The sequence below is a fragment of the Oncorhynchus gorbuscha genome, unplaced genomic scaffold, assembly GCF_021184085.1.
Source record: "Oncorhynchus gorbuscha isolate QuinsamMale2020 ecotype Even-year unplaced genomic scaffold, OgorEven_v1.0 Un_scaffold_830, whole genome shotgun sequence".
NCBI lineage: Eukaryota > Metazoa > Chordata > Actinopteri > Salmoniformes > Salmonidae > Oncorhynchus > Oncorhynchus gorbuscha.
The window spans coordinates 1-144,179 of record NW_025745829.1 but is presented as its reverse complement, the minus strand read 5'-3'; the positions used below and the strand labels follow the sequence as shown (position 1 = coordinate 144,179).

At 45.8% G+C, this 144,179-nt stretch overlaps 2 protein-coding genes across 2 annotated transcripts; both read right to left on the bottom strand.

The window, feature by feature from the left end:
• Positions 1–39,647: 39,647 nt before the first annotated feature.
• On the bottom strand, positions 39,648–103,899 carry LOC124020477 (CD82 antigen-like). The gene is made up of 9 exons (XM_046335723.1): positions 103,688–103,899; positions 77,377–77,449; positions 69,525–69,597; positions 57,149–57,273; positions 55,585–55,659; positions 48,573–48,671; positions 47,113–47,289; positions 46,261–46,344; positions 39,648–40,878 (listed from the first exon to the last, which is right to left on the bottom strand). Exons 2-9 carry the CDS (start codon positions 77,437–77,439, stop codon positions 40,801–40,803), a joined length of 774 nt encoding a protein of 257 aa, XP_046191679.1. The 5' UTR covers positions 77,440–77,449; positions 103,688–103,899; the 3' UTR covers positions 39,648–40,800.
• A 28,238-nt stretch (positions 103,900–132,137) lies between these two features.
• Positions 132,138–139,631, bottom strand: LOC124020475 (tumor protein p53-inducible protein 11-like). Its single transcript, XM_046335721.1, has 2 exons — positions 139,526–139,631; positions 132,138–132,552 (listed from the first exon to the last, which is right to left on the bottom strand). The coding sequence occupies exons 1-2, from the start codon at positions 139,611–139,613 to the stop codon at positions 132,395–132,397; spliced, it is 246 nt and encodes an 81-aa protein (XP_046191677.1). The 5' UTR covers positions 139,614–139,631; the 3' UTR covers positions 132,138–132,394.
• Between the last annotated feature and the right edge of the window lie 4,548 nt (positions 139,632–144,179).

The window sequence follows — 144,179 nt, the reverse complement described above, 5'->3', positions numbered from 1 at the left end:
ATCACTGGGGCCAAGCTTCCTGCCATCCAGGACCTCTATACCAGGCGGTGTCAGAGGAAGGCCCTATAGAGGGTAATGCGTACGGCCCAGTACATCACTGGGGCCGAGCTTCCTGCCATCCAGGCAGTGTCAGAGGAAGGCCGTAAAATTTGCCAAAGTCTCCTGAGGGGGAATAGGCGTTTCGTGCCCTCTTCACGACTGTCTTGGTGTGTTTGGACCATGTTAGTTTGTTGGTGATGTGGACACCAAGGAACTTGAAGCTCTCGACCTGCTCCACTACAGACCCGTCGATGACAATGGGATCGTGCTCAGTCTTCCTTTTCCTGTAGTCCACAATCATCTTCTTTGTCTCGATCACTCTGAGGGAGACGTTGTTATCCTGACACCACACTGCCAGGTCTCTGACCTCCTCCCTATAGGCTGTCTCGTCTTTGATCAGGCCTACCACTGTCGTGTCGTCGGCAAACTTAATGATGGTGTTGGAGTCGTGCCTGGCCGTGCAATCATGAGTGAACATGAGGGGACTGAGCACGCACCCCTGACCCACCCTTACCAGAATCCAGTTGCAGAGGGAGGTGTTAAGTCCCATGGTCCTTAGCTTAATGATGAGCTTTGAGGGCACTACGGTGTTGAACGCTGAGCTGTAGTAAATGAATAGCATTCTCACTTAGGTGTTCCTTTTGTCCAGGTGGGAAAGGGCAGTGTGGTGTGCAATAGAGATTGCATCATCTGTGGATCTGTTAGGGCGGTATGCAAATTGGAGTGGGTTTAGAATTTCTGGTATAATGGTGTTGAAGTGAGCCATGGCAGACCAGCCAGGTCTGCCTTCGGTGGTCTTTCTCAATAGCAAGGCTACGCTCGCTGAGTCTGTACATAGCCTTGTAGAGGTGGCCCTGGTTGTCAAGGCTGTTCGAGTCCAGGATGGAGTGATGGGCCAGGTAGACATTAGGTTTTGAGGCACAGTCTCGCAAAATGCTTGTATTCGCCCGCTGTATGGTGGCAGGGTGAATGACCTTTCTGTAGCACAGCACCCTATTCAACTCCCTATTCAGCACCCTATTCAACTCCCTATTCAGCACCCTAATCAACTCCCTATTCAGCACCCTAATCAACTCCCTATTCAGCACCCTATTCAGCTCCCTATTCAGCACCCTATTCAGCACCCTATTCAGCATCCTATTCAGCTCCCTATTCAGCTCCCTATTCAGCTCCCTATTCAACTATGGGCCATGGTCAAAAGTAGTGAACTTTTATAGGGAACAGAGACGTTGGGAAATAGAGTGCTATTTGGAATACAGACAACGTGAACACAACAAGGTTGGAATCTTTCCTCTCATTTCTTCTGTCTGTCTCTGTCTGACTGCATTCTAGAACATTTCTTCTGTCTGTCTCTGTCTGACTGCATTCTAGAACATTTCTTCTGTCTGACTGCATTCTAGAACATTTCTTCTGTCTGTCTATGTCTGACTCCATTCTAGAACATTTCTTCTGTCTAACTTCATTCTAGAACATTTCTTCTGTCTGACTTCATTCTAGAACATTTCTTCTGTCTGACTGCATTCAAGAACATTTCTTCTATCTGACTGCATTCTAGAACATTTCTTCTGTCTGTCTCTGTCTGACTCCATTCTAGAACATTTCTTCTGTCTAACTTCATTCTAGAACATTTCTTCTGTCTGACTGCATTCTAGAACATTTCCTCTGTCTGACTTCATTCTAGAACATTTTTTCTGTCGGACTTCATTCTAGAACATGTATTCTGTGTGACTGCATTCTAGAACATGTATTCTGTGTGACTGCATTCTAGAACATGTATTCTGTCTGACTGCATTCTAGAACATTTCCTCTGTCTGACTTCATTCTAGAACATGTATTCTGTGTGACTTCATTCTAGAACATGTATTCTGTGTGACTTCATCCTAGAACATTTCTTCTGTCTGACTTCATTCTAGAACATTTCTTCTGTCTGACTGCATTCTAGAACATTTCTTCTGTCTGTCTATGTCTGACTCCATTCTAGAACATTTCTTCTGTCTAACTTCATTCTAGAACATTTCTTCTGTCTGACTTCATTCTAGAACATTTCTTCTGTCTGACTGCATTCAAGAACATTTCTTCTATCTGACTGCATTCTAGAACATTTCTTCTGTCTGTCTCTGTCTGACTCCATTCTAGAACATTTCTTCTGTCTGACTGCATTCTAGAACATTTCCTCTGTCTGACTTCATTCTAGAACATTTTTTCTGTCGGACTTCATTCTAGAACATGTATTCTGTCTGACTGCATTCTAGAACATTTCCTCTGTCTGACTTCATTCTAGAACATGTATTCTGTGTGACTTCATTCTAGAACATGTATTCTGTGTGACTTCATCCTAGAACATTTCTTCTGTCTGACTTCATCCTAGAACATTTCTTCTGTCTGACTTCATCCTAGAACATTTTTTCTGTCGGACTTCATTCTAGAACATGTATTCTGTGTGACTGCATTCTAGAACATTTCTTCTGTCTGACTTCATCCTAGAACATTTTTTCTGTCGGACTTCATTCTAGAACATTTTTTCTGTCGGACTTCATTCTAGAACATGTATTCTGTGTGACTGCATTCTAGAACATTTCTTCTGTCGGACTTCATTCTAGAACATGTATTCTGTGTGACTGCATTCTAGAACATTTCTTCTGTCTGACTTCATTCTAGAACATGTATTCTGTGTGACTTCATTCTAGAACATTTCTTCTGTCTGACTTCATTCTAGAACATGTATTTTTTATTTTATTTTATTTAACTAGGCAAGTCAGTTAAGAACAAATTCTTATTTTCAATGACGGCCTAGGAACAGTGGGCAGAACGACAGATTTGTACCTTGTCAGCTCGGGGATTTGAACTTGCAACCTTTTGGTTACTAGTCCAACGCTCTAACCACTAGGCTACCCTGCCGCCCATTCTGTCTGACTGCATTCTAGAACATGTATTCTGTCTGGGACATTTTCATTTCACATCACATCTGTGAAGACTCTGTATATAGACTTTTTGTTTTCTTTTGTTCTACTGTATTATTGACTGTATGTTTTGTTTATTCCATGTGTAACTCTGTGTTGTTGTTTGTGTCGAATTGCTACGCTTTATGTTGACCAGGTCGCAGTTGCAAATGAGAACTTGTTCTCAACTAGCCTACCTGGTTAAATAAAGGTGAAAGAAATAAATAAAAATAAAAAGACTAGACATGGACATAACATGGCTTTGGGATTTTTACAGTAGAAAGACACACCTGTGATAATGCACACAGGAATATTTAAGGACACACAAGCCTATTTAAAGGCACACGGGCCTATTTAAAACACACTGGCATATTTAAAGACATTTGCTGCAATTTACAGTGTTACTATGGCTTGACAACAGAGTGTAAGGTTAAAGATGTACACAACAGTAGCCTCTTTGTTTGTTCCAAGACAGAGTGAACCTTTATGTTGTCCTAGCAACTGTTGACACAGAACTCACTCACAGGCTACTTCTCAAATGGAATCCTATTCCCTATACAGTGTACTACTTTTGACCAGGGTCCATAGGGGCCCACAGGAATCTAGTCAACACTAGTGCACTACTTTTGACCAGGGTCCATAGGGGCCCACAGGAATCTAGTCAACACTAGTGCACTACTTTTGACCAGGGTCCATAGGGGCCCACAGGAATCTAGTCAACACTAGTGCACTACTTTTGACCAGGGTCCATAGGGGCCCACAGGAATCTAGTCAACACTAGTGCACTACTTTTGACCAGGGTCCATAGGGGCCCACAGGAATCTAGTCAACACTAGTGCACTACTTTTGACCAGGGTCCATAGGGGCCCACAGGAATCTAGTCAACACTAGTGCACTACTTTTGACCATGGTCCATAGGGGCCCACAGGAATCTAGTCAACACTAGTGCACTATAGGGAAAAGGGGGGCCATTTGGGACACTGACTCAGATTGGAGTTTGTTGCTACAGCCAAGAAGAAGCTGTGTTGTGGTTTTATAAGAAGCTGTGTTGTGGATTCAGAAGAAACTGCGTTGTGGTTTCAGAAGCTGCGTTGTGGTTTCAGAAGCTGCGTTGTGGTTTCAGAAGCTGCGTTGTGGTTTCAGAAGCTGCGTTGTGGTTTCAGAAGCTGCGTTGTGGTTTCAGAAGCTGTGTTGTGGTTTCAGAAGCTGTGTTGTGGTTTCAGAAGCTGTGTTGTGGTTTCAGAAGCTGTGTTGTGGTTTCAGAAGCTGTGTTGTGGTTTCAGAAGCTGTGTTGTGGTTTCAGAAGCTGTGTTGTGGTTTCAGAAGCTGTGTTGTGGTTTCAGAAGCTGTGTTGTGGTTTCAGAAGCTGTGTTGTGGTTTCAGAAGAAGCTGTGTTGTGGTTTCAGAAGAAGCTGTGTTGTGGTTTCAGAAGAAGCTGTGTTGTGGTTTCAGAAGAAGCTGCGTTGTGGTTTCAGAAGCTGTGTTGTGGTTTCAGAAGAAGATGCGTTGTGGTTTCAGAAGAAGCTGCGTTGTGGTTTCAGAAGAAGCTGCGTTGTGGTTTCAGAAGAAGCTGTGTTGTGGATTCAGAAGCTGTTTTGTGGATTTAGAAGAAGCTGTGTTGTGGTTTCAGAAACTGTGTTGTGGTTTCAGAAGCTGTGTTGTTGTGGTTTCAGAAGCTGTGTTGTGGTTTCAGAAGCTGTGTTGTGGTTTCAGAAGCTGTGTTGTGGTTTCAGAAGAAGCTGTGTTGTGGTTTCAGAAGAAGCTGTGTTGTGGATTCAGAAGAAGCTGTGTTGTGGATTCAGAAGAAGCTGTGTTGTGGATTCAGAAGAAGCTGCGTTGTGGATTCAGAAGAAGCTGCGTTGTGGATTCAGAAGAAGCTGCGTTGTGGTTTCAGAAGCTGTTTTGTGGATTTAGAAGAAGCTGTGTTGTGGTTTCAGAAGCTGTGTTGTGGTTTCAGAAGAAGCTGCGTTGTGGATTCAGAAGAAACTGCGTTGTGGTTTCAGAAGAAGCTGCGTTGTGGTTTCAGAAGAAGCTGCGTTGTGGTTTCAGAAGAAGCTGCGTTGTGGTTTCAGAAGAAGCTGCGTTGTGGATTCAGAAGCTGTTTTGTGGATTTAGAAGAAGCTGTGTTGTGGATTCAGAAGAAGCTGTGTTGTGGATTCAGAAGAAGCTGTGTTGTGGATTCAGAAGAAGCTGTGTTGTGGTTTCAGAAGCTGTGTTGTGGTTTCAGAAGCTGTGTTGTGGTTTCAGAAGCTGTGTTGTGGTTTCAGAAGCTGTGTTGTGGTTTCATAAGAAGCTGTGTTGTGGATTTAGAAGAAGCTGTGTTGTGGATTCAGAAGAAGCTGTGTTGTGGATTCAGAAGAAGCTGTGTTGTGGATTCAGAAGAAGCTGTGTTGTGGATTCAGAAGAAGCTGTGTTGTGGATTCAGAAGAAGCTGTGTTGTGGATTCAGAAGAAGCTGTGTTGTGGATTCAGAAGAAGCTGTGTTGTGGATTCAGAAGAAGCTGTGTTGTGGATTCAGAAGAAGCTGTGTTGTGGTTTCAGAAGCTGTGTTGTGGTTTCAGAAGCTGTGTTGTGGTTTCATTGTGGTTTCAGAAGCTGTGTTGTGGTTTCAGAAGCTGTGTTGTGGTTTCATAAGAAGCTGTGTTGTGGTTTCATAAGAAGCTGTGTTGTGGTTTCATAAGAAGCTGTGTTGTGGTTTCATAAGAAGCTGTGTTGTGGTTTCATAAGAAGCTGTGTTGTGGTTTCATAAGAAGCTGTGTTGTGGTTTCATAAGAAGCTGTGTTGTGGTTTCATAAGAAGCTGTGTTGTGGTTTCATAAGAAGCTGTGTTGTGGTTTCATAAGAAGCTGTGTTGTGGTTTCATAAGAAGCTGTGTTGTGGTTTCATAAGAAGCTGTGTTGTGGTTTTATAAGAAGCTGTGTTGTGGTTTTATAAGAAGCTGTGTTGTGGTTTTATAAGAAGCTGTGTTGTGGTTTCAGAAGAAGCTGTGTTGTGGTTTTATAAGAAGCTGTGTTGTGGTTTTATAAGAAGCTGTGTTGTGGATTCAGAAGAAGCTGTGTTGTGGATTCAGAAGAAGCTGTGTTGTGGATTCAGAAGAAGCTGTGTTGTGGATTCAGAAGAAGCTGTGTTGTGGATTCAGAAGAAGCTGTGTTGTGGATTCAGAAGAAGCTGTGTTGTGGATTCAGAAGCTGTGTTGTGGATTCAGAAGAAGCTGTGTTGTGGATTCAGAAGAAGCTGTGTTGTGGATTCAGAAGAAGCTGTGTTGTGGATTCAGAAGAAGCTGTGTTGTGGATTCAGAAGAAGCTGTGTTGTGGATTCAGAAGAAGCTGTGTTGTGGATTCAGAAGAAGCTGTGTTGTGGATTCAGAAGAAGCTGTGTTGTGGATTCAGAAGAAGCTGTGTTGTGGATTCAGAAGAAGCTGTGTTGTGGATTCAGAAGAAGCTGTGTTGTGGATTCAGAAGAAGCTGTGTTGTGGATTCAGAAGAAGCTGTGTTGTGGATTCAGAAGAAGCTGTGTTGTGGATTCAGAAGAAGCTGTGTTGTGGATTCAGAAGAAGCTGTGTTGTGGATTCAGAAGAAGCTGTGTGTTGTGGTTTCAGAAGCTGTGTTGTGGTTTCAGAAGAAGCTGTGTTGTGGATTCAGAAGAAGCTGTGTTGTGGATTCAGAAGAAGCTGTGTTGTGGATTCAGAAGAAGCTGTGTTGTGGATTCAGAAGAAGCTGTGTTGTGGATTCAGAAGAAGCTGTGTTGTGGATTCAGAAGAAGCTGTGTTGTGGATTCAGAAGAAGCTGTGTTGTGGTTTCAGAAGCTGTGTTGTGGTTTCAGAAGCTGTGTTGTGGATTCAGAAGAAGCTGTGTTGTGGATTCAGAAGAAGATGTGTTGTGGATTCAGAAGAAGATGTGTTGTGGATTCAGAAGAAGCTGTGTTGTGGATTCAGAAGAAGCTGTGTTGTGGATTCAGAAGAAGCTGTGTTGTGGATTCAGAAGAAGATGTGTTGTGGTTTCAGAAGAAGCTGTGTTGTGGATTCAGAAGAAGCTGTGTTGTGGATTCAGAAGAAGCTGTGTTGTGGATTCAGAAGAAGCTGTGTTGTGGATTCAGAAGAAGCTGTGTTGTGGATTCAGAAGAAGCTGTGTTGTGGATTCAGAAGAAGCTGTGTTGTGGATTCAGAAGAAGCTGTGTTGTGGATTCAGAAGAAGCTGTGTTGTGGATTCAGAAGAAGCTGTGTTGTGGATTCAGAAGAAGCTGTGTTGTGGATTCAGAAGAAGCTGTGTTGTGGTTTCAGAAGCTGTGTTGTGGTTTCAGAAGCTGTGTTGTGGTTTCAGAAGCTGTATTGTAGTTTCAGAAGAAGCTGTGTTGTGGTTTCAGGGTTTGGTGTACTGTAGGAGGGATTGGTGAGATGTGAAGAGGGAGTATTTGACTCGTCTCTTTCCAAAGAAAACGTTGTGAGCTGTGTCACTCTGAGGTGAGACGAGTCGTTGGGTGTTTAAGACCAAAGGGGATAAAGGCTTGTGAACAACTCAAGGTAAACACATTTTGAGACTTTGCTTTCCCTCCCTCCCTCCCTCCCTCCCTCCCTCCCTCCCTCCCTCCCTCCCTCCCTCCCTCCCTCCCTCCCTCCCTATGTAAGGTAGTCTCCCTCCCTCCCTCCCTCCCTATGTAAGGTAGCTTACACGATATAAGGGATAATTCTTGAGAGCAAACGTCATGGTTACCTCATTGATCCCTACAGAGCAACTCCTCCGTGGTGTTCTCCTCTCCTCTCTCCGAACCTCACATAGGCAACAGACATGACTCACATGCTTTGTAGGCCTCTTTTCTTTGTAGTGGAGCAGACGGGAAGATGGCCTCTTTTCTTTGGAGTGGAGACGACAGGAAGATGGCCTCTTTTCTTTGTAGTGGAGCAGACGGGAAGATGGCCTCTTTTCTTTGGAGTGGAGACGACAGGAAGATGGCCTCTTTTCTTTGTAGTGGAGCAGACGGGAAGATGGCCTCTTTTCTTTGTAGTGGAGCAAACGGGAAGATGGCCTCTTTTCTTTGTAGTGGAGCAGACGGGAAGATGGCCTCTTTTCTTTGTAGTGGAGCAGACGGGAAGATGGCCTCTTTTCTTTGGAGTGGAGACAACAGGAAGATGGCCTCTTTTCTTTGTAGTGGAGCAGACGGGAAGAAGAGAGACAGAAGGCTGTCTCTGGGAAGACTGGTCTGTCTCCTGGACCAACAGAAGGCTGTCTCTAGGAAGACTGGTCTGTCTCCTGGACCAACAGAAGGCTGTCTCTAGGAAGACTGGTCTGTCTCCTGGACCAACAGAAGGCTGTCTCTGGGAAGACTGGTCTGTCTCCTGGACCAACAGAAGGCTGTCTCTAGGAAGACTGGTCTGTCTCCTGGACCAACAGAAGGCTGTCTCTAGGAAGACTGGTCTGTCTCCTGGACCAACAGAAGGCTGTCTCTAGGAAGACTGGTCTGTCTCCTGTACCAACAGAAGGCTGTCTCTAGGAAGACTGGTCTGTCTCCTGGACCAACAGAAGGCTGTCTCTAGGAAGACTGGTCTGTCTCCTGGACCAACAGAAGGCTGTCTCTAGGAAGACTGGTCTGTCTCCTGGACCAACAGAAGGCTGTCTCTAGGAAGACTGGTCTGTCTCCTGGACCAACAGAAGGGAGGAGGAGGAAGACTGGTCTGTCTCCTGGACCAACAGAAGGGAGGAGGAGGAAGACTGGTCTGTCTCCTGGACCAACAGAAGGCTGTCTCTAGGAAGACTGGTCTGTCTCCTGGACCAACAGAAGGCTGTCTCTAGGAAGACTGGTCTGTCTCCTGGACCAACAGAAGGCTGTCTCTAGGAAGACTGGTCTGTCTCCTGGACCAACAGAAGGGAGGAGGAGGAAGACTGGTCTGTCTCCTGGACCAACAGAAGGGAGGAGGAGGAAGACTGGTCTGTCTCCTGGACCAACAGAAGGCTGTCTCTAGGAAGACTGGTCTGTCTCCTGGACCAACAGAAGGCTGTCTCTAGGAAGACTGGTCTGTCTCCTGGACCAACAGAAGGGAGGAGGAGGAAGACTGGTCTGTCTCCTGGACCAACAGAAGGGAGGAGGAGGAAGACTGGTCGGTCTCCTGGACCAACAGAAGGCTGTCTCTAGGAAGACTGGTCTGTCTCCTGGACCAACAGAAGGGAGGAGGAAGACTGGTCTGTCTCCTGGACCAACAGAAGGCTGTCTCTAGGAAGACTGGTCTGTCTCCTGGACCAACAGAAGGCTGTCTCTAGGAAGACTGGTCTGTCTCCTGGACCAACAGAAGGCTGTCTCTAGGAAGACTGGTCTGTCTCCTGGACCAACAGAAGGCTGTCTCTAGGAAGACTGGTCTGTCTCCTGGACCAACAGAAGGGAGGAGGAGGAAGACTGGTCTGTCTCCTGGACCAACAGAAGGCTGTCTCTAGGAAGACTGGTCTGTCTCCTGGACCAACAGAAGGCTGTCTCTAGGAAGACTGGTCTGTCTCCTGGACCAACAGAAGGGAGGAGGAAGACTGGTCTGTCTCCTGGACCAACAGAAGGGAAGAGGAGGAAGACTGGTCTGTCTCCTGGACCAACAGAAGGCTGTCTCTAGGAAGACTGGTCTGTCTCCTGGACCAACAGAAGGCTGTCTCTAGGAAGACTGGTCTGTCTCCTGGACCAACAGAAGGCTGTCTCTAGGAAGACTGGTCTGTCTCCTGGACCAACAGAAGGGAGGAGGAAGACTGGTCTGTCTCCTGGACCAACAGAAGGGAGGAGGAGGAAGACTGGTCTGTCTCCTGGACCAACAGAAGGCTGTCTCTAGGAAGACTGGTCTGTCTCCTGGACCAACAGAAGGCTATCTCTAGGAAGACTGGTCTGTCTCCTGGACCAACAGAAGGGAGGAGGAAGACTGGTCTGTCTCCTGGACCAACAGAAGGGAGGAGGAGGAAGACTGGTCTGTCTCCTGGACCAACAGAAGGGAGGAGGAAGACTGGTCTGTCTCCTGGACCAACAGAAGGGAGGAGGAGGAAGACTGGTATGTCTCCTGGACCAACAGAAGTGAGGAGGAGGAAGACTGGTCTGTCTCCTGGACCAACAGAAGGGAGGAGGAGGAAGACTGGTCTGTCTCCTGGACCAACAGAAGGGAGGAGGAGGAAGACTGGTCTGTCTCCTGGACCAACAGAAGGCTGTCTCTAGGAAGACTGGTCTGTCTCCTGGACCAACAGAAGGCTGTCTCTAGGAAGACTGGTCTGTCTCCTGGACCAACAGAAGGGAGGAGGAGGAAGACTGGTCTGTCTCCTGGACCAACAGAAGGGAGGAGGAGGAAGACTGGTCTGTCTCCTGGACCAACAGAAGGCTGTCTGTAGGAAGACTGGTCTGTCTCCTGGACCAACAGAAGGGAGGAGGAGGAAGACTGGTCTGTCTCCTGGACCAACAGAAGGGAGGAGGAGGAAGACTGGTCTGTCTCCTGGACCAACAGAAGGCTGTCTGTAGGAAGACTGGTCTGTCTCCTGGACCAACAGAAGGGAGGAGGAGGAAGACTGGTCTGTCTCCTGGACCAACAGAAGGGAGGAGGAGGAAGACTGGTCTGTCTCCTGGACCAACAGAAGGGAGGAGGAGGAAGACTGGTCTGTCTCCTGGACCAACAGAAGGGAGGAGGAGGAAGACTGGTCTGTCTCCTGGACCAACAGAAGGGAGGAGGAGGAAGACTGGTCTGTCTCCTGGACCAACAGAAGGGAGGAGGAGGAAGACTGGTCTGTCTCCTGGACCAACAGAAGGGAGGAGGAGGAAGACTGGTCTGTCTCCTGGACCAACAGAAGGGAGGAGGAGGAAGACTGGTCTGTCTCCTGGACCAACAGAAGGGAGGAGGAAGACTGGTCTGTCTCCTGGACCACACGAGGAGGAAGACTGGTATGTCTCCTGGACCAACAGAAGTGAGGAGGAGGAAGACTGGTCTGTCTCCTGGACCAACAGAAGGGAGGAGGAGGAAGACTGGTCTGTCTCCTGGACCAACAGAAGGGAGGAGGAGGAAGACTGGTCTGTCTCCTGGACCAACAGAAGGCTGTCTCTAGGAAGACTGGTCTGTCTCCTGGACCAACAGAAGGCTGTCTCTAGGAAGACTGGTCTGTCTCCTGGACCAACAGAAGGGAGGAGGAGGAAGACTGGTCTGTCTCCTGGACCAACAGAAGGGAGGAGGAGGAAGACTGGTCTGTCTCCTGGACCAACAGAAGGCTGTCTGTAGGAAGACTGGTCTGTCTCCTGGACCAACAGAAGGGAGGAGGAGGAAGACTGGTCTGTCTCCTGGACCAACAGAAGGGAGGAGGAGGAAGACTGGTCTGTCTCCTGGACCAACAGAAGGCTGTCTGTAGGAAGACTGGTCTGTCTCCTGGACCAACAGAAGGGAGGAGGAGGAAGACTGGTCAGTCTCCTGGACCAACAGAAGGGAGGAGGAGGAAGACTGGTCTGTCTCCTGGACCAACAGAAGGGAGGAGGAGGAAGACTGGTCTGTCTCCTGGACCAACAGAAGGGAGGAGGAGGAAGACTGGTCTGTCTCCTGGACCAACAGAAGGGAGGAGGAGGAAGACTGGTCTGTCTCCTGGACCAACAGAAGGGAGGAGGAGGAAGACTGGTCTGTCTCCTGGACCAACAGAAGGGAGGAGGAGGAAGACTGGTCTGTCTCCTGGACCAACAGAAGGGAGGAGGAAGACTGGTCTGTCTCCTGTACCAACAGAAGGGAGGAGGAGGAAGACTGGTCTGTCTCCTGTACCAACAGAAGGGAGGAGGAAGACTGGTCTGTCTCCTGTACCAACAGAAGGGAGGAGGAGGAAGACTTCTGCATTATTTAATAACACCAGCCAGTAGCAAGTAGGGAGGGAGTGTGTGTGTGTGTGTGTGTGTGTGTGTGTGTGTGTGTGTGTGTGTGTGTGTGTGTGTGTGTGTGTGTGTGTGTGTGTGTGTGTGTGTGTGTGTGTGTGTGTGTTCTGAGCCGTCTTGTGCTGCAGGTCACCTCTCTATCTCTGCAGAGTAGATAGTTTATCAGGAATAAAATAAGGAAAAGAGATGATTGAATCCAAGGGTGAGTCATGCTCCACCTTATAAAGACTAATTTAGGAAAGGAGGAGAGGAGAGGAGAGGAGAGGAGGGGAGGGGAGAGGAGAGGAGAGAGAGAGGAGAGGAGAGGAGAGGAGAGGAGGGGAGAGGAGGGGAGAGGAGGGGAGAGGAGGAGGGAGAGGGGAGAGGAGAGGAGAGGAGAGGAGAGGAGAGGAGAGGAGAGGAGAGGAGAGGAGAGGAGAGGAGGAGAGGAGGGGAGAGGAGAGGAGGAGAGGAGAGGAGGAGAGAAGAGAGGAGGAGAGAAGAGAGGAGGAGAGAGAGGAGAGGAGGAGAGAAGAGAGGAGGAGAGAAGAGAGGAGGAGAGAAGAGAGGAGGAGAGAAGAGAGGAGGAGAAAAGGCAGAGAGGAGAATGAGAGGCAGATAAGAGAGGAAGAGAAGAGGCAGAGAGAAGAGGGGGTTGACTTGGGGGAATGAGGAAAATAAGTGCCTCATATATAATAAACTACGGTCTGCAGTCAAGGATGACGTCAGGGGGGGGGGGGGATAAACAGGCCATGCATTGTTTTAGCAACTAAACAACACCTTACTTACTTACTACATTATAACCCATTATAACCATACTATAACTACACTATAACTACACTATAACTACACTATAACTACACTATAACTACACTATAACTACACTATAACTACACTATAACTACACTATAACTACATTATAACTACATTATAACTACATTATAACTACATTATAACTACATTATAACTACATTATAACTACATTATAACTACATTATAACTACATTATAACTACACTATAACCACACTATAACCACACTATAACCACACTATAACCACACTATAACCATACTATAACTACATTATAACTACATTATAACTACATTATAACTACACTATAACTACATTATAACTACATTATAACTGTACTATAACTGTACTATAACTACATTATAACCATACTATAACTACATTATAACTACACTATAACTACATTATAACTACACTATAACTATACTATAACTATACTATAACTACATTATAACTACACTATAACCACATTATAACTATACTATAACTACATTATAACTATACTATAACTACATTATAACTATACTATAACTATACTATAACTATACTATAACTACATTATAACTATATTATAACTATATTATAACTACACTATAACTACACTATAACTACACTATAACTACACTATAACTACACTATAACTACACTATAACTACACTATAACTACACTATAACTACACTATAACTACACTATAACTACACTATAACTGTACTATAACTGTACTATAACTACACTATAACTACACTATAACTACACTATAACTACATTATAACTACATTATAACTACATTATAACTATACTATAACTATACTATAACCATACTATAACTATATTATAACTATACTATAACTACACTATAACTACACTATAACTACATTATAACCATATTATAACTATACTATAACTACATTATAACTATACTATAACTACACTATAACTACATTATAACTATACTATAACTATACTATAACTATACTATAACTATACTATAACTACATTATAACTACATTATAACTATACTATAACTATACTATAACTATACTATAACTACATTATAACTACATTATAACCATACTATAACCATACTATAACTATACTATAACTATACTATAACTATACTATAACTACATTATAACTACATTATAACTATACTATAACTACACTATAACTACACTATAACTACACTATAACTACACTATAACTACACTATAACTACACTATAACTACATTATAACTATACTATAACTACATTATAACTACATTATAACTACATTATAACTACATTATAACCATACTATAACTATACTATAACTACATTATAACTATACTATAACTATACTATAACTACATTATAACTATACTATAACTACATTATAACTACACTATAACTACATTATAACTATACTATAACTACATTATAACTATATTATAACTACATTATAACTATACTAGAACTACACTATAACTACACTATAACCACATTATAACTATACTATAACTACATTATAACCATATTATAACTATACTATAACTACATTATAACTATACTATAACTATACTATAACTACATTATAACCATATTATAACTACATTATAACTACATTATAACTACATTATAACTACATTATAACCATACTATAACTACATTATAACTACATTATAACTACATTATAACTACATTATAACTACATTATAACTATATTATAACTATATTATAACCACATGATAACTATACTATAACTATACTATAACTATACTATAACTATACTATAACTATACTATAACTATACTATAACTACATTAACTACATTAACTACACTATAACTACACTATAACTATACTATAACTATACTATAACTACACTATAACTACACTATAACTACACTATAACTACACTATAACTACACTATAACTACACTATAACTACACTATAACTACACTATAACTACACTATAACTACACTATAACTATACTATAACTATACTGTAACTATACTATAACTATACTATAACTATACTATAACTATACTATAACTACACTATAACTACACTATAACTACACTATAATACATTATAACTACATTATAACTACATTATAACCACATTATAACTATACTATAACTATACTATAACTACACTATAACTACATTATAACTACATTATAACCATATTGTAACTACATTATAACTACATTATAACTACATTATAACTATAGCTGCACGTCCCTGATCACTCTGTTGTTGCAACAAAAACACTTTCTATCCAAAACGCAGGTGAACTGATTTAAAATGCAGGTGAACTGATTTAAAATGCAGGTGAACTGGTTTAAAACGCAGGTGAACTGGTTTAAAACGCAGGTGAACTGGTTTAAAACGCAGGTGAACTGGTTTAAAACGCAGGTGAACTGGTTTAAAACGCAGGTGAACTGGTTTAAAACGCAGGTGAACTGTTTTTTTTTGTGATCGTCTACGTTTTGGAAATGCAGATTTATGAACTCTCCTCCTTCAAAACTCTCGTTTTGGAAATGCAGATTTTTCGCGCCCTCCTATCCTGGCGCTCGGGGACAGTAGCCTACATCTGTGGACACCACTCCAGATACAGGGTTACCAGATGGTGGTGGTGGTACAGGGTTACTAGGTGGTGGTGGTACAGGGTTACTAGGTGGTGGTGGTACAGGGTTACTAGATGGTGGTGGTACAGGGTTACTAGATGGTGGTGGTGGTACAGGGTTACTAGATGGTGGTGGTACAGGGTTACTAGATGGTGGTGGTGGTACAGGGTTACTAGGTGGTGGTGGTACAGGGTTACTAGGTGGTGGTGGTACAGGGTTACTAGGTGGTGGTGGTACAGGGTTACTAGATGTTGGTGGTACAGGGTTACTAGATGGTGGTGGTACAGGGTTACTAGGTGGTGGTGGTACAGGGTTACTAGGTGGTGGTGGTACAGGGTTACTAGGTGGTGGTGGTACAGGGTTACTAGGTGGTGGTGGTACAGGGTTACTAGATGGTGGTGGTACAGGGTTACTAGATGGTGGTGGTACAGGGTTACTAGATGGTGGTGGTACAGGGTTACTAGATGGTGGTGGTGGTACAGGGTTACTAGATGGTGGTGGTGGTACAGGGTTACTAGGTGGTGGTGGTGGTACAGGGTTACTAGATGGTGGTGGTACAGGGTTACTAGATGGTGGTGGTGGTACAGGGTTACTAGATGGTGGTGGTACAGGGTTACTAGATGGTGGTGGTGGTACAGGGTTACTAGATGGTGGTGGTACAGGGTTACTAGATGGTGGTGGTGGTACAGGGTTACTAGATGGTGGTGGTACAGGGTTACTAGATGGTGGTGGTACAGGGTTACTAGATGGTGGTGGTGGTACAGGGTTACTAGATGGTGGTGGTGGTACAGGGTTACTAGATGGTGGTGGTACAGGGTTACTAGATGGTGGTGGTACAGGGTTACTAGATGGTGGTGGTACAGGGTTACTAGATGGTGGTGGTACAGGGTTACTAGATGGTGGTGGTGGTACAGGGTTACTAGATGGTGGTGGTACAGGGTTACTAGATGGTGGTGGTGGTACAGGGTTACTAGATGGTGGTGGTACAGGGTTACTAGATGGTGGTGGTACAGGGTTACTAGATGGTGGTGGTACAGGGTTACTAGATGGTGGTGGTACAGGGTTACTAGGTGGTGGTGGTACAGGGTTACTAGATGGTGGTGGTACAGGGTTACTAGGTGGTGGTGGTACAGGGTTACTAGATGGTGGTGGTACAGGGTTACTAGGTGGTGGTGGTACAGGGTTACTAGATGGTGGTGGTACAGGGTTACTAGGTGGTGGTGGTACAGGGTTACTAGGTGGTGGTACAGGGTTACTAGATGGTGGTGGTGGTACAGGGTTACTAGATGGTGGTGGTGGTACAGGGTTACTAGATGGTGGTGGTACAGGGTACTAGATGGTGGTGGTGGTACAGGGTTACTAGATGGTGGTGGTACAGGGTTACTAGGTGGTGGTGGTACAGGGTTACTAGGTGGTGGTGGTACAGGGTTACTAGGTGGTGGTGGTACAGGGTTACTAGGTGGTGGTACAGGGTTACTAGATGGTGGTGGTGGTACAGGGTTACTAGATGGTGGTGGTACAGGGTTACTAGATGGTGGTGGTGGTACAGGGTTACTAGATGGTGGTGGTACAGGGTACTAGATGGTGGTGGTGGTACAGGGTTACTAGATGGTGGTGGTGGTACAGGGTTACTAGATGGTGGTGGTACAGGGTTACTAGATGGTGGTGGTGGTACAGGGTTACTAGATGGTGGTGGTACAGGGTTACTAGATGGTGGTGGTACAGGGTTACTAGATGGTGGTGGTACAGGGTTACTAGATGGTGGTGGTGGTATAGGGGTACTAGATGGTGGTGGTACAGGGTTACTAGATGGTGGTGGTACAGGGTTACTAGATGGTGGTGGTGGTACAGGGTTACTAGATGGTGGTGGTACAGGGTTACTAGATGGTGGTGGTACAGGGTTACTAGATGGTGGTGGTACAGGGTTACTAGATGGTGGTGGTGGTACAGGGTTACTAGATGGTGGTGGTGGTGGTACAGGGTTACTAGATGGTGGTGGTGGTACAGGGTTACTAGATGGTGGTGGTACAGGGTTACTAGGTGGTGGTGGTGGTACAGGGTTACTAGATGGTGGTGGTACAGGGTTACTAGATGGTGGTGGTACAGGGTTACTAGATGGTGGTGGTACAGGGTTACTAGATGGTGGTGGTGGTACAGGGTTACTAGATGGTGGTGGTGGTACAGGGTTACTAGATGGTGGTGGTACAGGGTTACTAGATGGTGGTGGTACAGGGTTACTAGATGGTGGTGGTGGTACAGGGTTACTAGATGGTGGTGGTGGTACAGGGTTACTAGGTGGTGGTGGTACAGGGTTACTAGATGGTGGTGGTACAGGGTTACTAGATGGTGGTGGTGGTACAGGGTTACTAGATGGTGGTGGTACAGGGTTACTAGATGGTGGTGGTACAGGGTTACTAGATGGTGGTGGTACAGGGTTACTAGATGGTGGTGGTGGTACAGGGTTACTAGATGGTGGTGGTGGTACAGGGTTACTAGATGGTGGTGGTGGTACAGGGTTACTAGGTGGTGGTGGTGGTACAGGGTTACTAGGTGGTGGTGGTGGTACAGGGTTACTAGATGGTGGTGGTACAGGGTTACTAGATGGTGGTGGTACAGGGTTACTAGATGGTGGTGGTACAGGGTTACTAGATGGTGGTGGTGGTACAGGGTTACTAGATGGTGGTGGTACAGGGTTACTAGATGGTGGTGGTACAGGGTTACTAGATGGTGGTGGTGGTACAGGGTTACTAGATGGTGGTGGTGGTACAGGGTTACTAGATGGTGGTGGTACAGGGTTACTAGATGGTGGTGGTACAGGGTTACTAGATGGTGGTGGTACAGGGTTACTAGATGGTGGTGGTGGTACAGGGTTACTAGATGGTGGTGGTACAGGGTTACTAGATGGTGGTGGTGGTACAGGGTTACTAGATGGTGGTGGTACAGGGTTACTAGATGGTGGTGGTACAGGGTTACTAGATGGTGGTGGTGGTACAGGGTTACTAGATGGTGGTGGTGGTACAGGGTTACTAGATGGTGGTGGTACAGGGTTACTAGATGGTGGTGGTACAGGGTTACTAGGTGGTGGTGGTACAGGGTTACTAGATGGTGGTGGTACAGGGTTACTAGGTGGTGGTGGTACAGGGTTACTAGATGGTGGTGGTACAGGGTTACTAGGTGGTGGTGGTACAGGGTTACTAGATGGTGGTGGTACAGGGTTACTAGGTGGTGGTGGTACAGGGTTACTAGGTGGTGGTACAGGGTTACTAGATGGTGGTGGTGGTACAGGGTTACTAGATGGTGGTGGTGGTACAGGGTTACTAGATGGTGGTGGTACAGGGTACTAGATGGTGGTGGTGGTACAGGGTTACTAGATGGTGGTGGTACAGGGTTACTAGGTGGTGGTGGTACAGGGTTACTAGGTGGTGGTGGTACAGGGTTACTAGGTGGTGGTGGTACAGGGTTACTAGGTGGTGGTACAGGGTTACTAGATGGTGGTGGTGGTACAGGGTTACTAGATGGTGGTGGTACAGGGTTACTAGATGGTGGTGGTGGTACAGGGTTACTAGATGGTGGTGGTACAGGGTACTAGATGGTGGTGGTGGTACAGGGTTACTAGATGGTGGTGGTGGTACAGGGTTACTAGATGGTGGTGGTACAGGGTTACTAGATGGTGGTGGTGGTACAGGGTTACTAGATGGTGGTGGTACAGGGTTACTAGATGGTGGTGGTACAGGGTTACTAGATGGTGGTGGTACAGGGTTACTAGATGGTGGTGGTGGTATAGGGGTACTAGATGGTGGTGGTACAGGGTTACTAGATGGTGGTGGTACAGGGTTACTAGATGGTGGTGGTGGTACAGGGTTACTAGATGGTGGTGGTACAGGGTTACTAGATGGTGGTGGTACAGGGTTACTAGATGGTGGTGGTACAGGGTTACTAGATGGTGGTGGTGGTACAGGGTTACTAGATGGTGGTGGTGGTGGTACAGGGTTACTAGATGGTGGTGGTGGTACAGGGTTACTAGATGGTGGTGGTACAGGGTTACTAGGTGGTGGTGGTGGTACAGGGTTACTAGATGGTGGTGGTGGTACAGGGTTACTAGATGGTGGTGGTGGTACAGGGTTACTAGATGGTGGTGGTACAGGGTTACTAGATGGTGGTGGTACAGGGTTACTAGGTGGTGGTGGTACAGGGTTACTAGATGGTGGTGGTACAGGGTTACTAGGTGGTGGTGGTACAGGGTTACTAGATGGTGGTGGTACAGGGTTACTAGGTGGTGGTGGTACAGGGTTACTAGATGGTGGTGGTACAGGGTTACTAGGTGGTGGTGGTACAGGGTTACTAGGTGGTGGTACAGGGTTACTAGATGGTGGTGGTGGTACAGGGTTACTAGATGGTGGTGGTGGTACAGGGTTACTAGATGGTGGTGGTACAGGGTACTAGATGGTGGTGGTGGTACAGGGTTACTAGATGGTGGTGGTACAGGGTTACTAGGTGGTGGTGGTACAGGGTTACTAGGTGGTGGTGGTACAGGGTTACTAGGTGGTGGTGGTACAGGGTTACTAGGTGGTGGTACAGGGTTACTAGATGGTGGTGGTGGTACAGGGTTACTAGATGGTGGTGGTACAGGGTTACTAGATGGTGGTGGTGGTACAGGGTTACTAGATGGTGGTGGTACAGGGTACTAGATGGTGGTGGTGGTACAGGGTTACTAGATGGTGGTGGTGGTACAGGGTTACTAGATGGTGGTGGTACAGGGTTACTAGATGGTGGTGGTGGTACAGGGTTACTAGATGGTGGTGGTACAGGGTTACTAGATGGTGGTGGTACAGGGTTACTAGATGGTGGTGGTACAGGGTTACTAGATGGTGGTGGTGGTATAGGGGTACTAGATGGTGGTGGTACAGGGTTACTAGATGGTGGTGGTACAGGGTTACTAGATGGTGGTGGTGGTACAGGGTTACTAGATGGTGGTGGTACAGGGTTACTAGATGGTGGTGGTACAGGGTTACTAGATGGTGGTGGTACAGGGTTACTAGATGGTGGTGGTGGTACAGGGTTACTAGATGGTGGTGGTGGTGGTACAGGGTTACTAGATGGTGGTGGTGGTACAGGGTTACTAGATGGTGGTGGTACAGGGTTACTAGGTGGTGGTGGTGGTACAGGGTTACTAGATGGTGGTGGTACAGGGTTACTAGATGGTGGTGGTACAGGGTTACTAGATGGTGGTGGTGGTACAGGGTTACTAGATGGTGGTGGTGGTACAGGGTTACTAGATGGTGGTGGTGGTACAGGGTTACTAGATGGTGGTGGTGGTACAGGGTTACTAGATGGTGGTGGTACAGGGTTACTAGATGGTGGTGGTACAGGGTTACTAGATGGTGGTGGTGGTACAGGGTTACTAGATGGTGGTGGTGGTACAGGGTTACTAGGTGGTGGTGGTACAGGGTTACTAGATGGTGGTGGTACAGGGTTACTAGATGGTGGTGGTGGTACAGGGTTACTAGATGGTGGTGGTACAGGGTTACTAGATGGTGGTGGTACAGGGTTACTAGATGGTGGTGGTACAGGGTTACTAGATGGTGGTGGTGGTACAGGGTTACTAGATGGTGGTGGTGGTACAGGGTTACTAGATGGTGGTGGTGGTACAGGGTTACTAGGTGGTGGTGGTGGTACAGGGTTACTAGGTGGTGGTGGTGGTACAGGGTTACTAGATGGTGGTGGTACAGGGTTACTAGATGGTGGTGGTACAGGGTTACTAGATGGTGGTGGTACAGGGTTACTAGATGGTGGTGGTGGTACAGGGTTACTAGATGGTGGTGGTACAGGGTTACTAGATGGTGGTGGTGGTACAGGGTTACTAGATGGTGGTAGTACAGGGTTACTAGATGGTGGTGGTACAGGGTTACTAGATGGTGGTGGTGGTACAGGGTTACTAGATGGTGGTGGTGGTACAGGGTTACTAGGTGGTGGTGGTACAGGGTTACTAGATGGTGGTGGTACAGGGTTACTAGATGGTGGTGGTACAGGGTTACTAGATGGTGGTGGTGGTACAGGGTTACTAGATGGTGGTGGTACAGGGTTACTAGATGGTGGTGGTACAGGGTTACTAGATGGTGGTGGTGGTACAGGGTTACTAGATGGTGGTGGTGGTACAGGGTTACTAGATGGTGGTGGTGGTACAGGGTTACTAGATGGTGGTGGTGGTACAGGGTTACTAGATGGTGGTGGTACAGGGTTACTAGATGGTGGTGGTGGTACAGGGTTACTAGATGGTGGTGGTACAGGGTTACTAGATGGTGGTGGTACAGGGTTACTAGATGGTGGTGGTGGTACAGGGTTACTAGGTGGTGGTGGTACAGGGTTACTAGATGGTGGTGGTACAGGGTTACTAGATGGTGGTGGTACAGGGTTACTAGATGGTGGTGGTACAGGGTTACTAGATGGTGGTGGTGGTATAGGGGTACTAGATGGTGGTGGTACAGGGTTACTAGATGGTGGTGGTACAGGGTTACTAGATGGTGGTGGTGGTACAGGGTTACTAGATGGTGGTGGTACAGGGTTACTAGATGGTGGTGGTACAGGGTTACTAGATGGTGGTGGTACAGGGTTACCAGATGGTGGTGGTGGTACAGGGTTACTAGATGGTGGTGGTGGTGGTACAGGGTTACTAGATGGTGGTGGTGGTACAGGGTTACTAGATGGTGGTGGTACAGGGTTACTAGGTGGTGGTGGTACAGGGTTACTAGGTGGTGGTGGTACAGGGTTACTAGATGGTGGTGGTACAGGGTTACTAGATGGTGGTGGTACAGGGTTACTAGATGGTGGTGGTACAGGGTTACTAGATGGTGGTGGTGGTACAGGGTTACTAGATGGTGGTGGTACAGGGTTACTAGATGGTGGTGGTGGTACAGGGTTACTAGATGGTGGTGGTGGTACAGGGTTACTAGATATTTGTCCAGTGTTGTATTAAATTCTGTGCAGACATCAACCAACCACCTCTCTCTCTTCTCCGCACGCGCACACACCACTACTATAGACCACTACCCTGGACCACTACCCTGGACCACTACCCTGGACCACTACTATAGACATTTACATACATTTACATTTAAGTCATTTAGCAGACGCTCTTATCCAGAGCGACTTACAAATTGGACCACTACTATAGACCACTACTATAGACCACTACTATAGACCACTACTATAGACCACTACTATAGACCACTACCCTAGACCACTACCCTGGACCACTACCCTGGACCACTCCTTTGGACCACTCATTTGGACCTCATAGATTCAGTCCTTGGGGAGGAAGTGAGAAGTTTACCGTGACTCAGGATGGAGTTGTGAGTTCTCTGCAGACTGAAAACAGTGAACGAAAGGGCAGATGTTGAGCTTTGAGACACAACACTAAATTGATAGAAGGAGGAAAATGAGAAGGGGAACAAGATTTCTGTTGAGTGTGAGATATGCATGTAGGATAGGATGCAGCTGGAGAGGGTGAGGAGAGGAAGTGGACATGCCTTAGACCCAGGGTGAATGTATGAGTCAGGGTCTTCAAGACTCTTCTCTAAAACAGTAGTCTGTGTCAGTGTCATTGAGTTGGCTGGCTTGGTGAGGTCTCCTATAGACAGGCAGCAGTAGAGACTCTTCTCTCAACAGTAGTCTGTGTCAGTGTCATTGAGTTGGCTGGCTTGGTGTTGGAGTCTCCTATAGACAGGCAGCAGTAGAGACTCTTCTCTCAACAGTAGTCTGTGTCAGTGTCATTGAGTTGGCTGGCTTGGTGTTGGAGTCTCCTATAGACAGGCAGCAGTAGAGACTCTTCTCTCAACAGTAGTCTGTGTCAGTGTCATTGAGTTGGCTGGCTTGGTGTTGGAGTCTCCTATAGACAGGCAGCAGTAGAGACTCTTCTCTCAACAGTAGTCTGTGTCAGTGTCATTGAGTTGGCTGGCTTGGTGTTGGAGTCTCCTATAGACAGGCAGCAGTAGAGACTCTTCTCTCAACAGTAGTCTGTGTCAGTGTCATTGAGTTGGCTGGCTTGGTGAGGTCTCCTATAGACAGGCAGCAGTAGAGACTCTTCTCTCAACAGTAGTCTGTGTCAGTGTCATTGAGTTGGCTGGCTTGGTGAGGTCTCCTATAGACAGGCAGCAGTAGAGACTCTTCTCTCAACAGTAGTCTGTGTCAGTGTCATTGAGTTGGCTGGCTTGGTGAGGTCTCCTATAGACAGGCAGCAGTAGAGACTCTTCTCTCAACAGTAGTCTGTGTCAGTGTCATTGAGTTGGCTGGCTTGGTGTTGGAGTCTCCTATAGACAGGCAGCAGTAGAGACTCTTCTCTAAAACAGTAGTCTGTGTCAGTGTCATTGAGTTGGCTGGCTTGGTGTTGGAGTCTCCTATAGACAGTCAGCAGTAGAGACTCTTCTCTCAACAGTAGTCTGTGTCAGTGTCATTGAGTTGGCTGGCTTGGTGGTGGAGTCTCCTATAGACAGGCAGCAGTAGAGACTCTTCTCTCAACAGTAGTCTGTGTCAGTGTCATTGAGTTGGCTGGCTTGGTGAGGTCTCCTATAGACAGGCAGCAGTAGAGACTCTTCTCTCAACAGTAGTCTGTGTCAGTGTCATTGAGTTGGCTGGCTTGGTGTTGGAGTCTCCTATAGACAGGCAGCAGTAGAGACTCTTCTCTCAACAGTAGTCTGTGTCAGTGTCATTGAGTTGGCTGGCTTGGTGTTGGAGTCTCCTATAGACAGGCAGCAGTAGAGACTCTTCTCTCAACAGTAGTCTGTGTCAGTGTCATTGAGTTGGCTGGCTTGGTGAGGTCTCCTATAGACAGGCAGCAGTAGAGACTCTTCTCTGAAACAGTAGTCTGTGTCAGTGTCATTGAGTTGGCTGGCTTGGTGGTGGAGTCTCCTATAGACAGTCAGCAGTAGAGACTCTTCTCTGAAACAGTAGTCTGTGTCAGTGTCATTGAGTTGGCTGGCTTGGTGGTGGAGTCTCCTATAGACAGTCAGCAGTAGAGACTCTTCTCTGAAACAGTAGTCTGTGTCAGTGTCATTGAGTTGGCTGGCTTGGTGAGGTCTCCTATAGACAGGCAGCAGTAGAGACTCTTCTCTGAAACAGTAGTCTGTGTCAGTGTCATTGAGTTGGCTGGCTTGGTGGTGGAGTCTCCTATAGACAGTCAGCAGTAGAGACTCTTCTTGAAACAGTAGTCTGTGTCAGTGTCATTGAGTTGGCTGGCTTGGTGAGGTCTCCTATAGACAGGCAGCAGTAGAGACTCTTCTCTGAAACAGTAGTCTGTGTCAGTGTCATTGAGTTGGCTGGCTTGGTGGTGGAGTCTCCTATAGACAGTCAGCAGTAGAGACTCTTCTTGAAACAGTAGTCTGTGTCAGTGTCAGTGTCATTGAGTTGGCTGGCTTGGTGGTGGAGTCTCCTATAGACAGTCAGCAGTAGAGACTCTTCTCTGAAACAGTAGTCTGTGTCAGTGTCATTGAGTTGGCTGGCTTGGTGTTGGAGTCTCCTATAGACAGGCAGCAGTAGAGACTCTTCTCTCAACAGTAGTCTGTGTCAGTGTCATTGAGTTGGCTGGCTTGGTGAGGTCTCCTATAGACAGGCAGCAGTAGAGACTCTTCTCTCAACAGTAGTCTGTGTCAGTGTCATTGAGTTGGCTGGCTTGGTGTTGGAGTCTCCTATAGACAGGCAGCAGTAGAGACTCTTCTCTCAACAGTAGTCTGTGTCAGTGTCATTGAGTTGGCTGGCTTGGTGAGGTCTCCTATAGACAGGCAGCAGTAGAGACTCTTCTCTGAAACAGTAGTCTGTGTCAGTGTCATTGAGTTGGCTGGCTTGGTGGTGGAGTCTCCTATAGACAGGCAGCAGTAGAGACTCTTCTCTCAACAGTAGTCTGTGTCAGTGTCATTGAGTTGGCTGGCTTGGTGTTGGAGTCTCCTATAGACAGGCAGCAGTAGAGACTCTTCTCTCAACAGTAGCCTGTGTCAGTGTCATTGAGTTGGCTGGCTTGGTGAGGTCTCCTATAGACAGGCAGCAGTAGAGACTCTTCTCTCAACAGTAGTCTGTGTCAGTGTCATTGAGTTGGCTGGCTTGGTGTTGGAGTCTCCTATAGACAGGCAGCAGTAGAGACTCTTCTCTCAACAGTAGTCTGTGTCAGTGTCATTGAGTTGGCTGGCTTGGTGAGGTCTCCTATAGACAGGCAGCAGTAGAGACTCTTCTCTAAAACAGTAGTCTGTGTCAGTGTCATTGAGTTGGCTGGCTTGGTGTTGGAGTCTCCTATAGACAGGCAGCAGTAGAGACTCTTCTCTCAACAGTAGTCTGTGTCAGTGTCATTGAGTTGGCTGGCTTGGTGTTGGAGTCTCCTATAGACAGGCAGCAGTAGAGACTCTTCTCTGAAACAGTAGTCTGTGTCAGTGTCATTGAGTTGGCTGGCTTGGTGAGGTCTCCTATAGACAGGCAGCAGTAGAGACTCTTCTCTCAACAGTAGTCTGTGTCAGTGTCATTGAGTTGGCTGGCTTGGTGTTGGAGTCTCCTATAGACAGGCAGCAGTAGAGACTCTTCTCTGAAACAGTAGTCTGTGTCAGTGTCATTGAGTTGGCTGGCTTGGTGAGGTCTCCTATAGACAGGCAGCAGTAGAGACTCTTCTCTCAACAGTAGTCTGTGTCAGTGTCATTGAGTTGGCTGGCTTGGTGTTGGAGTCTCCTATAGACAGGCAGCAGTAGAGACTCTTCTCTGAAACAGTAGTCTGTGTCAGTGTCATTGAGTTGGCTGGCTTGGTGAGGTCTCCTATAGACAGGCAGCAGTAGAGACTCTTCTCTCAACAGTAGTCTGTGTCAGTGTCATTGAGTTGGCTGGCTTGGTGAGGTCTCCTATAGACAGGCAGCAGTAGAGACTCTTCTCTCAACAGTAGTCTGTGTCAGTGTCATTGAGTTGGCTGGCTTGGTGTTGGAGTCTCCTATAGACAGGCAGCAGTAGAGACTCTTCTCTCAACAGTAGTCTGTGTCAGTGTCATTGAGTTGGCTGGCTTGGTGAGGTCTCCTATAGACAGGCAGCAGTAGAGACTCTTCTCTAAAACAGTAGTCTGTGTCAGTGTCATTGAGTTGGCTGGCTTGGTGTTGGAGTCTCCTATAGACAGGCAGCAGTAGAGACTCTTCTCTCAACAGTAGTCTGTGTCAGTGTCATTGAGTTGGCTGGCTTGGTGTTGGAGTCTCCTATAGACAGGCAGCAGTAGAGACTCTTCTCTGAAACAGTAGTCTGTGTCAGTGTCATTGAGTTGGCTGGCTTGGTGAGGTCTCCTATAGACAGGCAGCAGTAGAGACTCTTCTCTCAACAGTAGTCTGTGTCAGTGTCATTGAGTTGGCTGGCTTGGTGTTGGAGTCTCCTATAGACAGGCAGCAGTAGAGACTCTTCTCTGAAACAGTAGTCTGTGTCAGTGTCATTGAGTTGGCTGGCTTGGTGAGGTCTCCTATAGACAGGCAGCAGTAGAGACTCTTCTCTCAACAGTAGTCTGTGTCAGTGTCATTGAGTTGGCTGGCTTGGTGTTGGAGTCTCCTATAGACAGGCAGCAGTAGAGACTCTTCTCTGAAACAGTAGTCTGTGTCAGTGTCATTGAGTTGGCTGGCTTGGTGAGGTCTCCTATAGACAGGCAGCAGTAGAGACTCTTCTCTCAACAGTAGTCTGTGTCAGTGTCATTGAGTTGGCTGGCTTGGTGAGGTCTCCTATAGACAGGCAGCAGTAGAGACTCTTCTCTCAACAGTAGTCTGTGTCAGTGTCATTGAGTTGGCTGGCTTGGTGTTGGAGTCTCCTATAGACAGGCAGCAGTAGAGACTCTTCTCTCAACAGTAGTCTGTGTCAGTGTCATTGAGTTGGCTGGCTTGGTGAGGTCTCCTATAGACAGGCAGCAGTAGAGACTATTCTCTAAAACAGTAGTCTGTGTCAGTGTCATTGAGTTGGCTGGCTTGGTGTTGGAGTCTCCTATAGACAGGCAGCAGTAGAGACTCTTCTCTGAAACAGTAGTCTGTGTCAGTGTCATTGAGTTGGCTGGCTTGGTGAGGTCTCCTATAGACAGGCAGCAGTAGAGACTCTTCTCTGAAACAGTAGTCTGTGTCAGTGTCATTGAGTTGGCTGGCTTGGTGAGGTCTCCTATAGACAGGCAGCAGTAGAGACTCTTCTCTGAAACAGTAGTCTGTGTCAGTGTCATTGAGTTGGCTGGCTTGGTGAGGTCTCCTATAGACAGGCAGCAGTAGAGACTCTTCTCTGAAACAGTAGTCTGTGTCAGTGTCATTGAGTTGGCTGGCTTGGTGTTGGAGTCTCCTATAGACAGGCAGCAGTAGAGACTCTTCTCTGAAACAGTAGTCTGTGTCAGTGTCATTGAGTTGGCTGGCTTGGTGAGGTCTCCTATAGACAGGCAGCAGTAGAGACTCTTCTCTGAAACAGTAGTCTGTGTCAGTGTCATTGAGTTGGCTGGCTTGGTGTTGGAGTCTCCTATAGACAGGCAGCAGTAGAGACTCTTCTCTGAAACAGTAGTCTGTGTCAGTGTCATTGAGTTGGCTGGCTTGGTGGTGGAGTCTCCTATAGACAGTCAGCAGTAGAGACTCTTCTCTAAAACAGTAGTCTGTGTCAGTGTCATTGAGTTGGCTGGCTTGGTGAGGTCTCCTATAGACAGGCAGCAGTAGAGACTCTTCTCTGAAACAGTAGTCTGTGTCAGTGTCATTGAGTTGGCTGGCTTGGTGTTGGAGTCTCCTGTAGACAGGCAGCAGTAGAGACTCTTCTCTCAACAGTAGTCTGTGTCAGTGTCATTGAGTTGGCTGGCTTGGTGTTGGAGTCTCCTATAGACAGGCAGCAGTAGAGACTCTTCTCTGAAACAGTAGTCTGTGTCAGTGTCATTGAGTTGGCTGGCTTGGTGTTGGAGTCTCCTATAGACAGTCAGCAGTAGAGACTCTTCTCTGAAACAGTAGTCTGTGTCAGTGTCATTGAGTTGGCTGGCTTGGTGTTGGAGTCTCCTATAGACAGGCAGCAGTAGAGACTCTTCTCTGAAACAGTAGTCTGTGTCAGTGTCATTGAGTTGGCTGGCTTGGTGTTGGAGTCTCCTATAGACAGGCAGCAACAGTACAGGGTCTAGATCCCCCCCCTCCATAAGACAATAGACTTTGTTTATTTCCAATCAGGATGTGTTTAATGGAGATGTTGACTAGGATTGTACCCTAGCTCCCTCCTCCACTCCACTGTCCTCTTTGTGAATGAATACACCCCCATCAGGCCCTGTCCTGTTAATAGTACTGAATGACTTCCTGTCTGTGTCCTCATTATCCCTCATAGTGAGGTGAAATTACATTACTCTGAGTGTGTGTGCGTGCGTGTGTGTGTAAATGTGTGTGCGTCTGAACATGCAAGATACAGAGCTCATCTTTCATAGAGATACTATCCCCCCTCTACACACACACACACACACACACACACACACACACACACACACACACACACACACACACACACACACACACACACACACACACACACACACACACACACACACACACACACACACACACACACACACACACACACACACACACCTGTTTCCTGTCTGCTGTTGTTCCTCACACAGAGAACTGCCATGATCCCATGTATGACAAACATGTCTCAGTCACACACCACTACTCAACCAATCTACTCTGTTGTCTCAGTCACACACCACTACTCAACCAATCTACTCTGTTGTCTCAGTCACACACCACTACTCAACCAATCTACTCTGTTGTCTCAGTCACACACCACTACTCAACCAATCTACTATGTTGTCTCAGTCACACACCACTATTCAACCAATCTACTCTGTTGTCTCAGACACACACCACTACTCAACCAATCTACTCTGCTGTCTCAGTCACACACCACTACTCAACCAATCTACTCTGCTGTCTCAGTCACACACCACTATTCAACCAATCTACTCTGCTGTCTCAGACACACACCACTACTCAACCAATCTACTCTGCTGTCTCAGTCACACACCACTACTCAACCAATCTACTCTGTTGTCTCAGTCACACACCACTATTCAACCAATCTACTCTGTTGTCTCAGTCACACACCACTACTCAACCAATCTACTCTGTTGTCTCAGTCACACACCACTACTCAACCAATCTACTCTGTTGTCTCAGTCACACACCACTACTCAACCAATCTACTCTGCTGTCTCAGTCACACACCACTATTCAACCAATCTATTCTACTCTGTTGTCTTGTGTGTATGCTGCTGTAACATGTGTTCTCTGTGTGTATGTAACATGTGTTCTCTGTGTGTGTGTAGCTGTAACATGTGTTCTCTGTGTGTGTGTATGTAACATGTGTTCTCCGTGTGTATGTAGCTGTAACATGTGTTCTCTGTGTGTGTGTGTAGCTGTAATGTGTGTTCTCTGTGTGTGTATGTAACATGTGTTCTCTGTGTGTGTATGTAACATGTGTTCTCTGTGTGTGTATGTAACATGTGTTCTCTGTGTGTGTATGTAACATGTGTTCTCTCTGTGTGTGTATGTAACATGTGTTCTCTCTGTGTGTGTATGTAACATGTGGTCCTCTGTAGCTCAGTTGGTAGAGCATGGCGCTTGTAACGCCAGGGTAGTGGGTTCAATCCCCGGGACCACCCATACGTAGAATGTATGCACACATGACTGTAAGTCGCTTTGGATAAAAGCGTCTGCTAAATGGCATATATTATTATTATTATTATTCTCTCTGTGTGTGTATGTAACATGTGTTCTCTGTGTGTATGAAACATGTGTTCTCTGTGTGTATGTAACATGTGTTCTCTGTGTGTATGTAGCTGTAACATGTGTTCTCTGTGTGTGTATGTAGATGTAACATGTGTTCTCTGTGTGTGTATGTAGATGTAACATGTGTTCTCTGTGTGTGTGTAGCTGTAACGTGTGTTCTCTGTGTGTGTATGTAACATGTGTTCTCTGTGTGTGTATGTAACATGTGTTCTCTGTGTGTATGTAACATGTGTTCTCTGTGTGTATGTAGCTGTAACATGTGTTCTCTGTGTGTGTATGTAACATGTGTTCTCTGTGTGTGTATGTAACATGTGTTCTCTGTGTGTATGTAGCTGTAACACGTGTTCTCTGTGTGTGTGTAGCTGTAACATGTGTTCTCTGTGTGTATGTAGCTGTAACATGTGTTCTCTGTGTGTGTATGTAACATGTGTTCTCTCTGTGTGTGTGTGTAGCTGTAACATGTGTTCTCTGTGTGTGTATGTAACATGTGTTCTCTGTGTGTGTGTAGCTCTAACATGTGTTCTCTGTGTGTGTGTAGATGGAACATGTGTTCTCTGTGTGTGTATGTACCATGTGTTCTCTGTGTGTGTGTGTAGCTGTAACATGTGTTCTCTGTGTGTGTATGTAGCTGTAACATGTGTTCTCTGTGTGTGTGTAGCTCTAACATGTGTTCTCTGTGTGTGTGTAGCTGTAACATGTGTTCTCTGTGTGTGTGTAGCTGTAACATGTGTTCTCTGTGTGTGTGTAGCTCTAACATGTGTTCTCTGTGTGTGTGTAGCTGTAACATGTGTTCTCTGTGTGTGTATGTAACATGTGTTCTCTGTGTGTGTGTAGCTCTAACATGTGTTCTCTGTGTGTGTATGTAACATGTGTTCTCTCTGTGTGTGTATGTAACATGTGTTCTCTGTGTGTGTAGCGCTAACATGTGTTCTCTGTGTGTGTATGTAACATGTGTTCTCTGTGTGTGTATGTAACATGTGTTCTCTGTGTGTGTGTGTAGCTGTAACATGTGTTCTCTGTGTGTGTATGTAACATGTGTTCTCTGTGTGTGTGTAGCTCTAACATGTGTTCTCTGTGTGTAGCTGTAACATGTGTTCTCTGTGTGTGTATGTAACATGTGTTCTCTGTGTGTGTGTAGCTCTAACATGTGTTCTCTGTGTGTGTATGTAACATGTGTTCTCTGTGTGTGTGTAGCTCTAACATGTGTTCTCTGTGTGTGTATGTAACATGTGTTCTCTGTGTGTGTATGTAACATGTGTTCTCTGTGTGTGTGTAGCTCTAACATGTGTTCTCTGTGTGTGTATGTAACATGTGTTCTCTGTGTGTAGATGGAACATGTGTTCTCTGTGTGTAGATGGAACATGTGTTCTCTGTGTGTATGTAGATGGAACATGTGTTCTCTGTGTGTGTATGTAGATGTAACATGTGTTCTCTGTGTGTGTATGTAACATGTGTTCTCTGTGTGTGTATGTAACATGTGTTCTCTGTGTGTGTATGTAACATGTGTTCTCTGTGTGTGTGTAGCTCTAACATGTGTTCTCTGTGTGTGTGTAGATGGAACATGTGTTCTCTGTGTGTGTGTATGTAACATGTGTTCTCTGTGTGTATGTAGATGGAACATGTGTTCTCTGTGTGTATGTAACATGTGTTCTCTGTGTGTATGGAACATGTGTTCTCTGTGTGTATGTAGATGGAACATGTGTTCTCTGTGTGTAGCTGTAACATGTGTTCTCTGTGTGTATGGAACATGTGTTCTCTGTGTGTATGGAACATGTGTTCTCTGTGTGTATGTAGCTCTAACATGTGTCCATAGAGTTCCGTGTAGTCATGGCTCTATGTAGTACTGTGGAATAGAGTTCCATGTAGTCATGTCTCTATGTAGTACTGTGGAATAGAGTTCCATGTAGTCATGGCTCTATGTAGTACTGTGGAATAGAGTTCCATGTAGTCATGGCTCTATGTAGTACTGTGGAATAGAGTTCCATGTAGTCATGGCTCTATGTAGTACTGTGGAATAGAGTTCCATGTAGTCATGGCTCTATGTAGTACTGTGGAATAGAGTTCCATGTAGTCATGGCTCTATGTAGTACTGTGGAATAGAGTTCCATGTAGTCATGGCTCTATGTAGTACTGTGGAATAGAGTTCCATGTAGTCATGGCTCTATGTAGTACTGTGCACCTCCCAGAGTCTGTTCTGGATCTGGGGACTCTGGGGACTCTGGGGACTCTGGAGAGATGTCTCGTGGGGTATGCAATGGGTGTCCCAGCTTGTCTCGTGGGGTATGCAATGGGTGTCCCAGCTTGTCTCGTGGGGTATGCAATGGGTGTCCCAGCTTGTCTCGTGGGGTATGCAATGGGTGTCCCAGCTTGTCTCGCGGGGTATGCAATGGGTGTCCCAGCTTGTCTCGCGGGGTATGCAATGGGTGTCCCAGCTTGTCTCGTGGGGTATGCAATGGGTGTCCCAGCTTTTCTCGTGGGGTATGCAATGGGTGTCCCAGCTTGTCTCGCGGGGTATGCAATGGGTGTCCCAGCTGTCTTGCGGGGTATGCAATGGGTGTCCCAGCTTGTCTCATGGGGTATGCAATGGGTGTCCCAGCTTGTCTCATGGGGTATGCAATTGGTGTCCCAGCTTGTCTTGCAGGGTATGCAATGGGTGTCCCAGCTTGTCTCGCGGGGTATGCAATGGGTGTCCCAGCTTGTCTCGCGGGGTATGCAATGGTGTCCCAGCTTGTCTCGCGGGGTATGCAATGGGTGTCCCAGCTTGTCTCATGGGGTATGCAATTGGTGTCCCAGCTTGTCTTGCAGGGTATGCAATGGGTGTCCCAGCTTGTCTCGTGGGGTATGCAATGGGTGTCCCAGCTTGTCTCGTGGGGTATGCAATGGGTGTCCCAGCTTGTCTCGTGGGGTATGCAATGGGTGTCCCAGCTTGTCTCGTGGGTTATGCATGGGTGTCCCAGCTTGTCTCGTGGGGTATGCAATGGGTGTCCCAGCTTGTCTCGTGGGGTATGCAATGGGTGTCCCAGCTTGTCTCGTGGGGTATGCAATGGGTGTCCCAGCTTGTCTCGTGGGGTATGCAATGGGTGTCCCAGCTTGTCTCGCGGGGTATGCAATGGGTGTCCCAGCTTGTCTCGCGGGGTATGCAATGGGTGTCCCAGCTTGTCTCGCGGGGTATGCAATGGGTGTCCCAGCTTGTCTCGCGGGGTATGCAATGGGTGTCCCAGCTTGTCTTGCAGGGTATGCAATGGGTGTCCCAGCTTGTCTCGTGGGGTATGCAATGGGTGTCCCAGCTTGTCTCATGGGGTATGCAATGGGTGTCCCAGCTTGTCTCGTGGGGTATGCAATGGGTGTCCCAGCTTGTCTCATGGGGTATGCAATGGGTGTCCCAGCTTGTCTCGTGGGGTATGCAATGGGTGTCCCAGCTTGTCTCGTTGGGTATGCAATGGGTGTCCCAGCTTGTCTCGTGGGGTATGCAATGGGTGTCCCAGCTTTGTGTTCAGCTGTTTGAATGGACAGACTCACGTCAATGCCTCTCACAAAGACAAGTAGTCAATGCAGTGAATCTCTCCTCTACTTTGAGCCAGGAGAGATTGACATGCATGTTATTGATGTTAGCTCTCCGAGTACATCTAAGGGCCCAGCTGTGCTGCTCTGTTCTGGGCCAACTGGAATTGGCCCTTGTTCTATTTTGCAACACTCGACCATCTGACTGGACAGGAGTCCGGGTGGGATCAAACTAGAGAACTGTAGGACTTGATGGCAAGAAAGCCGAGTAGCACTTTATTACAGACACACCTGTTCCCCGTCTTAGCTTGGGCCTCCCGAGTGACGCAGCGGTCTAAGGCACTGCATCTCAGTGCTTAGTGGCGTCACTACAGACACCCTGGTTCGATTCCAGGCTGTATCACAACCGGACGTGATTGAGAGTGCTATAGGGCGGCGCACAATTGGCCCAGAGTCGTTCGGGTTTGGCCCGGGGGTAGGCCGTCATTGTATATAAGAATGTGTTCTTAACCGACTTGCCAAGTTAAATAAAGGTTAAATAATAATATTTTTAAATTATAATAATCTATGAGCCAGAATTACCTCAATTAGCCATAAAATCCCTAGTTTGAAAGTGATTTGTTTTTCTAGAAGCTGTGCTGCACCATCTCCCCGACATTTTTCCCCCACGTGGGCCAGCCGCCCAGCAATTAGAGTTCAACCAATGAGCTTCATCCCTTCGCCGTATGAGTGACAGCTGGTAATAAGCATACGATGCATCCCGCAGCAGAGTGAGAGAGAGCAATGACGCGGGGCACAAATCTAAACACATTTTGCGACCTCATACGCCATTTTCGGGGACCACCTTTTGGCTCGTGAGCCACTACTTTCACCATCTTTTTTTTTTAAGTATTCAAATGTACCGGAGAATCTTTTTTTTAACCTCAATGTCAACTTGTTGTAACATAGCGTTGCTGTTTTCAGCTGTATAGATCATGTATTTAGGATGTTTTCAGTTTATTTTGATTGAGAATTTTTTTTTACAAAAAAGTGAACTGATTCACTCTGACAGCCCCAAACACATACAGTATACCATACAAGACATATACTTCTATATACTACTAGTGGAATGAACTGATTGACAGCCCCAACACATACAGTATACCATACAAGACATATACTTCTGGTCCTTCTGTAGCTCAGTTGGTAGAGCATGGCGCTTGTAACGCCAGGGTAGTGGGTTCGATCCCCGGGACCACCCATACGTAGAATGTATGCACACATGACTGTAAGTCGCTTTGGATAAAAGCGTCTGCTAAATGGCATATATTATTATTATTATATTATTATTATATACTACTAGTACAGCCGTGGCCAAAGGTTTTGAGAATGACACAAATATACATTTTCACCAAGTCTGCTGCCTCAGTTTGTATGATGGCAATTTGTATATACTCCAGAATGTTATGAAGAGTGATCAGATGAATTGCAATTAATTGCAAAGTCCCTCTTTGCCATGCAAATGTACTGAATCCCCCAAAAAACATTTCCACTGCATTTCTGCAGGAGGCTTCAGGGCGCCCAAGAAAGTCCAGCAAGCACCAGGACCGTCTCCTAAAGTTGATTCAGCTGCGGGATCGGGGCACTACCAGTACAGAGCTTGCTCAGGAATGGCAGCAGGCAGGTGTTATGCATCTGCAGGCACAGTGAGGCGAAGACTTTTGGAGGATGGCCTGGTGTCAAGAAGGGCAGCAAAGAAGCCACTTCTCCCCAGGAAAAACATCAGGGACAGACTGATATTCTGCAAAAGGTACAGGGATTGGACTGCTGAGGACTGGGGTAAAGTCATTTTCTCTGATGAATCCCCTTTCCGATTGTTTGGGGCATTCGGAAAAAAGCTTGTCTGAAGAAGGCAAGGTGAGCGCTACCATCAGTCCTGTGTCATGCCAACAGTAAAGCATCCTGAGACCATTCATGTGTGGGGTTGCTTCTCAGCCAAGGGAGTGGGCTCACTCACAATTTTGCCTAAGAACACAGCCATGAATAATGAATGGTACCAACACATCCTCCGAGAGCAACTTCTCCCAACCATCCATGAACAGTTTGGTGACGAACAATGCCTTTTCCAGCATGATGGAGCACCTTGCCATAAGGCAAAAGTGATAACTAAGTGGCTTGGGGAACAAAACATCGATATTTTGGGTCCATGGCCAGGAAACTCCCCAGACCTTAATCCCATTGAGAACTTGTGGTCAATCCTCAAGAGGCGGGTGGACAAACAAAAACCCACAAATTCTGACAAACTCCAAACATCGATTATGTAAGAATGGGCTGCCATCAGTCAGGATGTGGCCCAGAAGTTAATTGACAGCATGTCAGGGTAGATTGCAGAGGTCTTGAAAAAGAAGGGTCAACACTGATAATATTGACTCTTTGCATCAACTTCATGTAATTGTCAATAAAAGCCTTTGACACTTATGAAATGCTTGTAATTATACTTCAGTATTCCATAGTAACATCTGACAAAAATATCTAAAGACACTGAAGAAGCAAACTTTGTGGAAATGAATATTTGTGTCATTCTCTAAACTTTTGGTCACGACTGTACACAAGCATGTGCTATCTCTCCAACACAATGTACATGCATGCACAATGCTCTCACAGACAAGGGACAACTGCCTCCAACAGACCATAGATCATCGACAAGGGACAACTGCCTCCAACAGACCATAGATCATCGACAAGGGACAAATGCCTCCAACAGACCATAGATCATCGACAAGGGACAAATGCCTCCAACAGACCATAGATCATGGAGGAATGCTGGAATGGAGACTCTCAGCCAGTTTGTGATCAGAGTCCTATAGCTCCCCCTACTGGATGAACGCTTTAACAGCTGGGAAGGAGACCATCACCACGAGCTGGCACAACGTCTACACTACATCTACAGGGGCGTTGGGCCAGGAACTGAGAGGTTGCTGGATCGTTCTGAGCAATGTAGTAATCCAACTGATCCCTGGGTGATAAAGACGTGGACATCGATTAAGGCAGCCCCCCCCCACCTCTCTGATTCAGACGGGTTGGGTTAAATGAGGAAGACACATTTAAGTTGAAGGCAATGAGTCTTCCACCTTTCACCCAACCCCCTTCTGTTGGTAAGCAAACGGGAGGGTCTTCAGAGGTTAAATGAAATGTATTTGGTATGCACAAGGGAACCTGCACACCTGAAAAGCCCATGACACCTGCCTAAAGGTACTGTAAGTCTGAATGGGGAGAGGGGAAATAACCTAACCTGGGGGGGGGGGGTTGGAGACCCCCAGTCTGCCTGTAAAGTGTCCCCAGGAGGGCTTGTTGCGACAACCTGTAGAAACTCCTGTCCTCCTCATCTGAACCCTTTCCAACATGGACACTCCTTCTTCTGGACTCACTGACTGGTGTTCAGCATCTTTCCAACATGGACACTCCTTCTGGACTCACTCTGACTGGTGTTCAGCATCTTTCCAACATGGACACTCCTTCTGGACTCTCTCTGACTGGTGTTCAGCATCTTTCCAACATGGACACTCCTTCTTCTGGACTCTCTCTGACTGGTGTTCAGCGCATCTTTCCAACATGGACTCTCTCTGACTGGTGTTCAGCATCTTTCCAACATGGACACTCCTTCTGGACTCTCTCTGACTGGTGTTCAGCATCTTTCCAACATGGACACTCCTTCTGGACTCACTCTGACTGGTGTTCAGCATCTTTCCAACATGGACACTCCTTCTGGACTCTCTCTGACTGGTGTTCAGCATCTTTCCAACATGGACACTCCTTCTGGACTCACTCTGACTGGTGTTCAGCATCTTTCCAACATGGACTCTCCTTCTGGACTCTCTCTGACTGGTGTTCAGCATCTTTCCAACATGGACTCTCCTTCTGGACTCTCTCTGACTGGTGTTCAGCATCTTTCCAACATGGACACTCCTTCTGGACTCACTGACTGGTGTTCAGCATCTTTCCAACATGGACACTCCTGGACTCTCTCCGACTGGTGTTCAGCATCTTTCCAACATGGACACTCCTTCTGGACTCTCTCTGACTGGTGTTCAGCATCTTTCCAACATGGACACTCCTTCTGGACTCTCTCTGACTGGTGTTCAGCATCTTTCCAACATGGACACTCCTTCTGGACTCTCTGACTGGTGTTCAGCATCTTTCCAACATGGACACTCCTTCTGGACTCTCTCTGACTGGTGTTCAGCATCTTTCCAACATGGACACTCCTTCTGGACTCTCTGACTGGTGTTCAGCATCTTTCCAACATGGACACTCCTTCTTCTGGACTCTCTCTGACTGGTGTTCAGCGCATCTTTCCAACATGGACTCTCTCTGACTGGTGTTCAGCATCTTTCCAACATGGACACTCCTTCTGGACTCTCTCTGACTGGTGTTCAGCATCTTTCCAACATGGACACTCCTTCTGGACTCAATCTGACTGGTGTTCAGCATCTTTCCAACATGGACTCTCCTTCTGGACTCACTCTGACTGGTGTTCAGCATCTTTCCAACATGGACACTCCTTCTGGACTCTCTGACTGGTGTCAGAATCTTTAACCATTAAAACACTGGGGACTTCTACTAGTCTCCTCTTCCTGTTTGCTGTGTGTGTGTGTGTGTGGTGATAACATGTGAATTGTATCCCCGTCTCTTACTGGTTCTCTCTAACTGGATAGTTGTACCTATATCTGAACCGCCACTTATTTCGGCGACCACCACATGGTATATGCTCTTTTTCAGGGGGAATAGCGTGCTACATGTTTCTCAGAGAAAATCGACAGACACACATAAGTCAGTCTTATTCCATGTTTATTGACCAAATCAAAAGCAGAGTCAATGGGGTGAGTATACGGCAACTGATCAAGCTAGTAGACAGAAGTTCATCAAGTTCTAAATTAATAGTCGTACCGGTAAAAAAAAGGTCAAAGGTTATCAAATCAGACAACAAAACAAAAGAAAAGCCTATATATAAAACAAAAACCTTAATTCAAAGTTTAATAATATACATGAATTTAAATCTGAATGATTTACTGTACATAAAGAATTTCTGGTCCAAAATGGATATTTTCTCAAGAACAAAAACGGACGTTTTTCCTCTAAAAAAAAAAAAAAAAAAAAAAAAAAAAAAAACAGAACCCAGCTTCTGTTATTTAAATTTGCTCTTCACTCACAGAAAAAGGTCACATAAACATTTTTTTTTGTCGATCAGGGTTAAAACAAAATGGTTCATTTCTTAACGAAACACGTATGTTTTGTCTTCTGAAGGAAAAAATTAGATATTTACGTGAAAGCCGTCATCACAAAAAAAAAGATGAAAAGCTTCAGAGTAACTCACCACCCAAAAAGATGAAAAGCTTCAGAGTAACTCACAACCCAAAAAGATGAAAAGCTTCAGAGTAACTCACAACCCGAAAAGCTCAACATAAAATTCATAACAAAGTATTCTGTTTGTCAGCAAAAGACAATTGTAAACAGAGACTTTCTTTGCCACTGTGGGAGGGGGATAATTATGAGCCCCTTTAAGAGCCCCTTTAAGAGCCCCTTTAAGAGCAGTCATTCACTAGGGGGATAATTAAGAGCCCCTTTAAGAGCAGTCATTCACTAGGGGGATAATTAAGAGCCCCTTTAAGAGCAGTCATTCACTAGGGGGATAATTAAGAGCCCCTTTAAGAGCCCCTTTAAGAGCCCCTTTAAGAGCCCCTTTAAGAGCCCCTTTAAGAGCCCCTTTAAGAGCCCCTTTAAGAGCCCCTTTAAGAGCCCCTTTAAGAGCCCCTTTAAGAGCAGTCATTCACTAGGGGGATAATTAAGAGCCCCTTTAAGAGCAGTCATTCACTAGATTCAGGGACGATTTGTTTCTTGAGCGGATGGTCAAGGAGCCGGAACACAAATCATTTGTAGACTGAAAATTGACCTCAAGAAGATCAAATAGATCTAATATTTATCTTAAACTTAATCGTTTCAAAGCTTGCTTAGATTTGTATACAGTCACATACATCCCTCTGTTACGCGAGGGAATACTATAGAACAGATATATATATATATATCTAGCTCAGAAAACGTAGGGCAGCAAATAATATCCCTGCGGGCCACCAGTTGGGGAAGTCCCCCCCTACGGCCCAAGCCCCCCCCCCCCTACTTTAAAGTAGCAGAATCTTGGTCCTCTTTAGTATCTCATTATTCCTTTTTACTTTAAACAAAAATATCAAGAAAAACATCAAAACTGCACAAAAAAATGAAATGCATGAAAAAGAAAACATGCAACGAACAAAAAACATCTTCACAACAAAACAAAAAAAACGCAGATTCAGAGGCTCACGAAATACCAAACTAAATTATATACAAGGTACTATAACAAACAAAAATGCATTAACTCCTCAAAACACTGAAGAACAGAAAATAAAAACATAAACGTTGTTTATTTTCCAGGAGTCCAATAACCCGAACTCTTCCTCTTCTAGTCAGGTCAACTCAATAACAACCGTTGACCGAACTCTTCCTCTTCTAGTCAGGTCAACTCAATAACAACCGTTGACCGAACTCTTCCTCTTCTAGTCAGGTCAACTCAATAACAACCGTTGACCGAACTCTTCCTCTTCTAGTCAGGTCAACTCAATAACAACCGTTGACCGAACTTGAGATCTGTGAACGAAACTCACATTTTCACAAATCTCCTAATTCAATTCTCTAATCGAAAATCTCAAATTTTTACATTTTTAAATTCATGAAAGTTACCCATGCATATCTGAAGTTAGGATTGGACCCTGTGAGAGCTGACAAACAATGGCGATCATGATTGATTCCTCATGATAAAATGGATCTTTCCCCAGAAGTCAAGGATGTGGTAGACTGCATCTGCCGAGGGTAGGAGACGACCCTCCATCTCTTTCCACATCCTCGTCTTCTCTGTCCTCACTTTCTCCACATCTCTCTTTCCTGTTGTCTCTGTGACCCGGTCTGCTCTCGTCTTCCTCTCTAATCCATAACTACAGTCTCTAAAGTGCTCCGATGGAAACTGGACTGAGAGAAAAGACAAGTGCCTCCCCCCCAAAAAATACTAACAAAAACAAAACAAAAATTAAACAAAAAAAATGAAAGCAAATAAACATCTGCACCGAACGCGTGTGTGTGTGTGTGTGTGTGTGTGTGTGTGTGTGTGTGTGTGTGTGTGTGTGTGTGTGTGTGTGTGTGTGTGTGTGTGTGTGTGTGTGTGTGTGTGTGTGTGTGTGTGTGTGTGTGTGTGTGTGTGTGTGTGTGTGTGTGTGTGTGTCGTCATCATCTTCAGTACTTTGGCACTTTGGTGTAATCCTCAGTGTGTACGCTCTTACACAGCCCTATGGACAGGATCATACCCAGGAGCTGTAGAAATCAGAGGGTAGAGGTCAGAGGTTAGAGGTCAGGTTAACAGCATCACTACATCTAAAGCCTCTCAGGAGGGTTCTCTCAATAGCTGTGATCAATGTATGCTCCTGTAGCAGGAAGTGTCTATATACATTGAAAAACAAGAGCTGCTGTGTTGGAAGTCACGTGGATTAAGTCAGAGGTCAGAAGCTGTTTCTGACGGGCATTTATTCCTCTTAATGATAAATATCTGTCTGGCTGAGAGACCTGCCTGACAGATTCTATAGAATGTATATGTTGTTCTGGTCCAGTAGAATGTATATGTTGTTCTGGTCCTATAGAATGTTGTTCTGGTCCAGTAGAATGTATATGTTGTTCTGGTCCAGTAGAATGTATATGTTGTTCTGGTCCAGTAGAATGTATATGTTGTTCTGGTCCAGTAGAATGTATATGTTGTTCTGGTCCTATAGAATGTTGTTCTGGTCCAGTAGAATGTATATGTTGTTCTGGTCCTATCGAATGTACATGTTGTTCTGGTCCTATCGAATGTACATGTTGTTCTGGTCCTATCGAATGTACATGTTGTTCTGGTCCTATCGAATGTACATGTTGTTCTGGTCCTATCGAATGTACATGTTGTTCTGGTCCTATCGAATGTACATGTTGTTCTGGTCCTATCGAATGTACATGTTGTTCTGATCCTATAGAATGTACATGTTGTTCTGATCCTATAGAATGTACATGTTGTTCTGATCCTGTAGAATGTACATGTTGTTCTGATCCTGTAGAATGTACATGTTGTTCCGGTCCAGTAGAATGTACATGTTGTTCCGGTCCAGTAGAATGTACATGTTGTTCCGGTCCAGTAGAATGTACATGTTGTTCCGGTCCAGTAGAATGTATTAGTTGTTCGGTCCAGTAGAATGTATTAGTTGTTCCGGTCCAGTAGAATGTATTAGTTGTTCGGTCCAGTAGAATGTATTAGTTGTTCCGGTCCAGTAGAATGTTGTTCGGTCCAGTAGAATGTTGTTCGGTCCAGTAGAATGTTGTTCGGTCCAGTAGAATGTTGTTCGGTCCAGTAGAATGTTGTTCGGTCCAGTAGAATGTTGTTCGGTCCAGTAGAATGTTGTTCGGTCCTATAGAATGTTGTTCGGTCCTATAGAATGTTGTTCGGTCCTATAGAATGTTGTTCGGTCCTATAGAATGTTGTTCGGTCCTATAGAATGTTGTTCGGTCCTATAGAATGTTGTTCGGTCCTATAGAATGTTGTTCCGGTCCTATAGAATGTTGTTCCGGTCCTATAGAATGTTGTTCTGGTCCTATAGAATGTTGTTCTGGTCCTATAGAATGTATATGTTGTTCTGGTCCTATAGAATGTTGTTCTGGTCTAGTAGAATGTTGTTCTGGTCCTATATAATGTTGTTCTGGTCCTATATAATGTTGTTCTGGTCCTATAGAATGTTGTTCTGGTCCTATATAATGTTGTTCTGGTCCTATATAATGTTGTTCTGGTCCTATATAATGTATATGTTGTTCTGGTCCTATAGAATGTTGTTCTGGTCCTATAGAATGTTGTTCTGGTCCTATAGAATGTTGTTCCGGTCCTATAGAATGTTGTTCTGGTCCTATAGAATGTTGTTCTGGTCCTATAGAATGTATATGTTGTTCTGGTCTAGTAGAATGTTGTTCTGGTCCTATATAATGTTGTTCTGGTCCTATATAATGTTGTTCTGGTCCTATATAATGTTGTTCTGGTCCTATAGAATGTTGTTCTGGTCCTATATAATGTTGTTCTGGTCCTATATAATGTATATGTTGTTCTGGTCCTATAGAATGTTGTTCTGGTCCTATAGAATGTTGTTCTGGTCCTATAGAATGTTGTTCTGGTCCTATAGAATGTTGTTCTGGTCCTATAGAATGTATATGTTGTTCTGGTCCTATAGAATGTTGTTCTGGTCCTATAGAATGTTGTTCTGGTCCTATAGAATGTATATGTTGTTCTGGTCCAGTAGAATGTATATGTTGTTCTGGTCCTATAGAATGTATATGTTGTTCTGGTCCTATAGAATGTATATGTTGTTCTGGTCCTATAGAATGTATATGTTGTTCTGGTCCTATAGAATGTTGTTCTGGTCCTATATAATGTTGTTCTGGTCCTATAGAATGTTGTTCTGGTCCTATATAATGTTGTTCTGGTCCTATATAATGTATATGTTGTTCTGGTCCTATAGAATGTTGTTCTGGTCCTATAGAATGTTGTTCTGGTCCTATAGAATGTTGTTCCGGTCCTATAGAATGTTGTTCCGGTCCTATAGAATGTTGTTCTGGTCCTATAGAATGTATATGTTGTTCTGGTCCTATAGAATGTTGTTCTGGTCTAGTAGAATGTTGTTCTGGTCCTATATAATGTTGTTCTGGTCCTATATAATGTTGTTCTGGTCCTATAGAATGTTGTTCTGGTCCTATATAATGTTGTTCTGGTCCTATATAATGTTGTTCTGGTCCTATATAATGTATATGTTGTTCTGGTCCTATAGAATGTTGTTCTGGTCCTATAGAATGTTGTTCTGGTCCTATAGAATGTATATGTTGTTCTGGTCCTATAGAATGTTGTTCTGGTCCTATAGAATGTTGTTCTGGTCCTATAGAATGTATATGTTGTTCTGGTCCTATAGAATGTTGTTCTGGTCCTATAGAATGTTGTTCTGGTCCTATAGAATGTATATGTTGTTCTGGTCCAGTAGAATGTATATGTTGTTCTGGTCCTATAGAATGTATATGTTGTTCTGGTCCTATAGAATGTATATGTTGTTCTGGTCCTATAGAATGTTGTTCTGGTCCTATAGAATGTTGTTCTGGTCCTATAGAATGTATATGTTGTTCTGGTCTTATAGAATGTATATGTTGTTCTGGTCCTATAGAATGTTGTTCTGGTCCTATAGAATGTATATGTTGTTCTGGTCCTATAGAATGTATGTTGTTCTGGTCCTATAGAATGTTGTTCTGGTCCTATAGAATGTTGTTCTGGTCCTATAGAATGTTGTTCTGGTCCTATAGAATGTATATGTTGTTCTGGTCCTATAGAATGTTGTTCTGGTCCTATAGAATGTATATGTTGTTCTGGTCCTATAGAATGTATATGTTGTTCTGGTCCTATAGAATGTATGTTGTTCTGGTCCTATAGAATGTTGTTCTGGTCCTATAGAATGTATGTTGTTCTGGTCCTATAGAATGTATGTTGTTCTGGTCCTATAGAATGTTGTTCTGGTCCTATAGAATGTTGTTCTGGTCCTATAGAATGTTGTTCTGGTCCTATAGAATGTTGTTCTGGTCCTATAGAATGTTGTTCTGGTCCTATAGAATGTTGTTCTGGTCCTATAGAATGTTGTTCTGGTCCTATAGAATGTTGTTCTGGTCCTATAGAATGTTGTTCTGGTCCTATAGAATGTTGTTCTGGTCCTATAGAATGTTGTTCTGGTCCTATAGAATGTTGTTCTGGTCCTATAGAATGTATATGTTGTTCTGGTCCTATAGAATGTTGTTCTGGTCCTATATAATGTATATGTTGTTCTGGTCCTATATAATGTATATGTTGTTCTGGTCCTATATAATGTTGTTCTGGTCCTATAGAATGTATATGTTGTTCTGGTCCTATAGAATGTTGTTCTGGTCCTATAGAATGTATATGTTGTTCTGGTCCTATAGAATGTTGTTCTGGTCCTATAGAATGTATATGTTGTTCTGGTCCTATAGAATGTATATGTTGTTCTGGTCCTATAGAATGTTGTTCTGGTCCTATATAATGTATATGTTGTTCTGGTCCTATATAATGTATATGTTGTTCTGGTCCTATATAATGTTGTTCTGGTCCTATAGAATGTATATGTTGTTCTGGTCCTATAGAATGTTGTTCTGGTCCTATAGAATGTATATGTTGTTCTGGTCCTATAGAATGTTGTTCTGGTCCTATAGAATGTATATGTTGTTCTGGTCCTATAGAATGTTGTTCTGGTCCTATAGAATGTTGTTCCGTTCCTATATAATGTTGTTCCGTTCCTATATAATGTTGTTCTGGTCCTATATAATGTTGTTCTGGTCCTATATAATGTTGTTCTGGTCCTATATAATGTTGTTCTGGTCCTATATAATGTTGTTCTGGTCCTATATAATGTTGTTCTGGTCCTATATAATGTTGTTCTGGTCCTATATAATGTTGTTCTGGTCCTATATAATGTTGTTCTGGTCCTATATAATGTTGTTCTGGTCCTATATAATGTTGTTCTGGTCCTATATAATGTTGTTCTGGTCCTATATAATGTTGTTCTGGTCCTATATAATGTTGTTCTGGTCCTATAGAATGTATATGTTGTTCTGGTCCTATAGAATGTTGTTCTGGTCTAGTAGAATGTTGTTCTGGTCCTATAGAATGTATATGTTGTTCTGGTCCTATAGAATGTTGTTCTGGTCCTATATAATGTTGTTCTGGTCCTATAGAATGTTGTTCTGGTCCTATAGAATGTATATGGTGTTCTGGTCCTATAGAATGTTGTTCTGGTCTAGTAGAATGTTGTTCTGGTCCTATAGAATGTATATGTTGTTCTGGTCCTATAGAATGTTGTTCTGGTCCTATAGAATGTATATGTTGTTCTGGTCCTATAGAATGTTGTTCTGGTCTAGTAGAATGTTGTTCTGGTCCTATAGAATGTATATGTTGTTCTGGTCCTATAGAATGTTGTTCTGGTCCTATAGAATGTTGTTCTGGTCCAGTAGAATGTTGTTCTGGTCCAGTAGAATGTTGTTCTGGTCCAGTAGAATGTTGTTCTGGTCCTATAGAATGTATATGTTGTTCTGGTCCTATAGAATGTATATGTTGTTCTGGGCCTATAGAATGTATATGTTGTTCTGGTCCTATAGAATGTTGTTCTGGTCCTATAGAATGTTGTTCTGGTCCTATAGAATGTTGTTCTGGTCCTATAGAATGTTGTTCTGGTCCAATAGAATGTTGTTCTGGTCCAATAGAATGTTGTTCTGGTCCTATAGAATGTTGTTCTGGTCCTATAGAATGTTGTTCTGGTCCTATAGAATGTTGTTCTGGTCCTATAGAATGTATTAGTTGTTCTGGTCCTATAGAATGTTGTTCTAGTCCTATAGAATGTATTAGTTGTTCTGGTCCTAAAGAATGTTGTTCTGGTCCAGTAGAATGTATTAGTTGTTCTGGTCCTATAGAATGTTGTTCTGGTCCTATAGAATGTTGTTCTGGTCCTATAGAATGTTGTTCTGGTCCTATAGAATGTTGTTCTGGTCCAGTAGAATGTATTAGTTGTTCTGGTCCTATAGAATGTTGTTCTGGTCCTATAGAATGTTGTTCTGGTTCTATAGAATGTATTTGTTGTTCTTTACCTCGATGACAGCCACTCCCAGGCAGACCCCTAGGATCACTCCAACATTGGCAAACAGCCAGCTCTCTACACTGGAGTTACAGCCCTAAGGGACAGACAAGACAGAGAGAGCGACAGACAAGACAGCGACAGACAAGACAGCGACAGACAAGACAGCGACAGACAAGACAGAGAGAGCGACAGACGAGACAGAGAGAGCGACAGACAAGACAGAGAGAGCGACAGACAAGACAGAGAGAGCGACAGACAAGACAGAGAGAGCGACAGACAAGACAGAGAGAGCGACAGACAAGACAGAGAGAGCGACAGACACAGAGACAGACACAGAGACAGACACAGAGACAGACACAGAGACAGACACAGAGACAGACACAGAGACAGACACAGAGACAGACACAGAGACAGACACAGAGACAGACACAGAGACAGACACAGAGACAGACACAGAGACAGACACAGAGACAGACACAGAGACAGACACAGAGACAGACACAGAGACAGACACAGAGACAGACACAGAGACAGACACAGAGACAGACACAGAGACAGACACAGAGACAGACACAGAGACAGACACAGAGACAGACACAGAGACAGACACAGAGACAGACACAGAGACAGAGACGTAATTAAACACAGTTCAATATATTAACAGATGAGGGTGGTGTTGAGTGATGTTCATGTTGTAAGTATCTCAGTGATGGAGTCAAACACTGACCATATTTCAATGGAACAGACTTCCATGGAATACTGATACACGTGTAGCACAATGACAAGCCTCTAATGTAGGAGTGTTCTCTCAATCAATCAACCAATCAACCAATCAATCAACTAATATATGAAGAGTTCTTACCCTGTCGTAGACGGGCCAATCAAGTGACTGCGCCTCACAGAAACCACTGTCGGAGGAGGAGTTACCCTCAACCAGAGACACATTCTGACAGGAACACGGGAACAACAGCTGGGAACTGTTCACTACGACAGCATTACCATGCCAGTCCATACGACCACTCCATCCACAACACTCCATCTGGAGAGGGGGATGGACGGAGGGAAGGAGAGAGAGCGAGAGGGGGAGAGAGAGCGAGAGAGAGCGAGAGAGAGCGAGAGAGAGCGAGAGAGCGAGAGAGAGCGAGAGAGGGAGAGAGAGCGAGAGAGGGGGAGAGAGGGGAGAGAGGGGGAGAGAGAGCGAGAGAGGGGAGAGAGAGCGAGAGAGGGGGAGAGAGAGCGAGAGAGGGGAGAGAGAGCGAGAGAGGGGGAGAGAGAGCGAGAGAGGGGGAGAGAGAGCGAGAGAGGGGGAGAGAGAGCGAGAGAGGGGGAGAGAGAGCGAGAGAGGGGAGAGAGAGCGAGAGAGGGGGAGAGAGAGCGAGAGAGGGGGAGAGAGAGCGAGAGAGGGGGAGAGAGAGCGAGAGAGGGGGAGAGAGGGGGGGAAAGTGGGGGAGAGGAGAGTGATTAAAGGTAGACAATAATAGAGAGGAAACATGTCCAGAGAGAGAATGAGAGGGGAACCCCAAGAAGTCCAGTCGTTTTCAGATAGATCAACGCTGACTAGCAACCCTGTACTGTAAGTATCGTTTTACAATGAACTTAGGACAATGTTGAAGCTGCTGAAGGCGTTTACAAGGAGCTAAGAGAGGGAGTTCTCCACTTCCTTTATTTGAAATCACTTTTCCCTTTCCCATTCTAACAGCTGTGGTTTGGCTCCTCTGAACAATCCATCTAAATGTATTTTACGACAAGACTAATGTCTGTACAGAGCCTCACACCCCAGCCTCACACCCCAGCCTCACACCCCAGCCTCACACCCCAGCCTCACACCCCAGCCTCACACCCCAGCCTCACACCCCAGCCTCACACCCCAGCCTCACACCCCAGCCTCACACCCTAGACTCACACCCTAGACTCACACCCTAGACTCACACCCTAGACTCACACCCTAGACTCACACCCTAGACTCACACCCTAGACTCACACCCTAGACTCACACCCTAGACTCACACCCTAGACTCACACCCTAGACTCACACCCTAGACTCACACCCTAGACTCCTTACATCAGACGGTTTGTTTCACTTCACTAACTGACAATTATTTTCAATTGAATGGTTAAGATTCATTGTATTTTAATATATTTTACACCACTTGCCACTTTACCGTAAAAACTACAGGTCCTGTTAAACCTTTTTTGGTCGACGGGTGTGGTGACTTTTGAACTGGTTGGAATTGACCTCCTTTGCAAGTCAAAATACCCCCCCCCCTCGTAGTTCAAAATGGTTAGAGTTAAGGGAAGATGATCCTAGATCTCTCCTCTCACCGTCCTCTGTATGTAATCCCAGGCCTGCTCGGTGGTGCTGTTCTTCCCAGGGTAGTTGCTCAGGATCTGGGTCACGATGTTGGACATCTCCTTATTTAGCTGAGACAGAGAGAAAGAGACAGACAGAGAGAAAGAGACAGACAGAGAGAAAGAGACAGACAGAGAGAAAGAGACAGACAGAGAGAAAGAGACAGACAGAGAGAAAGAGACAGACAGAGAGAAAGAGACAGACAGAGAGAAAGAGACAGACAGAGAGAAAGAGACAGACAGAGAGAAAGAGACAGACAGAGAGAAAGAGACAGACAGAGACAAAGAGACAGACAGAGACAAAGAGACAGACAGAGACAGACAGACAGAGACAGACAGACAGAGACAGACAGACAGAGACAGACAGACAGAGACAGACAGACAGAGACAGACAGACAGAGACAGACAGACAGACAGAAGGGGGGAAACCAGTCAGTAAACCAGTCCTTCAATTAGTCAAATCAGACAGCCAGTGTTGATTTCTAAACTACTCTAAAAGTTTCTAAACACAAACACAAAACCTGGAGAGAAAATACAATGCCCAGAACTAGACACACAAATCAGTTGAATAAATCGGAGTAAATTCCTGTAGAAAAATATCCCTGACTATTGAAAACTAGTATTGTTTTGTAATGTGTAGATGTTACAGCTCCCACTCATCTCTGACCCCTCCCACTCATCTCTGACCCCTCCCACTCATCTCTGACCCCTCCCACTCATCTCTGACCCCTCCCACTCATCTCTGACCCCTGCCACTCATCTCTGACCCCTGCCACTCATCTCTGACCCCTGCCACTCATCTCTGACCCCTGCCACTCATCTCTGACCCCTGCCACTCATCTCTGACCCCTGCCACTCATCTCTGACCCCTGCCACTCATCTCTGACCCCTGCCACTCATCTCTGACCCCTGCCACTCATCTCTGACCCCTGCCACTCATCTCTGACCCCTGCCACTCATCTCTGACCCCTCCCCTTTCCTTCTCTGTTGAATCAGGGCAAATAAAGAGGCTCTCTCTCCCCCAAATGGCACCCTATTCCGTTTATAGTGCACTACTTTTAACAAGGGTGTATAGGGCTCCAGTCAAAAGTAGTGCACTATATAGGGAATAGGGCTCCAGTGAATAGTAGTACCACTGTATCAGGAAAAGGGCTCCATGAGTTTTTTTCTGCCACCCTAAAAGCTTTCAGGTGTGTGTCGTTAAAGAGCAGAACGACAGGAAGTTCGATGGTTTTGTTTTGAACCTTTATTGAACCAGGAAGTCTCATTGAGGTCAGAAGGGAGACCTGGCATGTCTTCCTATGGTGAGACATGTGCTCTCTCAATGAGCCTTTCATTGAGGTCAGAAGGGAGACCTGGCTTGTCTTCCTATGGTGAGACATGTGCTCTCTCAATGAGCCTTTCCAACATTCCTCGCTTCCCATCTCCTCACTTCCTATATCCTCACCTCCTGCTCAACGACAGGCCCAGCGACAGGCCCAGCGACAGGCCCAGCGACAGGCCCAGCGACAGGCCCAGCGACAGGCCCAGCGACAGGCCCAGCGACAGGCCCAGCGACAGGCCCAGCGACAGGCCCAGCGACAGGCCCAGCGACAGGCCCAGCGTGGTTAGCTACATGATTTGGACATGTCTGTTGTGTTGAAATGCTTAGTTATAGTGAACAGAGTATTACTGAGAAATCAGATATTGTTTAAAGTACTGAAGCAGCAACATGTCCAGTCTTGTCCATCTGGCAGAGAGGCTGCAGCCACCGGCTGATGCTGAAAAATAACTGAAGCTGGAGACGCACATCTGGAGAGGCCTCAGCGTGGTGGTAGGGAGAGGCCTCAGCGTGGTGGTAGGGAGAGGCCTCAGCGTGGTGGTAGGGAGAGGCCTCAGCGTGGTGGTAGGGAGAGGCCTCAGCGTGGTGGTAGGGAGAGGCCTCAGCGTGGTGGTAGGGAGAGGCCTCAGCGTGGTGGTAGGGAGAGGCCTCAGCGTGGTGGTAGGGAGAGGCCTCAGCGTGGTGGTAGGGAGAGGCCTCAGCGTGGTGGTAGGGAGAGGCCTCAGCGTGGTGGTAGGGAGAGGCCTCAGCGTGGTGGTAGGGAGAGGCCTCAGCGTGGTGGTAGGGAGAGGCCTCAGCGTGGTGGTAGGGAGAGGCCTCAGCGTGGTGGTAGGGAGAGGCCTCAGCGTGGTGGTAGGGAGAGGCCTCAGCGTGGTGGTAGGGAGAGGCCTCAGCGTGGTGGTAGGGAGAGGCCTCAGCGTGGTGGTAGGGAGAGGCCTCAGCGTGGTGGTAGGGAGAGGCCTCAGCGTGGTGGTAGGGAGAGGCCTCAGCGTGGTGGTAGGGAGAGGCCTCAGCGTGGTGGTAGGGAGAGGCCTCAGCGTGGTGGTAGGGAGAGGCCTCAGCGTGGTGGTAGGGAGAGGCCTCAGCGTGGTGGTAGGGAGAGGCCTCAGCGTGGTGGTAGGGAGAGGCCTCAGCGTGGTGGTAGGGAGAGGCCTCAGCGTGGTGGTAGGGAGAGGCCTCAGCGTGGTGGTAGGGAGAGGCCTCAGCGTGGTGGTAGGGAGAGGCCTCAGCGTGGTGGTAGGGAGAGGCCTCAGCGTGGTGGTAGGGAGAGGCCTCAGCGTGGTGGTAGGGAGAGGCCTCAGCGTGGTGGTAGGGAGAGGCCTCAGCGTGGTGGTAGGGAGAGGCCTCAGCGTGGTGGTAGGGAGAGGCCTCAGCGTGGTGGTAGGGAGAGGCCTCAGCGTGGTGGTAGGGAGAGGCCTCAGCGTGGTGGTAGGGAGAGGCCTCAGCGTGGTGGTAGGGAGAGGCCTCAGCGTGGTGGTAGGGAGAGGCCTCAGCGTGGTGGTAGGGAGAGGCCTCAGCGTGGTGGTAGGGAGAGGCCTCAGCGTGGTGGTAGGGAGAGGCCTCAGCGTGGTGGTAGGGAGAGGCCTCAGCGTGGTGGTAGGGAGAGGCCTCAGCGTGGTGGTAGGGAGAGGCCTCAGCGTGGTGGTAGGGGAGGATCATATCTCCCTTCCTACCTACCTAAATCCCTGAAGCTGGAGACGCAAATCTCCCTCACTTTAAGCATCGGCTGTCAGAGCAGCTCACAGATCACTGTACACAGCCCATCTGTAAACAGCCCACCCAACTACCTCATCCCCATACCGTTATTATATATATTTATTTTTGCTCCTTTGCACCCCAGTATCTCTACTTGAACATTCATCATCTGCACATATATCACTCCAGTGTTTAATTGCTAAATTGTAATTACTTTGCCACTGTGAACTATTGTATTGCCTTACCTCATTTACACACACTGTATATAGACTTTTCTATTGTGTTATTGACTGTATGTTTGTTTACTCCATGTGTAACTCTGTGTTGTTGTTTGTGTCGCACTGCTTTGCTTTATCTTGGCCATGTTGCAGTTGTAAATGAGAACTTGTTCTCACCTGGTCTACCCGGTTAAATAAAGGTGATCTGGTCTACCCGGTTAAATAAAGGTGACCTGGCCTACCCGGTTAAATAAAGGTGACCTGGCCTACCCGGTTAAATAAAGGTGACCTGGCCTACCCGGTTAAATAAAGGTGACCTGGCCTACCCGGTTAAATAAAGGTGACCTGGCCTACCCGGTTAAATAAAGGTGACCTGGCCTACCCGGTTAAATAAAGGTGACCTGGTCTACCCGGTTAAATAAAGGTGATCTGGTCTACCCGGTTAAATAAAGGTGACCTGGCCTACCCGGTTAAATAAAGGTGACCTGGCCTACCCGGTTAAATAAAGGTGACCTGGCCTACCCGGTTAAATAAAGGTGACCTGGCCTACCCGGTTAAATAAAGGTGACCTGGCCTACCTGGTTAAATAAAGGTGAAATAAAATTTAAAAATGAATGTTAAATGTTAGATCCAGACTTGGTTCCATTTCAGATCCAAAAAGCAGGAAGCTTCAGGGATACTATCTATGGCTGTCCCAAACAGCACCCTCTTCCCTAAGTAGTGTACTACTTCAGGGATACTATCTATGGCTGTCCCAAACAGCACCCTCTTCCCTAAGTAGTGTACTACTTCAGGGATAATATCTATGGCTGTCCCAAACAGCACCCTCTTCCCTATATAGTGCACTACTTCAGGGATAATATATATGGCTGTCCCAAACAGCACCCTCTTCCCTAAGTAGTGTACTACTTCAGGGATAATATCTATGGCTGTCCCAAACAGCACCCTCCTCCCTATATAGTGCAGTACATCAGGGATAATATCTATGGCTGTCCCAAACAGCACCCTCCTCCCTATATAGTGCAGTACTTCAGGGATACATCAGGGATAATATATATGGCTGTCCCAAATGGCATCCTCCTCCCTAAGTAGTGCACTATAGAGGGAAGAGGGTGCCATTTGGGACTCACACAATATTTGAGTCTGAGAGGTGGACTTCAGCTTTACGGCGTTTCCTAGTCAGATGTTTCCCTTCAGGTCCACTGGGAGAGACAGGCAGTGTGTGTGTGTGTGTGTGTGTGTGTGTGTGTGTGTTGTTGAGGTGGCTGAACCAAGCCAAACTATCCAGCCAGGATGGGTTCTGTTCCATTACAAGTTTATATCTTCTGCTACAATCTGCTAGGTCATTCCAAACCAGCTAGAAAGTTATAGAAGGTGTGTGTGTGTGTGTGTGTGTGTGTGTGTGTGTGTGTGTGTGTGTGTTTCTCCAATTATCCACATCTGTGTTCACACATCTCTCCAGCTGCTGTGAGTGTGTTCCTACGAGCAGCAGTCACCCTCTCTCTGACCCCTCTCTCTCTCTGACCCCTCTCCTCACCGACACACACCTCTCTCTGACCCCTCTCCTCACCGACACACACCTCTCTCTCTCTGACCCCTCTGCTTACTTCCTCTCACTGACAGACACACACCTGGCCAGGCTTTCCTCTGGTCCTCCTGGGGCCTCTGGGGCCAAGGCCTCCTTAAACAATAATCACCACCACGACACTAGTGCCTAGTTCCATATGTGTTATTTCATTTTGATGTCTTCCCTATTATTATACATGTTGTTCTGGTCCAGTAGAATGTTGTTCTGGTCCTATAGAATGTATATGCTTTTCTGGTCCAGTAGAATGTTGTTCTGGTCCTATATAATGTTGTTCTGGTCCTATATAGATTGTTGTTCTGGTCCTATATAGATTGTTGTTCTGGTCCTATATAATGTTGTTCTGGTCCTATATATGTTGTTCTGGTCCTATAGAATGTTGTTCTGGTCCTATATAATGTATATGCTTTTCTGGTCCAGTAGAATGTTGTTCTGGTCCTATAGAATGTTGTTCTGGTCCTATAGAATGTATATGCTTTTCTGGTCCAGTAGAATGTTGTTCTGGTCCTATATAATGTTGTTCTGGTCCTATAGAATGTATATGTTGTTCTGGTCCAGTAGAATGTTGTTCTGGTCCAGTAGAATGTTGTTCTGGTCCTATATAGATTGTTGTTCTGGTCCTATAGAATGTATATGCTTTTCTGGTCCAGTAGAATGTTGTTCTGGTCCAGTAGAATGTTGTTCCGTTCCTATATAATGTTGTTCTGGTCCTATATAATGTTGTTCTGGTCCTATATAATGTTGTTCTGGTCCTATATAGATTGTTGTTCTGGTCCTATAGAATGTTGTTCTGGTCCTATAGAATGTTGTTCTGGTCCTATAGAATGTATATGCTTTTCTGGTCCAGTAGAATGTTGTTCCGGTCCAGTAGAATGTTGTTCCGTTCCTATATAATGTTGTTCTGGTCCTATATAATGTTGTTCTGGTCCTATATAATGTTGTTCTGGTCCTATATAGATTGTTGTTCTGGTCCTATAGAATGTTGTTCTGGTCCTATATAATGTTGTTCTGGTCCAGTAGAATGTATATGTTGTTCTGGTCCTATAGAATGTTGTTCTGGTCCTATAGAATGTTGTTCTGGTCCTATAGAATGTTGTTCTGGTCCTATAGATTGTTGTTCTGGTCCTATATAATGTTGTTCTGGTCCTATATAATGTTGTTCTGGTCCTATATAATGTTGTTCTGGTCCTATAGAATGTTGTTCTGGTCCTATATAATGTTGTTCTGGTCCTATATAATGTTGTTCTGGTCCTATAGAATGTTGTTCTGGTCCTATAGAATGTTGTTCTGGTCCTATATAATGTTGTTCTGGTCCTATATAATGTTGTTCTGGTCCTATATAATGTTGTTCTGGTCCTATAGAATGTTGTTCTGGTCCTATAGAATGTATATGTTGTTCTGGTCCTATATAATGTTGTTCTGGTCCTATATAATGTTGTTCTGGTCCTATATAATGTTGTTCTGGTCCTATATAATGTTGTTCTGGTCCTATAGAATGTTGTTCTGGTCCTATATAATGTTGTTCTGGTCCTATATAATGTTGTTCTGGTCCTATAGAATGTTGTTCTGGTCCTATAGATTGTTGTTCTGGTCCTATAGATTGTTGTTCTGGTCCAGTAGAATGTTGTTCTGGTCCTATAGAATGTTGTTCTGGTCCTATAGAATGTTATTCTGGTCCTGTAGAAAGCATTAACACAGCTTTTGGTAGCGTGTTCTGACTGAAAGTAATAAGGTGTAATCAGTCTCAGAACAAGGTGTTGTCTCAAGGGTGAAGGGTGAGTCATTTTCTACAGAACAGGTTGTGTTCAGGCGGGTTCAACATTCTGTAACATTCTGGAATGTTCAGGTACACACAAATTTGTAAGTCGCTCTGGATAAGAGCGTCTGCTAAATTACTTAAATGTAAATGTAAATGTGTAGTGGTTAAGAGCAGCAGCAGTTAAGAGCTTTGGGCCAGTAACCAAAATATTGCTGGTTCGAATCCCCGAGCTGACTAGTTGAAAAATCTGCTCATGTGCCCTTAAGCAAGGCACTTAGCCCTAATTGCTCCTGTAAGTCACAGTGGATAAGTGTGTCTGCTAAATTACAAAATTACACACTTTTCTGACATTTCCCTTTCCTGAACTCTACCAACAACCGGTGTAAACAGGAAGTGACATCACTCACCAGGTCCTTCTGGAAGTAGATGAGTACACCGGCTGCCACCTGACCAATCAGAATCAGCAGCAGGCAGGTGAAGTACTGGGGAGGAAGAGAGGATCATGGGATATATGAGATGACATCACCGTGGCAAAAGTCGATCATAACAATGCATAAACACATCCACACAAACATCATCCCCTGCAGCATCGTTCAGACAGCAACACCACCTTGCCTTCAAATAGAAATGCATTATGTATTCAACTATGTATGTAAATAATTGACTAGGACGTGAACTTCCACATCATCTCCTAGACGCTGCTACAATATCCACTGGAACAGCCACGGGGCTTTCTGTTGCTACAATATCCACTGGAACAGCCACGGGGCTTTCTGTTGCTACAATATCCACTGGAACAGCCACGGGGCTTTCTGTTGCTACAATATCCACTGGAACAGCCACGGGGCTTTCTGTTGCTACAATATCCACTGGAACAGCCACGGGGCTTTCTGTTGCTACAATATCCACTGGAACAGCCACGGGGCTTTCTGTTGCTACAATATCCAACTGGAACAGCCACGGGGCTTTCTGTTGCTACAATATCCAACTGGAACAGCCACGGGGCTTTGTGAGCGACTCCTCCCTGTACAGTAGCAGTAGTTTGTAATGCATTCACACTAGCATACACTGAGTGGACTAAAGGAACATCTTCATAATATTGAGTTGCGGCCCCTTTTTGTCCTCATAACAGCCTCAACTTGAGATCAGAGCGTGGAATCTACAAGGTGTTGAACGCCTTCCACAGGGACTCTACAAGGTGTTGAAAGCCTTCCACAGGGTCTCTACAAGGTGTTGAAAGCCTTCCACAGGGTCTCTACAAGGTGTTGAAAGCCTTCCACAGGGTCTCTACAAGGTGTTGAAAGCCTTCCACAGGGTCTCTACAAGGTGTTGAAAGCATTCCACAGGTTCTCTACAAGGTGTTGAAAGCCTTCAACAGGGTCTTCCACAGGGTCTCTACAAGGTGTTGAAAGCCTTCCACAGGGTCTCTACAAGGTGTCGAAAGCCTTCCACAGGGATGCTGGTCCATGTTGACTCCAATGCTTCCCACAGTTGTGTCAAATTGGCTGGATGTCCTTTGGGTGGTGGACCGTTCTTGATACACACAGGAAACTGTTGTGTGGAAAACCCAGCATCGTTGCAGTTCTTGACATACCCCGTTCAAAGGCACTTCTATATTTTGTCTTGCCTATTCACCCTCTGAATGGCACACATACACAATCCATGTCTCAAGGCTTAAAAATCCTTCTTTAACCCGTCTCCTCTCCTTCATCTACACTGATTTGAAGTGGATCTAACAAGAGACATCAATAAGGGATCATATCTTTCACCTGGATTCACCTGGTCAGTCTGTGTCATGGAAAGAGCAGGTGTTCCTAATGTTTTATACAGCAGGGGTTCCTAATGTTTTATAGTGTAGATTTTGGAGATGCCAGCAATGTTTTAAAGATGGTTTTCACTTTAGATTTGTGCACCACTGACTGAGAGTCAGACCAGGCAGTCCAGTGTGCCTGCGTGTGTGTGTGCGCTCACCAGGCCCAGCAGACAGCGGATCTCGTAGATAGCCCCCAGGCAACCCAGGAAGCCCATCAACATGGAGAGACCACCGACACCTATCAGGATGTAGGAAGCTATCTTCAGCGCTGTGGAGGACTCTTCTGTAGAGAGAAACAAACCATATATAGGCTAGCATGTTAGCACACCTACGACAGACTGAGGCCTGTTCAGACAGACAGACAGACAGACAGACAGACAGACAGACTGAGGCCTGTTCAGACAGACAGACAGACAGACAGACAGACAGACAGACAGACTGAGGCCTGTTCAGACAGACAGACAGACAGACAGACAGACAGACAGACAGACTGAGGCCTGTTCAGACAGACAGACAGACAGACAGACAGACAGACAGACAGACTGAGGCCTGTTCAGACAGACAGACAGACAGACAGACAGACAGACAGACAGACTGAGGCCTGTTCAGACAGACAGACAGACAGACAGACAGACAGACAGACAGACTGAGGCCTGTTCAGACAGACAGACAGACAGACAGACAGACAGACAGACAGACTGAGGCCTGTTCAGACAGACAGACAGACAGACAGACAGACAGACAGACAGACAGACTGAGGCCTGTTCAGACAGACAGACAGACAGACAGACAGACTGAGGCCTGTTCAGACAGACAGACAGACAGACAGACAGACAGACAGACAGACTGAGGCCTGTTCAGACAGACAGACAGACAGACAGACAGACAGACAGACAGACTGAGGCCTGTTCAGACAGACAGACAGACAGACAGACAGACAGACAGACAGACTGAGGCCTGTTCAGACAGACAGACAGACAGACAGACAGACAGACAGACAGACTGAGGCCTGTTCAGACAGACAGACAGACAGACTGAGGCCTGTTCAGACAGACAGACAGACAGACAGACAGACAGACAGACAGACTGAGGCCTGTTCAGACAGACAGACAGACAGACAGACAGACAGACAGACAGACAGACTGAGGCCTGTTCAGACAGACAGACAGACAGACAGACAGACTGAGGCCTGTTCAGACAGACAGACAGACAGACAGACAGACAGACAGACAGACTGAGGCCTGTTCAGACAGACAGACAGACAGACAGACAGACAGACAGACAGACTGAGGCCTGTTCAGACAGACAGACAGACAGACAGACAGACAGACAGACAGACTGAGGCCTGTTCAGACAGACAGACAGACAGACAGACAGACAGACAGACAGACTGAGGCCTGTTCAGACAGACAGACAGACAGACAGACAGACAGACAGACAGACTGAGGCCTGTTCAGACAGACAGACAGACAGACAGACAGACAGACAGACAGACAGACAGACAGACAGACAGACAGACAGACAGACAGACTGAGGCCTGTTCAGACAGACAGACTGAGGCCTGTTCAGACAGACAGACAGACAGACAGACAGACAGACAGACAGACAGACTGAGGCCTGTTCAGACAGACAGACAGACAGACAGACAGACAGACAGACTGAGGCCTGTTCAGACAGACAGACAGACAGACAGACAGACAGACAGACTGAGGCCTGTTCAGACAGACAGACAGACAGACAGACAGACAGACAGACAGACAGACAGACAGACTGAGGCCTGTTCAGACAGACAGACAGACAGACAGACAGACAGACAGACAGACAGACTGAGGCCTGTTCAGACAGACAGACAGACTGAGGCCTGTTCAGACAGACAGACAGACTGAGGCCTGTTCAGACAGACAGACAGACTGAGGCCTGTTCAGACAGACAGACAGACTGAGGCCTGTTCAGACAGACAGACAGACAGACAGACAGACAGACAGACAGACAGACAGACAGACAGACAGACAGACAGACAGACAGACAGACAGACAGACAGACAGACAGACAGACAGACAGACAGACAGACAGACAGACAGACAGACAGACAGACAGACAGACAGACAGACAGACAGACAGACAGACAGACAGACAGACAGACAGACAGACAGACAGACAGACAGACAGACAGACAGACAGACAGACAGACAGACAGACAGACAGACAGACAGACAGACAGACAGACAGACAGACAGACAGACAGACAGACAGACAGACAGACAGACAGACAGACAGACAGACAGACAGACAGACAGACAGACAGACAGACAGACAGACAGACAGACAGACAGACAGACAGACAGACAGACAGACAGACAGACAGACAGACAGACAGACAGACAGACAGACAGACAGACAGACAGACAGACAGACAGACAGACAGACAGACAGACAGACAGACAGACAGACAGACAGACAGACAGACAGACAGACAGACAGACAGACAGACAGACAGACAGACAGACAGACAGACAGACAGACAGACAGACAGACAGACAGACAGACAGACAGACAGACAGACAGACAGACAGACAGACAGACAGACAGACAGACAGACAGACAGACAGACAGACAGACAGACAGACAGACAGACAGACAGACAGACAGACAGACAGACAGACAGACAGACAGACAGACAGACAGACAGACAGACAGACAGACAGACAGACAGACAGACAGACAGACAGACAGACAGACAGACAGACAGACAGACAGACAGACAGACAGACAGACAGACAGACAGACAGACAGACAGACAGACAGACAGACAGACAGACAGACAGACAGACAGACAGACAGACAGACAGACAGACAGACAGACAGACAGACAGACAGACAGACAGACAGACAGACAGACAGACAGACAGACAGACAGACAGACAGACAGACAGACAGACAGACAGACAGACAGACAGACAGACAGACAGACAGACAGACAGACAGACAGACAGACAGACAGACAGACAGACAGACAGACAGACAGACAGACAGACAGACAGACAGACAGACAGACAGACAGACAGACAGACAGACAGACAGACAGACAGACAGACAGACAGACAGACAGACAGACAGACAGACAGACAGACAGACAGACAGACAGACAGACAGACAGACAGACAGACAGACAGACAGACAGACAGACAGACAGACAGACAGACAGACAGACAGACAGACAGACAGACAGACAGACAGACAGACAGACAGACAGACAGACAGACAGACAGACAGACAGACAGACAGACAGACAGACAGACAGACAGACAGACAGACAGACAGACAGACAGACAGACAGACAGACAGACAGACAGACAGACAGACAGACAGACAGACAGACAGACAGACAGACAGACAGACAGACAGACAGACAGACAGACAGACAGACAGACAGACAGACAGACAGACAGACAGACAGACAGACAGACAGACAGACAGACAGACAGACAGACAGACAGACAGACAGACAGACAGACAGACAGACAGACATCTTCCTATAAGGCAATTCATCCCCACAAAGCCAAAAGGAGACCTGATCTCAAACCAGCATATCTGTTCATGGAAACAGGTCTGGGAATTCTGGCTTCTATAAAAAACTAAAAGTCCACTGGAGCCAGAGAGAGAGTAGGTCTGCATTTCAAATGGCACACTTTTCCCGATATAGTGCACTACTTTGGACCAAAAAAGTCCACCTAAAAAACGTAAAATATTGTGCACTATATAGGGAACATGGTGCAATTTGGGACATAGATTATGTCTGGCAACAGGAGGAATGATATATGTTACTCTGAGGACACTGTTCTTAGTGTGTATGTGTGTGTGTGTGTAACTGCCAAACATTCTGAGGCTTGCAAAGGAAAGAGAGAAGCGTGTTTCTGTGGATCACTCGAGGTCTGGAACCAGACGTGTGCCATCACGGAGGCCCAGACTTTCTACAAAGCCCAGAAAACCACCACTGAGACACAGAGAGAGAAAGAACGGACAGTTCAACCTCAACTCAAGTATTTAGTTTAGGAGACATCATCCTTGGAGACAGAGACGAGCTCCTGAGATCCCCAGAGGTTTTCACTATAATGGCAGAAACATCTGGCACGTTGTGCAAATCAAAGTGTTTCTTTGTCAGCGCAGTGTCAGCGCAGTACAGTGAAATGCTTATGCAAGATGTGAAACATGGCCACATGTATAATTATATTATATATAATAGGTCATAGAGACAAAACGAACTAAATACACAGAAAAAACAGTATCCTATTTAATGCTGTGATGAAATAGTTGTGGTTGGTTGGCGCTATACTCTAGCGTGTGACCAATGTGGAATACAGGAAGTTCAATAATGCCATGCTGGCTGATTTCTTATTCTTCTTATTCTAAGCGGGATGACTGTGGCAATATTACTGAAGGAATATGTAAACCGCTGGATGGGAACCCTCATTCCCAGCAAAAGCAGTTTAACCAGACATGTCTCTGATTATTAGAGACAGACCTTGCAGCACATCACAGATCCCTCTCCTCATTACTAACGTTGGAACATCTAGAGAACAGATCCCTCTCTAACGTTGGAACATCTAGAGAACAGATCTCTCTCCTCTAACGTTGGAACAGCTAGAGAACAGATCCCTCTCCTCGTTACCGTTACTCTAACGTTGGAACATCTAGAGAACAGATCCCTCTCCTCGTTACCGTTACTCTAACGTTGGAACATCTAGAGAACAGATCCCTCTCCTCACTACCGTTACTCTAACGTTGGAACAGCTAGAGAACAGATCCCTCTCTCCTCTAACGTTGGAACAGCTAGAGAACAGATCCCTCTCTCCTCTAACGTTGGAACATCAGAGAACAGATCCCTCTCTCCTCTAACGTTGGAACATCAGAGAACAGATCCCTCTCTCCTCTAACGTTGGAACATCAGAGAACAGATCCCTCTCTCCTCTAACGTTGGAACATCAGAGAACAGATCCCTCTCTCCTCTAACGTTGGAACATCAGAGAACAGATCCCTCTCTCCTCTAACGTTGGAACATCAAAGAACAGATCCCTCTCTCCTCTAACGTTGGAACATCTAGAGAACAGATCCCTCTCTCCTCTAATGTTGGAACATCTAGAGAACAGATCCCTCTCCTCTAACGTTGGAACATCTAGAGAACAGATCCCTCTCCTCGTTACCGTTACTCTAACGTTGGAACATCTAGAGAACAGATCCCTCTCCTCGTTACCGTTACTCTAACGTTGGAACATCAGAGAACAGATCCCTCTCTCCTCTAACGTTGGACCATCTAGAGAACAGATCTCTCTCCTCTAACGTTGGAACATCTAGAGAACAGATCCCTCTCCTCGCTAGAGAACAGATCCCTCTCCTCTAACGTTGGAACATCTAGAGAACAGATCTCTCTCCTCTAACGTTGGAACATCTAGAGAACAGATCTCTCTCCTCTAACGTTTGAACATCTAGAGAACAGATCCCTCTCCTCACTACCGTTACTCTAACGTTGGAACAGCTAGAGAACAGATCCCTCTCTAACGTTGGAACAGATCTCTCCTCTAACATTGGAACATCTAGAGAACAGATCCCTCTCTCCTCTAACGTTGGAACATCTAGAGAACAGATCCCTCTCTCCTCTAACGTTGGAACATCTAGAGAACAGATCCCTGTTACCGTTACTCTAACGTTGGAACATCTAGAGAACAGATCCCTCTCCTCGCTAGAGAACAGATCCTCTCCTCTAACGTTGGAACATCTAGAGAACAGATCCCTCTCTCCTCTAACGTTGGACCATCTAGAGAACAGATCTCTCTCCTCTAACGTTGGAACATCTAGAGAACAGATCACTGTCCTCGTTACCGTTACTCTAACGTTGGAACATCTAGAGAACAGATCCCTCTCCTCGCTAGAGAACAGATCCCTCTCCTCTAACGTTGGAACATCTAGAGAACAGATCTCTCTTCTCTAACGTTGGAACATCTAGAGAACAGATCTCTCTCCTCTAACGTTGGAACATCTAGAGAACAGATCCCTCTCCTCTAACGTTGGAACATCTAGAGAACAGATCCCTCTCCTCGTTACCGTTACTCTAACGTTGGAACATCTAGAGAACAGATCCCTCTCCTCGTTACCGTTACTCTAACGTTGGAACATCTAGAGAACAGATCCCTCTCCTCACTACCGTTACTCTAACGTTGGAACAGCTAGAGAACAGATCCCTCTCTCCTCTAACGTTGGAACAGCTAGAGAACAGATCCCTCTCTCCTCTAACGTTGGAACAGCTAGAGAACAGATCCCTCTCTCCTCTAACGTTGGAACAGCTAGAGAACAGATCCCTCTCTCCTCTAACGTTGGAACAGCTAGAGAACAGATCCCTCTCTCCTCTAACGTTGGAACATCAGAGAACAGATCCCTCTCTCCTCTAACGTTGGAACATCAGAGAACAGATCCTCTCTCCTCTAACGTTGGAACATCAGAGAACAGATCCCTCTCTCCTCTAACGTTGGAACATCAGAGAACAGATCCCTCTCTCCTCTAACGTTGGAACATCAGAGAACAGATCCTCTCTCCTCTAACGTTGGAACATCAAAGAACAGATCCCTCTCTCCTCTAACGTTGGAACATCAGAGAACAGATCCCTCTCTCCTCTAATGTTGGAACATCAGAGAACAGATCCCTCTCTCCTCTAACGTTGGAACATCTAGAGAACAGCTCTCTCCTCTAACGTTGGAACATCTAGAGAACAGATCACTGTCCTCTAACGTTGGAACATCTAGAGAACAGATCACTGTCCTCTAACGTTGGAACATCTAGAGAACAGATCACTGTCCTCTAACGTTGGAACATCTAGAGAACAGATCACTGTCCTCGTTACCGTTACTCTAACGTTGGAACATCTAGAGAACAGATCCCTCTCCTCGCTAGAGAACAGATCCCTCTCCTCTAACTTTGGAACAGCTAGAGAACAGATCCCTCTCTAACGTTGGAACAGATCTCTCCTCTAACATTGGAACATCTAGAGAACAGATCCCTCTCCTCTAACGTTGGAACATCTAGAGAACAGATCCCTGTTACCGTTACTCTAACGTTGGAACATCTAGAGAACAGATCCCTCTCCTCGCTAGAGAACAGATCCCTCTCCTCGCTAGAGAACAGATCCCTCTCCTCGTTACCGTTACTCTAACGTTGGAACATCTAGAGAACAGATCCCTCTCCTCGTTACCGTTACCCTAACGTTGGAACATCTAGAGAACAGACCCCTCTCCTCGCCAGAGAACAGACCCCTCTCCTCGCCAGAGAACAGACCCCTCTCCTCGCCAGAGAACAGACCCCTCTCCTCGCCAGAGAACAGACCCCTCTCCTCGCCAGAGAACAGACCCCTCTCCTCGCCAGAGAACAGACCCCTCTCCTCGCCAGAGAACAGACCCCTCTCCTCGCCAGAGAACAGACCCCTCTCCTCGCCAGAGAACAGACCCCTCTCCTCGCCAGAGAACAGACCCCTCTCCTCGCCAGAGAACAGATCCCTCTCCTCGCTAGAGAACAGATCCCTCTCCTCTCTAACGTTGTAACAGCTTGAGAACAGACCTCTCTAACGTTGGGGGGAGTGAACGGTGCTGGGGGGAATGAACGGTGGTGAGGGGAGGGAACGGTGGTGGGAGGGTATGAATCCTATATAGTTTAGTCTGCCATTAGGCCTATATGAATCCTATATAGTTTAGTCTCCCATTAGGCCTACATGAATCCTACCTTGGAATCACATCTCACGAGGAGCAAACCCTTTTCCTTTCTTCCTGGGCCAATCAGATGTGCCTAAACCTAGTGTGAAGTGACCAGGTTGTTAGCTAGCTAGGTAACATGACGTTGTTTGTTACCAAACCAATAATTAGCAACCCGGGATTAGTTTAAAACGGCCCGCAACGTGGTTTTGTGAAATTTGATCAAATGCGCACAAATCCCAGTAGACAGAAATAAAAGGTTACTTCTGGTAATATAGAAAAGGGTAGAGGGCTTAGAGAGCTGCCCTGCGGTACACCAAACTTTACATGTTTGACATTAGAGAAGCTTCCACTAAAATAAACCCCTGAGTTCTATTAGATAGATTGCCATATCGTGGATTCAGAGCTGAGGTTGAAAAGTCATAACACATGTTTTTTGAACAACAGGTTATGGTCAATAATATCAAAGGCTGCACTGAAATCTAACAGTACAGCTCCCACAATCTAACTAAATATCCATTTCGTTCAACCAATCATCAGTCATGTGTGTCAGTGCAGTACATGTTGAGTGCCCTTCTCTATAAGCATGCAGAAAGTCTGCTGTTCATTTGTTTACAGAGAAATAGCATTGTACTTGATCGAACACCATTTTTTCCAACAGTTTGCTAAGAGCTGGTAGCAAGTTTATAGGTCTGCTGTTAGAACCAGTAAAGGCAGCTTTACCACTCCTGGGTAGTGGAATGACTTTGGCTTCCCTCCAGGCCTGAGGACAAAGACTTTCCTCTTAGGCTCAGATTAAAAATATGACAGATAGGAGTGGCTGTAGCGTCAGCTACCATCCTCAGTAGCTTTCCATCTTAGTTGTCGATGCCAGGAGGTTTGTCATTATTGGTTCGTTAACAACAATTGTTCCACCTCTGCCACACTAACTTGACAGAATTCCAACTTGAAATGCTTCTCTTTCATTATTATATATTTTAATGCATGAATACAATTGCTCACTGTTCGTTGTTGGCATTTCCTGCCTAACCCACTTTGCCAATGAAGTAATCAATCAAATAAATTGCCAACATCAAATGGTTTTGTGATGAATAAAGCCATCTGATTGGGTGAAAGATGGAGTTGAATTCTACCGATAATTCCATTTAAAGTACTCCAAAGTTTTTCCCCCCATTATTCTTTGTATTTTTACCTTTATTTTATTTAATATATATATTTTACCTTTATTTAACTAGGCAAGTCCGTTAAGAACAAATTCTCATTTACAATGACGGCCAAGGAACAGTGGGTTAACTGCCTGTTCAGGGGCAGAACGACAGATTTGTACCTTGTCAGCTCGGGGAGTTGAACTTGTAACCTTCTGGTTTCTAGTCCAACCACTAGGCTACCCTGCCTGGTTACTAGTCCAACGCTCTAACCACTAGGCTACCCTGCCGGCCCATCAATCTTGGCTTCATAATAAAGAACTTGCAAAGTCAACTCAGACTGGTCTGTGCTCTTGGTTATAACAGATGATACATTGTATCAACATAAAGTCAACTCAGACTGGTCTGTGCTCTTGGTTATAACAGATGAAATGATACATTGTATCAACATAAAGTCAACTCAGACTGGTCTGTGCTCTTGGTTATAACAGATACATTGTATCAACATAAAGTCAACTCAGACTGGTCTGTGCTCTTGGTTATAACAGATGAAATGATACATTGTATCAACAATGGAGCAGTGCAGGCAAAGTAAACAATGTAACAGAAGTAACAGAAGACTCATCAGGGTCTGCGTCCCCACTCGCCATCACGGCTGCATTATAATATAAAACAGAGGAATAGATGGGTATGAACTATTGCTATCATTATCATTCCTCTGGTGAAATGACTGCCACATTACTGTCTTTCCTCTGGTGAAATGACTGCCACATTACTGTCTTTCCTCTGGTGAAATGACTGCCACATTACTGTCATTCCTCTGGTGAAATGACAGCCACATTACTGTCATTCCTCTGGTGAAATGACAGCCACATTACTATCATTATCATTCATTATCATTGACATTACTGTCAAACGCTCCCTAAAACACTTCTGTGAGCAGGCCTTTCTAAATCGACCTGGCCCAGGTATCCTGGAAGGACATTGACCTCATCCCGTCAGTTGAGGATGCCTGGTCATTCTTTAAGAGTAACTTCCTCACCATTTTAGATAAGCATGCTCCGTTCAAAAAATGCAGAACTAAGAACAGATACAGCCCTTGGTTCACTCCAGACCTGACTGCCCCCGACCAGCACAAAAACATCCTGTGGCGGACTGCAATAGCATCGAACAGTCCCCGCGATATGCAACTGTTCAGGGAAGTCAGGAAAGCTAAGGCCAGCTTCTTCAGGCAGAAGTTTGCATCCTGTAGCTCCAACTCCAAAAAGTTCTGGGACACTGTGAAGTCCATAGAGAACAAGAGCACCTCCTCCCAGCTGCCCACTGCACTGAGGCTAGGGAACACGGTCACCACCGACAAATCCATGATTATCGAAAACTTCAACAAGCATTTCTCAACGGCTGGCCATGCCTTCCGCCTGGCTACTCCTACCTCGGCCAACAGCCCCGGCCCCCCCGCAGCTCCTCGCCCAAGCCTCTCCAGGTTCTCCTTTACCCAAATCCAGATAGCAGATGTTCTGAAAGAGCTGCAAAACCTGGACCCGTATAAATCAGCTGGGCTTGACAATCTGGACCCTCTATTTCTGAAACTATCCGCCGCCATTGTCGCAACCCCTATTTACCAGCCTGTTCAACCTCTTTCATATCGTCTGAGATCCCCAAGGACTGGAAAGCTGCCGCAGTCATCCCCTCTTCAAAGGGGTGACACCCTGGACCCAAACTGTTACAGACCTATATCCATCCTGCCCTGCCCATCTAAGGTCTTCGAAAACCAAGTCAACAAACAGGTGACTGACCATCTCGAATCCCACCGTACCTTCTCCGCTATGCAATCTGGTTTCCGAGCCGGTGCACCTCAGCCACACTCAAGGTACTAAACGACATCATAACCGCCATCGATAAAAGACAGTACTGTGCAGCCGTCTTCATCGACCTTGCCAAGGCTTTCGACTCTGTCAATCACCATATTCTTATCGGCAGACTCAGTAGCCTCGGTTTTTCGGACGACTGCCTTGCCTGGTTCACCAATTACTTTGCAGACAGAGTTCAGTGTGTCAAATCGGAGGGCATGTTGTCCGGTCCTCTGGCAGTCTCTGTGGGGGTGCCACAGGGTTCAATTCTCGGGCCGACTCTTTTCTCTGTATATATCAATGATGTTGCTCTTGCTGCGGGCGATTCCCTGATCCACCTCTACGCAGACGACACCATTGTATACACTTTCGGCCCGTCATTGGACACTGTGCTATCTAACCTCCAATCGAGCTTCAATGCCATACAACACTCCTTCCGTGGCCTCCAACTGCTCTTAAATGCTAGTAAAACCAAATGCATGCTTTTCAACCGATCGCTGCCTGCACCCGCACGCCCGACTAGCATCACCACCCTGGATGGTTCCGACCTTGAATATGTGGACACCTATAAGTACCTAGGTGTCTGGCTAGACTGCAAACTCTCCTTCCAGACTCACATCAAACATCTCCAATCGAAAATCAAATCAAGAATCGGCTTTCTATTCCGCAACAAAGCCTCCTTCACTCACACTGCCAAGCTTACCCTAGTAAAACTGACTATCCTACCGATCCTCGACTTCGGCGACGTCATCTACAAAATTGCTTCCAACACTCTACTCAGCAAACTGGATGCAGTTCATCACAGTGCCATCCGTTTTGTCACTAAAGCACCTTATACTACCCACCACTGCGACTTGTATGCTCTAGTCGGCTGGCCCTCGCTACATATTCGTCGCCAGACCCACTGGCTTCAGGTCATCTACAAGGCCATGCTAGGCAAAGCTCCGCCTTATCTCAGCTCACTGGTCACGATGTCAACACCCATCCGTAGCACGCACTCCAGCAGGTGTATCTCATTGATCATCCCTAAAGCCAACACCTCATTCGGCCGCCTTTCGTTCCAGTACTCCGCTGCCTGTGACTGGAACGAATTGCAAAAATCGCTGAAGTTGGAGACTTTTATCTCCCTCACCAACTTCAAACATCAGCTAGCTGAGCAGCTAACCGATCGCTGCAGCTGTACATAATCTATTGGTAAATAGCACACCCATTTTCACCTACCTCATCCCCACAGTTTATTTATTTACTTTTCTGCTCTTTTGCACACCAATATCTCTACCTGTACATGATCATTTGATCATTTATCACTCCAGTGTTAATCTGCAATATTGTAATTATTTGCCTACCTCCTCATGCTTTTTGCACACATTGTATATAGACTCCCCTTTTTTTCTCTGTGTTATTGACTTGTTAATTGTTTACTCCATGTGTAACTCTGTGTTGTCTGTTCACACTGCTATGCTTTGTCTTGGCCAGGTCACAGTTGCAAATGAGAACCTGTTCTCAACTAGCCTACCTGGTTAAATAAAGGTGAAATAAAAAAATAAAAATTCCTTTGGTGAAATGACAGCCACATTACCGCCATTCCTCTGGTGAAATGACAGCCACATTACAGTCATTCCTCTGGTGAAATGACAGCCACATTACCGTCATTCCTCTGGTGAAATGACAGCCACATTACTGTCATTCCTCTGGTGAAATGACAGCCACATTACTGTCATTCCTCTGGTGAAATGACAGCCACATTACTGTCATTCCTCTGGTGAAATGACTGCCACATTAGCATGTATAGTTTGATAAACTTACGCAGGATGACCATGAAGCTCTCATTGTCCAGAAGGACCCACAGTCCGAACCCCATGATGAGGGCGCCAAACAGCTGCAGAGGGGGAGAGAGGGGGAGAGAGACAGAGACAGACAGAGACAGACAGAGACAGACAGAGACAGAGAGAGACAGAGAGAGACAGAGAGAGACAGAGAGAGACAGAGAGAGACAGAGAGAGACAGAGAGAGACAGAGAGAGTCAGAGAGAGACAGAGAGAGTCAGTACAACATGGTAAATAAGACTAAACTAAGTTCTGTAAATGAGTCTTTGGGTGCTGTTGGCCAGGAGTAATGTTCCATAGACAACCATCTACATCAGTCCTGTTAGTAGTGACGTTTCTCTACATCAGTCCTGTTAGTAGTGACGTTCCTCTACATCAGTCCTGTTAGTAGTGATGTTTCTCTACATCAGTCCTGTTAATAGTGACGTTTCTCTACATCAGTCTTGTTACATTCTAGTTTCTCTACATCAGTCCTGTTACATTCTAGTTTCTCTACATCAGTCCTGTTAGTAGTGACGTTTCTCTACATCAGTCCTGTTAGTAGTGACGTTTCTCTACATCAGTCCTGTTAGTAGTGACGTTTCTCTACATCAGTCCTGTTAGTAGTGATGTTTCTCTACATCAGTCCTGTTAGTAGTGATGTTTCTCTACATCAGTCCTGTTAATAGTGACGTTTCTCTACATCAGTCTTGTTACATTCTAGTTTCTCTACATCAGTCCTGTTACATTCTAGTTTCTCTACATCAGTCCTGTTAGTAGTGACGTTTCTCTACATCAGTCCTGTTAGTAGTGATGTTTATCTACATCAGTCCTGTTAGTAGTGATGTCTATCTACATCAGTCCTGTTAGTAGTGACGTTTCTCTACATCGGTCCTGTTACATTCTAGTTTCTCTACATCAGTCCTGTTAGTAGTGACGTCTCTCTACATCAGTCCTGTTAGTAGTGATGTCTCTCTACATCAGTCCTGTTAGTAGTGATGTCTCTCTACATCAGTCCTGTTAGTAGTGATGTCTCTCTACATCAGTCCTGTTAGTAGTGATGTCTCTCTACATCAGTCCTGTTAGTAGTGATGTCTCTCTACATCAGTCCTGTTAGTAGTGACGTTTCTCTACATCAGTCTTGTTACATTCTAGTTTCTCTACATCAGTCCTGTTACATTCTAGTTTCTCTACATCAGTCCTGTTAGTAGTGACGTTTCTCTACATCAGTCCTGTTAGTAGTGACGTTTCTCTACATCAGTCTTGTTACATTCTAGTTTCTCTACATCAGTCCTGTTAGTAGTGACGTTTCTCTACATCAGTCCTGTTAGTAGTGACGTTTCTCTACATCAGTCCTGTTAGTAGTGACGTTTCTCTACATCAGTCTTGTTACATTCTAGTTTCTCTACATCAGTCCTGTTAGTAGTGACGTTTCTCTACATCAGTCCTGTTAGTAGTGACGTTTCTCTACATCAGTCCTGTTAGTAGTGACGTTTCTCTACATCAGTCCTGTCAGTAGTGACGTTTCTCTACATCAGTCCTGTCAGTAGTGACGTCTCTCTACATCAGTCCTGTCAGTAGTGACGTCTCTCTACATCAGTCCTGTCAGTAGTGACGTTTCTCTACATCAGTCCTGTCAGTAGTGACGTTTCTCTACATCAGTCCTGTTAGTAGTGACGTTTCTCTACATCAGTCCTGTTAGTAGTGACGTTTCTCTACATCAGTCCTGTTAGTAGTGACGTTTCTCTACATCAGTCCTGTTAGTAGTGACGTCTCTCTACATCAGTCCTGTTAGTAGTGACGTCTCTCTACATCAGTCCTGTTAGTAGTGACGTTTCTCTACATCGGTCCTGTTAGTAGTGACGTTTCTCTACATCGGTCCTGTTAGTAGTGACGTTTCTCTACATCGGTCCTGTTAGTAGTGACGTTTCTCTACATCGGTCCTGTTAGTAGTGACGTTTCTCTACATCGGTCCTGTTAGTAGTGACGTTTCTCTACATCGGTCCTGTTAGTAGTGACGTTTCTCTACATCGGTCCTGTTAGTAGTGACGTTTCTCTACATCGGTCCTGTTAGTAGTGACGTTTCTCTACATCAGTCCTGTTAGTAGTGATGTTTCTCTACATCGGTCCTGTTAGTAGTGACGTTTCTCTACATCGGTCCTGTTAGTAGTGACGTTTCTCTACATCAGTCCTGTTAGTAGTGACGTTTCTCTACATCAGTCCTGTTAGTAGTGACGTTTCTCTACATCAGTCCTGTTAGTAGTGACGTCTCTCTACATCAGTCCTGTTAGTAGTGACGTTTCTCTACATCAGTCCTGTTAGTAGTGACGTTTCTCTACATCGGTCCTGTTAGTAGTGACGTTTCTCTACATCGGTCCTGTTAGTAGTGACGTTTCTCTACATCGGTCCTGTTAGTAGTGACGTTTCTCTACATCGGTCCTGTTAGTAGTGACGTTTCTCTACATCGGTCCTGTTAGTAGTGACGTTTCTCTACATCGGTCCTGTTAGTAGTGACGTTTCTCTACATCAGTCCTGTTAGTAGTGACGTTTCTCTACATCGGTCCTGTTAGTAGTGACGTTTCTCTACATCGGTCCTGTTAGTAGTGACGTTTCTCTACATCAGTCCTGTTAGTAGTGATGTTTCTCTACATCAGTCCTGTTACATTCTAGTTTCTCTACATCAGTCCTGTTAGTAGTGACGTTTCTCTACATCAGTCCTGTTAGTAGTGACGTTTCTCTACATCGGTCCTGTTACATTCTAGTTTCTCTACATCGGTCCTGTTAGTAGTGACGTTTCTCTACATCGGTCCTGTTAGTAGTGACGTTTCTCTACATCGGTCCTGTTACATTCTAGTTTCTCTACATCGGTCCTGTTAGTAGTGACGTTTCTCTACATCAGTCCTGTTAGTAGTGACGTTTCTCTACATCGGTCCTGTTACATTCTAGTTTCTCTACATCAGTCCTGTTAGTAGTGACGTTTCTCTACATCAGTCCTGTTAGTAGTGACGTTTCTCTACATCAGTCCTGTTAGTAGTGACGTCTCTCTACATCAGTCCTGTTAGTAGTGACGTCTCTCTACATCAGTCCTGTTAGTAGTGACGTCTCTCTACATCAGTCCTGTTACATTCTAGTTTCTCTACATCAGTCCTGTTAGTAGTGACGTTTCTCTACATCGGTCCTGTTACATTCTAGTTTCTCTACATCGGTCCTGTTAGTAGTGACGTTTCTCTACATCGGTCCTGTTAGTAGTGACGTTTCTCTACATCGGTCCTGTTAGTAGTGACGTTTCTCTACATCGGTCCTGTTACATTCTAGTTTCTCTACATCAGTCCTGTCAGTAGTGACGTTTCTCTACATCAGTCCTGTCAGTAGTGACGTTTCTCTACATCAGTCCTGTCAGTAGTGACGTTTCTCTACATCAGTCCTGTTAGTAGTGACGTTTCTCTACATCAGTCCTGTTAATAGTGACATTTCTCTACATCGGTCCTGTTACATTCTAGTTTCTCTACATCGGTCCTGTTAGTAGTGACGTTTCTCTACATCGGTCCTGTTACATTCTAGTTTCTCTACATCGGTCCTGTCAGTAGTGACGTTTCTCTACATCAGTCCTGTTAGTAGTGACGTTTCTCTACATCAGTCCTGTTAGTAGTGACGTTTCTCTACATCAGTCCTGTTAGTAGTGATGTTTCTCTACATCAGTCCTGTTAGTAGTGACGTTTCTCTACATCAGTCCTGTTACATTCTAGTTTCTCTACATCAGTCCTGTTAGTAGTGACGTTTCTCTACATCGGTCCTGTTACATTCTAGTTTCTCTACATCGGTCCTGTCAGTAGTGACGTTTCTCTACATCGGTCCTGTCAGTAGTGACGTTTCTCTACATCGGTCCTGTCAGTAGTGATGTTTCTCTACATCGGTCCTGTCAGTAGTGACGTTTCTCTACATCGGTCCTGTCAGTAGTGACGTTTCTCTACATCGGTCCTGTCAGTAGTGACGTTTCTCTACATCAGTCCTGTTACATTCTAGTTTCTCTACATCAGTCCTGTTAGTAGTGACGTTTCTCTACATCAGTCCTGTTAGTAGTGACGTCTCTCTACATCAGTCCTGTTACATTCTAGTTTCTCTACATCAGTCCTGTCAGTAGTGACGTTTCTCTACATCGGTCCTGTTAGTAGTGACGTTTCTCTACATCAGTCCTGTTACATTCTAGTTTCTCTACATCAGTCCTGTTAGTAGTGACGTTTCTCTACATCGGTCCTGTTACATTCTAGTTTCTCTACATCGGTCCTGTCAGTAGTGACGTTTCTCTACATCGGTCCTGTCAGTAGTGACGTTTCTCTACATCAGTCCTGTCAGTAGTGACGTTTCTCTACATCAGTCCTGTTAGTAGTGACGTTTCTCTACATCAGTCCTGTTACATTCTAGTTTCTCTACATCAGTCCTGTTAGTAGTGACGTTTCTCTACATCAGTCCTGTTAGTAGTGACGTCTCTCTACATCAGTCCTGTTACATTCTAGTTTCTCTACATCAGTCCTGTTAGTAGTGACGTTTCTCTACATCAGTCCTGTTAGTAGTGACGTCTCTCTACATCAGTCCTGTTACATTCTAGTTTCTCTACATCAGTCCTGTTAGTAGTGACGTTTCTCTACATCGGTCCTGTTAGTAGTGACGTTTCTCTACATCGGTCCTGTTAGTAGTGACGTTTCTCTACATCGGTCCTGTTAGTAGTGACGTTTCTCTACATCGGTCCTGTTAGTAGTGACGTTTCTCTACATCGGTCCTGTTAGTAGTGACGTTTCTCTACATCAGTCCTGTTAGTAGTGATGTTTCTCTACATCAGTCCTGTTAGTAGTGACGTTTCTCTACATCAGTCCTGTTACATTCTAGTTTCTCTACATCAGTCCTGTTAGTAGTGACGTTTCTCTACATCGTTCCTGTTACATTCTAGTTTCTCTACATCGGTCCTGTTAGTAGTGACGTTTCTCTACATCAGTCCTGTTAGTAGTGACGTTTCTCTACATCAGTCCTGTTAGTAGTGACGTTTCTCTACATCAGTCCTGTTACATTCTAGTTTCTCTACATCAGTCCTGTCAGTAGTGACGTTTCTCTACATCGGTCCTGTCAGTAGTGACGTTTCTCTACATCGGTCCTGTTAGTAGTGACGTTTCTCTACATCGGTCCTGTTAGTAGTGACGTTTCTCTACATCGGTCCTGTTAGTAGTGACGTTTCTCTACATCGGTCCTGTTAGTAGTGACGTTTCTCTACATCGGTCCTGTTAGTAGTGACGTTTCTCTACATCGGTCCTGTTAGTAGTGACGTTTCTCTACATCGGTCCTGTTAGTAGTGACGTTTCTCTACATCAGTCCTGTTAGTAGTGACGTTTCTCTACATCAGTCCTGTTACATTCTAGTTTCTCTACATCGGTCCTGTCAGTAGTGACGTTTCTCTACATCGGTCCTGTCAGTAGTGACGTTTCTCTACATCGGTCCTGTTAGTAGTGACGTTTCTCTACATCAGTCCTGTTAGTAGTGACGTTTCTCTACATCAGTCCTGTTAGTAGTGACGTTTCTCTACATCAGTCCTGTTAGTAGTGACGTTTCTCTACATCAGTCCTGTTAGTAGTGACGTTTCTCTACATCGGTCCTGTTAGTAGTGACGTTTCTCTACATCAGTCCTGTTACATTCTAGTTTCTCTACATCAGTCCTGTCAGTAGTGACGTTTCTCTACATCAGTCCTGTCAGTAGTGACGTTTCTCTACATCAGTCCTGTTAGTAGTGACGTTTCTCTACATCAGTCCTGTTAGTAGTGACGTTTCTCTACATCGGTCCTGTTACATTCTAGTTTCTCTACATCGGTCCTGTTAGTAGTGACGTTTCTCTACATCGGTCCTGTTACATTCTAGTTTCTCTACATCGGTCCTGTCAGTAGTGACGTTTCTCTACATCAGTCCTGTTAGTAGTGACGTTTCTCTACATCAGTCCTGTTAGTAGTGACGTTTCTCTACATCAGTGCTGTTAGTAGTGATGTTTCTCTACATCAGTCCTGTTAGTAGTGACGTTTCTCTACATCAGTCCTGTTACATTCTAGTTTCTCTACATCAGTCCTGTTAGTAGTGACGTTTCTCTACATCGGTCCTGTTACATTCTAGTTTCTCTACATCGGTCCTGTTAGTAGTGACGTTTCTCTACATCAGTCCTGTTAGTAGTGATGTTTCTCTACATCAGTCCTGTTAGTAGTGACGTTTCTCTACATCAGTCCTGTTACATTCTAGTTTCTCTACATCAGTCCTGTTAGTAGTGACGTTTCTCTACATCGGTCCTGTCAGTAGTGACGTTTCTCTACATCGGTCCTGTCAGTAGTGACGTTTCTCTACATCGGTCCTGTTAGTAGTGACGTTTCTCTACATCGGTCCTGTTAGTAGTGACGTTTCTCTACATCGGTCCTGTTAGTAGTGACGTTTCTCTACATCGGTCCTGTTAGTAGTGACGTTTCTCTACATCAGTCCTGTTAGTAGTGACGTTTCTCTACATCAGTCCTGTTAGTAGTGACGTTTCTCTACATCGGTCCTGTTAGTAGTGACGTTTCTCTACATCGGTCCTGTTAGTAGTGACGTTTCTCTACATCGGTCCTGTTACATTCTAGTTTCTCTACATCGGTCCTGTTAGTAGTGACGTTTCTCTACATCGGTCCTGTTAGTAGTGACGTTTCTCTACATCGGTCCTGTTAGTAGTGACGTTTCTCTACATCGGTCCTGTTAGTAGTGACGTTTCTCTACATCGGTCCTGTTAGTAGTGACGTTTCTCTACATCGGTCCTGTTAGTAGTGACGTTTCTCTACATCAGTCCTGTTAGTAGTGATGTTTCTCTACATCAGTCCTGTTAGTAGTGATGTTTCTCTACATCAGTCCTGTTAGTAGTGACGTTTCTCTACATCAGTCCTGTTAGTAGTGACGTTTCTCTACATCAGTCCTGTTAGTAGTGAGATCACACCATACATTCACAGTGTAACTTAAAAGCCTTAAGCTCTGGATCAGACTTTTAATTGACCCTGTTCAGTGATGGGAATGATGGATGGTAGAGGGGGGGATTGTGGGAGCCTTTGACTGAGCGGATGAGTATCTCCGTGGTAACCAGGCCACAATCACTTAATCTGCTCTCTAATGAAGAAACCAGGGAGAGTGAGGGATGGAGGGAGGGAGGGGGTGAGAGGGAGAGATAGAGGGGGAGAAAGAGGGCATGAGAGAGAGCAATAGAGAGCTAAAGAGGGAGAACGAGAGAGGGGGCATGAGAGAGAGAGCAAAAACAGAGCGAGAGAGCGAGCGAGAGAGAGACAGAGAGGGCATGAGAGAGAGAGAGAGCTAAAGGGAGAGAGGGAGGGCATGAGAGAGAGACAGAGAGGGCATGAGAGAGAGAGAGAGAGAGAGAGAGAGAGAGAGAGCTAAAGGGAGAGAGGGAGGGCATGAGAGAGAGACAGAGAGGGCATGAGAGAGAGAGAGAGAGAGCTAAAGGGAGAGAGGGAGGGCATGAGAGAGAGACAGAGAGGGCATGAGAGAGAGAGAGAGAGCTAAAGGGAGAGAGGGAGGGAAAGAGAGAAAGCGAGAGTGAATGATGTCAGAGAATGAGAGAGTGAAACAGAGGACAAAGGATGACAGAGTGGTTGGTGTGTGTTGATGAGTTCACATTCCCTCCCACCGACTCGACCTCAAACCGGTCCAACAGGGCAGTAGAGCTGTGGCGGTCATGTCATATCGATCAGACGGTTAATTGTCATGCACGGTTTCATCCACTCAGAGGAGAGGCTGAGGTCCTGCACTGTATAGGCATGTTATCTGTGTCTGGGAAATAAGATACTTACGAAGAAGAGGACATTGAAGAGGAACAGGAAGTACTTGATTGCCTTCATGCAGCCTTTCCCCATTGTGATCGCTCTGTGAACAACAGAATACTAAATATTTAGTCATACTTTATTTGAAGAGTACTTAAGCATTAATATGATACGATCATGAAGATAAAAATCACAGGTCAGGTCAGACATCCCTGTGGTCGACTGAAGAGTTTAACACGATGGCATCAAAGTACAGAAGGGACATGATCCACAGTGTGTGTGTGTGTGTGTCTGGATTTGCTGGTGTGAGAGGCCTACATTATAAGTGGTGGCAGACGCCTGGAACCCCCTGACCTGCTGGCTAAGCTGCTGAGATGATAGAGACCTGGATCTATAGGAGACAGATGCCTGACCTGACGGCTAAGATGTTGAGATGATAGAGACCTGGATCTCTAGGAGACAGATGCCTGACCTGACCTGCTTGCTAAGTCGCTGATATGATAGGGACCTGGATCTATAGGAGACAGATGCCTGACCTGCTGGCTAAGGTGCTGAGATGATAGAGACCTGGATCTCTAGGAGACAGATGCCTGGAACCCCCTGACCTGCTGGCTAAGCTGCTGAGATGATAGAGACCTGGATCTATAGGAGACAGATGCCTGACCTGACGGCTAAGATGTTGAGATGATAGAGACCTGGATCTCTAGGAGACAGATGCCTGGAACCCCCTGACCTGTTGGCTAAGGTGCTGAGATGATAGAGACCTGGATCTATAGGATACAGATGCCTGACCTGACCTGCTTGCTAAGTCGCTGATATGATAGGGACCTGGATCTATAGGAGACAGATGCCTGGAACCCCCTGACCTGTTGGCTAAGGTGCTGAGATGATAGAGACCTGGATCTATAGGAGACAGATGCCTGACCTGCTGGCTAAGCTGCTGAGATGATCGGGACCTGGATCTATAGGAGACAGATGCCTGGAACCCCCTGACCTGTTGGCTAAGGTGCTGAGATGATAGAGACCTGGATCTATAGGAGACAGATGCCTGGAACCCCCTGACCTGTTGGCTAAGGTGCTGAGATGATAGAGACCTGGATCTATAGGAGACAGATGCCTGACCTGCTGGCTAAGCTGCTGAGATGATCGGGACCTGGATCTATAGGAGACAGATGTCTGACCTGCTGGCTAAGCTGCTGAGGTGATAGAGACCTGGATCTATAGGATACAGATGCCTGGAACCCCCTGACCTGCTGGCTAAGCTGCTGAGATGATAGAGACCTGGATCTATAGGAGACAGATGCCTGGAACCCCCTGACCTGTTGGCTAAGGTGCTGAGATGATAGAGACCTGGATCTATAGGAGACAGATGTCTGACCTGACCTGCTGGCTAAGCTGCTGAGATGATAGGGACCTGGATCCCTAGGAGACAGATGTCTGACCTGCTGGCTAAGCTGCTGAGATGATCGGGACCTGGATCTATAGGAGACAGATGTCTGACCTGCTGGCTAAGCTGCTGAGATGGAGACCTGGATCTATAGGAGACAGATGCCTGGAACCCCCTGACCTGCTGGCTAAGCTGCTGAGATGATAGAGACCTGGATCTATAGGAGACAGATGCCTGACCTGACCTGCTTGCTAAGATGATAGGGACCTGGATCTATAGGAGACAGATGCCTGGAACCCCCTGACCTACTGGCTAAGCTGCTGAGATGATGGAGACCTGGATCTATAGAAGACAGATGCCTGACCTGCTGGCTAAGCTGCTGAGATGATAGAAAAAACATGTAAAAAATGTACAGACAGTCAGGGGCTCCTGACTCCAACATCATTTACAAATAAAGCCGGTGTTTAGTGAGTCCTCCAGATCAGAGGCAGTAGGGATGTTCTCTGTTTAGTGAGTCCACCAGATCAGAGGCAGTAGGGATGACCAGGGATGTTCTCTGTTTAGTGAGTCCTCCAGATCAGAGGCAGTAGGGATGTTCTCTGTTTAGTGAGTCCACCAGATCAGAGGCAGTAGGGATGACCAGGGATGTTCCCTGTTTAGTGAGTCCTCCAGATCAGAGGCAGTAGAGATGTTCTCTTGATAAGTGTGTGAATTGGACCATTTTCCTGTCCGAATGTAACGACTACTTTTGGGTGTCACGGAAAACGTTTGGAGTAAAGAAGTACATTATTTTATTTAGGAATATAGTTGAAATAAAAGTTGGCAAAAATATAAATAGTCGAGTACAGATACACCCAAAACTACTATAATATAATAATATATGCCATTTAGCAGACGCTTTTATCCAAAGCGACTTACAGTCATGTGTGCATACATTCTACGTATGGGTGGTCCCGGGGATCGAACCCACTACCCTGGCGTTACAAGCGCCATGCTCTACCAACTGAGCTACAGAAGGACCACAGTACTGAAGTACTTTAGAGTATTTTACTGAAGTACTTTACACCACTGCAACCAGCAACACACAACCTCCAGACTGTACAACCAGCAGCACACAGCACAAAGTGAACAGCGAGCACAACAATCAATCTACCACAGCAACACAGCCTGAAGCGGCTAACACTGGTCCAACATCAGACTACAACCAGCAAAACGGTCCCACAGCCAAGAGGCCCGAACGTGAATATATATTGAAACAAGGCTGTTCCATGATGTTAACTAGTCAACATAAGACCAGTTTACTGCCATGTTAACGGTGTGTTCAAAGAGCCCCTTCAGCCACAAGACAGGCCAGTTTACTGCCATGTTAACGGTGTGTTCAAAGAGCCCCTTCAGCCACAAGACAGGCCAGTTTACTGCCATGTTAACGATGTGTTCAAAGAGCCCCTTCAGCCACAGGCCAGTCGTTAGTGGTCTGTGAGTCAGACAGTTAAACCAGGCTAAACGGTCTCAACATACTGTTTAAAAACACAGGGACACACACAGTGGAAAACATGACAGGGCTGTAAATATAGAAGTGGACACCAATTTTCCACCATAATTTGCAAATAAATTCATTAAAATTCCTACAATGTGATTTTCTGGATGTTTTCTCCTCCATTTGTCTGTCATAGTTGAAGTGTACCTATGATGAAAATTACAGGCCTCTCATCTTTTTAAGTGAGAGAACTTGCACAGTTGGTGGCTGACTAAATACTTTCTTGCCCTATATAGCGTACTACTGTTGACCAGGGCCCTATATAGCGTACTACTGTTGACCAGGGCCCTATATAGCGTACTACTGTTGACCAGGGCCCTATATAGCGCACTACTGTTGACCAGGGCCCTATAGCCACTACTGTTGACCAGGGCCCTATATAGTGTACTACTTTAGACCAGGGCCGGCTACGGCGCAACCTCACCCGGCAACGGCGCTGCCTCACCGGCTGTACGGCGCTGCCTCACCGGCCAGACTGTACGCTGCCTCACCGGCACGGCGCTGCCTCACCGGCAACGGCGTTGACTCAATGTTAAGTTAGGGGCATTTCCATGTAAAAGGACCCATGAGCACCAACATGTGAAGTTCATAGGAGCATATCAAAATTGGGTGACAAATTAAAGCGAACCCACTGGGCACAGGCATCAATTCAATGTCTATTCCACATGGGTTCAACTTGTTTTGTAGAAATGATGTAAAAACAACGTCGATTCAACCAGTGTGACCGGCTGAAATGTAAAGCGTTCTTATCAAACAGCTCTTACATTAAAAGGACGTTAATTATACAATTTTTTCACATTTTCCAACCTCATAAAAACACAGGATTATCTGGTTTTTGACTACACTGGGCCTTTAAAAAGGTATTAGAAATAAAGTGGGTTCAGAAAGTATTGGTACCCTTGATAAACATGAGCAAAAACGACTGCATAAAAGAAATACAAAATACTGAGCTATATTATATTACTTTATACTAATACTTAAACAGTTAGGAGTCAAATAGATTCACTTCCCTTGATTTCAATCGCTCACTTTGTGAGGATCAGGGCACAGACACTTTTTCTAAAAATGTTTTCTGAGATTGGAGAACACATTGGGGAGCCCTATAGACTATTTCGACCATTCCTCCAAACAGAATCTGTCCAGAACCTTGATCTCTTTCAGGGTCTGAGTTTACGAACTTGTCCTTGTTCAATTCAAACCGCAGGTTTTCAAATGTGTCTGAAGGTCTGGAGACTGAGACGGCCGTTGCAAAAATGTTAATTGTGTGGATTCATTTCTTTGTGGATTTTAAAATGTCTTGCTTGGGGTTTTTGTGTTGCTTGGGGTTTTTGTGTTGCTTGGGGTTTTTGTGTTGCTTGGGGTTTTTGTGTTGCTTGGGGTTTTTGTGTTGCTTGGGGTTTTTGTGTTGCTTGGGGTTTTTGTGTTGCTTGGGGTTTTTGTCTTCTTGGGGTTTTGTCTTGCTTGGGGTTTTTGTGTTGCTTGGGGTTTTGTGTTGCTGGGAGATCCACTTGCGGCCAACTGTCATTCTCCTGGCAGAGGAAACCAGATTTTTTTGGGGCAAAAATGTCCTGGTACTGGGTACAGTTCATGATGCTGTTGTCATGATGCTGTTGACCTTAACGGCCTCAGGACCGATGGAAGAAATATATCCCCAAAACATCAAAGATCCACCACTATATTTTTTACAGTAGGTTCGGCGTTCATTCTCAAACAGAATCTGTCCAAACTCACCGCTTGGCCAAAGAGCTCTATTTCCACCTCATTGGACTAAAGCAGCTGTACCAAACTCACCGCTTGGCCAAAGAGCTCTATTTCCACCTCATTGGGCTAAAAGCAGTACCAAACTCACCGCTTGGCCAAAGACCTCTATTTCCACCTCATTGGACTGGCAACGGTACCAAACCCACCGCTTGGCCAAAGAGCTCTATTTCCACCTCATTGGGCTAAAGCAGCAGTACCAAACATCACCGCTTGGCCAAAGAGCTCTGTTTCCACCTCATTGGACTAAAGCAGAAGTACCAAACCCACCCCTTGGCCAAAGAGCTCTATTTCCACCTCATTGGACTAAAGCAGCTGTACCAAACTCACCGCTTGGCCAAAGAGCTCTATTTCCACCTCATTGGACTAAAGCAGAAGTACCAAACCCACCCCTTGGCCAAAGAGCTCTATTTCCACCTCATTGGACTAAAGCAGCGGTACCAAACTCACCGCTTGGCCAAAGAGCTCTATTTCCACCTCATTGGACTAAGGCAGCGGTACCAAACCCCGATACCGTTTAGTAAACTCCAGGCGTTTACGTTTGTTGGACGACAAGAAAATAGCGCTCTTATAATTTAGTTTTAGCAGAAATTATTTGCCTTCTTTAAGATGAAGAAATATGACCTAGTATCTTGTCATTCTGTCAGCAAACCCAACCTGTTCTTTAAGAGTAAATGTGTTTTTGTGTAAAAAAAAAAATTGTTCAGTGGAAACAGTTAAAAAGTAGTCCTCTTGTATATGTTGTGCAGTTTGTTCAACGTTGCAATCCAACTTTAATTTTTTTAAAGATCATACTTTTAAAGTGAAAATTCTGAGTCTAAGCCTAATTCTGTTATCGTGGAATTACCCATCAGTCTATAAACACAGTAGAGGGGCTATATAACACACAGTAGAGGGGCTATATAACACACAGTAGAGGGGCTATATAACACACAGTAGAGGGGCTATATAACACACAGTAGAGGGGCTATAACACACAGTAGAGGGGCTATATAACACACAGTAGAGGGGCTATATAACACACAGTAGAGGGGCTATATAACACACAGTAGAGGGGCTATATAACACACAGTAGAGGGGCTATATAACACACAGTAGAGGGGCTATATAACACACAGTAGAGGGGCTATATAACACACAGTAGAGGGCTATATAACACACAGTAGAGGGGCTATATAACACACAGTAGAGGGGCTATATAACACACAGTAGAGGGGCTATATAACACACAGTAGAGGGGCTATATAACACACAGTAGAGGGGCTATATAACACACAGTAGAGGGTCTATATAACACACAGTAGAGGGTCTATATAACACACAGTAGAGGGTCTATATAACACACAGTAGAGGGTCTATATAACACACAGTAGAGGGGCTATATAACACACAGTAGAGGGGCTATATAACACACAGTAGAGGGGCTATATAACACACAGTAGAGGGGCTATATAACACACAGTAGAGGGGATATAACACACAGTAGAGGGGCTATATAACACACAGTAGAGGGCTATATAACACACAGTAGAGGGGCTATATAACACACAGTAGAGGGGCTATATAACACACAGTAGAGGGGCTATATAACACACAGTAGAGGGGCTATATAACACACAGTAGAGGGGCTATATAACACACAGTAGAGGGGCTATATAACACACAGTAGAGGGGCTATATAACACACAGTAGAGGGGCTATATAACACACAGTAGAGGGGCTATATAACACACAGTAGAGGGGCTATATAACACACAGTAGAGGGGCTATATAACACACAGTAGAGGGGCTATATAACACACAGTAGAGGGGCTATATAACACACAGTAGAGGGGCTATATAACACACAGTAGAGGGGCTATATAACACACAGTAGAGGGGCTATATAACACACAGTAGAGGGGCTATATAAAACACAGTAGAGGGGCTATATAACACACAGTAGAGGGGCTATATAACACACAGTAGAGGGGCTATATAACACACAGTAGAGGGGCTATATATTACACAGTAGAGGGGCTATATAACACACAGTAGAGGGGCTATATAACACACAGTAGAGGGGCTATATTACACAGTAGAGGGGCTATATAACACACAGTAGAGGGGCTATATTACACAGTAGAGGGGCTATATAACACACAGTAGAGGGGCTATATAACACACAGTAGAGGGGCTTTATAACACACAGTAGAGGGGCTATATAACACAGTAGAGGGGCTATATAACACAGTAGAGGGGCTATATTACACAGTAGAGGGGCTATATTACACAGTAGAGGGGCTATATTACACAGTAGAGGGGCTATATAACACACAGTAGAGGGGCTATATAACACACAGTAGAGGGGCTATATAACACACAGTAGAGGGGCTATATAACACACAGTAGAGGGGCTATATAACACACAGTAGAGGGGCTATATAACACACAGTAGAGGGGCTATATAACACACAGTAGAGGGGCTATATAACACACAGTAGAGGGGCTATATTACACAGTAGAGGGGCTATATTACACAGTAGAGGGGCTATATTACACAGTAGAGGGCTATATTACACAGTAGAGGGCTATATAACACAGTAGAGGGCTATATAACACAGTAGAGGGGCTATATAACACAGTAGAGGGGCTATATAACACAGTAGAGGGGCTATATAACACAGTAGAGGGGCTATATACAGTCTACTATCTAATACTAACAAGTGAGTGATTCAGACCATTATATTCCGGATGAGATCCGGCCTCCGTCTCCAAGACGAAGTGAAAGCAGAGAGAATAAAGGGTCATCTCTTTACAAAATGTTTTGTCTCCAACCTCATTGGTTAATAAAAACACACTAGACACTTTCAGCGAGTTCAGTAGCATACAGACTTTACACAGCGTATCAAATCGACCTTGTGTGTGTGTGTGTGTGTGTGTGTGTGTGTGTGTGTGTGTGTGTGTGTGTGTGTGTGTGTGTGTGTGTGTGTGTGTGTGTGTGTGTGTGTCAGACATCTGTCGTCATTCAAAGAGGCCGTAAACACATCGCCATCTACATCTTACAGAAGACCCATCAGTAGTTTAACACACTACCGTAGCCGGCCAATCACAGACCAGGGCCCGCATTCACAAAAGGTTCTCGGAGTTAGGAGTGCTGATCTAGGATCAGTTTCTGTATTTTAGATCAGAATGAATACGACAATACGGACACTGAAGAGAGGCACAGTCCCCCCTCCTCTCTCCTAACCCCCCCTCCTCTCTCCTAACCCCTCCTCCTCTCTCCTAACCCCTCCTCCTCTCTCCTAACCCCTCCTCCTCTCCTCCTAACCCCTCCTCCTCCTCTCTCCTAACCCCTCCTCCTCTCTCCTAACCCCTCCTCCTCTCTCCTAACCCCTCCTCCTCTCTCCTAACCCCTCCTCCTCTCTCCTAACCCCTCCTCCTCTCTCCTAACCCCTCCTCCTCTCTCCTAACCCCTCCTCTCTTTTCTTCCACCTCATCATGTTTTTTCCCTTCTCCAAAACGTAAAGTATCCCAGGAGCCTCCAGAGCAGAGGGTTTTAGGATCATATGACAGCCTTTCTTAGTGGCACCCTATTCCCTATGTAGTGCACTACTTTTGACCAGGACCCATAGGGCACTACAGTATTTAGGGAATAGGGTGCCTTTTGGGACGCAGGCCTTTTCTTCTACTTTCACTTCAGGGTGTCAACAAACAAGTCAGTTCAGTCTCTCTGAACTTGCTCTTTTCCCCCTACTAGTTGTTCTGCTTCTCCTCCCGTTTCTATCTGTACCAGGCACTACTGAGAGAACACATTGGGGTTGGCTGATACAACACTCAGTAAAGTGAGATAAGAGTGTAGGGGAGGAGAGAGGGAGAAGGGGAGGAGAGAAAGAAAGAGCGAGAGAGGAGCGGGGAGAGAGGGAGAGAGAGGAGCGGGGAGAGAGGGAGATAGAGGAGAGGGGAGAGAGAGGAGAAGGGGAGGAGAGAAAGAGCGAGAGGAGGGGGGAGAGAGAGGAGCGGTGAGGAGAGGGGGGAGGGAGAGGGGAGGGGCAGGGAGGAGAGAGAGGAGCGAGGAGAGGGGGAGCAGGGAGAGGGGGGAGCAGGGAGAGAGGGGGGTGAGGAGCGGGGAGAGGGGAGAGAGAGGGGGGGGGGGAAGGGAGAGGAGGGGGAGGGGAGCGGGGGAGAGAGGGGGGAGCAGGGAGGAGAAAGAGTGAAAGCACTGGGTCAAGATCAGAGTTTGAAGTCAGAGTGAGAGCTTGCAGGTCACTTTGCTTCCACTTTCTGTCTACATGTGTTTATATCAGAGGCGGTTGGTGCCGTTTATGAAGAGGGACGATTAAACTCTTTTATGAGCACTACAGCATATTGGATGACTGTCATTCGTACTTCGTACTCCATTCACCCAGTTCAATATAACATTGATAGGGTTTAGGCTACTACATGATACTCTGTCCCTATACCCATTACGAGGTTGCTACAACCAGGCCTAAACCCTATACCCATTACGAGGTTGCTACAACCAGGCCTAAACCCTATACCCATCACGAGGTTGCTACAACCAGGCCTAAACCCTACACCCATCATGAGGTAGCTACAACCAGGCCTAAACCCTATACCCATCATGAGGTTGCTACAACCAGGCCTAAACCCTACACCCATCATGTGGTTGCTACAACCAGGCCTAAACCCTACACCCATCATGTGGTTGTTACAACCAGGCCTAAATCGCAAGAATCTAGTTTAGTATTTTTCATGTTTCTGAGCGTTTAGGTGCTTGTTCTCATGTTGTCCTTTTGGTCTCGTCTCCTTGGCTCCTCTGTGGATCTTCCCATTTACACCAGAGATAGCGATATAAATGACGAGATGCTCATGTCTCAGCCCTAACAAAATGGGAATTGTTGTCCCAAAGGCAGAAAGGCAGGCGACAAGCTTAGGTCCAAAACAAGCCCATAGAAATGCATTGGGGTGACTGTGGACAGATTTTGGAGTAAAACCTCTTGCTTCGCCTCTTCCTCTATGATTTACACACACACACCAAGCCCCTCCCCTCACACCAAGCCCATCCCCTCACACCAAGCCCATCCCCTCACACCAAGCCCCTATTAGATTATTGTCACTAAATCAAATCTAGGCCATATCATATCACCCAGCCCTAATTCTACTCATTTTGCCATGGAACAGAGAATAATTAACCGTTTTTACAGCTCATTTCCTACAATTCTTCACATTTTGTTACGGGCTGGAGGCAAACATTTTGCAGTTTTTAAATATGATAACTGATGATCAATGGACTCCACCCCGGTCTGTAATTCAACCATGCTTACTACAAGTTCAGACTCATGCTCACTACACGTTTAGACTAATGCTTACTACAAGTTTAGATAGATGGCGCGCGACTAATCTCCCCCCCCACACCCACCCCCACCCCAAAAAACATGGCTGACAGCTGATGCAAAACCAATTATCTAAAATGTCACCTTGTGTATTCTATTATTCTAAATGTCAACAGTAAGTTGAGACCCCGACCCCCACCTGAGTTCACCTCCGCGGGCCTACAGTTGCCCATCCCTGATTTAGACAGTGTGTTTAAGGGAATAAGAATCTGCTTTTGTTTTCAGTAGGTGTGTGTGTGTGTGTCAAGACACGATACTTCCATTACTGCTGTGCCACTGGACTCTTCTTCAAAATGTTAGTCTCTCTCTCTCTAACATAGTAACTAAAACTAGGAGGAAGTAAGGACATTCTATGAGATGTTAGTCTCTCTCTCCTGGTAACATAGTAACTAAAACTAGGAGGAAGTAAGGACATTCTATGAGATGTTAGTCTCTCTCTCTCTCCTGGTAACATAGCAACTAAAACTAGGAGGAAGTAAGGACATTCTATGAGATGTTAGTCTCTCTCTCTCTCCTGGTAACATAGCAACTAAAACTAGGAGGAAGTAAGGACATTCTATGAGATGTTAGTCTCTCTCTCTCCTGGTAACATAGTAACTAAAACTAGGAGGAAGTAAGGACATTCTATGAGATGTTAGTCTCTCTCTCTCTCCTGGTAACATAGTAACTAAAACTAGGAGGAAGTAAGGACATTCTATGAGATGTTAGTCTCTCTCTCTCTCCTGGTAACATAGTAACTAAAACTAGGAGGAAGTAAGGACATTCTATGAGATGTTAGCCTCTCTCTCTCTCCTGGTAACATAGTAACTAAAACTAGGAGGAAGTAAGGACATTCTATGAGATGTTAGCCTCTCTCTCCTGGTAACATAGTAACTAAAACTAGGAGGAAGTAAGGACATTCTATGAGATGTTAGCCTCTCTCTCTCTCCTGGTAACATAGTAACTAAAACTAGGAGGAAGTGAGGACATTCTATGAGATGTTAGTCTCTCTCTCTCCTGGTAACATAGTAACTAAAACTAGGAGGAAGTAAGGACATTCTATGAGATGTTAGTCTCTCTCTCTCTCCTGGTAACATAGTAACTAAAACTAGGAGGAAGTAAGGACATTCTATGAGATGTTAGTCTCTCTCTCCTGGTAACATAGTAACTAAAACTAGGAGGAAGTAAGGACATTCTGAGATGTTAGTCTCTCTCCCCCCTGGTAACATAGTAACTAAAACTAGGAGGAAGTAAGGACATTCTATGAGATGCTGTATCTGGAGCACCTACAGAGAGATAATGAAAGAATGTGCTTCTGTTTGTGTGTTAAAAAGGTGAAATGTACAAAGATAAGATAACTTGTGACATTTGTTGTGTCTGCAGGGTGACATTAGCGCTCATTCTGACACACACGTCCTGTGCACAACTTAGACACACTCCTTTCACACCCATGAGCTGGTTAGAGCCGTGCAGGACAAGACCATTTAGTCTAGGGGTTTCTGGGAAAAACATGCCCTCTCTGGAATGGCTATATACAATCGAAGTCAGACGTTTACATATCTGTCTGGAGTCACCCGGCCTGGAGTCACCCGGCCTGGAGTCACCCTGTCATATTTGGCCTACTTGTTAGATGTGTGTATACAGTTGAAGTCGGAAGTTTTACATACAACCTAGCCAAATATATTTTAAACCCAGTTTCACAATTCCTGACATTTAATCAGAGTAAATATTCCCTGTCTTAGGTCAGTTAGAATCACCACTTTATTTTAAGAATGTGAAATGTCAGAATAATAGTAGAGATAATGAATTATTTCAGCTTGTGTTTCTTTCATCACATTCCCAGTGGGTCAGAAGTTTACATACACTCAATTAGTATTTGGTAGCATTGCCTTTAAATTGTTTAATTTAGGTCAAACGTTTTGGGTAGCCTTCCACAAGCTTCCCACAATAAGTTGGGTGAATTTTAGCCCATTCCTCCTGACAGAGCTGGTGTAACCGAGTCAGGTTTGAAGGCCTCCTTGCTCGCCCACGCTTTTTCAGTTCTGCCCAAAAATGTTCTATAGGATTGAGGTCAGATCTTTGTGATGGCCACTCCAATACCTTGATGTTGTTTTCCTTAAGCCATTTTGTCACAACTTTGGAAGTATGCTTGGGGTCATTGTCCTTTTGTAAGACCCATTTGCGACCAAGCTTTAACTTCCTGACTGATGACTTGAGATGTTGCTTCAATATATCCACATAATTTTCCTTCCTCATGTAGCCATCTATTTTGTGAAGTGCACCAGTGCCTCCTGCAGCAAAGCACCCCCACAACATGATGCTGCCAGCCCCGTGCTTCACGGTTGGGATGGTGTTCTTCGGCTTGCAAGCATCCCCCTTTTTCCTCCAAACATAACGATGGTCTTGATGGTCAAACAGTTCTATTTTTGTTTGATCAGACTAGAGGACATTTCTCCAAAATGTACGATCTTTGTCCACATGTACAGTTGCAAACCGTAGTCTCGCTTTTTTATGACGGTTTTGGAGCAGAGGCTTCTTCCTTGTTGAGCGGCTTATGTTGATATAGGACTCGTTTTACTGTGGATATAGATACTTTTGTACCGGTTTCCTCCAGCATCTTCACTTGCTGTTGTTCTGGAATTTATTTTGCACCAAAGTACGTTCATCTCTAGGAGACAGAACACGTCTCCTTCCTGAGTGGTATGACGGCTGCATGGTCCAATGGTGTTTATACTTGCGTACTATTGTTTGTACAGATGAACGTGGTACCTTCAGGTGTTTGAAGATTGCTCCCAAGGATGAACCAGACTAGTGGAGGTCTACAATTTTCTTTCTGAGGTCTTGGCTGATTTCTTTTGATTTTCCCATGATATCAAGCAAAAGAGGCACTGAGTTTGAAAGTTGGCCTTGAAACACATCCACAGGTACACCTCCAATTGACTCAAATGATGTCAATTAGCCTATCAGAAGCTTCTAAAATCATGACATCATTTTCTGGAATCTTCCAAGCTGTTTAAAGGCACAGTCAACTTAGTGAATGTAAACTTCTGACCCACTAGAAATGTGATACAGTGAATTATATGTGAAATAATCTGTAAACAATTGTTGGAAATATTACTTGTGCCATGCACAAAGTAGATGTCCCAACGGACTCGCCAAAACTATAGTTTGTTAACAAGAAATGTGTGGAGTGGTTGAAAAACGAGTTAAATGTTTAAGTGTATGAAATCTTCCGACTTAAACTGTATTTAATGTTGTGTTTATTAGTAGCCAACAAGTAGGCAAAACAAATGTTTAAATTTGACAAATCAGTGCTGTAGGAGTTTTCACTCTTCCAGTATCTTGATATCAGGAAGTAAGAAAGTAAGGAAACACTCCCAGCGTTGGACGGTAAACACTCCCAGCGTTGGACGGTAAACACTCCCAGCGTTGGACGGTAAACACTCCCAGCGTTGGACGGTAAACACTCCCAGCGTTGGACGGTAAACACTCCCAGCGTTGGACGGTAAACACTCCCAGCGTTGGACGGTAAACACTCCCAGCGTTGGACGGTAAACACTCCCAGCGTTGGACGGTAAACACTCCCAGCGTTGGACGGTAAACACTCCCAGCGTTGGACGGTAAACACTCCCAGCGTTGGACGGTAAACACTCCCAGCGTTGGACGGTAAACACTCCCAGCGTTGGACGGTAAACAGCCTCGTGTTTCTTACAGAGTCATAATATTTTACATAGGTCTTTTTTTAAATGTAAAAATGACTTTAAGTGTTTAATCTGCTTTACGTTTTATTTTGTTGACCAAAGAAAGTCTGGTCTAGTAGTAGGGTCACACTGGGATTGTGACAAACCTTCTCATGTGTTAAGTCAAGGCTGAGTGTGGACTTGTTTTAACACCAGTCTCATTAGTCACTCCCATCCTACAGGCTGTCATCACACATCATCCTAATGGCTTGATAATGAAGCTAGAATACAGGCTTCCCCTGTTAGAAGACAAATCACACACACCCACACACACAGTTTTAATGGAGCGGTCGTCCACTTGAACGAGCCTGTTCTCCAAGCAGGGCAAGGTTAAGTTTCATCAGCATTCAGCTGGTCTAGCCAGTCTCTAGTTAAGACTACACACATGCGCAAAACACACACAAACCTTTCTCCAAACCCACACATCACGTCCCTTAACACCTGCCCTCAACAAAACCCGTGCACTCACTGGCCCCCCCTCTTCTACATCTCACACACACACCATAGCCAACATCCTCCAGCAACCATCCTCTAGACAGAGAGACAGACAGGACAGGGCCCCGCTTTGAGTTGGCCACCAAAACAAAGGCAGCTTTCAGCCACTGATCCCTGAACAAAAGGAGAAACTCAACACGGAGAGGAGAAGAGGACCACTCCACTCCAGCCGTACATTCAAACTGAGTCTCCCAGATAACACCCTATTCCCTATGTACCGCGCTACTATGGACCGGGGCGCATAGGGCTCTGTTCAAAAGTAGTGCACTACATAGGGAATATGGCATCAGTTGGGACACAGGCCTCTTCACTACAACAGCAGACCGATATGAAAGATGTCCCTTTCTCACCAGAACAATGGTTAGTTATGACCAAGTGATCGGAGGCTGTTTTTAAAGGGGTTTAACAGGTGTAAAACTATCCCTGCCTGGTTGAGGTATCTGGCCTGGGGGGAGTAGAGAAACAAGGGGGTTGGGGTATCTGGCCTGGGAGGACCAGAGAAACAAGGGGTTGATGTAACTGGGTTGGGAGGACCAGAGGAACAAGGGGGTTGATGTAACTGGGCTGGGAGGGCCAGAGAAACAAGGGGTTGATGTAACTGGGCTGGGAGGGCCAGAGAAACAAGGGGTTGATGTAACTGGGCTGGGAGGACCAGAGAAACAAGGGGGTTGATGTAACTGGGCTGGGAGGACCAGAGAAACAAGGGGGTTAATGTAACTGGGTTGGGAGGGTCAGAGAAACAAGGGGGTTGATGTAACTGAGCTGGGAGGACCAGAGAAACAAGGGGGTTGAGGTAACTGGGCTGGGAGGGTCAGAGAAACAAGGGGATTGAGGTAACTGAGCTAGGAGGACCAGGGAAACAAGGGGGTTGAAATAACTGAGCTGGGAGGACCAGAGAAACAAGGGGGTTGAGGTATCTGGCCTGGGAGGACCAGAGAAACAAGGGGGTTGAGGTATCTGGCCTGGGAGGACCAGAGAAACAAGGGGGTTGATGTATCTGGCCTGGGAGGACCAGAGAAACAAGGGGGTTGATGTATCTGGCCTGGGAGGACCAGAGAAACAAGGGGGTTGATGTAACTGGGTTGGGAGGACCAGAGAAACAAGGGGGTTGATGTAACTGGGTTGGGAGGACCAGAGAAACAAGGGGGTTGATGTAACTGGGTTGGGAGGACCAGAGAAACAAGGGGTTGATGTAACTGGGTTGGGAGGACCAGAGAAACAAGGGGGTTGATGTAACTGGGTTGGGAGGACCAGAAAAACAAGGGGGTTGATGTAACTGAGCTGGGAGGACCAGGGAAACAAGGGGGTTGAGGTAACTGAGCTGGGAGGACCAGAGAGGTGATTGTACAAGGTGATTGTAGGGTGGGGATCAGAAAGGGGGTGAGAGAGGGGGGGTTAGAGGTGTCAACAGTGATGGGTGCTGCCTGGACTTGTCAGCAGCTTGAGCCCCAACAGTCATGAGCTGAGTCCCATATGGCACCCTGGCCATACATAGGGCTCTGGTTAAAAGTAGTGGAATATATAATGGCACCCTGGCCATACATAGGGCTCTGGTTAAAAGTAGTGTAATATATAATGGCACCCTGGCCATACATAGGGCTCTGGTTAAAAGTAGTGTAATATATAATGGCACCCTGGCCATACATAGGGCTCTGGTTAAAATTAGTGTAATATATAATGGCACCCTGGCCATACATAGGGCTCTGGTTAAAAGTAGTGTAATATATAATAATGGCACCCTGGCCATAGGGCTCTGGTTAAAAGTAGTGTAATATATAATGGCACCCTGGCCATACATAGGGCTCTGGTTAAAAGTAGTGTAATATATAATGGCACCCTGGCCATACATAGGGCTCTGGTTAAAAGTAGTGTAATATATAATGGCACCCTGGCCATACATAGGGCTCTGGTTAAAAGTAGTGTAATATATAATGGCACCCTGGCCATAGGGCTCTGGTTAAAAGTAGTGTAATATATAATGGCACCCTGGCCATACATAGGGCTCTGGTTAAAAGTAGTGTAATATATAATGACACCCTGGCCATACTGGGAGGTTAAACCAGTGTAATATATAATGGTTGACATAAGGCTCTGGTTAAAAGTAGTGTAATATATAATGGCACCCTGGCCATACATAGGCTCTGGTTAAAAGTAGTGTAATATATAATGGCACCCTGGCCATACATAGGGCTCTGGGTTGAGTGTAATATATAATGGCACCCTGGCCATAGGGCTCTGGTTAAAAGTAGTGTAATATATATAATGGCACCCTGGCCATACATAGGGCTCTGGTTAAAGGTAGTGTAATATATAATGGCACCCTGGCCATACATAGGGCTCTGGTTAAAAGTAGTGTAATATATATAATGGCACCCTGGCCATAGGGCTCTGGTTAAAAGTAGTGTAATATATATAATGGCACCCTGGCCATACATAGGGCTCTGGTTAAAAGTAGTGTAATATATAATGACACCCTGGCCATACATAGGGCTCTGGTTAAAAGTAGTGTAATATATAATGGCACCCTGGCCATACATAGGGCTCTGGTTAAAAGTAGTGTAATATATAATGGCACCCTGGCCATACATAGGGCTCTGGTTAAAAGTAGTGTAATATATAATGGCACCCTGGCCATACATAGGGCTCTGGTTAAAAGTAGTGTAATATATAATGGCACCCTGGCCATACATAGGGCTCTGGTTAAAAGTAGTGTAATATATAATGGCACCCTGGCCATAGAGCTCTGGTTAAAAGTAGTGTAATATATAATGGCACCCTGGCCATAGAGCTCTGGTTAAAAGTAGTGTAATATATAATGGCACCCTGGCCATAGGGCTCTGGTTAAAAGTAGTGTAATATATAATGGCACCCTGGCCATAAGGCTCTGGTTAAAAGTAGTGTAATATATAATGCCACCCTGGCCATAAGGCTCTGGTTAAAAGTAGTGTAATATATAATGGCACCCTGGCCATACATAGGGCTCTGGTTAAAAGTAGTGTAATATATAATGGCACCCTGGCCATAGAGCTCTGGTTAAAAGTAGTGTAATATATAATGGCACCCTGGCCATAGAGCTCTGGTTAAAAGTAGTGTAATATATAATGGCACCCTGGCCATAGGGCTCTGGTTAAAAGTAGTGTAATATATAATGGCACCCTGGCCATAAGGCTCTGGTTAAAAGTAGTGTAATATATAATGCCACCCTGGCCATAAGGCTCTGGTTAAAAGTAGTGTAATATATAATGGCACCCTGGCCATAGAGCTCTGGTTAAAAGTAGTGTAATATATAATGGCACCCTGGCCATAGAGCTCTGGTTAAAAGTAGTGTAATATATAATGGCACCCTGGCCATAGAGCTCTGGTTAAAAGTAGTGGACTATAAAGGGAATAGTGTGCTGTTTAGGTTACACCCCTGAACTCCACTGATGGTAACTGAACCAGTTTGAACTTCATTAAAGACTCCTTCTGTGGCGTTCCCATGACAACCGACCGGGGGAAAAGGGGGTAGGATGATGGGGAGGGGTGTTTGAATGAGGGAGGCTCCTGCTGAGAAAGAAGTCTCACGCTTGGCCCCCCCTAAACCCCCCCCCCACCCTTCTCACATAGTCACCCCCCAACTACCAGGAACATGTAAACAGAGAAACACATGGTTCAGACTATAGAGTCTAGTAGTTACAGGGGTGCAGTGTTCTCTACTGAGGCTGTAAGGATTAGGGACTATTTAGAGTCAACGTTTGAGAGCTCATCGGTTGAATTTGAGGAGTTGATCTGATTCAATGATGTCCTTTTGAATAAAGAAGCAACCGGTTGGGTGGAACCACTACAGACATCGTCCCATTGGTAGAGCAGCTGGTGATGGGTGGGCCCGCCCCCACTGGTAGAGCAGCTGGGGATGGGTGGGCCCGCCCCCACTGGTAGAACAGCCGGTGATTGGTGGGCTTGATTCATCAACAGTTCATGCAGTCTACCACTAACAAGCCTAGAAAGCAAGTAACCTCAGTCCCAGACTGGAACCTAGAATACATGAACAACATCTCAGCAGATATTACAGGTTCTATGAACAAAGTCTGACACACGACTTACAGAGTCAGTGTTACACACACAATGCAGGCAAACTGCAATCATGTTCATAAGAAACTGTTTGAAATGATTTACTGTGTGAGAGTCTAAAACAACACTTAAACTGTCTGTACTCTGAGCTTTTCCATCAGAAAGGACCCATGAGCACCCAGATGACTTATACACAGAGGGCCCGTCCCCGTCCCCGTCCCCGTCCCCGTCCCCGTCCCCGTCCCCGTCCCCGTCCCCGTCCCCCCTAAGATTTGTCCTCGATTCAGCTTCAGCTGAAGCCAACTTCATAAAATTGCTATCAACCAAGTTAAGAGTAGTTATCTTGTCTAACTATCTTAGCTGGGATGCCTGCTGGCAAGCTTGGTAGACTTCAGAGAAAAAGCAAGCGATAACTAAAATGTAGTGAATAACGCACATTCCTTTCGGTCTTTTATCCAGATTTGAGCAGAGGTGCACAAAAGTATATTTATCCTCTTTAATATAAATAACCACCAGTCAGGAGGATATAGATTAGCTCAAGAGGTGTGCTTAGATATGCAGAAAAATTAGACATTCAAATGCCTTTCTGTTTATTACAGATCAGGGGCTAATTATGTCATTTTGTTTCCGTGATTCCTGTTAATGTGCTGTAGTCCATGTGCTGTAGTCCATGTGCTGTAGTCCATGTGCTGTAGTCCATGTGCTGTAGTCCATGTGCTGTAGTCCATGTGCTGTAGTCCATGTGCTGTAGTCCATGTGCTGTAGTCCATGTGCTGTAGTCCATGTGCTGTAGTTTAATAACCGCCAAAACAATATATAGATATTTTCAAACTCAAGGCACCATGTCATAGCTGACAGACAGTTCTCTCTTCAGACATTTTTGAATCTTAGTTCAGAGCAGATATTTAAAAATCTTAGTTCAGAGCAGATATTTGTTTGAGAAAACGTTTGAATCTTAGATTCAGAGCAAATATTTAAAAACAGGGTGTTTGAGGGAACGTGATCATGACACCCAGAGGGAGATTTGACTGTAATTCTGTTACCAAAGTCTACATCTGCACAGTTCTTCCACTAAGTTAGTTTTTGCTACATTTACCAGCAAGAACTTGTTCAACGTAGTCCTTGTGCCGAGACTTGTATGGTTTGATAAACGTTCAAATAAAAAGTTTGTGTTTGGCATATATTTTAAAGTTTTAAAAAAAGTCCAAGCGTAATTTGGTTAGCGTGGAATTGCCCACTCGTTGTACAACGATCCCATTCAATTCACGATCAACTTAACAGCTAACTAAAAAAAGACATTCATTTCTATTTATTCTGGGTGTGTGAACAGATCTTAAGGGCCAGTAACATCCATGTTGGCCACATCTTTCCCTCCATCTCTAAAACACAGAGGGGAAAAACCCCACAAAGTCCAGCGAGGTGATCAGATCAACAACTCTGAAGTAAAAGTGAAAGAAAGTCTCAGCCAGTCATCTCTGGCATCGATGAGAGAGGCATGTTCACACTGGGAGACTGGCCAACTTATGTCATCGGTGTACTCACCACCCACCCACTAATGTGATACCATTAAGGGTGCCCACCAGTCCCACACACAGCTAGCTCTGCCCAACAGTCCCACACACAGCTAGCTCTGCCCAACAGTCCCACACACAGCTAGCTCTGCCCAACAGTCCCACACACAGCTAGCTCTGCCCAACAGTCCCACACACAGCTAGTTCTGCCCACCAGTCCCACACACAGCTAGCTCTGCCCACCAGTCCCACACACAGCTAGCTCTGCCCAACAGTCCCACACAGCTAGCTCTGCCCAACAGTCCCACACACAGCTAGCTCTGCCCAACAGTCCCACACACAGCTAGCTCTGCCCACCAGTCCCACACACAGCTAGCTCTGCCCACCAGTCCCACACACAGCTAGCTCTGCCCACCAGTCCCACACACAGCTAGCTCTGCCCACCAGTCCCACACACAGCTAGCTCTGCCCACCAGTCCCACACACAGCTAGCTCTGCCCACCAGTCCCACACACAGCTAGCTCTGCCCACCAGTCCCACACACAGCTAGCTCTGCCCACCAGTCCCACACACAGCTAGCTCTGCCCACCAGTCCCACACACAGCTAGCTCTGCCCACCAGTCCCACACACAGCTAGCTCTGCCCACCAGTCCCACACACAGCTAGCTCTGCCCACCAGTCCCACACACAGCTAGCTCTGCCCACCAGTCCCACACACAGCTAGCTCTGCCCACCAGTCCCACACACAGCTAGCTCTGCCCACCAGTCCCACACACAGCTAGTTCTGCCCACCAGTCCCACACACAGCTAGCTCTGCCCACCAGTCCCACACACAGCTAGCTCTGCCCAACAGTCACACACAGCTAGCTCTGCCCAACAGTCACACACACAGCTAGCTCTGCCACAGAGTTACATACAACAACTGTAATAAAACAAACCTACACTATTGAGTTCACATTTAAAATGACCCACGTTCACATTTAAAATGACCCATGTCGACATTGTCCTGTGTAACTGCATTTAAATACACAGAGAGGAGATATGAAACCAGACTGACAGTCTGTTATAGAGAGGAGGACACATGAAACCAGACTGATAGTCTGTTATAGAGAGGAGGACACATGAAACCAGACTGATAGTCTGTTATAGAGAGGAGGAGATATGAAACCAGACTGATAGTCTTAGAGAGGAGACATGAAACCAGACTGATAGTCTGTTATAGAGAGGAGATATGAAACCAGACTGATAGTCTGTTATAGAGAGGAGGACACATGAAACCAGACTGATAGTCTGTTACAGAGAGGAGATATGAAACCAGACTGATAATCTTAGAGAGGAGATATGAAACCAGACTGATAATCTTAGAGAGGAGATATGAAACCAGACTGATAATCTGTTATAGAGAGGAGGAGACATGAAACCAGACTGATAGTCTGTTACAGAGAGGAGGAGACATGAAACCAGACTGATAGTCTGTTACAGAGAGGAGGAGATATGAAACCAGACTGATAGTCTGTGATAGAGAGGAGGAGACATGAAACCAGACTGATAGTCTTAGAGAGGAGACATGAAACCAGACTGATAGTCTGTTATAGAGAGGAGGAGATATGAAACCAGACTGATAGTCTGTTACAGAGAGGAGGAGACATGAAACCAGACTGATAGTCTGTTACAGAGAGGAGATATGAAACCAGACTGATAGTCTGTTACAGAGAGGAGGAGACATGAAACCAGACTGATAGTCTGTTACAGAGAGGAGATATGAAACCAGACTGATAGTCTGTTACAGAGAGGAGGAGATATGAAACCAGACTGATAGTCTGTTACAGAGAGGAGGAGACATGAAACCAGACTGATAGTCTGTTACAGAGAGGAGATATGAAACCAGACTGATAGTCTGTTACAGAGAGGAGGAGACATGAAACCAGACTGATAGTCTGTTACAGAGAGGAGATATGAAACCAGACTGATAGTCTGTTATAGAGAGGAGATATGAAACCAGACTGATAGTCTGTTATAGAGAGGAGGACACATGAAACCAGACTGATAGTCTGTTACAGAGAGGAGATATGAAACCAGACTGATAATCTTAGAGAGGAGATATGAAACCAGACTGATAATCTTAGAGAGGAGATATGAAACCAGACTGATAATTTGTTATAGAGAGGAGGAGACATGAAACCAGACTGATAGTCTGTTACAGAGAGGAGGAGATATGAAACCAGACTGATAGTCTGATAGAGAGGAGGAGACATGAAACCAGACTGATAGTCTTAGAGAGGAGACATGAAACCAGACTGATAGTCTGTTACAGAGAGGAGGAGATATGAAACCAGACTGATAGTCTGTTATAGAGAGGAGGACACATGAAACCAGACTGATAGTCTGTTACAGAGAGGAGATATGAAACCAGACTGATAATCTTAGAGAGGAGATATGAAACCAGACTGATAATCTTAGAGAGGAGATATGAAACCAGACTGATAGTCTGTTACAGAGAGGAGGAGATATGAAACCAGACTGATAGTCTGATAGAGAGGAGGAGACATGAAACCAGACTGATAGTCTTAGAGAGGAGACATGAAACCAGACTGATAGTCTGTTACAGAGAGGAGGAGACATGAAACCAGACTGATAGTCTGTTACAGAGAGGAGATATGAAACCAGACTGATAGTCTGTTACAGAGAGGAGGAGACATGAAACCAGACTGATAGTCTGTTACAGAGAGGAGGAGACATGAAACCAGACTGATAGTCTGTTATAGAGAGGAGACATGAAACCAGACTGATAGTCTGTTATAGAGAGGAGATATGAAACCAGACTGAAACCAGACTGATAGTCTGTTATAGAGAGGAGATATGAAACCAGACTGTTAGTCTGTTACAGAGAGGAGGAGATATGAAACCAGACTGATAGTCTGTTACAGAGAGGAGGAGATATGAAACCAGACTGATAGTCTGTTATAGAGAGGAGGAGATATGAAACCAGACTGATAGTCTTAGAGAGGAGATATGAAACCAGACTGATAGTCTGTTACAGAGAGAGGAGATATGAAACCAGACTGATAGTCTGTTACAGAGAGGAGATATGAAACCAGACTGATAGTCTGTTACAGAGAGGAGGAGACATGAAACCAGACTGATAGTCTGTTATAGAGAGGAGATATGAAACCAGACTGATAGTCTGTTATAGAGAGGAGATATGAAACCAGACTGATAGTCTGTTATAGAGAGGAGATATGAAACCAGACTGATAGTCTGTTATAGAGAGGAGATATGAAACCAGACTGATAGTCTGTTATAGAGGAGATATGAAACCAGACTGATAGTCTGTTATAGAGAGGAGATATGAAACCAGACTGATAGTCTGTTATAGAGAGGAGATATGAAACCAGACTGATAGTCTGTTATAGAGAGGAGATATGAAACCAGACTGATAGTCTAATAGAGAGATATGAAACCAGACTGATAGTCTGTTACAGAGAGGAGGAGATATGAAACCAGACTGATAGTCTGTTATAGAGAGGAGATATGAAACCAGACTGATAGTCTGTTATAGAGAGGAGATATGAAACCAGACTGATAGTCTGTTATAGAGAGGAGATATGAAACCAGACTGATAGTCTGTTATAGAGAGGAGATATGAAACCAGACTGATAGAGAGGAGTCTGTTATAGAGAGGAGATATGAAACCAGACTGATAGTCTGTTTAGAGAGAGGAGATATGAAACCAGACTGATAGTCTTATAGAGAGGAGATATGAAACCAGACTGATAGTCTGTTACAGAGAGGAGATATGAAACCAGACTGATAGTCTGTTATAGAGAGGAGATATGAAACCAGACTGATAGTCTGTTATAGAGAGGAGGATATGAAACCAGACTGATAGTCTGTTAGAGAGAGGAGATATGAAACCAGACTGATAGTCTGTTATAGAGAGGAGATATGAAACCAGACTGATAGTCTTAGAGAGGAGATATGAAACCAGACTGATAGTCTGTTATAGAGAGAGGAGATATGAAACCAGACTGATAGTCTGTTATAGAGAGAGAGACTGATAGTCTTATGAAACCAGACTGATAGTCTGTTATAGAGAGGAGGAGATATGAAACCAGACTGATAGTCTGTTATAGAGAGAGAGAGATGAAACCAGACTGATAGTCTGTTACAGAGAGGAGGAGATATGAAACCAGACTGATAGTCTGTTATAGAGAGGAGGATAGAGAGGAGATATGAAACCAGACTGATAGTCTGTTATAGAGAGGAGATATGAAACCAGACTGATAGTCTGTTATAGAGAGAGATATGAAACCAGACTGATAGTCTGTTACAGAGAGGAGGAGATATGAAACCAGACTGATAGTCTGTTATAGAGAGGAGATATGAAACCAGACTGATAGTCTGTTATAGAGAGAGATATGAAACCAGACTGATAGTCTGTTATAGAGAGAGATATGAAACCAGACTGATAGTCTGTTATAGAGGAGGAGATATGAAACCAGACTGATAGTCTGTTATAGAGAGAGGATATGAAACCAGACTGATAGTCTGTTATAGAGAGGAGATATGAAACCAGACTGATAGTCTTATAGAGAGGAGATATGAAACCAGACTGATAGTCTGTTATAGAGAGGAGATATGAAACCAGACTGATTGTCTGTTATAGAGAGGAGGACACATGAAACCAGACTGATAATCTGTTATAGAGAGGAGATATGAAACCAGACTGATAGTCTGTTATAGAGAGGAGATATGAAACCAGACTGATAGTCTGTTATAGAGAGGAGGACACATGAAACCAGACTGATAGTCTGTTATAGAGAGGATATATGAAACCAGACTGATAGTCTGTTACAGAGAGGAGATATGAAACCAGACTAATAGTCTGTTACAGAGAGGAGATATGAAACCAGACTGATAGTCTGTTATAGAGAGGAGATATGAAACCAGACTGATAGTCTGTTATAGAGAGGAGATATGAAACAAGACTGATAATCTAATAGAGAGATATGAAACCAGACTGTTAGTCTGTTACAGAGAGGAGGAGATATGAAACCAGACTGATAGTCTGTTATAGAGAGGAGATATGAAACCAGACTGATAGTCTGTTTATGTTGAGTTGAAACCAGACTGATAGTCCAGTATGTAGGTTGAGTTCTGACTGTGTCTGTATCTGAGTGTGTTAGAACAGCTACTGTAAACACACACACTAGTCTGATGCTGCCCTGAAGGTCTTCCCTGCTTCCCCTGACCTGCTACTGAGTTGAGTCCCAAATGGCAAACTATCCTGTATATAGCACCCTACGAGGACTGGTCAACAGTAGTGTACTATGTAGGGAATAGGTAGTACTAGTAGTGTACTATGTAGGGAATAGGATGCCATATGGGACACAGACCAAAAAACTCTATCCAGCAGGGAGACGGTTTTGAACACACAGCCTCTGCTTTAGCCATCATTGGTCTGGTAGAAACACGTTCCTAAACAACCTCTGTTCTGGGGCCCGTGTTCAAAACAGGAGCGCTGATCTAGGATCAGGAGCCCTCTCTCTGTCCATGTAATATTATCCATTACAACGATAAGACAAAACAGATGTGAGATCAGCCTTGAGATAATATAATATACACTGGGCCCCTGGATAAAAACGACTGAATGCTGCGTGGAGAAGTACTTGGCAGTATGTTCCACGTGTCGGAAGTATCATCTACACTATAGAACAGTGTGGAGGTCAGTGGATGGGAGGATTCCACACTGTTCAACCCTCCGTTTTAGTTTGAACGTTTAGACACAATATCAAATACAACAGGAAGGAATGAAACTCATACCAACGTGGGGGAACATTCTAGACCAGCTAATGGAAGAAGAAAAACCAGAACAGATGCGTTATTTTTTTCATAACAATAAGATAAACCCTTAGTCTGTCAGAGACGGAAAAAGGCATGTTTCAGACGTCCATATTCAATTTGAGATTTTTTTTTAAACACCTCTCATATATATATATATCTATAAAACACTACAAGAAACGTTGCAATGTTGAACAACAAAGTGTGTATATTTAGATCATGATGCATCAACAATGATTCCGCATATAAGTTCACTACAAATGTATCCACATCATCAGGAGAACAGACGTTATGGTTGGAAAGTTCTAATGCCTGGGATACGACTGGTCTCAATTACAGACGTTAGTGTTTGAGTCCTGGTGTTCAACCAACAGTTCCACACACGCCACATCAGCAGTAACTGATGAAAACACAGGACCATTGTTTTTACCATTCCAACGTTTATATACCCCCGAATTCTGTTTAAATTCATCATTCTACATACACTGCCATTCCACTTTTTTTTTTTATCTTCCAAAGGGCTCATCAAAATGTCAAGCGTGTCACCCCAAAAAACAATTGCGCTGCAAGCCAAGGAAAAACGTAGGCTAAACCATTTGCAACAAAAAAAACTACAAATCATATTGTGTAATACCAATGCGCAAAGTTTGCCTGGTATAATTACTTACGGTTTGGCGTAAAGTTTGTAGGGGGGAATAAAAGTTGGTGCAACGGAGTGGTCGGTCTCCTTGTCCTGTTGTGTGTGAGCTGTCTGTCTGTTGGACTTTGGACTGGTAATAACAAAGCCAAGAGTGAACAACACGACGCGGAGCGGAGCGGAGCGCGGACGGGACCGAGTGGAGATCCGAGCTCTTAGTGCCGGGCGTTACGTAACCAGCTGTTAACTGGGGCGTGTTCCAGGAGCGTTTTAGAAAGGCTCAGCGTCAGCAACAAGCATGTTAGTGTAACAGCTCGGAACAGAGCGAGGGAATCCTCTGTCGTCTCCCACCATTTTAACGAGCCTGCGCGCAATGCCCTTCTTTAACCCCTAAATCCCCGTGACGCTCAAGCGTAATGATCATGTCTGTATAGAACAAACATCAGATGCATTGATTGGGTAGAGCTACAGACTGAAATTGTATTTCTTTCGTATACCATTGCACGTTGGCTTACATTGAGGTATACATCAACGCGGATAATTGAAGTGAAGAGACGTTTGACTTTATAGATGGGTTTTATTGCAGGTTGAAAGGAGGTTGATGTTGTCGGGAAGGGGCTATACTGTCATGAAACCATTAAGCTGTGGCCCCAAAGCTGCAGCTACTAATAGCAACAATACCCCGTGGCGCAGAGTCTATTCAGATCATGTCATTGGACAGATAAAGGCAGAGCCCCCATGATCGGCAGGTAGCCTAGTGATTAGAGTGTTGGACTAGTGAAAGGTTGCAAGATCGAATCCCCCGAGCTGACAAGGTACAAATCTGTCCTTCTGCCCCTGAACAGGCAGTTATCCCACTGTTCCTAGGCCGTCATTGAAAGTAAGTATTTGTTCTGAACTGACTTGCCTAGTAAAATGTAAAAATCCAAACATATGGTATCATCTCATTGGACAGATAAAGACAGATGATCCACACATATGGTAACATCTCATTGGACAGATAAAGGCCGAACCCCCATAATGATCCACACATATGGTATCATCTCATTGGACAGATAAAGGCCAATGATCCACACATATGGTATCATCTCATTGGACAGATAAAGGCCAATGATCCACACATATGGTATCATCTCATTGGACAGATAAAGGCCAATGATCCACACATATGGTATCATCTCATTGGACAGATAAAGGCCAATGATCCACACATATGGTATCATCTCATTGGACAGATAAAGGCCAATGATCCACACATATGGTATCATCTCATTGGACAGATAAAGGCCGAACCCCCATGATGATCCACACATATGGTATCATCTCAGAAAGCATGGCCTTTCAACTAAATCTCCGTGATCCAGTCTGTTTGTGGTAACATTCCACCCAAACATAGCATGCCAAGGAGTGTAATGACAGTGAAACAGACGGGTACCCAGGCTAGGGTTAATGTGCTAATGGTTCTCTAAGGAGTGTAATGACAGTTAAACAGACGGGTACCCAGGCTAGGAGGTTAATGTGCTAATGGTTCTCTAAGGAGTGTAATGACAGTTAAACAGACAGGTACCCAGGCTAGGGTTAATGTGTTAATGGTTCTCTAAGGAGTGTAATGACAGTTAAACAGACGGGTACCCAGGCTAAGGTTAATGTGCTAATGGTTCTCTAAGGAGTGTAATGACAGTTAAACAGACGGGTACCCAGGCTAGGGTTAATGTGCTAATGGTTCTCTAAAGTGTAATGAACGTTAAGTACCCAGGCTAGGGTTAATGTGCTAATGGTTCTCTAAGGAGTGTAATGACAGTTAAACAGACGGGTACCCAGGCTAGGGTTAATGTGCTAATGGTTCTCTAAGGAGTGTAATGACAGTTAAACAGACGGGTACCCAGGCTAGGGTTAATGTGCTAATGGTTCTCTAAGGAGTGTAATGACAGTGAAACAGACGGGTACCCAGGCTAGGGTTAATGTGCTAATGGTTCTCTAAGGAGTGTAATGACAGTTAAACAGACGGGTACCCAGGCTGTTTGTTAATGTGCTAATGGTTCTCTAAGGAGTGTAATGACAGTTAAACAGACGGGTACCCAGGCTAGGGTTAATGTGCTAATGGTTCTCTAAGGAGTGTAATGACAGTTAAACAGACGGGTACCCAGGCTAGGGTTAATGTGCTAACAGAGTTAACTGTACAGTGAAGAGATGTAGCAGACGTTCTCTCGGAGCCTGGTGTTTGACCTAACAGAGTTAACACTACAGTGAAGAGATGTAGCAGACGTTCTCTCGGAGCCTGGTGTTTGACCTAACAGAGTTAACACGTACAGTGAAGAGATGTAGCAGACGTTCTCTCGGAGCCTGGTGTTTGACCTAACAGAGTTAACACGTACAGTGAAGAGATGTAGCAGACGTTCTCTCGGAGCCTGGTGTTTGACCTAACAGAGTTAACACGTACAGTGAAGAGATGTAGCAGACATTCTCTCGGAGCTTGGTGTTTGACCTAACAGATTTAACACGTACAGTGAAGAGATGTAGCAGACGTTCTCTCAGAGCCTGGTGTTTGACCTAACAGAGTTAACACGTACAGTGAAGAGATCTAGCAGACGTTCTCTCGGAGCCTGGTGTTTGACCTAACAGAGTTAACACGTACAGTGAAGAGATGTAGCAGACGTTCTCTCGGAGCCTGGTGTTTGACCTAACAGAGTTAACACGTACAGTGAAGAGATCTAGCAGACGTTCTCTCGGAGCCTGGTGTTTGACCTAACAGAGTTAACACGTACAGTGAAGAGATGTAGCAGACGTTCTCTTAGAGCCTGGTGTTTGACCTTCCCCAATGTCACAAGTACTACTGAAGGTTCAGCTTCATGTGTTCCTCTCACACAATAACACAAAGGACTCGGTGTGATAGGTGTGTTCGTAACCAAGCGGGAAGGTGGTATTTACCAGTATACGACTGGGGGGAAAAATCCACTTTGAATTCCCCCTCCAACTGGCAATTACTAGTGGGGAAACTCATCATCTCTGAACTCCTGACTCCTCCCACATGCTGACCTCTGATGTCCCATACTAAGGAAATGACCTCTATAGCAGCATTTTTTTTGGGGGGGGGGGGCATCTAAATGTAACAACAAAACATTATTTATAAAAAAAAAAATCTATTAATGTGTTTTTTCAATGTTATATCATTTGTTTACGAGCATGATGGCTGTCCTGTTAGATTACGGTGGACGCGGTTTGTCAGCCAATCAGCGTTTCTCAACGAGTTCAAAACCCATGAATGCATCCAATCCAACTGGTATTTAACACTTCACAACTGGTAATTATTATTATTTTACCTTTATTTAACCAGGCAAGTCAGTTAAGAACACATTCTTATTTCCAATGACGACCTAGGAACAGTGGGTTAGCTGGTCTAGGAACAGTGGGTTAACTGGTCTAGGAACAGTGGGTTAACTGGTCTAGGAACAGTGGGTTAACTGGTCTAGGAACAGTGGGTTAGCTGGTCTAGGAAGAGTGGGTTAACTGGTCTAGGAACAGTGGGTTAACTGGTCTAGGAACAGTGGGTTAACTGGCCTAGGAACAGTGGGTTAACTGGTCTAGGAACAGTGGGTTAACTGGTCTAGGAACAGTGGGTTAACTGGTCTAGGAACAGTGGGTTAGCTGGTCTAGGAACAGTGGGTTAACTGGTCTAGGAACAGTGGGTTAACTGGTCTAGGAACAGTGGGTTAACTGGTCTAGGAACAGCGGGTTAGCTGGTCTAGGAACAGTGGGTTAACTGGTCTAGGAACAGTGGGTTAACTGGTCTAGGAACAGTGGGTTAACTGGTCTAGGAACAGTGGGTTAACTGGTCTAGGAACAGTGGGTTAACTGGTCTAGGAACAGTGGGTTAACTGGTCTAGGAACAGTGGGTTAGCTGGTCTAGGAAGAGTGGGTTAACTGGTCTAGGAACAGTGGGTTAACTGGTCTAGGAACAGTGGGTTAACTGGTCTAGGAACAGTGGGTTAGCTGGTCTAGGAACAGTGGGTTAACTGGTCTAGGAACAGTGGGTCCACTGGTCTAGGAACAGTGGGTTCCTGGTCTAGGAACAGTGGGTTAACTGGTCTAGGAACAGTGGGTTAGCTGGTCTAGGAACAGTGGGTTAACTGGTCTAGGAACAGTGGGTTAACTAGTCTAGGAACAGTGGGTCCACTGGTCTAGGAACAGTGGGTTACCTGGTCTAGGAACAGTGGGTTAGCTGGTCTAGGAACAGTGGGTTAACTGGTCTAGGAACAGTGGGTTAACTGGTCTAGGAACAGTGGGTTAACTGGTCTAGGAACAGTGGGTTAACTGGTCTAGGAACTGGTCTAGGAACAGTGGGTCCACTGGTCTAGGAACAGTGGGTTACCTGGTCTAGGAACAGTGGGTTAACTGGTCTAGGAACAGTGGGTTAACTGGTCTAGGAACAGTGGGTTACTGGTCTAGGAACAGTGGGTCCACTGGTCTAGGAACAGTGGGTTACCTGGTCTAGGAACAGTGGGTTAACTGGTCTAGGAACAGTGGGCCCCTGGTCTAGGAACACTGGGTCTACCTGCCGCCCCTAGGAACAGTCTAACCACTGGGTCTGGGAACAGTGGGTTAACTCTAACCAGTGGGTCTAACTGGTCTGAACACCCCTTAACTCTAACCACTAGTTACCTGTCCGGAACAGTGGGTCCACTCTAACCACTGGGTCTACCTGGTCTAGGAACAGTGGGTTAGCTGGTCTAGGACCAGTAGTCTACCTGAACAGCCCCTCCACTCTAACCACTAGTCTACCTGCCGCCCCCTCCACTCTAACCACTAGTCTACCCTGCCGCCCCTCCCTCTAACCACTAGTCTACCTGCCCGCCCCTCTCCACTCTAACCACTAGTCTACCTGCCGCCCCTCCACTCTAACCACTAGTCTACCTGCCGCCCCTCCACTCTAACCACTAGTCTACCCTGCCGCCCCTCCACTCTAACCACTAGTCTACCTGCCGCCCCTCCACTCTAACCACTAGTCTACCCTGCAGCCCCTCCACTCTAACCACTAGTCTACCTGCCGCCCCTCCACTCTAACCACTAGTCTACCTGCTGCCCCTCCACTCTAACCACTAGGCTACCCTGCCGCCCCTCCACTCTAACCACTAGTCTACCTGCCGCCCTCCACTCTAACCACTAGGCTACCCTGCAGCCCCTCCACTCTAACCACTAGTCTACCTGCCATCCCTCCACTCTAACCACTAGTCTACCTGCCGCCTCTCCACTCTAACCACTAGTCTACCTGCCGCCCCTCCACTCTAACCACTAGGCTACCTGCCGCCCCTCCACTCTAACCACTAGGCTACCCTGCCGCCCCTCCACTCTAACCACTAGTCTACCTGCCGCCCCTCCACTCTAACCACTAGTCTACCTGCCGCCCCTCCACTCTAACCACTAGTCTACCTGTCGTCCCTCCACTCTAACCACTAGTCTACCTGCCGCCCCTCCACTCTAACCACTAGTCTACCTGCCGCCCCTCCACTCTAACCACTAGGCTACCTGCCGCCCCTCCACTCTAACCACTAGGCTACCCTGCCGCCCCTCCACTCTAACCACTAGTCTACCCTGCCGCCCCTCCACTCTAACCACTAGGCTACCCTGCCGCCCCTCCACTCTAACCACTAGGCTACCCTGCAGCCCCTCCACTCTAACCACTAGTCTACCTGCCGCCCCTCCACTTTAACCACTAGTCTACCCTGCCGCCCCTCCACTCTAACCACTAGGCTACCCTGCCGCCCTCCACTCTAACCACTAGGCTACCCTGCCGCCCTCCACTCTAACCACTAGGCTACCCTGCAGCCCCTCCACTCTAACCACTAGTCTACCTGCCGCCCCTCCACTCTAACCACTAGTCTACCCTGCCGTCCCTCCACTCTAACCACTAGTCTACCTGCCGCCCTCCACTCTAACCACTAGTCTACCTGTCGTCCCTCCACTCTAACCACTAGGCTACCTGTCGTCCCTCCACTCTAACCACTAGTCTACCTGCCGCCCCTCCACTCTAACCACTAGTCTACCTGCCGCCCTCCACTCTAACCACTAGTCTACCTGCCGCCCCTCCACTCTAACCACTAGTCTACCTGCCTCCCTTCCACTCTAACCACTAGTCTACCTGTCGTCCCTCCACTCTAACCACTAGTCTACCTGCCGCCCTCCACTCTAACCACTAGGCTACCCTGCCGCCCCTCCACTCTAACCACTAGGCTACCCTGCAGCCCCTCCACTCTAACCACTAGTCTACCTGCCGCCCCTCCACTCTAACCACTAGTCTACCTGCCGCCCTCCACTCTAACCACTAGTCTACCCTGCTGCTTTCCCACTTGGTTAACGAACGCAGACACAGACATCCTATTAAAAGACATCATTCTGTCGGTCAGAGAGGTTGGAATGTTGGAAACCAAGAGAAGCCCCCCCCATGGAAACAGAATGATTCTATTGGTCATCATCATGATCGTTGTAATGTACAGTGCGCTAGGCAGTAGCACCGTGCGCTAGGCAGTGACACATAGTAGGCACTTAGTGACAACACAGAGAAGCTACACAGGAGAGGCCACTGTACTCAGGCTTACATGCTACCATGCACCAGGCCAGGCAGCTAGCTGACACCATCCACTGTTGATTGACCTGCCTGGGGGGGGTAGAGTAGTGATGTCAGGCTCAGACCAGGGCCAGGCCAGGCAGCTAGCCAACACCCTCTACTATTGATTGACCTGCCCGGGGGGGTAGAGTAGTGAGGTCAGGCTCAGACCAGGGCCAGGCCAGCCAGCTAGCCAACACCCTCTACTATTGATTGACCTGCCTGGGGGGGGCAGAGTAGTGATGTCAGGCAGGGCATTAAATAACACAATACAATCGTCCATTCACCTCCAACGTACACAGATGGTACATACAGCATGGCGCTATACTTGTGGTTCAATGGGCTGCTGTGTTCTATCACGGTAATGTAGGATTGTATGAAATGGTCCAGGACAGGGCTCTCTGGTCCCTACAATGGACAACTGTGTCTGTTACATAGGCTCCTGTCTGTCTGTCTGTCTGTCTGTCTGTCTGTCTGTCTGTCTGTCTGTCTGTCTGTCTGTCTGTCTGTCTGTCTGTCTGTCTGTCTGTCTGTCTGTCTGTCTGTCTGTCTGTCTGTCTGTCTGTCTGTCTGTCTGTCTGTCTGTCTGTCTGTCTGTCTGTCTGTCTGTCTGTCTGTCTGTCTGTCTGTCAATACACACTACTGAACAGGCCTCAGGTTCCTCTAGAGCAGAGTTGTTCATCAGCTGTGTGTCTTACCACCCTGTCAGAGAGCCTAACAGCCACGAAGGTATTTGTAATGAGTCCCTCATCTCATCAGTGACCTCTTCTCCCTCTCTCACTCCTCTTCTCCCTCTCTCGCTCCTCTTCTCCTCCTCTCGCTCCTCTTCTCCCTCTCTCGCTCCTCTTCTCCCTCCCTCTCTCGCTCCTCTTCTCTCTCTCTCGCTCCTCTTTTCCCTCTCTCGCTCCTCTTCTCCCTCTCTCGCTCCTCTTCTCTCTCTCTCGCTCCTCTTTTCCCTCTCTCGCTCTTCTTCTTCCTCTCTCGCTCCTCTTCTCTCTCTCTCGCTCCTCTTCTCCCTCTCTCGCTCCTCTTCTCCTCCTCTCGCTCCTCTTCTCCCTCTCTCGCTCCTCTTCTCCCTCCCTCTCTCGCTCCTCTTTTCCCTCTCTCGCTCCTCTTCTCCCTCTCTCGCTCCTCTTCTCTCTCTCTCGCTCCTCTTCTCCCTCTCGCTCCTCTTCTCCCTCTCTCTCCTCTTCTCCTCTCGCTCTCCTCCTCTCTCGCTCCTCTTCTCCCCCTCTCGCTCTCTTCTCCCTCTCACTCCTCTTCTCCTCTCTCACTCCTCTTCTCCCTCTCTCGCTCCTCTTCTTCTAGTGCCACTGACCTAAGACGACGTCATACCAGAGCTCAGGGGTCCGTATCCACAAAGAATCTCAGAGTAGGAGTGTTGATCTAGGATCTGTTCATATAAATGGTATTCATTATAATCTAAAAGGCAAAACTGATCTTAGATCAGCACTCTTTACTCAGAGACGCTTTGTGGATACGAGCCCTGGTGTCCCCTGGGTTCTGTAGATTCATGTACTTCTAAAGTAGTGTTGTTTCCCCATGAGCCACGTGTCTGAAGACAACACTAGGAGAGGAGAGGAGAGGAGAGGAGGAAAGAGAGGAGAGGAGAGGAGAGGAGAGGAGAGGAGAGGAGAGGAGAGGAGAGGAGAGGAGAGGAGAGGAGAGGAGAGGAGAGGAGAGGAGAGGAGAGGAGAGGAGGGGTGGTGGTGGGAGAGGAGAGGAGAGGAGAGGAGTGGAGGAGGGAGAGGAGAGGAGTGTAGGAGGGAGAGGAGAGGAGAGGAGAGGAGAGGAGAGGAGAGGAGAGGAGAGGAGAGGAGAGGAGAGGAGAGGAGAGGAGAGGAGAGGAGTGGAGGAGGGAGAGGAGAGCTTAGAGGCCTGGTATGAGAGATACCTCTAGGAGAAGAGAGGAGTGGAGGAGGGAGGGGAGAGGAGAGGAGAGGAGAGGAGAGGAGAGGAGAGGAGAGGAGAGGAGAGGAGAGGAGAGGAGAGGAGAGGAGGAGGGAGAGGAGAGGAGAGGGAGAGGAGAGGAGAGGAGGAGGGAGAGGGAGAGGAGTGGAGGAGGGAGAGGAGGAGGGAGAGGAGAGGAGTGGAGGAGGGAGAGGAGTGGAGGAGGGAGAGGAGGGGAGTGGGAGTTACAGCAAGACAATATCAGAATTGGGGAGAAAAAGGGAGGTGAATATATATTTTTAAAGGTTTCTAATATAAGTACACTGTGACACACAATGACCTCTGAACTGGGGCAGAATGTGTGAAACAATGACCTCTGAACTTGGGCAGAATGTGTGAAACAATGACCTCTGAACTGGGGCAGAATGTGTGAAACAATGACCTCTGAACTTGGGCAGAATGTGTGAAACAATGACCTCTGAACTGGGGTAGAATGTGTGTGATGTCATTTGAAGAACCTTGATGGAGAAAAGATAACCCTTTCCTCTGACCTCTCATGATCCCGTTTCCATTAGTGACTGTAGGTCCAACAGCACACACACACACACATAATAAAACAGACAGATGAACGCACGCACACACGCCCTCGAGGTCTGTGCCTGATATTGAATCTAGATACAGATACCTCCCAAATGGACTGCTGCTGGAGGGAGTCATTACTGTATTACCCCTGGAGGGAGTCATTACTGTATCACCCCTGGAGGAGTCATTACTGTATTACCCTGGAGGGAGTCATTACTGTATTACCCCTGGAGGAGTCATTACTGTATTACCCCTGGAGGGAGTCATTACTGTATTACCCCTGGAGGGAGTCATTACTGTATTACCCCTGTATTACCCCTGGAGGGAGTCATTACTGTACTACCCCTGTATTACCCTGGAGGAGTCATTACTGTATTACCTCTGGAGGGAGTCATTACTGTATTACCCTGGAGGGAGTCATTACTGTATTACCCCTGGAGGGAGTCATTACTGTATTACCCTGGAGGGAGTCATTACTGTATTACCCCTGGAGGGAGTCATTACTGTATTACCCCTGGAGGGAGTCATTACTGTATTACCCCTGGAGGAGTCATTACCCCTGGAGGGAGTCATTACTGTATTACCCCTGGAGGGAGTCATTACTGTATCACCCCTGGAGGGAGTCATTACTGTATTACCCCTGGAGGGAGTCATTACTGTATTACCCCTGGAGGGAGTCATTACTGTATTACCCCTGGAGGGAGTCATTACTGTATTACCCTTACTGTATTACCCCTGGAGGGAGTCATTACTGTATTACCCCTGGAGGAGTCATTACTGTATTACCCCTGGAGGGAGTCATTACTGTATTACCCCTGGAGGGAGTCATTACTGTATTACCCCTGGAGGGAGTCATTACTGTATTATTACCCCTGGAGGAGTCCTGTATTACCCCTGGAGGAGTCATTACTGTATTACCCCTGGAGGGAGTCATTACTGTATTACCCCTGGAGGGAGTCATTACTGTATTACCCCTGGAGGGAGTCATTACTGTATTACCCCTGGAGGAGTCATTACTGTATTACCCTGGAGGGAGTCATTACTGTATTACCCCTGGAGGGAGTCATTACTGTATTACCCCTGGAGGAGTCATTACTGTATTACCCCTGGAGGGAGTCATTACTGTATTACCCCTGGAGGGAGTCATTACTGTATTACCCCTGGAGGGAGTCATTACTGTATTACCCCTGTACCCCTGGAGGGAGTCATTACTGTATTACCCTGAGGGAGTCATTACTGTATTACCCCTGGAGGGAGTCATTACTGTATTACCCCTGGAGGGAGTCATTACTGTATTACCCCTGGAGGGAGTCATTACTGTATCACCCCTGGAGGGAGTCATTACTGGAGTCATTACTGTATTACCCTGGAGGAGTCATTACTGTATTACCCCTGGAGGAGTCATTACTGTATTACCCCTGGAGGAGTCATTACTGTATTACCCCTGGAGGGAGTCATTACTGTATTACCCCTGGAGGGAGTCATTACTGTATTACCCCTGGAGGGAGTCATTACTGTATTACCCCTGGAGGGAGTCATTACTGTATTACCCCTGGAGGGAGTCATTACTGTATTACCCCTGGACCCCTGGGAGTCATTACTGTATTACCCCTGGAGGGAGTCATTACTGTATTACCCCTGGAGGGAGTCATTACTGTATTACCCCTGGAGGAGTCATTGCTGTATTATGGAGGGAGTCATTACTGTATTACCCTGGAGGGAGTCATTACTGTATTACCCCTGGAGGGAGTCATTACTGTATTACCCTGGAGGGAGTCATTACTGTATTACCCCTGGAGGGAGTCATTACTGTATTACCCCTGGAGGGAGTCATTACTGTATTACCCCTGGAGGGAGTCATTACTGTATTACCCCTGGAGGGAGTCATTACTGTATTACCCCTGGAGGGAGTCATTACTGTATTACCCTGGAGGGAGTCATTACTGTATTACCCTGGAGGGAGTCATTACTGTATTACCCCTGGAGGGAGTCATTACTGTATTACCCTGAGGGAGTCATTACTGTATTATGGAGGAGTCATTACTGTATTACCCCTGGAGGGAGTCATTACTGTATTACCCCTGGAGGGAGTCATTACTGTATTACCCTGGAGGGAGTCATTACTGTATTACCCCTGGAGGGAGTCATTACTGTATTACCCCTGGAGGGAGTCATTACTGTATTACCCCTGGAGGGAGTCATTACTGTATTACCCTGGAGGGAGTCATTACTGTATTACCCCTGGAGGGAGTCATTACTGTATTACCCCTGGAGGGAGTCATTACTGTATTACCCCTGGAGGAGTCATTACTGTATTACCCCTGGAGGGAGTCATTACTGTATTACCCCTGGAGGAGTCATTACTGTATTACCCCTGGAGGGAGTCATTACTGTATTACCCCTGGAGGGAGTCATTACTGTATTACCCCTGGAGGGAGTCATTACTGTATTACCCCTGGAGGGAGTCATTACTGTATTACCCCTGGAGGGAGTCATTACTGTATTACCCCTGTACCCTGAGGGAGTCATTACTGTATTACCCCTGGAGGGAGTCATTACTGTATTACCCCTGGAGGGAGTCATTACTGTATTACCCCTGGAGGGAGTCATTACTGTATTACCCTGGAGGGAGTCATTACTGTATTACCCCTGGAGGGAGTCATTACTGTATTACCCCTGGAGGGAGTCATTACTGTATTACCCCTGGAGGGAGTCATTACTGTATTACCCCTGGAGGGAGTCATTACTGTATTACCCCTGGAGGGAGTCATTACTGTATTACCCCTGGAGGGAGTCATTACTGTATTACCCCTGGAGGGAGTCATTACTGTATTACCCTGGAGGGAGTCATTACTGTATTACCCCTGGAGGGAGTCATTACTGTATTACCCCTGGAGGGAGTCATTACTGTATTACCCCTGGAGGAGTCATTACTGTATTACCCCTGGAGGGAGTCATTACTGTATTACCCCTGGAGGGAGTCATTACTGTATTATCACCCCTGGAGGGAGTCATTACTGTATTACCCCTGGAGGGAGTCATTACTGTATTACCCCTGGAGGGAGTCATTACTGTATTACCCCTGGAGGGAGTCATTACTGTATTACCCCTGGAGGGAGTCATTACTGTATTACCTCTGGAGGGAGTCATTACTGTATTACCCCTGGAGGGAGTCATTACTGTATTACCCCTGGAGGGAGTCATTACTGTATTACCCCTGGAGGGAGTCATTACTGTATTACCCCTGGAGGGAGTCATTACTGTATTACCCCTGTATTACCCCTGGAGGGAGTCATTACTGTATTACCCCTGGAGGGAGTCATTACTGTATTAGGGAGTCCCTGTATTACCCCTGGAGGGTCATTACTGTCCCTGTATTACCCCTGGAGGGAGTCATTACTGTATTACCCCTGGAGGGAGTCATTACTGTATTACCCCTGGAGGGAGTCATTACTGTATTACCCCTGGAGGGAGTCATTACTGTATTACCCCTGGAGGGAGTCATTACTGTATCACCCCTGGAGGGAGTCATTACTGTATTACCCCTGGGTGGAGTCATTACTGTATTACCCCTGGAGGGAGTCATTACTGTATTACCCCTGGAGGGAGTCATTACTGTATTACCCCTGGAGGGAGTCATTACTGTATTACTCCTGGACTGCTGATGGAGGGAGTCATTACTGTATTACCCCTGGAGGGAGTCATTACTGTATTACCCCTGGAGGGAGTCATTACTGTATTACCCTGGAGGGAGTCATTACTGTATTACCCTGTATTACCCTGGAGGGAGTCATTACTGTATTACCCTGGAGGGAGTCATTACTGTATTACCCTGGAGGGAGTCATTACTGTATTACCCCTGGAGGGAGTCATTACTGTATTACCCCTGGAGGGAGTCATTACTGTATTACCCCTGGAGGGAGTCATTACTGTATTACCCCTGTATTACCCCTGGAGGGAGTCATTACTGTATTACCCCTGGAGGGAGTCATTACTGTATTACCCCTGGAGGGAGTCATTACTGTATTACCCCTGGAGGGAGTCATTACTGTATTACCCCTGGAGGGAGTCATTACTGTATTACCCCTGGAGGGAGTCATTACTGTATTACCCCTGGAGGGAGTCATTACTTTATTACCCTGGAGGGAGTCATTACTGTATTACCCCTGGAGGGAGTCATTACTGTATTACCCTGGAGTCATTACTGATGGAGGGAGTCATTACTGTATTACCCTGGAGGGAGTCATTACTGTATTACCCCTGTATTACCTCTGGAGGGAGTCATTACTGTATTACCCCTGGAGGGAGTCATTACTGTATTACCCCTGGAGGGAGTCATTACTGTATTACCCCTGAGGGAGTCATTACTGTATTACCCCTGGAGGGAGTCATTACTGTATTACCCCTGGAGGGAGTCATTACTGTATTACCCCTGGAGGGAGTCATTACTGTATTACCCCTGAGGAGTCATTACTGTATTACCCCTGGAGGGAGTCATTACTGTATTACCCCTGGAGGGAGTCATTACTGTATTACCCCTGGAGGGAGTCATTACTGTATTACCTCTGGAGGGAGTCATTACTGTATTACCTCTGGAGGGAGTCATTACTGTATTACCCCTGGAGGGAGTCATTACTGTATTACCCCTGGAGGGAGTCATTACTGTATTACCCCTGGAGGGAGTCATTACTGTATTACCCTCTGGAGACCCTGGGGAGTCATTACTGTATTACCTCTGGAGGGAGTCATTACTGTATTACCCTGGAGGGAGTCATTACTGTATTACCCCTGGAGGGAGTCATTACTGTATTACCTCTGGAGGGAGTCATTACTGTATTACCTCTGGAGGGAGTCATTACTGTATTACCCCTGGAGGGAGTCATTACTGTATTACCCCTGGAGGGAATCATTACTGTATTACCCCTGGAGGGAGACAGTGTGTTGACCATTACACAGAGGAGAGAGAGAGAGACAGTGTGTTGACCATTACACAGAGAAGAAGAGGTGAGGGAGACCCATCCAGACATTAACTCTAAACATAACAACATCACCCTCTGGAGGCGAACTACTGCACAACAGGGCTGTGTTCAGCAGGGCACAACGACGTGGAGTGTTCAGAAAGAAATAGATGACGTTTAAATCAACACAGCAATAACAGACAATGGGAATAGCTTGGAGATAAGAACTGTTGAGTCTTGAGAAGGTAGAGCATCTCCTGGGCATAACGAGACCGCACAAAGAAAAACAGCCAGAGGAAAGAAAATAGATGTATTTATTGTTGTTCTGTCTATACATATACAAATACAGCATATCTATATATGGCACAATGTACATTTAAAATAGACCCCACAACAACACGTAATCATGGTCCTTCTGTAGCTCAGTTGGTAGAGCATGGCGCTTGTAACGCCAGGGTAGTGGGTTCGATTCCCGGGACCACCCATACGTAGAATGCATGCACACATGACTGTAAGTCGCTTTGGATAAAAGCGTCTGCTAAATGGCATATATTATTATATCCTACAACATTGATGCCGTTCATGATGACAAATCCACCGTGGTCCCAAACGCACTGAAAGATAAAGACGTGCCTGGATGCAGAGACAGTAGACTTCCTCTATTCTAATAAGAGATATTAAAATGGCTTGGTGTTCAGAGAAAGTTCAAATCAGACGTGATACCATACTACCCCCCCCCCAAAAAAAAAACTACATCTCTGTAGAAGTGCCAAAACAACCTTTTAAATGTATTTATTTAAAGCACGTCAGATCCAACGTGTGACACAAAGTGTCCTAAACCTTCTATTGTTTTCTGAAGAACGCTTCTAGTATGTTCTCTCTACCTCGATGCAGAAGCAACGGCTCAGTTTCCACGACCCAAAAGCTGAAGTACATCATGATAAAAAAAAAAAAACATGTACCTTTTTGATGCACTGCTGGAACATAAAATACCTGTTGAGTGGGAGGATTAAACTGAAACATTGTCCTGATTGATTCGTTTTCCTTGTGTCACATTATCCCAGACTGAAGAATTATCCTTCAGTCAGTCCAGCAAAAAAACATAAACACATGGAAGAATGTTTGAGTCTCACAGAACAAAACCAGTGTTATTGTCCTTTAATATAACATATATTAGTACAGAACAAAACCAGTGTTATTGTCCTTTAATACAACATATATTAGAACAGAACAAAACCAGTGTTATTGTCCTTTAATACAACATATATTAGTACAGAACAAAACCAGTGTTATTGTCCTTTAATACAACATATATTAGAACAGAACAAAACCAGTGTTATTGTCCTTTAATACAACATATATTAGTACAGAACAAAACCAGTGTTATTGTCCTTTAATACAACATATATTAGAACAGAACAAAACCAGTGTTATTGTCCTTTAATACAACATATATTACTACAGAACAAAACCAGTGTTATTGTCCTTTAATACAACATATATTAGTACAGAACAAAACCAGTGTTATTGTCCTTTAATACAACATATATTAGAACAGAACAAAACCAGTGTTATTGTCCTTTAATACAACATATATTAGAACAGAACAAAACCAGGTTATTGTCCTTTAATACAACAATATTAGTACAGAACAAAACCAGTGTTATTGTCCTTTAATACAACATATATTAGTACAGAACAAAACCAGTGTTATTGTCCTTTAATACAACATATATTAGAACAGAACAAAACCAGTGTTATTGTCCTTTAATACAACATATATTAGAACAGAACAAAACCAGTGTTATTGTCCTTTAATACAACATATATTAGTACAGAACAAAACCAGTGTTATTGTCCTTTAATACAACATATATTAGAACAGAACAAAACCAGTGTTATTGTCCTTTAATACAACATATATTAGAACAGAACAAAACCAGTGTTATTGTCCTTTAATACAACATATATTAGTACAGAACAAAACCAGTGTTATTGTCCTTTAATACAACATTATTAGAACAGAACAAAACCAGTGTTATTGTCCTTTTACAACATATACAGAACAAAACCAGTGTTATTGTCCTTTAATACAACATATATAGAACAGAACAAAACCAGTGTTATTGTCCTTTAATACAACATATATTAGAACAGAACAAAACCAGAGGTTATTGTCCTTTAATACAACGCAACAGGAAAAACTGACTCTGAGCGTTTCTTATTGAACAGGTTAGTACCTCAACAGTTTCACTCTGGGGTTTTTTCTTCTGTTTTGCACCAATATGACCCAGACCAACATGGAGGACATTAGACAACAGTAGTCGTTCTCTGAGCCAGACCAACATGGAGGACATTAGACAACAGTAGTCGTTCTCTGAGCCAGACCAACATGGAGGACATTAGACAACAGTAGTCGTTCTCTGAGCCAGACCAACATGGAGGACATTAGACAACAGTAGTCGTTCTCTGACCCAGACCAACATGGAGGACATTAGACAACAGTAGTCGTTCTCTGACCCAGACCAACATGGAGGACATTAGACAACAGTAGTCGTTCTCTGAGCCAGACCAACATGGAGGAGGACATTAGACAACAGTAGTCGTTCTCTGACCCAGACCAACATGGAGGACATTAGACAACAATAGTCGTTCTCTGACCCAGACCAACATGGAGGACATTAGACAACAGTAGTCGTTCTCTGACCCAGACCAACATGGAGGACATTAGACAACAGTAGTCGTTCTCTGACCCAGACCAACATGGAGGACATTAGACAACAGTAGTCGTTCTCTGACCCAGACCAACATGGAGGACATTAGACAACAGTAGTCGTTCTCTGAGCCAGACCAACATGGAGGAGGACATTAGACAACAGTAGTCGTTCTCTGACCCAGACCAACATGGAGGACATTAGACAACAGTAGTCGTTCTCTGAGCCAGACCAACATGGAGGAGGACATTAGACAACAGTAGTCGTTCTCTGACCCAGACCAACATGGAGGACATTAGACAACAGTAGTCCTTCTCTGAGCCAGACCAACATGGAGGACATTAGACAACAGTAGTCGTTCTCTGAGCCAGACCAACATGGAGGACATTAGACAACAGTAGTCGTTCTCTGAGCCAGACCAACATGGAGGAGGACATTAGACAACAGTAGTCGTTCTCTGACCCAGACCAACATGGAGGACATTAGACAACAGTAGTCGTTCTCTGAGCCAGACCAACATGGAGGACATTAGACAACAGTAGTCGTTCTCTGAGCCAGACCAACATGGAGGACATTAGACAACAGTAGTCGTTCTCTGAGCCAGACCAACATGGAGGACATTAGACAACAGTAGTCGTTCTCTGACCCAGACCAACATGGAGGACATTAGACAACAGTAGTCGTTCTCTGAGCCAGACCAACATGGAGGAGGACATTAGACAACAGTAGTCGTTCTCTGAGCCAGACCAACATGGAGGACATTAGACAACAGTAGTCGTTCTCTGAGCCAGACCAACATGGAGGACATTAGACAACAGTAGTCGTTCTCTGAGCCAGACCAACATGGAGGACATTAGACAACAGTAGTCGTTCTCTGACCCAGACCAACATGGAGGACATTAGACAACAGTAGTCCTTCTCTGAGCCAGACCAACATGGAGGACATTAGACAACAGTAGTCGTTCTCTGACCCAGACCAACATGGAGGACATTAGACAACAGTAGTCGTTCTCTGAGCCAGACCAACATGGAGGACATTAGACAACAGTAGTCGTTCTCTGAGCCAGACCAACATGGAGGAGGACATTAGACAACAGTAGTCGTTCTCTGAGCCAGACCAACATGGAGGACATTAGACAACAGTAGTCGTTCTCTGAGCCAGACCAACATGGAGGACATTAGACAACAGTAGTCGTTCTCTGAGCCAGACCAACATGGAGGACATTAGACAACAGTAGTCGTTCTCTGAGCCAGACCAACATGGAGGAGGACATTAGACAACAGTAGTCGTTCTCTGAGCCAGACCAACATGGAGGACATTAGACAACAGTAGTCGCTTCTCTGAGCCAGACCAACATGGAGGACATTAGACAACAGTAGTCGTTCTCTGAGCCAGACCAACATGGAGGAGGACATTAGACAACAGTAGTCGTTCTCTGAGCCAGACCAACATGGAGGACATTAGACAACAGTAGTCGTTCTCTGAGCCAGACCAACATGGAGGAGGACATTAGACAACAGTAGTCGTTCTCTGAGCCAGACCAACATGGAGGACATTAGACAACAGTAGTCGTTCTCTGAGCCAGACCAACATGGAGGAGGACATTAGACAACAGTAGTCGTTCTCTGAGCCAGACCAACATGGAGGACATTAGACAACAGTAGTCGTTCTCTGACCCAGACCAACATGGAGGAGGCCTTAGACAACAGAGTTCTCTGAGCCAGACCAACATGGAGGACATTAGACAACAGTAGTCGTTCTCTGACCCAGACCAACATGGAGGACATTAGACAACAGTAGTCATTCTCTGAGCCAGACCAACATGGAGGAGGACATTAGACAACAGTAGTGGTTCTCTGAGCCAGACCAACATGGAGGAGGACATTAGACAACAGTAGTCGTTCTCTGACCCAGACCAACATGGAGGACATTAGACAACAGTAGTCGTTCTCTGAGCCAGACCAACATGGAGGACATTAGACAACAGTAGTCGTTCTCTGACCCAGACCAACATGGAGGACATTAGACAACAGTAGTCGTTCTCTGACCCAGACCAACATGAAGGAGGACATTAGACAACAGTAGTCGTTCTCTGAGCCAGACCAACATGGAGGACATTAGACAACAGTAGTCGTTCTCTGACCCAGACCAACATGGAGGAGGACATTAGACAACAGTAGTCGTTCTCTGAGCCAGACCAACATGGAGGACATTAGACAACAGTAGTCGTTCTCTGAGCCAGACCAACATGGAGGAGGACATTAGACAACAGTAGTCGTTCTCTGAGCCAGACCAACATGGAGGACATTAGACAACAGTAGTCGTTCTCTGAGCCAGACCAACATGGAGGAGGACATTAGACAACAGTAGTCGTTCTCTGAGCCAGACCAACATGGAGGACATTAGACAACAGTAGTCGCTTCTCTGACCCAGACCAACATGAAGGAGGACATTAGACAACAGTAGTCCTTCTCTGAGCCAGACCAACATGGAGGACATTAGACAACAGTAGTCGCTTCTCTGAGCCAGACCAACATGGAGGACATTAGACAACAGTAGTCGTTCTCTGAGCCAGACCAACATGGAGGAGGACATTAGACAACAGTAGTCGTTCTCTGACCCAGACCAACATGGAGGACATTAGACAACAGTAGTCGTTCTCTGAGCCAGACCAACATGGAGGACATTAGACAACAGTAGTCGCTTCTCTGAGCCAGACCAACATGGAGGACATTAGACAACAGTAGTCGTTCTCTGACCCAGACCAACATGGAGGAGGACATTAGACAACAGTAGTCGTTCTCTGACCCAGACCAACATGGAGGACATTAGACAACAGTAGTCGTTCTCTGAGCCAGACCAACATGGAGGACATTAGACAACAGTAGTCGTTCTCTGACCCAGACCAACATGGAGGACATTAGACAACAGTAGTCGTTCTCTGAGCCAGACCAACATGGAGGACATTAGACAACAATAGTCGTTCTCTGACCCAGACCAACATGGAGGAGGACATTAGACAACAGTAGTCGTTCTCTGAGCCAGACCAACATGGAGGACATTAGACAACAGTAGTCGTTCTCTGACCCAGACCAACATGGAGGACATTAGACAACAGTAGTCATTCTCTGAGCCAGACCAACATGGAGGAGGACATTAGACAACAGTAGTGAGCCAGACCAACATGGAGGAGGACATTAGACAACAGTAGTCGTTCTCTGACCCAGACCAACATGGAGGACATTAGACAACAGTAGTCGTTCTCTGAGCCAGACCAACATGGAGGACATTAGACAACAGTAGTCGTTCTCTGACCCAGACCAACATGGAGGACATTAGACAACAGTAGTCGTTCTCTGAGCCAGACCAACATGGAGGAGGACATTAGACAACAGTAGTCGTTCTCTGAGCCAGACCAACATGGAGGACATTAGACAACAGTAGTCGTTCTCTGACCCAGACCAACATGAAGGAGGACATTAGACAACAGTAGTCGTTCTCTGAGCCAGACCAACATGGAGGACATTAGACAACAGTAGTCGTTCTCTGAGCCAGACCAACATGGAGGAGGACATTAGACAACAGTAGTCGTTCTCTGACCCAGACCAACATGGAGGACATTAGACAACAGTAGTCCTTCTCTGAGCCAGACCAACATGGAGGACATTAGACAACAGTAGTCGTTCTCTGAGCCAGACCAACATGGAGGACATTAGACAACAGTAGTCGTTCTCTGAGCCAGACCAACATGAAGGAGGACATTAGACAACAGTAGTCGTTCTCTGAGCCAGACCAACATGGAGGACATTAGACAACAGTAGTCGTTCTCTGAGCCAGACCAACATGGAGGACATTAGACAACAGTAGTCGTTCTCTGAGCCAGACCAACATGGAGGAGGACATTAGACAACAGTAGTCGTTCTCTGACCCAGACCAACATGGAGGACATTAGACAACAGTAGTCGTTCTCTGAGCCAGACCAACATGGAGGACATTAGACAACAGTAGTCGTTCTCTGAGCCAGACCAACATGGAGGACATTAGACAACACTCTCTGACCCAGACCAACATGGAGGACATTAGACAACAGTAGTCGTTCTCTGAGCCAGACCAACATGGAGGACATAAGACAACAGTAGTCGTTCTCTGACCCAGACCAACATGGAGGAGGACATTAGACAACAGTAGTCGTTCTCTGACCCAGACCAACATGGAGGACATTAGACAACAGTAGTCGTTCTCTGAGCCAGACCAACATGGAGGACATTAGACAACAGTAGTCGTTCTCTGACCCAGACCAACATGGAGGACATTAGACAACAGTAGTCGTTCTCTGAGCCAGACCAACATGGAGGACATTAGACAACAATAGTCGTTCTCTGACCCAGACCAACATGGAGGAGGACATTAGACAACAGTAGTCGTTCTCTGAGCCAGACCAACATGGAGGACATTAGACAACAGTAGTCGTTCTCTGACCCAGACCAACATGGAGGACATTAGACAACAGTAGTCATTCTCTGAGCCAGACCAACATGGAGGAGGACATTAGACAACAGTAGTCGTTCTCTGAGCCAGACCAACATGGAGGAGGACATTAGACAACAGTAGTCGTTCTCTGACCCAGACCAACATGGAGGACATTAGACAACAGTAGTCGTTCTCTGAGCCAGACCAACATGGAGGACATTAGACAACAGTAGTCGTTCTCTGACCCAGACCAACATGGAGGACATTAGACAACAGTAGTCGTTCTCTGACCCAGACCAACATGAAGGAGGACATTAGACAACAGTAGTCGTTCTCTGAGCCAGACCAACATGGAGGAGGACATTAGACAACAGTAGTCGTTCTCTGAGCCAGACCAACATGGAGGACATTAGACAACAGTAGTCGTTCTCTGACCCAGACCAACATGAAGGAGGACATTAGACAACAGTAGTCGTTCTCTGAGCCAGACCAACATGGAGGACATTAGACAACAGTAGTCGTTCTCTGAGCCAGACCAACATGGAGGACATTAGACAACAGTAGTCGTTCTCTGAGCCAGACCAACATGGAGGAGGACATTAGACAACAGTAGTCGTTCTCTGACCCAGACCAACATGGAGGACATTAGACAACAGTAGTCGTTCTCTGAGCCAGACCAACATGGAGGACATTAGACAACAGTAGTCGTTCTCTGAGCCAGACCAACATGGAGGACATTAGACAACACTCTCTGACCCAGACCAACATGGAGGACATTAGACAACAGTAGTCGTTCTCTGAGCCAGACCAACATGGAGGACATTAGACAACAGTAGTCGTTCTCTGAGCCAGACCAACATGAAGGAGGACATTAGACAACAGTAGTCGTTCTCTGAGCCAGACCAACATGGAGGAGGACATTAGACAACAGTAGTCGTTCTCTGAGCCAGACCAACATGGAGGACATTAGACAACAGTAGTTGTTCTCTGACCCAGACCAACATGGAGGAGGACATTAGACAACAGTAGTCGTTCTCTGACCCAGACCAACATGGAGGAGGACATTAGACAACAGTAGTCGTTCTCTGAGCCAGACCAACATGGAGGACATTAGACAACAGTAGTCGTTCTCTGACCCAGACCAACATGGAGGACATTAGACAACAGTAGTCGTTCTCTGAGCCAGACCAACATGGAGGACATTAGACAACAGTAGTCGTTCTCTGAGCCAGACCAACATGGAGGACATTAGACAACAGTAGTCGTTCTCTGAGCCAGACCAACATGGAGGAGGACATTAGACAACAGTAGTCGTTCTCTGACCCAGACCAACATGGAGGAGGACATTAGACAACAGTAGTCGTTCTCTGAGCCAGACCAACATGGAGGACATTAGACAACACTCTCTGACCCAGACCAACATGGAGGACATTAGACAACAGTAGTCGTTCTCTGACCCAGACCAACATGGAGGACATTAGACAACAGTAGTCGTTCTCTGAGCCAGACCAACATGGAGGACATTAGACAACAGTAGTCGTTCTCTGAGCCAGACCAACATGGAGGACATTAGACAACAGTAGTCGTTCTCTGAGCCAGACCAACATGGAGGAGGACATTAGACAACAGTAGTCGTTCTCTGACCCAGACCAACATGGAGGAGGACATTAGACAACAGTAGTCGTTCTCTGAGCCAGACCAACATGGAGGAGGACATTAGACAACAGTAGTCGTTCTCTGAGCCAGACCAACATGGAGGAGAACATTAGACAACAGTAGTCGTTCTCTGACCCAGACCAACATGGAGGACATTAGACAACAGTAGTCGTTCTCTGAGCCAGACCAACACGAAGGAGGACATTAGACAACAGTAGTCGTTCTCTGAGCCAGACCAACATGGAGGACATTAGACAACAGTAGTCGTTCTCTGAGCCAGACCAACATGGAGGACATTAGACAACAGTAGTCGTTCTCTGAGCCAGACCAACATGGAGGACATTAGACAACAGTAGTCGTTCTCTGACCCAGACCAACATGGAGGACATTAGACAACAGTAGTCGTTCTCTGAGCCAGACCAACATGGAGGACATTAGACAACAGTAGTCGTTCTCTGAGCCAGACCAACATGGAGGACATTAGACAACAGTAGTCGTTCTCTGACCCAGACCAACATGGAGGACATTAGACAACAGTAGTCGTTCTCTGACCCAGACCTACATGAAGGAGGACATTAGACAACAGTAGTCGTTCTCTGACCCAGACCAACATGGAGGACATTAGACAACAGTAGTCGTTCTCTGACCCAGACCAACATGGAGGAGGACATTAGACAACAGTAGTCATTTTCTGAGCCAGACCAACATGGAGGAGGACATTAGACAACAGTAGTCGTTCTCTGACCCAGACCAACATGAAGGAGGACATTAGACAACAGTAGTCGTTCTCTGAGCCAGACCAACATGGAGGACATTAGACAACAGTAGTCGTTCTCTGAGCCAGACCAACATGGAGGACATTAGACAACAGTAGTCGTTCTCTGAGCCAGACCAACATGGAGGACATTAGACAACAGTAGTCGTTCTCTGAGCCAGACCAACATGGAGGACATTAGACAACAGTAGTCGTTCTCTGAGCCAGACCAACATGAAGGACATTAGACAACAGTAGTCGTTCTCTGACCCAGACCAACATGGAGGAGGACATTAGACAACAGTAGTCGTTCTCTGAGCCAGACCAACATGGAGGACATTAGACAACAGTAGTCGTTCTCTGACCCAGACCAACATGGAGGACATTAGACAACAGTAGTCGTTCTCTGACCCAGACCAACATGGAGGACATTAGACAACAGTAGTCGTTCTCTGAGCCAGACCAACATGGAGGACATTAGACAACAGTAGTCGTTCTCTGACCCAGACCAACATGGAGGACATTAGACAACAGTAGTCGTTCTCTGACCCAGACCAACATGGAGGACATTAGACAACAGTAGTCGTTCTCTGAGCCAGACCAACATGGAGGACATTAGACAACAGTAGTCGTTCTCTGACCCAGACCAACATGGAGGACATTAGACAACAGTAGTCGTTCTCTGACCCAGACCAACATGAAGGAGGACATTAGACAACAGTAGTCGTTCTCTGAGCCAGACCAACATGGAGGACATTAGACAACAGTAGTCGTTCTCTGAGCCAGACCAACATGGAGGACATTAGACAACAGTAGTCGTTCTCTGACCCAGACCAACATGGAGGAGGACATTAGACAACAGTAGTCGTTCTCTGAGCCAGACCAACATGGAGGACATTAGACAACATTAGACAACACACAAGTTCTGCCCCTAACCCGGGGTTCCCCAAACAGGCTTATACAAGTTCTACCCCTAACCCGGGGTTCCCCAAACAGGCTTAGACAAGTTCTGCCCCTAACCCGGGGTTCCCCAAACAGGCTTAGACAAGTTCTGTCCCTAACCCGGGGTTCCCCAAACAGGCCTATACAAGTTCTGCCCCTAACCCAGGGTTCCCCAAACAGGCTTATACAAGTTCTGCCCCTAACCCGGGGTTCCCCAAACAGGCCTATACAAGTTCTGCCCCTAACCCGGGATTCCCCAAACAGGCTTAGACAAGTTCTACATGACTCACGGGACTTGGCATCTACAGAAGAGACCGTCTGAAAACCACACTGTTCTCTGTCTGCGGGCACATGTTCAGTAACTAGCACATGTTCAGTAACTAGTACATGTTCAGTAACTAGTACATGTTCAGTAACTAGTACATGTTCAGTAACTAGTACATGGTCAGTAACTAGTACATGTTCAGTAACTAGTACATGTTCAGTAACTAGTACATGTTCAGTAACTAGCACATGTTCAGTATCTAGTACATGTTCAGTATCTAGTACATGTTCAGTAACTAGTACATGTTCAGTAACTAGTACATGTTCAGTAACTAGTACATGTTCAGTAACTAGTACATGTTCAGTAACTAGTACATGTTCAGTAACTAGTACATGTTCAGTATCTAGTACATGTTCAGTAACTAGTACATGTTCAGTATCTAGTACATGTTCAGTAACTAGTACATGTTCAGTAACTAGTACATGTTCAGTAACTAGTACATGTTCAGTAACTAGTACATGTTCAGTAACTAGTACATGTTCAGTAACATGTTCAGTAACTAGTACATGTTCAGTAACTAGTACATGTTCAGTAACTAGTACATGTTCAGTAACTAGCACATGTTCAGTATCTAGTACATGTTCAGTAACTAGTACATGTTCAGTAACTAGTACATGTTCAGTAACTAGCACATGTTCAGTAACTAGTACATGTTCAGTAACTAGTACATGTTCAGTAACTAGTACATGGTCAGTAACTAGTACATGGTCAGTAACTAGTACATGTTCAGTAACTAGTACATGTTCAGTAACTAGCACATGTTCAGTATCTAGTACATGTTCAGTAACTAGTACATGTTCAGTAACTAGTACATGTTCAGTATCTAGCGTGTATTTACGTGTCTTGTAATAAGTGGCATATTGCAAAAATACAAATCACCTTATTATTTGGCAATCAGATTTAAAAAGATCATTTCCTAAACTAAATTAAACCAGAGCTTTATATATGAACACAACGGATTTAAGTGGTTGGGGCTGTCTCAAATTCATAGACAGAGCTATGGATGCAAGGACTGACCATCCATGATATCAAAATGATAGTTCTAACACTGTTTAGGGAGAGGGGGTATTATAGGAACTGTATCTATGGTTCTGGGTCTAATCAGAGCTATATCTATGGTTCTGGGTCTAATCAGAGCTGCTATATCTATGGTTCTGGGCCTAATCAGAGCTGCTATATCTATGGTTCTGGGTCTAATCAGAACTAGATCTATGGTTCTGGGTCTAATCAGAGCTGTATCTATGGTTCTGAGTCTAATCAGAACTAGATCTATGGTTCTGGGTCTAATTAGAGCTATATCTATGGTTCTGGGTCTAATCAGAGCTATATCTATGGTTCTGGGTCTAATCAGAACTAGATCTATGGTTCTGGGTCTAATCAGAGCTATATCTATGGTTCTGGGTCTAATCGGAGCTATATCTATGGTTCTGGGTCTAATCAGAGCTATATCTATGGTTCTGGGTCTAATCAGAGCTGCTAGATCTATGGTTCTGGGTCTAATCAGAGCTGCTAGATCTATGGTTCTGGGTCTAATCAGAGCTGCTAGATCTATGGTTCTGGGTCTAATCAGAGCTGCTATATCTATGGTTCTGGGTCTAATCAGAACTGCTAGATCTATGATTATGGGTCTAATCAGAGCTATATCTATGGTTCTGGGTCTAATCAGAGCTATATCTATGGTTCTGTGTCTAATCAGAGCTATATCTATGGTTCTGGGTCTAATCAGAGCTGCTATATCTATGGTTCTGGGTCTAATCAGAGCTAGATATATGGTTCTGGGTCTAATCAGAGCTGTATTTATGGTTCTGGGTCTAATCAGAGCTGCTATATCTATGGTTCTGGGTCTAATCAGAGCTATATCTATGGTTCTGGGTCTAATCAGAGCTGTATCTATGGTTCTGGGTCTAATCAGAGCTGCTAGATCTATGGTTCTGGGTCTAATCAGAGCTATATCTATGGTTCTGGGTCTAATCAGAGCTGCTATATCTATGGTTCTGGGTCTAATCAGAGCTGCTATATCTATGGTTCTGGGTCTAATCAGAGCTATATCTATGGTTCTGGGTCTAATCAGAGCTATATCTATGGTTCTGGGTCTAATCAGAGCTGCTATATCTATGGTTCTGGGTCTAATCAGAACTGCTAGATCTATGATTATGGGTCTAATCAGAGCTATATCTATGGTTCTGGGTCTAATCAGAGCTATATCTATGGTTCTGTGTCTAATCAGAGCTATATCTATGGTTCTGGGTCTAATCAGAGCTGCTATATCTATGGTTCTGGGTCTAATCAGAGCTAGATATATGGTTCTGGGTCTAATCAGAGCTGTATTTATGGTTCTGGGTCTAATCAGAGCTGCTATATCTATGGTTCTGGGTCTAATCAGAGCTATATCTATGGTTCTGGGTCTAATCAGAGCTGTATCTATGGTTCTGGGTCTAATCAGAGCTGCTAGATCTATGGTTCTGGGTCTAATCAGAGCTATATCTATGGTTCTGGGTCTAATCAGAGCTGCTATATCTATGGTTCTGGGTCTAATCAGAGCTGCTATATCTATGGTTCTGGGTCTAATCAGAGCTATATCTATGGTTCTGGGTCTAATCAGAACTGCTATATCTATGGTTCTGGGTCTAATCAGAGCTATATCTATGGTTCTGGGTCTAATCAGAGCTATATCTATGGTTCTGGGTCTAATCAGAGCTATATCTATGGTTCTGGGTCTAATCAGAGATGCTATATCTATGGTTCTGGGTCTAATCAGAGCTATATCTATGGTTCTGGGTCTAATCAGAGCTGCTATATCTATGGTTCTGGGTCTAATCAGAGCTATATCTATGGTTCTGGGTCTAATCAGAGCTGCTATATCTATGGTTCTGGGTCTAATCAGAGCTATATCTATGGTTCTGAGTCTAATCAGAGCTGCTATATCTATGGTTCTGGGTCTAATCAGAACTAGATCTATGGTTCTGGGTCTAATCAGAGCTGCTATATCTCTGGTTCTGAGTCTAATCAGAGCTGCTATATCTATGGTTCTGGGTCTAATCAGAGCTGCTATATCTATGGTTCTGGGTCTAATCAGAGCTGCTATATCTATGGTTCTGGGTCTAATCAGAGCTGCTATATCTATGGTTCTGGGTCTAATCAGAGCTATGTGTATGGTTCTGGGTCTAATCAGAGCTATGTGTATGGTTCTGGGTCTAATCAGAGCTGCTAGATCTATGGTTCTGGGTCTAATCAGAGCTATATCTATGGTTCTGGGTCTAATCAGAGCTGCTAGATCTATGGTTCTGGGTCTAATTAGAGATATATCTATGGTTCTGGGTCTAATCAGAGCTATATCTATGGTTCTGGGTCTAATCAGAGCTATATCTATGGTTCTGGGTCTAATCAGAGCTAGATCTATGGTTCTGGGTCTAATCAGAGCTGCTATATCTATGGTTCTGGGTCTAATCAGAGCTGCTATATCTATGGTTCTGGGTCTAATCAGAGCTGCTATATCTATGGTTCTGGGTCTAATCAGAGCTGCTATATCTATGGTTCTGGGTCTAATCAGAGCTATATCTATGGTTCTGGGTCTAATTAGAGCTAGATCTATGGTTCTGGGTCTAATCAGAGCTATATCTATGGTTCTGGGTCTAATCAGAGCTGTATCTATGGTTCTGGGTCTAATCAGAGCTGCTAGATCTATGGTTCTGAGTCTAATCAGAGCTATGTCTATGGTTCTGGGTCTAATCAGAGCTATGTCTATGGTTCTGGGTCTAATCAGAACTATGTGTATGGTTCTGGGTCTAATCAGAACTAGATCTATGGTTCTGGGTCTAATCAGAACTATGTGTATGGTTCTGGGTCTAATCAGAACTATGGGTATGGTTCTGGGTCTTCTTGGTCCTGCGACCCAGGTGGTAGTAGTAGAGGAGTGTGATGATGAGGAAGAGGACTTCACTGAGGAGGAGGAGGATGGCAGAGTTTGACATCAGACCCAGGTCCACCAGGGTGATGCAGGTCACTGCAACGAGAGAGAGACACCTTTTACAACTAGGGTTAAGTACAGTGGGGCAAAAAAGTATTTAGTCAGCCACCAATTGTGCAAGTTCTCCCACTTAAAAAGATGAGAGAGGCCTGTAATTTTCATCATAGGTACACTTCAACTAGGACAGACAAAATGGTGAAAAAAATCCAGAAAATCACATTGTAGGATTTTTTATGAATTTATTTGCAAATTATGGTGGATATATAGGGGACATCTGGGATGCAGCCTATACAAATGTAATGTGTTATACTGATACAGAGGGGATATATAGGGGACATATATAGGGGACATCTGGGATACAGTCTATACAAATGTAATGTGTTAAACTGATACAGAGGGGATATATAGGGGACATATATAGGGGACATCTGGGATACAGTCTATACAAATGTAATGTGTTAAACTGATACAGAGGGGATATATAGGGGACATATATAGGGGACATCTGGGATTGTTACTGATCATAGACACTACTATCACTGATCATAGACACTACTATTACTGATCATAGACACTACTATTACTGATCATAGACACTACTATTACTGATCATAGACACTACTATTACTGATCATAGACAATCTGTCATGTTTTGTCTTATATTGTCTTGTCATTTTCCTTTCCCTTCTGTTCGTTTTCCCCCTGCTGGTCTTATTAGGTTCGTTCCCTTTTTTCTCTCTCCCTCCCTCTCTCTCTTCTCTCTATCGTTCCGTCCCTGCTCCCAGCTGTTCCTATTCCCCTACTCAATCATCTAATCTTTTCACACCTGTTCCGTATCTTGCCCTCTGATTAGAGTCCCTATTTCTCCCCTTGTCTTCCGTTTCTGTCCTGTCGGATCCTTGTATATTGTTCGCCGCGCTGTGTCTTTGTCTCGCCCTGTCGTGTCTTGTTTCCCTCAGATGCTGCGTGTGAGCAGGTGTCTGAGTCTGCTACGGTCGGTGCATTCCCGAGGCAACCTATAGTTTATGGTCGAGTCTCCAGTCTGTCCTCGTCACTACGAGTGGAATTAGTTTTTTATGTTTTGTTTTCTGCTCTGATTTGTCTAGGAGTATTGCCTATTTCCTTTACTGGAATAAAGACTCTGTTTTCGCCAAGTCGCTTTTGGGTCCTCATTCACCTGCATAACAGAAGGATCCGACCAAGAATGGACCCAGCGACTACAGATGCTCGTAACACTGCCGTCGAGATCCAAGGAGCCATGCTCGGCAGACACGAGCAGGAATTGTCTGCTGCTCGTCATGCCGTGGAGAACCTGGCCGCTCAGGTTTCCGACCTCTCTGGACAGTTCCAGAGTCTTCGTCTCGTGCCACCTGCTACTTCCTGCTCTGCCGAGCCTCCGGAACCTAGGGTTAATAACCCACCTTGTTACTCCGGGCAGCCCACGGAGTGCCGCTCCTTTCTCACCCAGTGTGATATTGTGTTCTCTCTCCAACCCAACACATACTCTAGAGAGAGAGCTCGGGTTGCTTACGTCATATCACTCCTTACTGGCCGGGCTCGAGAGTGGGGCACAGCTATCTGGGAGGCAAGGGCTGATTGTTCTAACAATTACCTGAACTTTAAAGAGGAGATGATTCGGGTTTTTGATCGTTCAGTTTTTGGTAGGGAGGCTTCTAGGGCCCTGGCTTCCCTATGTCAAGGTGATCGATCCATAACGGATTACTCTATAGAGTTTCGCACTCTTGCTGCCTCTAGTGACTGGAACGAGCCGGCGCTGCTCGCTCGTTTTCTGGAGGGACTCCACACAGAGGTTAAAGATGAGATTCTCTCCCGGGAGGTTCCTTCCAGTGTGGACTCTTTGATTGCTCTCGCCATCCGCATAGAACGACGGGTAGATCTTCGTCACCAAGCTCGTGGAAGAGAGCTCGCGTTAACGGTGTTTCCCCGCTCCGCATAGCAACCATCTCCCTCCTCTGGCTCAGAGACTGAGCCCATGCAGCTGGGAGGTATTCGCATCTCGACTAAGGAGAGGGAACGGAGGATCACCAACCGCCTGTGCCTCTATTGCGGACTTGCTGGACATTTTGTCAATTCATGTCCAGTAAAAGCCAGAGCTCATCAGTAAGCGGAGGGCTACTGGTGAGCGCTACTACTCAGGTCTCTCCATCAAGATCCTGTACTACTATGTCGGTCCATCTACGCTGGACCGGTTCGGGTGCTACATGCAGTGCCTTGATAGACTCTGGGGCTGAGGGTTGTTTTATGGACGAAGCATGGGCTCGGAAACATGACATTCCTTTCAGACAGTTAGGGAAGCCTACGCCCATGTTCGCCTTAGATGGTAGTCATCTCCCCAGTATCAGATATGAGACACTACCTTTAACCCTCACAGTATCTGGTAACCACAGTGAGACTATTTCCTTTTTGATTTTTCGTTCACCTTTTACACCTGTTGTTTTGGGTCATCCCTGGCTAGTATGTCATAATCCTTCTATTAATTGGTCTAGTAATTCTATCCTATCCTGGAACGTTTCTTGTCATGTGAAGTGTTTAATGTCTGCTATCCCTCCCGTTTCTTCTGTCCCCACTTCTCAGGAGGACCCTGGCGATTTGACAGGAGTGCCGGAGGAATATCATGATCTGCGCACGGTCTTCAGTCGGTCCAGAGCCAACTCCCTTCCTCCTCACCGGTCGTATGATTGTAGTATTGATCTCCTTCCGGGGACCACTCCTCCTCGGGGTAGACTATACTCTCTGTCGGCTCCCGAACGTAAGGCTCTCGAGGATTATTTGTCTGTGTCTCTTGACGCCGGCACCGTAGTGCCTTCTTCCTCCCCTGCCGGGGCGGGGTTTTTTTTTGTTAAGAAGAAGGACGGTATCCCCTGCGTGGATTATCGACGGCTGAATGACATAACGGTTAAGAATCGTTATCCGCTTCCCCTTATGTCATCAGCCTTCGAGATTCTGCAGGGAGCCAGGTTCTTTACTAAGTTGGACCTTCGTAACGCTTACCATCTCGTGCGCATCAGAGGGGGACGAGTGGAAAACGGCGTTTAACACTGCGTTAGGGCATTTTGAGTACCGGGTTCTGCCGTTTGGTCTCGCCAATGCGCCAGCTGTTTTTCAGGCATTAGTTAATGATGTTCTGAGAGACATGCTGAACATCTTTGTTTTTGTCTACCTTGACGATATCCTGATTTTCTCACCGTCACTCGAGATTCATGTTCAGCACGTTCGACGTGTTCTCCAGCGCCTTTTAGAGAATTGTCTCTACGTGAAGGCTGAGAAGTGCTCTTTTCATGTCTCCTCCGTCACTTTTCTCGGTTCTGTTATTTCCGCTGAAGGCATTCAGATGGATCCCGCTAAGGTCCAAGCTGTCAGTGATTGGCCCGTTCCAAGGTCACGTGTCGAGTTGCAGCGCTTTCTAGGTTTCGCTAATTTCTATCGGCGTTTCATTCGTAATTTCGGTCAAGTTGCTGCCCTCTCACAGCTCTTACTTCTGTCAAGACGTGTTTTAAGTGGTCCGGTTCCGCCCAGGAGCTTTTGATCTTCTCAAAGAACGTTTTACGTCCGCTCCTATCCTCGTTACTCCTGACGTCACTAAACAATTCATTGTCGAGGTTGACGCTTCAGAGGTAGGCGTGGGAGCCATTCTATCCCAGCGCTTCCAGTCTGACGATAAGGTTCATCCTTGCGCTTATTTTTCTCATCGCCTGTCGCCATCGGAACGCAACTATGATGTGGGTAACCGCGAACTGCTCGCCATCCGCTTAGCCCTAGGCGAATGGCGACAGTGGTTGGAGGGGGCGACCGTTCCTTTTGTCGTTTGGACAGACCATAAGAACCTTGAGTACATCCGTTCTGCCAAACGACTTAATGCACGTCAAGCTCATTGGGCGTTGTTTTTCGCTCGTTTCGAGTTTGTGATTTCTTACCGTCCGGGTAGTAAGAACACCAAGCCTGATGCCTTATCCCGTCTCTTTAGTTCTTCTGTGGCTTCTACTGATCCCGAGGGGATTCTTCCTTATGGGCGTGTTGTCGGGTTGACAGTCTGGGGAATTGAAAGACAGGTTAAGCAAGCACTCACGCACACTGCGTCGCGCGCGCTTGTCCTAGTAACCTTCTTTTCGTTCCTGTTTCTACTCGTCTGGCTGTTCTTCAGTGGGCTCACTCTGCCAAGTTAGCTGGTCATCCCGGCGTTCGAGGTACTCTTGCTTCTATTCGCCAGCGCTTTTGGTGGCCTACTCAGGAGCGTGACACGCGCCGTTTCGTGGCTGCTTGTTCGGACTGCGCGCAGACTAAGTCAGGTAACTCTCCTCCTGCCGGTCGTCTCAGACCGCTTCCCATTCCTTCTCGACCATGGTCTCACATCGCCTTAGACTTCATTACCGGTCTGCCTTTGTCCGCGGGGAAGACTGTGATTCTTACGGTTGTCGATAGGTTCTCTAAGGCGGCACATTTCATTCCCCTCGCTAAGCTTCCTTCCGCTAAGGAGACGGCACAAATCATCATCGAGAATGTGTTCAGAATTCATGGCCTCCCGTTAGACGCCGTTTCAGACAGAGGTCCGCAATTCACGTCACAGTTTTGGAGGGAGTTCTGTCGTTTGATTGGTGCGTCCGTCAGTCTCTCTTCCGGGTTTCATCCCCAGTCTAACGGTCAAGCAGAAAGGGCCAATCAGACGATTGGTCGCATACTACGCAGCCTTTCTTTTAGAAACCCTGCGTCTTGGGCAGAACAGCTCCCCTGGGCAGAATACGCTCACAACTCGCTTCCTTCGTCTGCTACCGGGTTATCTCCGTTTCAGAGTAGTCTGGGTTACCAGCCTCCTCTGTTCTCATCCCAGCTTGCCGAGTCCAGCGTTCCCTCCGCTCAAGCGTTTGTCCAACGTTGTGAGCGCACCTGGAGGAGGGTGAGGTCTGCACTTTGCCGTTACAGGGCACAGACTGTGAGAGCCGCCAGTAAAAGTAGGATTAAGAGTCCTAGGTATTGTTGCGGCCAGAGAGTGTGGCTTTCCACTCGTAACCTTCCCCTTACGACAGCTTCTCGTAAGTTGACTCCGCGGTTCATTGGTCCGTTCCGTGTCTCCCAGGTCGTCAATCCTGTCGCTGTGCGACTGCTTCTTCCGCGACATCTTCGTCGCGTCCATCCTGTCTTCCATGTCTCCTGTGTCAAGCCCTTTCTTCGCACCCCCGTTCGTCTTCCCCCCTGTCCTTGTCGAGAGCGCACCTATTTACAAGGTACGTAGGATCATGGACATGCGTTCTCGGGGACGGGGTCACCAATACTTAGTGGATTGGGAGGGTTACGGTCCTGAGGAGAGGAGTTGGGTTCCGTCTCGGGACGTGCTGGACCGTTCGCTGATTGATGATTTCCTCCGTTGCCGCCAGGAGTCCTCCTCGAGTGCGCCAGGAGGCGCTCGGTGAGTGGGGGGGTACTGTCATGTTTTGTCTTATATTGTCTTGTCATTTTGCTTTCCCTTCTGTTCGTTTTCCCCCTGCTGGTCTTATTAGGTTCGTTCCTTTTTTTTCTCTCTCCTCCTCTCTCTCTTCTCTCTATCGTTCCGTCCCTGCTCCCAGCTGTTCCTATTCCCCTACTCAATCATCTAATCTTTTCACACCTGTTCCGTATCTTGCCCTCTGATTAGATTCCCTATTTCTCCCCTTGTCTTCCGTTTCTGTCCTGTCGGATCCTTGTATATTGTTCGCCGTGCTGTGTCTTTGTCTCGCCCTGTCGTGTCTTGTTTCCCTCAGATGCTGCGTGTGAGCAGGTGTCTGAGTCTGCTACGGTCGGTGCATTCCCGAGGCAACCTACAGTTTATGGTCGAGTCTCCAGTCTGTCCTCGTCACTACGAGTGGAATTAGTTTTTTATGTTTTGTTTTCTGCTCTGATTTGTCTAGGAGTATTGCCTATTTCCTTTACTGGAATAAAGACTCTGTTTTCGCCAAGTCGCTTTTGGGTCCTCATTCACCTGCATAACACAATCCTGTTACTGATCATAGACACTACTATTACTGATCATAGACACTACTATTACTGATCATAGACACTACTATTGCTGATCATAGACACTACTATTACTGATCATAGACACTACTATTACTGATCATAGACAATCCTGTTACTGATCATAGACAATCCTGTTACTGATCATAGCCACTACTGTTACTGTAACCTACTGATCATAGACACTACTATTACTGATCATAGCCACTACTGTTACTGATCATAGACACTACTATTACTGATCATAGACACTACTGCTACTGTAACCTACTGATCATAGACACTACTATTACTGATCATAGACACTACTGCTACTGTAACCTACTGATCATAGACACTACTATTACTGATCATAGACACTACTGCTACTGTAACCTACTGATCATAGACATAACTATTACTGATCATAGACACTACTGTTACTGATCATAGACACTACTGCTACTGATCATAGATACTACTATTACTGATCATAGACACTACTATTACTGATCATAGCCACTACTATTACTGATCATAGACACTACTGTTACTGATCATAGACACTAATATTACTGATCATAGCCACTACTGTTACTGATCATAGCCACTACTATTACTGATCATAGACACTACTATTACTGATCATAGACACTACTATTACTGATCATAGCCACTACTATTACTGATCATAGACACTACTGTTACTGATCATAGACAATCCTGTTACCGATCATAGACACTACTAATCATAGACACTACTATCACTGATCATAGTCACTTATGTTACTGTAACCAACTGATCATAGACAATCCTGTTACTGATCATAGACTACTATTACTGATCATAGACAATCCTGTTACTGATCATAGACAATCCTGTAACCTACAGATCGTTTGTAAAGAACAACTCCCGATGTTCCAATCATAAACCAATAGGTGAAGCCCAGTGCATCCTTACTGCACAGTCGTTAGTTTGTGTTGTTAGTAAATGGATATTAGGACAGAACAACGGATCCCTCACCCAGGAACTGGACAGACAAGAGGCAGGCCTCCGTCAACAGGGTCCACTGGATAATGGCCTTCTCTGCTGTGTACAGACCTTTCCACATGATCAATGAGACACCTGGTGGGGGAAGAGAGAGAGAGAGAGAGAGAGAGAGAGAGAGAGAGAGAGAGAGAGAGAGAGAGAGAGAGAGACAGAGACAGAGAGACAGAGAGAAAGAGAGGAGAGAGAGAGAGGAGAGACAGAGATGAGAGAGAGAGGAGAAAGAGAGGAGAGAGAGACAGAGAGAGAGGAGAGAGAGAGACAGAGAGAGAGAGGGGGGAGAGAGAGAGAGGAGAGAGAGACAGAGACAGAGAGAGAGAGGGGAGAGAGAGAGAGAGAGAGAGAGAGAGAGAGAGAGAGAGAGAGAGAGAGAGAGAGAGAGAGAGAGAGAGAGAGAGAGAGAGAGAGAGAGAGAGAGAGAGAGAGAGACAGAGAGAGAGAGAGAGAGAGAGAGAGAGAGAGAGAGAGAGAGAGAGAGAGAGAGAGAGAGAGAGAGAGAGAGAGAGAGAGAGAGAGAGAGAGAGAGAGAGAGAGAGAGAGAGAGAGAGAGAGAGAGAGAGAGAGAGACAGAGAGAGAGAGAGAGAGGAGAGAGAGAGAGACAGAGAGAGAGGGGAGAGAGAGAGAGAGAGAGAGAGAGAGAGAGAGAGAGAGAGAGAGAGAGAGAGAGAGAGAGAGAGAGAGAGAGAGAGAGAGAGAGAGAGAGAGGAGAGAGACAGAGAGACAGAGAGAGAGAGAGAGAGAGAGAGAGAGAGAGAGAGAGAGAGAGAGAGAGAGAGAGAGAGAGAGAGAGAGAGAGAGAGAGAGAGAGAGAGAGGAGAGACAGAGATGAGAGAGAGAGACAGAGAGAGAGAGGGGAGACAGAGAGAGAGAGAGAGAGAGAGACAGAGAGAGAGAGAGGAGAGAGAGAGAGAGAGAGAGAGAGAGAGAGAGAGAGAGAGAGAGAGAGAGAGAGAGGAGAGAGAGAGAGAGGAGAGAGAGAGAGAGAGAGAGAGGAGAAAGAGAGAGAGAGGAGAGAGAGAGAGAGAGAGAGAGAGGAGAGAGAGGAGAGACAGAGAGAGAGGAGAGAGAGACAGAGAGACAGAGAGAGAGGAGAGAGAGAGAGAGAGAGAGAGAGAGAGAGAGAGAGAGAGAGAGAGAGAGAGAGAGAGAGAGAGAGAGAGAGAGAGAGAGAGAGAGAGAGAGAGAGAGGAGAGAGAGAGGAGAGACAGAGAGAGAGGAGAGAGAGAGGAGAGACAGAGAGAGAGGAGAGAGAGAGGAGAGAGAAAGAGTGGAGAGAGAGACAGAGAGAGAGAGATGTTTAGCATTAGGGTGAGGACTACAGTCGTCTTGTGTGTAGCCAGCCTTCTAAAACCCCGATGTCTCGATCACTCCTCTACTGGAAGTACTGTGAGAGGTCTGGGTTTCCGAGGTCAGGTCCACATCGGTTCACATCAGAACGGATCCAGACAACCAGATCTCTCAGATACTAATTCCTTCCTGGAAGTGGCTGATTTTAACACTGTACTAGAGTAGGGAGGACTTCCTGTCCATTCTGATGACCCCGGCCTACACAGAGCCTTGGATAGATACAGTATAATACTATATTTAGAACTATATAGTACATCTGTGGCTCTGCTCCAACCAAGGCTGTTACTGAACAGACAGTAGAGGAACTGTGTCTGTGTTCCAAAAGGCACCCTAATTCCCTATTAGTGCGCACTACTTTCAACCAGAGCTCAATGGAACCTGGACTAAAGTAGTGCACTATAAAACATGGAATAGGGTGCCATTTGGGATGAACCCTGTATCTTCACCGGTTGTTTCCTACAGCCTTCCGCTGTTAAGGGATTATCCTCTCTTCCTTCCTGTCTTTCTCAGTCGGGTTCCGCCTTCCATCCCTCCATCTCTCTCTCCATCAGAGGGGGACTGTACAGTCACACCTTGCTGTACTCAAATGCACTCACTCATCATGTAATACTGTAAAACATGGCGGACTGAATACGAACCTCTTAATACCCTGTGACAAAAACTATTAAAGCATTCACGATTATTACCATCTTATTACGCCCTCAGCTGGTTCTGGTCCTACCTGTTATTTAGCTAGGTAAGCCCTCAACTGGTTCTGGTCCTACCTGTTATTTAGCTAGGTAAACCCTAAACTGGTTCTGGTCCTACCTGTTATTTAGCTAGGTAAACCCTCAGCTGGTTCTGGTCCTACCTGTTATTTAGCTAGGTAAACCCTCAGCTGGTCCTACCTGTTATTTAGCTAGGTAAACCCTCAGCTGGTCCTACCTGTTATTTAGCTAGGTAAACCCTCAGCTGGTCCTACCTGTTATTTAGCTAGGTAAACCCTAAACTGGTTCTGGTTCTACCTGTTATTTAGCTAGGTAAACCCTAAACTGGTTCTGGTCCTATCTGTTATTTAGCTAGGTAAACCCTAAACTGGTTCTGGTCCTACCTGTTATTTAGCTAGGTAAACCCTAAACTGGTTCTGGTCCTACCTGTTATTTAGCTAGGTAAACCCTAAACTGGTTCTGGTTCTACCTGTTCCATCTAAAAGGAGATACAAAGTGAGATTCCATGACATAATGTATTCTCATTGTGATCTGGAGATGAACATGTTTGATGTATAATTGAAGAAGGTTTATATAGCAGGCGGTCTTTTCAACCCAGTTAAATAGAAGCGTTAATTTACCGGCAGGAAATCCCCCTCTAGACATCTGAATGTTGTCCTCTTATCATACCTGGTGCCTCTTTCTGGGCCAACAAGTCACTCACCACGAACTACAGGATCCAGAATGCATTGCTTCAAGTCCTCACTTTACCACTGTTCATCAACAACAAGTGTTCTCTACCCTAGAGGAGTTAGTCAGGAACTCGACGGGACCATTAAATATTAAGAAGTACAGATGTTAAATCATTAATAGCTGGTGAGACTGAGCGGTTTCCTTGGCAGAGAAGTGACAGTAGACAGCCCTTACAGAGTAGTGGTCCTCCCTAGAGTCTGATACTGTCACAGTAGACAGCCCTTACTGAGTAGTGGTCCTCCATAGTCTGATACTGTCACAGTAGACAGCCCTTACTGAGTAGTGGTCCTCCATAGAGTCTGATACTGTCACAGTAGACAGCCCTTACTGAGTAGTGCTCCTCCCTAGAGTCTGATACTGTCACAGTAGACAGCCCTTACTGAGTAGTGCTCCTCCTCCCTAGAGTCTGATACTGTCACAGTAGACAGCCCTTACTGAGTAGTGCTCCTCCATAGAGTCTGATACTGTCACAGTAGACAGCCCTTACTGAGTAGTGCTCCTCCCTAGAGTCTGATACTGTCACAGTAGACAGCCCTTACTGAGTAGTGCTCCTCCATAGAGTCTGATACTGTCACAGTAGACAGCCCTTACTGAGTAGTGCTCCTCCCTAGAGTCTGATACTGTCACAGTAGACAGCCCTTACTGAGTAGTGCTCCTCCCTAGAGTCTGACACTGTCACAGTAGACAGCCCTTACTGAGTAGTGCTCCTCCATAGAGTCTGATACTGTCACAGTAGACAGCCCTTACAGAGTAGTGCTACTCCTCCCTAGAGTCTGATACTGTCACAGTAGACAGCCCTTACTCCCCTTACTGAGTAGTGGTCCTCCATAGAGTCTGATACTGTCACAGTAGACAGCCCTTACTGAGTAGTGGTCCTCCATAGTCTGATACTGTCACAGTAGACAGCCCTTACTGAGTAGTGCTCCTCCCTAGAGTCTGATACTGTCACAGTAGACAGCCCTTACTGAGTAGTGCTCCTCCCTAGAGTCTGACACTGTCACAGTAGACAGCCCTTACTGAGTAGTGCTCCTCCATAGAGTCTGATACTGTCACAGTAGACAGCCCTTACTGAGTAGTGCTCCTCCATAATCTGATACTGTCACAGTAGACAGCCCTTACTGAGTAGTGCTCCTCCCTAGAGTCTGATACTGTCACAGTAGACAGCCCTTACTGAGTAGTGCTCCTCCCTAGAGTCTGATACTGTCACAGTAGACAGCCCTTACTGAGTAGTGCTCCTCCCTAGAGTCTGATACTGTCACAGTAGACAGCCCTTACTGAGTAGTGGTCATCCATAGTCTGATACTGTCACAGTAGACAGCCCTTACTGAGTAGTGCTCCTCCTCCCTAGAGTCTGATACTGTCACAGTAGACAGCCCTTACTGAGTAGTGCTCCTCCTCCCTAGAGTCTGATACTGTCACAGTAGACAGCCCTTACTGAGTAGTGCTCCTCCTCCCTAGAGTCTGATACTGTCACAGTAGACAGCCCTTACTGAGTAGTGGTCCTCCATAGAGTCTGATACTGTCACAGTAGACAGCCCTTACTGAGTAGTGCTCCTCCCTAGAGTCTGATACTGTCACAGTAGACAGCCCTTACTCCCCTTACTGAGTAGTGCTCCTCCATAGTCTGATACTGTCACAGTAGACAGCCCTTACTGAGTAGTGGTCCTCCTCCCTAGAGTCTGATACTGTCACAGTAGACAGCCCTTACTGAGTAGTGCTCCTCCCTAGAGTCTGATACTGTCACAGTAGACAGCCCCTACTGAGTAGTGCTCCTCCCTAGAGTCTGATACTGTCACAGTAGACAGCCCTTACTGAGTAGTGGTCCTCCATAGAGTCTGATACT

Excerpts from the sequence above, each read along its gene's own strand:
- LOC124020477 (XM_046335723.1), bottom strand. The coding sequence starts at position 77,439 with ATGGGGAAAGGCTGCATGAAGGCAATCAAGTACTTCCTGTTCCTCTTC. Across the intron at positions 46,345-47,112 it reads ATTGGCCCGTCTACGACAGG|GGCTGTAACTCCAGTGTAGA; the intron begins GTAAGAACTCTT and ends TCTGTCCCTTAG. Across the intron at positions 40,879-46,260 it reads TGGGAGTGGCTGTCATCGAG|CTCCTGGGTATGATCCTGTC; the intron begins GTAAAGAACAAC and ends TGATTTCTACAG.
- LOC124020475 (XM_046335721.1), bottom strand. The coding sequence starts at position 139,613 with ATGTGGAAAGGTCTGTACACAGCAGAGAAGGCCATTATCCAGTGGACC. Across the intron at positions 132,553-139,525 it reads CTTGTCTGTCCAGTTCCTGG|TGACCTGCATCACCCTGGTG; the intron begins GTGAGGGATCCG and ends CTCTCGTTGCAG.